Here is a 104,049-nt window from a genome sequence, read left to right as displayed (position 1 = left end):
GCATGTGGGATCTTCCCGGACCGGGGCACGAACCCGCGTCCCCTGCATCGGCAGGCAGACTCTCAACCACTGCGCCAGCAGGGAAGCCCCTATTTTTAAAATTTTGAATAGATAACTTCAGTGTGACACTTTTCATTTTTCACATGAGTTATGAAAGAGTATTTAATCATAAAGCCCTGACGGGAGGACAAATTGAGAACACCAGGAACAGACACGTGATGTAAACCACGGCTCGGAGTCCCAGTGCCTTTGCGAGCTTTGGACTGTGGTTACCCCCGAGGGCGGGCAGAGTGCGGCCACATCACCTCCTTACAGGGTTCATAGACCATGTGTTGTGATGCCTTGATACAGAAGAATAACATTCAATGGCATGAAATAATCTTCATTAACTACTTCAATTTGAAAATAATACAGCTTACAAAACACTACATATTTACTCTGCACAGCATGATCTTATTTTATTAAAAATGTTATAGACCCAGAAAAAAGGAGGGCGTATACAAAAATACGAACAGAGATTACCTGTGATGTCATGGAATTTCGGGTGAATTAAAATTTTTCTTTTGTATTTCTATTATATTTGAAAATTTCTAAAAGGCACAGTATCTTAAAATTAGGGGAAAAAGTTATTTTAAATCAAGTAAGTCAAACATAGTAACTCGTAGTGCCAGAGAACCATGGTATCAATTTTCTTTTAATTAACATGATTTTCCCACGATTGAAATGAACAAGGGCAGCCAAGAAGAAGAGAGTTATTTTCTTTCATAGAAATCTATGGTAAATATTTAAGAAAACAAATGTTTTAAAGTAAGGCTCAATTATAAAGACACTTTGATCAAAACAATGATTACATGGATTAAAAATGTTTAGAAAATGGAGTCTTACATCTTAACTTTAGAGTACCAGTGGACTAAGTGTTGCATTCCGGGTCCATCAACCCAGGCCTTTCTTTAACAATTTTGTTAGCTGCCACTGAATCCAAAATTTAGGTACCATTTTCTGATCTTCAGCAGACTGGCCCTGTGCACATCTAAGTCACCTTCAGCACGTCAACCTCTCCAAGCTGAGACCAACTCTATGACCTTAGAAGTCACAGGACACTTGCTCCAAATGGATCTAGTAGTCTACTTGTTTTCTTTCAAGTTTCCTTAAAACATGACTCAAAAAATAGCCTTTCATTTTCTTGGCCTCATGGTCAGTTCTCTGAAACTATCTAATACTGTCTCCATGATGTGAGATTAAAAAAAAAAACAACCCAAGTTAACATAAAATTACTGGTTGGTACAGAAATCAGTATTATGATTACCCTACATTTAAAATTACTACTGAAATCTAGGGAGTTAACACAGAGCCATAAAAAACACCACACTGAACTACACAGCACATCACATGGGACTTTATTAACGTTCTAATGAAACCGCCGTCTTCACCACATCCCTCCTAGAAAACAACCTGCGACATAAGACGCTTTTCAAATTTATCAAAATTAGTTTTGCTGTACAACCACGGAATTCCCTAGACACCTGCTCAGCAGGGAGACGATTCACAGGGTGAGCTGAAGGATGCAGGAAGGCCCAGCCTGCCCTATCGCTTCCCCCGGGGCCGGGCCGTACAGAGTCACTCTCTCCTCTTAGTTGATGTGAATCCGAAGGAAAGACAATGCTTAAGGTCGTATCCCCACGACACCACCATTGAAATAGAAACACCTTGCAAGTAAAGGGAGAGAGAGAAACTCTGCCTCTTTCATCTTTTCCCTTTGGCCTAAAATGATCTAAGTTCCAGAGACACAGAGAACTTAGCCTGAGAAGTCGAGGTGAATAGGAGGTGGCCTCCCCATTTGGGACAATGGGGCAGATGTTTAGGGCAATGCAGCAGGCTAGCTCTCACTCACCATCACTCCTGGGACACACACTGGGCGTGTCAGGACTGATTTTACTAAAACGTGTACGGATCTCGTGAATGGACCCTCCCATGAGGCCACAGGCTCCTGGCTATAACCAAGCACACAGCCACACAAGCCTACATCTGAACATCTTCACACATTAGCCGGCCCTAAAACGGTCCGTAGGAAACAGGACTTGGGTAGGGGAACTCATCCTGTCAGTAATGTTTAAGCACCTTCCATGGTGAAGGGCCTGAGCTGGGGGCCGGAAGAACAACAAATCTATCTAACACGGTACCCACTCCCAGGAGCCCCAGGAGATGCAGTGGACACATGAATCGTGGCAATAAGACGAGGTGATGGGCACTGTGAAAGCTAAATATCGCGGAGGTTCAGAGAAAGGACCTGATTGCAAACAGGAAAGTCACTCTTCCTTCACTCCCCAAATGACGTACTTCATGCTGACATTGTTCTGTGTCCTCGGTGGCATACAGAGGTGAGCAACTCAGGAACAGTCCCTGTCCTGTGAAGCTTCTGTTGAGAGGGGAGAGAGACCCACACATAAACAAAGGATGCACTCAGCACTACCCAGGGATATGCTTTAGTAAATCAGGTGGAAAGTACACAGAGAGAGTGGGGAGAAGCCACTTTAGATGGGTCAAGTCATCCAGAAATGTTCTGAAGGTGTGTGTGTCTGTGCACATGTGTGTGTGTTTGTGTGTGTGTGTGTACGTGCACAGTGGCAGGTGCTATGCGTATTCAGCCAAAACTAATGATGTCCAGTTCTTACATTCGATCTTTTAAGTAAGAACTGGATGTTATCAACTATGTACCATCAACCTACTTTATCAGTGGGCATATGGATAAACGTCAAAACTTTTATGACCACAGGGAAGAGATTTTTACATTTACTTTCAATTAATGTATCTAATCTTAGAGAGCAATTAAAATTATTAAATTATTAGCTGATGTTCTTTTTAAAAATTGTAACTACTGGGTGTACATTCGTTTTTAATTTTTAAACATATAACTAATGACTGCTTTGAGGAATAAAAAAAATACTGGAATGAGGTTATCATCCCTTTAGTATTAAATGAAAACATTTCTGATAGAAACCAAACATTTTATAGTGCAACATGAATGATCTAAAAGGTTACCTCACCACCACACTAAGCCTCATCATTCTGTCATCTTCACTGAACAGAGTAGATGAACTGAATGTATAGTTTTTATCTGCTCTTCATTTAAACAGGAGATCTGGTTTCTACCGACAACACACTAATTTATCCTGATAGTTGGAGTACAGCTGGATTTTTATCAGTACGAACAATAAGAAAATTTAATTTTTTAATATAAAAAGTCTCAGGCGTTCAGTCACCTTTAGGAGTTATGAAAGCATCACTTCATCCGAGGGCACAGCAGCACTCAGTCACCCCACTGGCAAACATCTAGAAGCAAACACCGAGAGACCTGGGCACACTTTAGGCTATAATTAATCTTGCGAAAAATATAGCTACGGAGGAAAAGAATCAAGGTCAGAATATAATTGCAATATGCTTTTATTCTACTGATGCGCTTCCACTCAAGGTTCTTTAATTTTCACCACTATGTCCAGCACAGAAAGAGGTGAGGGAAAAATAAAGCATGATTGAACCATGATTTCTCATGAAGTGCTGGACGAACGCCAAGGTCTTCCTGCTAAGAACAGAAATAAAGAGGGTAAGTTCCTCAGCAAGCGACTTATCTTCTAAGACCAGATCCATTCATGCAGACCACAAAGGACCCCAACTTCAACGGGTCAACAGGCAGGCCGCCACCAAGAGACCCGCCTCTGGCCACGCAGAGAGAAGCCGGAGGCTCTGGACCAGGGGAAGGCCCTGGAGCCGACCAGGCAGCCTGGCAGACGACAGCTTTCAGGGGCGGGCGTCAAAGTGCCGAAGCGTAAGACAGGTACACGGTCAACCTTTAAATCCAGTAATTCCCAGCAAAAGTGTAAGCGGAACAAAGTAAGGAGAGGGCTGAAGGCGTCCACAGAGATAGTCGAAAAAGCAGCCCCTGCATTCTCTCTAGTTAGTGCCCCGACCTTCCGATCCGAGGATGCAGGTTTGGGAGTCTCAGCAGAGCGTTTCAGCTCACATTGGAAGCAAGTGAGAATTTTCTAATTGGAAAGCAGGCATGCTTATCCTAACTGTGCCCTTCTCTTTGCCCCTGTGTGAAGCTCAGATCCTTTATAGCTCTTGCTAGTTGATCCAAAAACCTCTCCACCCTCCCATCCACTTAACACTGAGCACACCTGTTCTCACCCACAGGATGCAGACTTGTTTACCTCCGTCAGTTTGTGGGGCTAAAAGCCCTGTTAGCCACAAAGAAGCATTAGGATATGGTTTCTCTGGGTATTTAATAACAAATGATAGAAAATACAGCTTTGTTATATAATATTGCTTTTCCTACCAAAACTATCTGGAAACCTCTTCCCAAACATTGCAAGCACTTTCTACACTAATGGTTCAGGACATCTGTGAGTTCTTACAGGGGTCTCTTCTTGCCTGCCTTTGCATTTCAACCTAATACGAGATAAAATAAAAGCTGCATGCCAGTCCCTGCACCACTGGACTAAAGGATCATATCTTTTTAACAATTAAAAGTAAAATCCCAACTGGTGGACGCAGAGGCAGTTTTAATGACGCCACAGAAAGAGCAAAGCTCAGAGGCCACCTGGAAGTTTTCTTTCAGATAAAAGGACTGAAAACTCATCCTTGGGCTGCAAGTCAGTCAAACCCAGAGGCAGCCACGGTGGGACACTGAGAGTCGCTCTGCAGCAGGAGGGGAAGAGAAAAGCCTCCGGGGAACCAGGTAAACATGGGCGTTTCAAAGAGCTTCCTGGAAGGACCACAGGATGAAGCCACGTTACACAGGAAGTGAGCTCTGCAGAGCCGTCAACAAAGACCGACAGGGGCTGCACGCAGGGAAGTTACTGAGGAGGAGTGGACGGCGGGCCAGAGAAAGCAGGTCCAGGAGCCCCGCCAGGCAGATGGGGGCAGACATGGCCCCGGCCCCACTCTGGTCACATCCGCCAGTGAAGCCATCTGGCCCTGGACTCTTCTTTTCTGGAAAGGTTTTTAGAGCACTGATTTATTCTCTTTACTTGTTATAGGTCTATTTAGATTTTCTATTTCCCATGAGTCAGTTTGATAGTTTGTGTTTCTAGGAGCTCTCTCAGGTTCAGGGCTTGGGGCCGGCAACCAAAACTGACAAAAGACAGGTTAACCAGAGAAAAGACATACAAATTCTACTAATATTTTTAAGTTAACATGCACGAGGGCTTTGCAAAAAGGAAGTTAAAAAAAATCACAGAAGTGGTTAGAATTGGGAGCTTCTATATCTTTTGAACAAAGAGTGATAAATTGTGAAAAAGTGACCAGGAGGTATATGGGGAACTAACGGAAGACAGGGCTTACTTCAGCAAGACCTGTTTGTGCAGACTCGTCTCACGGTGGCTCTGTCTCTGGTGACAGGGCTGCTTCCCTCTGTCCTGGTCCATGATGGGGCGGGGAGTTATGCCACCTTCACCAAGGGAGACTTATGCCCTGCTTTTAGGCAGAAAACGGGAGGGCAGAGAAATTTTCCTGTGTATGACGATTCTCAATTGCCTTTAATCGAAATAATTGTTGTGCCAAAGTGGCATATTTGGGGGCAGCAAAATCTGGACCCTTTCAGCATCTTTCTTCTCCTGCCTAAAACTTCAGTCTCTTTATACTTAAACGATGGCATTGACCAACGCTCTGCTAAGCTTTCGGCATGAATTTGATCTCAGAATAAAACTATCCCTCGACTCCTCATCCAGGTGGAAATTGTATGACCGTCCCTCTCCACTTTCTTAATGGTTCCTTCACTACAAAACTTCAGCTGAATGACTCGGCCATCAATAAGATTTGGAATTAGATGTACCGAGGGTAAATCAATAGAAAGGAAATCAAAACTAAAAGGCCAGAATTATTTTTGCAGCTCACTTTGTGCAAAGCAGCTTTGCATCGACCCTCTGGACCACTTGGAGACTCCAGAACAACTCTGCGCTCCCGCTTCAGGCCACGAACGTAATGAAGCTACTTTTATGAGCAGACATTAATGACAAGGTCTATTAAAATGGAATTATTTGGCCTATTGACCTCCAAGAACTACTAGATAAAAAAATTAGAAAATCCGGGCTTCCCTGGTGGCACAGTGGTTGGGAGTCCGCCTGCCCATGCAGGGGACGCGGGTTCGTGCCCCGGTCCAGGAGGATCCCACATGCCGCAGAGCGGCTGGGCCCGTGAGCCGTGGCCGCTGAGCCTGCGCGTCCGGAGCCTGTGCTCCGCCACGGGAGAGGTCACAACGGTGAGAGGCCCGCGCACCGCAAAAAAAAAAAAAAATTAGAAAATTCAAAATTGGTTTTAAGTGTTTGATTTCAACTTGAAAAAGATTCATTTGTGACCATGTCTCAGCTTCCTCTCTCTGCTCCAGGTCATCACATTACTGTGATGTGATTTTTAAATGCATGATTTTCTCATTTAGCCACAAAGATGTACAAGAAAGAATTGGGTTAACACAGGAAATGTTTCTGGCCAGATATTAGAAGGTTTATACCTGACCCTGGTGATTGTGCCCCTAGTACTAATTAGTACCTAATTCTTCCAACGGTTTTCTTTCTTTTTTCCTTTATTTTGAAGCTGCCTCAAAATGTGTTTTATGTATTATATTCAATTTTGCAGAAAAAAACAATTTGTTCAGTTTTTATTGCCTTTTTTTTCGTTAACGGGAAGAGACCGATTCAAAACAGAATCTGAAAACCTCACATTGAATTTGGCCAACACACTGGCACTAACTTGGGCAAGTCTTGGCTTTCTTAAACTGCTTGGCAATTTTATGCCACTCGTTTCAAAGCTGAGCTTCTTAGCTGATTAGCTGCTGAGAACAAAAGGGAGGGGTCAGAGGCTCTGATGTCTTGTGATTAGAAATATGTAACCAATCTGATTTCCTTAACAGCAACACTGAAACACGATCCTCTCAGATAATGCAGCCCATGTGGAGACAAAGAAGATGAATGAATGAATAGATGAACGAATGGATGGATGGATGGATGGATGGATACAGCGGTGTTCTCAGGGGTCCCCTTACTCAGGCAAATCCTCCCTGCTGCTTCCTCAGCAGAGGTGGCATTTCCCCTGGGCATTTCACCTTTCTCACCCACACTTAGAATTCCCGGTAGAGGGGTCCTGGGAATGCAGAGCTATTTTGGCCCATTGAGGTCAAGGTTGGGGTCCCAAATGCAGTGCCTGGCACCACCAGCAGCCTCGGGCTGGGCAGTCGCAAGGCTGGTCTGCTCGGACTCGCCTCCCGTGGACCCTCCCCAGGTAGTAAAGGCCACTGGCCACGGCCCACGTGGCCTCCGTGCAAGACCCAGGTCCCTTCCTGCCTTTACAGCATCCACATAACCAGTCCCTACAGTTAATCCGTGAAGCATCAGAACTTGGCGACCAGCAACTCTGTTTAAAGCTTTCTGAGGACAAAAGTAAGAAGACAATTATACAGATTGCGGAGACCAGAGAAAGAGCAGGAGAAAGAGAAGCTCGGAGAGACAAAACCACAGTGGAAAGTGCACAGCTCAGCAGTTAACAGGGCCGCGTCCCAGCTGATAGGACGACGGCCCAGCACCTGAGCGCACGCACGCGCCTGATTAAACACCGCAACACACACCCGGAAGAAGGCTGTAAGCTGGGACACGTCTTTGCCAGAAGCAGCATGTTAACCGCTGCTCGTGCACTTCTCCAACTGCAGTCCTTTAATTCTTTCATTTAGAGAACAGTTTACATTATAATAGCCAGCATCACTTCTGTTTTAAAACAACTGATTATATGGCTATTGCCCAATTATGGACCCACTGGACATTTTCATAAGTGAAAACAACTGCAAATGTGCTTTGAGAGCTATCTTTAATTGATGAATCTGGTGACCTACAGACATACTGTCTAATGGTTGAAGGGTAGCAGAACATGCCACTTACGGAGAAGGATTATTTTGAGTTGAAGACGATCAAGAATCCGCAGATGCAGGAAGAGCTCTCCGGCCTCTCCTTAAGTCCCTAAAGTCAGGGCATAAATCTTCCTCTGTGAAGGTAACTCTCTCCCTCATACCAGGAAGAGGACAGCACTCTTATCGTGGGAGGTAGAGAATCATACTGGAGACTTCACCATAAAAACCCTTATCTAGGGACCTCCCCGGTGGTCCAGTGGTTACGACTTTGCCTTCCAATGCAGGGGGTGTGGGTTTGATCTCTTGTCGGGGAGCTAAGATCCTACATGCCTCACAGCCAAAAAAACAAAACATAAAAAAGCAGCAATATTGTAACACATTCAATAAAGATTTTAAAAATGGTCCACATCCAAAAAAATCTTAAAACGAACAAGCCGTCATCTTCCATTCATTCCGCCCTGTACCAATATTTCCCAGTTGCTTCTCCATGATTTATCATCCCCTGATGTCCAAACGCCCTTTCCTTTTTTAAAATGGTATCTAAGCCCCCAAGGCTAACTGCTTCCCTGAGTATTGCTCCTTTTCTCTGGACTCCCGTGCACATAAATATTGATAAAAATTGCATACCTTTCCTCCTGTTAGTCTGTCTTTTGATAGTTTAATTTGCAGGCCTTAGTGGCATTTCCTAAGAGGGTTGAGGAAACGTTTTTCCTCCCCAACAGTTTTGGCATGGGCTGGGACTTCTCCGTCACTCTGTAGGCGGTCCCTGAGGTCGTGGGACATCTGAAAAACCTGGCAAAGTAAGAATCCCGGATTCCTGCTCAGAGTCTGGTCGAGTGTGGGTGACAAGAGCCACCCTTTGTCTTTTCCTTTCCAAATCTGGATCAGAAGGAGAACACGTCTGTGGTAATTAGTCCTTGGAGCGTAATGTCTTATGAACTCGGGTTTCAGCACTCTTGTTATTGCTATTTTCCCTCCCAAGGAGAGCCATCGTTTTCCTTAGTCTCTGCCTTTTGTGTCGTTTGTCGTGAGAAGGAGAATCATAGGGAAGGACACAGACATAGGTCCTGGAAGCAGCCTCACAGGCCAGCGAGTTTACGGTTTTCGCCACACCAGCACCTGTTTGGATAGACTTTGCTGCGATTCACAAGCAGAAGCAGCTTCTCCTTCCATCCCGTTTAGTGTATTGAGAGCTCGGCTGGAATCTCGCGAGAGGACGCTCTCTCTGGTTTTCCACCTGCGGGGGGGCACAGGCTGTCAGGGCTGCCCCTGCAGCAGAGGAGCCATCAGCTGGGCCTCGGGACGCCGGGCGCACAGCAGCACTTTCTGTCCGACGGTGCCCGCTCTCAGGGGTGTTCGTCTAAACTCAGTTCTCAGCCCTGGTCGCCTTGTTGCCTCTTCCCTCCTTCCCTTGTCAGCCCTGCAAGTACCATCTCAGTGCTGCTGGCCCAGCATCACAGACTAGCTGTCCCTTCTCACTTCTGTGGCCGACCAGAGACAGGCGATTTCACAAACACCATTCTCACTGCCTGTCGTGAAATAAAGAAGGTCGCTCTTTGGGAGGGACCCGGATCATGGGGCCCGCATCCTCCTGCAGCCTCTGTGAGGACACCTCTTGCGTCCAGGATTAAGCCATCAGAAGGCTCGCTGGTTTTGAGTCCCATTTTGGAACAGGTATCTCTGGAGGTCTTAAATTATCAATGGCTAGAGGACATACTTGGAATTGGAAAAGCTTTTATATTTAAAAAGATTTTTTAGTGACAGCTCGCCCTAAAACAAATGTTCTATTGGTCCCTATGGATCAGATTGAAAGAAGAACACACACAAAAAAAAGCCTTAGCGCTGGGCTTCCCCGCTGGTGCAGTGGTTAAGAATCCTCCTGTCAATGCAGGGGACACGGGTTCGAGTCCTGGTCCGGGAAGATCCCACATGCCGCGGAGCGGCTGGGCCCGTGAGCCATGGCCGCTGAGCCTGCAAGTCCGGAGCCTGTGCTCCGCAACGGGAGAGGCCACAACAGTGAGAGGCCCGCGTACCGCAAAAAAGCAGAAAAAAAAAAAAAGTGATGCTTAGTCTTCCTTCGGTTATATTTATACGGATGAAAGTTTGTTTCAGAAATTGTGTGAAGTTCCTAGAAATTTGTCAATATCCTTGCTTTCCATGGTATGTCCTAATATAATGTTATCAGTCATTCCAGTTATCTTAACATGTTGTACGCCCCAGGAACAACCAAATTGCCTTGTCAATTGCAAACTCTCATCACATCTCTAACTATGGTCATTTTAAGCCTTTTGTCATTCACAGGCCGCTAGTTTTTACTCTGATATTTTCCCAAATGCTCTTGCAATCAACTACAGGCCAAAGTTCTTCATCTTGAACAAAAAAGCACCATCCTTTAGACTTGTGGAAAGGACAGGTACTCTGGGAGTACAGGCTCCTAGTGACCTTTGCTTAAATAACTTTAAGATCATACCATTGGACCGGGTAAAAATTTTCAGAACTAATGGAGAATCTGACAGATTCATAAAACTGCTAACCCAAGATCAAGCAGAACAAGAATCAATTACATGGGACTAAATGAATCGATGAACAGTGGTTATGATTTTTATGGCTTTTTTTGTTTGAAACTGCAGGTTCTTTAATGTTTTGTTTTTCCAGATTTAAGGAAACCTTTTCCTCTTTTCTCTTAAGCTATCTATACCTTACAGCAATTTGATGAAGTATACCCTTGTAAAGAGAGTTGAATCATTTATCTTTTCTTTCTACCTGATCTCTCCAGAATTTGAAACTCTTCGTGGGTATTCTTATTTTCATGGCAATCTGGTTATTTGCATAAGGTCAGTAAGAATGTGTTCTCCTGGGACTTCCCTGGTGGTCCAGTGGTTAAGACTCTGAGCTTCCAATGCAGGGGGCGTGGGTTCCATCCCTGGTTGGGGAACTAAGATCCCACCTGCTGCCTGGCATGACCAAAAGATATTTTTTAAATTAAGAAAGAAAGACTCTGTTCTCCTTGTAACAGGACACAGTAGGAATTACTGGTTATATTACAAAGCATCGACTGGATGTAGTATTTGAGAATGTACACTGTCGTGTAAGTGACTGACATTAAGGTTTTTGATTGTCATGTAAGTGCATGACACTGAGATTTTCATTGCCAAGGCATCCACTTCAAAGACATTCATCTCAAATAAACATATTACCAGCCATATGACACAGTCACTAGCTAAACAGCTAGATAAGGGGCCAGGCCATCCCGCCCATCAAGTGTCCCTACTAAAAAGTCCTGCGTAACCTGGATAGCTGACCATTTGAGTGACCTGCTTCTCCCGTCCTGTGTCCTGATTCCTATGTTTCAATTCACCAAAAAAGAGTGAACTCATGAAACCCCAAGCACTCCACCCTTGGACCCTAACAAAGGCAGAGCCCCAGGTTCACATGTGCTCAATCTCTCTCCCTTTCTACCCACAACCTCACTGCGCGGTCCTAGGGGGACCACGTGTGGCCATGTACCCGCCAGGACCTGCGAGCAAAAAACTTTGTCTTTTTAAAGTTCCTTGATGTATTTTGCTGAAGTGCATCTTGCGATCATAATAAGAACCACAAGGACCGGTCCAGCTGCAACATCGGTTCCAGTCGGGAGACCATCTGTGGGGTCCTTGCCACAGGTAATATGGGCTCAGGTGAGCGCCCCAGGCACTTCTAGCCAAGAGCATCACTTTCAGTACGCTGAGACTGATGCAAACGATACACGTGATCAGATGTAGCCGGACGGCTCTAAGGAACTAAGGCTCATTTTGTGGAGCCAATACAGATCCTTGGAAAACAAGCCTTGTGAGTTTCTTACAGGGTTTCCAGCAACTTTATCAGGTGAGTCACTTCCTCGCAGGCCCAGGAAACTTAGAAGGTTCGGAGGACATCTAGAAGAAAGGATTCACCCAAACGATAGGTATTGCAGGCAAAACTGGATGGTGACCTTTGGCTTCGCTTCCTAGCCTCAAGAGACTTTTAACAGTCCAATCGGAGATCCCTTGTGAAAAGTTCCAGGGAGGTAAACTCAAAATCCCTCTTCTTGCTGTATTTCTGCAAGTAATCGGGCCAATTTTAATGAGACTAGTCTTACCTTGCAAACAAATTAGGCTTCCTTTGATTTTCTTTGATAGACACGGGGGTGATTATAGAAAGAAAAATTATGTTTCAGTGGAAAACTATAGCACACCCCTGTGGGTATTAACTTCTATTACTTTACTGTCTTTAAGGTTTTGTTACCTACCTGTAAACTGGACTAAACACATATATAAAATCACTATGCTGTACACCTTAAACTTATACAACGTTCTATGTCAGTTATATCTCGACAGAGCTGGAAAAAATAAAAACTGGACTGGATCCCAAATTCCTCTCATTTCCTCCAATATCTGGCTACAACTTTCCAAACTAATGCTTCCAATTTTTTCCCATCCCTCAAACTTGAATCACTAAAATAAAAACGGCCCTTTTCCTAAAGCTCCGCCAGCTGAAGCTGGACCATTTGATAAAAACTTCAGAGAATTCACCACAGCAGCTCACGTGTGGACAACCTCCATGCCTGTTTCTCTGGGGGCCACTCAGTTCAAGTTCACCAGAGTATCTGATGACATCATCAGAGACATTCACACTGCAAACCAGGAAAATCTGTCAGGGCTGCCTGCCTTCCCTCCATCTAAAGATGTTTTGAGCCCAACATCTAGAATCTTCTCCAGTGACTGTCCTCTGGACGCGAATTTAAAGCTTATTCTAACCGTTAGCCTTTCTCGGTTTGTTTTGTTTCCACAGACATGCGCAGGGCTGAGGGACTGTGTCATCGTGCAGGGGACAATCTATTCTGGACTATGAGTCTTCTTGGGAAAGTTCCAGATGGGAGAATGATGGGGCTTGGGAAACGCTAACGGCACCATGGCGTTTTGCATAGCTTAAGCTGAGGAATTTGAGGAAAAGGCAGAAGCTTTTTTTTTCTGAGCTTCTCTCTACCCTCCCTCCCTGAAACAGAGCCCACCCCATACCCAGAAGAAAGGAGTATCCTCATCTCTGAAGACAAATGGACCCCAAGAAGAATCCCAACGAACAGGCCTTGCTGAGTCTCCCTGTTCATGACACTTAACCTCCCACCCCTTGACCTTCCACATTCCTCCACGACTCTCCATTCTTCATCAAACACAGCATGAAAACACTCAGGTCCAACTGTTTCTTCGGACCTTCATTTCCTTGCGAAGGTTTCCATTTCATGTAAAATATATTGAATAAATGTGTATGCTGTCTTTGTCAGTTTAACTTTCAGACCCAGTTTAACTTTCAGACCTAAGGGGGTGGAAGAAACCTTTTTCCTCACCCCCAAGAGCCATAGTAGCATCTTAAAAAGATGGCCTGTCGTCAGAATTTCACTGTGCACATGCATCTTCCAGGGCTCTGGTGAAGATGCAGATTCTGATTCAGGAGATCTGAGCTGGGTCCCAGGCTCTGCATTTCTAACAAGCTTCTAGGTGAGCTGTGGAAATAGCCAAATGATCTCCAGGATTGAAGAAGGAACCAGAACAGGAAACAGGTGTGAGTAGAGGCGATCTCCACTAGATCAAGGCCCCAGCCAGCCTCCCATCTCCTTCCCAGTTACAGACCCTGAGCACAACTCTCTGTCACCCCATACAGCCAGGGCAGGACCAGGCTCGCTTCCTGCCGTGATGTCACACACCCTGGACATTCCACAGTGTCCTGGAGACCACGCAGGAGAATCTGAGGGGACCTCAGGAGAGCGTCCTCCTTCCGCAGCTGGAGGAACATGGCGGCTAATACAGGAGTGGCCGTCTTCGTCCTGCTGCTTTGCTGCGGGCAGGGAGCTGAGTTCCAGCCAATAAACATGACCACGGGTACAGTCACGGGCATTGCTGTGGGTGGGAGAACACGGGTGCCTCCCTGGGCTGAGTCAGGCGGGCCATGGCCTTCTCCTAGGGGTCCCTCCCCTTCATGCCTCCCCAGATTTACCGTTTGTTGCTGGGGGAAATGGAGCAAGTTGAAGTGTTGTTCTATATTTGAAGCTTTTTTCAGATCCAATACTCCATGGGAGAGTAGCATACATTATATATTTTAACTTTTAATTATGGAAAATTTCTAGCTCACCCAAAAGTGGGGGAATCGTGGAAACTCCATCACCCGGTTTCAATCGTATACGTTTTGCCATCTTGTTTTACACACACACACACACACACACACACACAAACACACACACACTTTAGTTGTTACTGGAGCATTTTAGCATCGTCCAAGATGTCTTATGATTTTATGCAAACGCCTTCTTGCTAAGATGAAGGCATTTTTCTCTTACATACCTACAGTGTCATTGAAACACTAACGAAATTAACAAAACCCCCGTGCAGGGCTAGTACTGGCCCACACTCAGGCCTCCCCCCAGGTCTCAGAATGTCCTTTACAGGCGGCTGGTTCGAACCCCACCCAAGCAGGCCCCACCTGGCTCCGGCTGCTGTGTCCTGACCTCTGAGTTGAGGAAGGGGACAGTGGACGCGTCCCCTTGCTGGGATGTGACTCGCTGGCCGAGGAGGCCGAAGGTGCAGACAGGGGCGGGGCCCCCCGACCCCCTCTTCCTGGCAGGAGGCTGCAGCCCGGGCCCCCTGCTCTCCCCTCCCCTTCCTGCCCCCCTCAGAGGTCACCAAGGGTGAGCTCGAGGAAAGGGGTCCCGACAGACCCCCGGCCCAGCTCCCAGGCCGGACGAGCAGGCCCTGGAGAGTCAGCACAGGGCCCATGCGGCTCCCCTGAGAGCAGGACGTGGCCCAGGCCGGGCCCAGAGTTACCAGGGGGGCGGGCCAGCCCAGCCTGGGTCTGGAGGTCCCCCTGCCTGACCTCGTCACGAAGAAGCTACTGCTTCCAGCTGCTTTCCTGCAAGAAACTTTGAGTTTTGAGGCGCCGACCAAGGACGGCATCCTCTGGGTGCTGGGGTGTCGAAGGTTCTGTGACAGGTGGGGACGTGCGGTCACCCTACACCGCTGGGTTCCCCCGGCTGCCCGTTCCTTTCACGACTGTCGGGCCCCCGGTGCCCGCGGGAGCTGCTCCCACACAGGCTTGACCCAAGCGCTCCTGACGCAGCCCCAAGTCGGTCCGTCTCCTCGTGCAGACAGAGACGTCCGCAGGTGACCGTCAAGGGCTTCCCAGCTCTGTTCTCCTAACGCGGGCACAGGGCGGGTGGGAAACTGAGAATGTCAGGGGAGGAGGCGTCAACAGGCACCACACGGCGAGGCGGCTACGCTTGACAGTGCGCTCCGCAAACCGGCCGAGACCGCAGAACGTAAATATTCTTCTGCTTGCGCTCGCTGGCTGGCCGGCACAATGGCTCCGCTATAATTGGGGACAGACACAAAATGAGAAGAATATTTTTAACAAAGTGCTTGCACGAGCAGCTGTACCCGTTCGTAATGACTCGTTAGTGTCGCAGCCAAAGAGGACTGTACTTTTGTTTGCTGCGTTTACGGAGGTCAGCACACTGGGAAGCCATTGTCATCACAGCACGGCCCTCTTTATGCCGGTTTCCTGTGTTGTTCGAAGCCGCGGGCGCGCAGATGAGCCGATCGGTATGCAGATTGCCCATCATTAAAACTTGGAAAATCAGCGTCGTCACTGCTTTAGTGCTGGAACTTGAGCGCCTGCAGGCGCCACCTGAACGCTCTGTGCGCCCCGAGGGGACGGGGGCCCTGCCCGGCCGTTCCCTGGGGGCGGCTGCCTGCTCTCTGCTCTCCGCAGGGGCTGGAGGAAGGGGCTGACCCTGACCTTGAATGGACCTGGAGCCGGACACCCAGCCCTAAGAAGAGGGGGAGGAGCCCTGGGCGGTGCTGCCGGGGGCCGGCACTCAGAGTCCCCGCCCACTGCCCGGTCCGCGAGGCTGCTTCGGGTCGGCCAGGCCGGGGAAGCCGGCGGCCAGGAGCCCGGGGGCCCCACGGAGGACTGGCTTCCGGTGGTCAGCTCCCCCAGGGGACTCGGACCGCCCAGAATCGCTCGCTTACGGAAGAGGAGCCGGCGGGGCCAGTGCCTCTGCCCCCCCGTCCAGAGAGGCACAGGGCAGGTGGCCGTGACGGAGTCCCTTCCGCACGTCACATCCTCAGCCCGCCGGTCATACGGGAGCCGCGTGGGCTTTTTACGGAAGGACGTGCTGGTCCCTCTTCACCCGCCCGGCGCTCCTTCCCCCCGCGAGGGGCGGCGCCAGTGAGCGCGGCCCGGGAGCGCGGGTGTCACCTCCAGCGCCCGGCGCGCCACCCGTCCTCACCCTTCCCTCCCGGCGGGCCCCGAGTCCCAGGAGCCCCGTGCAGGGCCCCTCCCCCTCGAGCAGGTGGTCGGCCCCGCAAAAGCCAGTCGGCCGACGGACAAGTCGGTGCAAATTCAGGGAACGTTGTTAAACTATTGGGTTTTTTCCCCCCAGTTTCAGGCACTGAACAGCCAGCAAATTTAAGAAATCTGGATGATGATGTGGATACAGGATTTGGTAAGGAGGCTCCTCTTATCACACATCTGGTCCATGCCTGGAGGGGGTGGGTGACCGTCGGTGGGTGTGTCCCAGATAAGCTGGGGCAGCCGCGCAAGGTGGAGCCAGGTGACTTGGTTTGAGGCTAGGATCACGTTCCCACGGCCCGCGCAGGCCTGAGCTGCGGCGGAGTGAGACCCCCTTCAGGATGCTGCTGGTTAGGACGCGCAGCTCTGGGGCCGGACGGTGGTCAGCTGAGCTCTCGGGGAGAATCCGGCTCCACCAGGTCAGGGAGTGGCTGGGAAGAGGACTCACACTTGCCCGGCGGGTCTGACAGTTACTGTAGCGGAGAATTAGAGTCCGACACCAGCACCCGCTCCGTCCGGGCGACCCACCACCCAGAGCCCCAGACAACCTTTGGGAAAAGGTCAGAAACAATGGAGTCACCGAGATTTCTGATGACTTTCTGGGCTCAGCAAGCTAACCCTGCAGGGGAACTGCAGCCCCTGCCCTGCCCTCACATCCCAGGCAGAAAGTGGAGAGCCTTGGAAGTGAGAAATCCTTGTGTCTGGAAATAAGCCAAGGGACCCACATGAGAACAGCAGAGGTGCTGGTTCAGAGCTCGCTGCGCAGCGCCAGCCACCGTCACTGGCGTGTGGCAGAGACTCAGGCAGATGGGGCGGGGAGAGCTCATGGTGGGAAAGGGGGTTCAGGGGTGTCCTGAGGGATGTGCTGGGGGGACAGCTCAGGGGTGTCCTGGGGGAGGTGCTGGGGGGACAGCTCAGGGGTGTCCTGGGGGAGGTGCTGACCAGAAGCGGGTCCGTGTGATGGGTTAGGGGAGCACGTCTGACTCTCTCGCATCCTGAGTTGGAAGCAGGGAGGAGCACGGGAAGCCATCAGTCACTGATGAGGCCCGGCCGGCCCTCAGGGGGGCGCCGATCCCTGCGGGCGGGTGTTTGGCCTCCAGCGTCAGCTTCCTGTGATGTCTGGGTGGCCAGCTGGCTGCCCTGCAGGGCGCTCACGCAGCGGCCAGAGTGTTTTCTGTGTTATGTAGGTCATCGTCCGATTGCACGTTCAGTATCTCATTTCTCAAAAAGGAAAATTTTAAGTAGAAAAGGACAAGGTTTAAAACCACAGAGCTTCTCACCTTGTGCACCTGGTCGGCTCATGTCTACCTGAGGGTTCTTCCAGCTACGACTATACGCACAACTTACAGAGGTGTGGAAGTTTCCGGCAGCTTTTGGTCTTGGTTTGCCCACCTTTGGGGCGTCCCCAGCCCCCAGCCCTGAGGGCGACTTCGGCCCCTCTCACCCGAGGTTGTCCCTGCCCGCCGGCAGGGAATGTGTCCTGCTGCAGCTGGGCTGTCACCACCCGCTCCGGGGACCTCTCAGGATGTCTGTGGGTCATGGCGCGGGGGGTCCCCGGAGGCCACCCCAGCGTCTTGCGCGTCACACTGACCGCAGGAGGCCTCGCTTCTCTGCGCTGGTCGGCCGAGCCCTGTCCCCTGCCTGGCCGCCGCGCCAGCCCCGGGTAGGGGCCCTGTGACAGCCGGAGGTCTGTGCACACCTCGTCCTGCCCTCACACACGGCTGGATGCCTCGCGACAGAGACCAGGGACCAGGGCTGGGCCGTCCCTGACCCTCCAGCACCTGGACCGTGTCTGGTACACATTAGGTGCTCAGTAAATGCTTCTGGTTCCCTTGAGTGTCCACTCTTCCCCGTGACCCCCGGTCTAGCCTGACGCCATGACGTCTTCGGGACTTAGCGGTGGTCCTTCTGCACAGTAGCTCCCAGCAAAGGGGCCGAGGCCGGCTCGAGGTGGGGGAGGTACTGCGGAGCAGCTGCAGCGGCCGCTCGAGCAGAGCCCGGGGGAGGAGGGATGGGGGGGTGGGGAACCCCGCCCCACGGGATCCTTTCCTGTGTCCCCAGCAGCCCCACCAGGAGGCCGCGCCCCTGAGGTCGCCCTGGCCGGCCCTCCAGCTTGTGCCCCGGGGTCCCGGGGGGCGTCCACAGCTCCAGACATCAGGGCCACCACCAGGTCGTCGGAAAGAAGCAGGGCTGCAGGTCCAGACGCTCCGCACATCCTGTACCCCCCACCCCGGCTGCAGGGGTCTCAGAGCGCCCCTGGGTGCACACAGCCAGGCCCTGACCAGGCTCAGGCTCTCTGGGGAGGGAGCCACAGAACTGGGAGAGCCTGGCCCCGTGTGTGGGGCGAAGTCTCTGCTTCCTGTGGTGCTTGCGGGCTTCTCCCCTTTCCGTGTGTCTCCACGTGAGCTGGAACCGGGGCACCAGCCGACAGCTTCAACTTGGCTGGGACTGAGGGGATCCTGGGACTTGGGACTTTCATGCTGAACCAGGAAAATCAGGGCTCGAGTCAATACAAACCCAGTGCGTGGATGGCCAGTCACACGACCACCGGGCTCACAGCTGGGGCTCAGCGCTGCCGTGTATTCATTTAGCCTCAACCCCATCCCAGTCCATGTTAAGTGCTCCCTACATGCCCTGCTTCATTTGAACCTCGTAAAAGTCCCGATGAGATAAGCACAGACCCCATTTTACAGACGTGAAAACCCAAGGTTCAAGAGAAACATGTGTAAGAGCACAGCCAGTGAGAGCAGAACCAGAGTGTGGTCCGGGGCTGCCCGACACACAGTCCAGGACGCCTATGTTAGAAGCTCCCTGGCAGAGGTCAGAGGATGTACAGGAAGGAAACCCTGCCGCATCAGGTAGAAATCAGGAAAGATGCTCGTGCCTGCCTGCCGGGGGACGGCTAGAGGGAGGAGTCTCAGAGAGGGGACAGACGGCAGCAGGGGCAGGAAGAATTACGACGCCCGGGCCGGGTTTCCAGCATCGTATCTCCGGGGGCATGTTTCTTGTCCAGGGTACCTGGATGATCTCAGGTTTTCAGAACTTATTTAGGGAGGCGGTGGTCTCCCCACCGAGACAAGGTTCTTTAGAAACCAGGTCCATCTCCACGGAGCTCCTTGAGTCCCTGGTCCAGTCCAGCATTCGCCGCCTGCCTTAGGTCTGCGTAGAGCAGAAGCATGTAGGTAGGGTCTTGCATTGCTGGTTTAACTGTCCTTGTGTGCTTTTTCCAAGATGAAATTCTGGTCCAAGAGATGTTGGAGCCAAATAAATCATCATTTCTTCAAACACAAAGACTCCCACCAACATCGACAAAGACTCTGACAAAGAAAAAAAGCAAGTACACATTTCTTAAAGCCTAATTACATGTGTTCCTAGAGGTCTGTGGTACATATGCACAGTCCCATCATGGTCGCATTCTTTGAGGCCAGCTACTTCTGGGGCAAAAGCAGATGGAGATGTGGATGAAACAGTCGTCCCAAACATCTGCTGTAATCTCCCCTAGACTGGGGAGGTCACACCTAGACAGGCAGAGACAAGTCCCTTTATCCCGGCTGGTCTCTGGGTGCACGTGCAAGAAGGGCCTCGTGCTTGGGATGCAGGTGGGGTTTAGCCACTGCGGGAACCCGGGGCGTACGGAAATAGGAGCTTTCGACCACCCACCACGTTTGATGCTCACCTAAACCTCTGAGAGCAGGGCAGTGACTACGACCCCATCCGACAGGGGATAAAAGTAAGGTCTGGAAGAGGACTGACCCGAGGCCCCAGACCTAGTAGTGAACAAAACAATGTGCTTTCCCAAAGTGCAGCTTCCTGTGGTCCAAATGCACACAGATAAGTCAAATAGCACCCTGAGACCCAAGACGGGGCATTTGACCCTCGCTCAGGAGAGAGCAGCGTGGCAGAAATCTACACGCAGCGCGTGAAAACGCATTCAGCGGCAGGGACGTTCAGCATTTTCTTGAAATTTTACATCCAGATGGAAGTTCCAATAGCTCATGGAACATCTGCTGAACAGCTGGTTCAAGGAGGTCAGATGAAGCCTGACTGTTTACATACTAGGTGGCCAGAGCGCGTTTTCAGGAGAAGTTGAAAACTGTGTTAGCATCCCGAGCTCGTGCTTTAAAGTACAGTGTGGATGCAAACGTTCGCGGGAGTGTACATTTATGCTTTCCCTCATTTTTTTCCCATGCTGTTCATCAAAGAAGCCCGTATTAGAATTAATTATCAGACTGACACTAAGACGATGCAACATGAAGATCAATTCTCTGCCAGGAAAGAAAATGAACTCTTCTTTAATGGTAAATGCAGCCGGGCAGGTCCCCCCGGCCCCGAGCTCAGACGAGGTGGGAAGACAGGAGGATGCAGGCAGAGACGCCTCCCTCACTGGGGATGAACACATGATTAGAGAGCGAGCTTGCTTCCCCCGGGTCGGGCAGATTTCCCGCCTCTGTCGGGGCTCAGGGACCCAAGCCTGCACCTCCTGCCTGTGGGTCTGACCCAGGACCACTGGACAGACATACTGTCCCGCAAGCAGGTGGACGCCCCAGCCGAGGAGGGTGCTGTGGTTCTGCCCATTCCTCCCCAGACTTTTACTCCGGTCATTGCTCCTCCCTGGAGTGGGCGGGACAGGGAGAGCCCAGAGTGTCCCCCAGGGGTGCCCCCAAGGAATGGGAAAAGCGTCTCCCCAACCAATGAACTTGCTGGAATAAAGACCAGGGAGCCAAGGCTCTGAGGCTGCAGGGCCAGCATCCTGCGGGATAACAGAGCTTCCCTTTGCCATAAAGACCAAGCACAGGAAAGGGGGCACGGCACAGCTCCTGGGGCTCCCGGCTGGGTCCCGAGCTGGGCCATGGAGGCGAGACCAGGTCACGGGGGAGGGGAGCTGGCTCAGCTTCTCATTCCCGGGCCCCCCCGAGCTTCTCCGTCGGCAGGGCCCGGGAGCCTGCGTTTCAGTCTGTTCCCCAGTCTCTCCAGTGAGCCAGCCTCTGGTGTTTGGAAGATTGGGCAGGAATAGGGTTCCAGTTCCAGCTAATACTCCTAACACCTCTGAGTGCGTCCCGCTCCGTTACTTCTGCGAAGAGCCCGATGGGTATAAATTAAATACAGCTGGATGTCTTTGGTGGTGGGCCCACACTGGGAGAGGTTACAGGGTGAGTCAGGTCCGGCTGCGAGCTGGACTGGCCTGGGGACACAGCGTCTCTGCATCACACGCATCGAATTCATTGAAGAAGTGGGAGGAAGTGAGGACGGACCTAACATCCCGGGACAGGCTGAGATCAAGTCGAGGGAGGGGTTGAGTCAGGGTCAGGAGTGAGGGAGAGAGGACGGGGTGAGGGAGCCTGCATCAGAGGAAGCGCAGGCCCACCAGGGTCCTCAGAGCGACCATGAACTTCCCAAACCCGTCGCACGGCGCGGACGGCTGCAGAGGGGACCACACCCCCGCTGTGTTCGTCCCTGGTTGCCCCTCAATCCTGAGACCGACTTGAGGGCCTGGGGGGCCCTCCCCCCTGTGCAGCTCCTTGAGCTGCTGGGACCACAGTAGATTCATCCAGACCCTGAGGCGGGTGCCAGGCTTTACCGCCAGCGGATCTGTTAATGGAATTGTTTTGCTCCTAACTGCCAAGCGTGACCGAGAGAAGACGGAGATAAGTTATGAGTTTGGAGCAGGGCAGGCAAAGGCTGGCCTAGGAGGGAACGTGGGGACAGAGGGCAGGGCCCTGGGCCGACACTGTGAAGAAGCCGCTCCACTCTGTCCTGGCATGTGACCCCCGATGGAACCAGGGCCCAGGGCACCATGGGGGGCGGCCATCCATCCCCACAGCAGCTCTGAGCGGCGACTTCAGGGCTGCTCACTGTGCTTGCTGCGCAAAGACCCTGAAGCTGCCCTTCAGGTGTTTCCCCGTGAGCAGCGGCAGCTGGTGGCCCACTGATCTGTTGGGTCCACAAGCTTCCTGACAAATGGCCACTGTCCTGTGAGAGTCAGGGACTGCTCACTGGCACAAGCCCGGGCCAGCCGTGACGTGTACGTGAGACAGACAGCCACGTACGACAAATGGAAGGGGGCCAGACCCAGCGTCCCCCTCCTGCCACGCCGTGTCCCTCTGCCAGGTTCCAGTGAGTGATGCTGTCACCGGCAGAGCTGCCATGGCGCGTCTGGTTCTGAGACACTGGCTTTGAACAGCCTCCTCGTGTTACAAGGCTGGATACCTAGACCTTTGTTGTTCTGGCTCCTAAAAGAATGCTCGGGCCAGGGGACCGCAAGTCAGGCACCTCGGGGTCAACAGCCTGCCCCTCCTTGCACATTGGAAATGCTTTTGCTAGGGCTGGATGGCGAAGGGGCCCATCCCTTGGTCTTTGGAAAGGCTCGTAGCTTGTGCTCCTCGAAGGACCCGTGTCCACGGCATGAGGGCTTTCTTGGAGCGAGCAAACAGCGCGTGCATGTAGTGGCCACTTGCCAGGTGCAGCTGATGGATTTAGGAGCACACAGGCAGCGCTGGTGATTCCCCGTCACGCAGGCAGAGCCGTCCCTTAGCCACTGCCCCTCCTCTTTGTAAGCCGGTCCTGCCCCCCTGCCCAAAGCTGCAGGACGTGAGGAAAGGTGTCACGAGAGCAAAGTCCTGCATTGGTGGAGGGCAGATCAGATGAAGCACCAAGGTTGCCCGGACACTGTGTTCATGGCGGCATTTTCATCTTCATCGTTTGGACTATTTTAAGCGCGATTCAGCTAGTGAAGGTCTCCTACATTAGCAAGAGCTTGGGTGTGGTGAAGTAGACTGCGCCTCTCCCAGCTAGAGAATAAAATTATTCAGTTGTATCCTGAATTTTTCAGGTGGAGAAGAGGAGGCACTGCTCAGTGAGGGATTACCCTGTATCCGTAGCGGGTATAGGTAGACGGGGAACTGACCCCCAGGCAGGACAGGCGATGGTGCAAAGAGCTAGTTGGAGGTTTGCAAGGGGAGATAAAAGCCTTATTAGCATTTTAGTTTGGTCACAGTAGAAGCCTGGTTGGAGAGCTCCAAGAAGGGCGCGGTGACACTGGGCAGGAGGTGTGGGTGACCCTTGGGTGCAGGTGAGGTCTCCGAGGCTCATGGAAGAGCCCCTGGCTGGAGCGGAAGCAGAAGGAAATTGCTGAGCAGGATGGAGGGCTGTCACCCTCAGCAGAGATTATGATGGTGCATCTGAGCAAAGGTATTTATTTGCAGAGTGCTCTCGGCGACAGGCAGATTGTCTCCAGCTATTTATAAATGGAAGTGGGCTGCTGCTGTGTGCGCCCGTAATCCCGAGTGTACAGACACGCACGGCAGCGTGTCTGGGGAACAATAGCGTGGGTAAAACAAGGACAATGTGAGCATTTAAAACAGTGTCCACTGTGAAATCATTTTAGACATAAAAAACCTGCAAATGTGCACGAAGAGCTTCCTGTGCTCCCTTTACATGGCATCCCCTGCTGTGAACATCTTAAGCAACTCAGATACAATCACGAAAACCAGGACATTACCATCAATGTGATGCTATCGAATAACCTACAGACCTGATTCAAATGTTGCCAATTATCTTACTAAATTTTTTTTTTTTTTTTTTTACTGCTCCAGGATCCATCCAGGATTCCACACTGCATTTACCTCTCACGTCCCTTTAGCCTCCTCCAATCTGGGAAGTTCCCTAGTCTATCTTTGCCCTTCACGACCTTGAAGGGAACTGGCTAGTTCTTTCGTAGAATCTCTTTCAATTTGAGTCTCTCTGAAATTTCCCCAAGACTAGATCCAGGTTACACATTTTGGTCAAGAATGTTAAAGATGTGATGCAGACATATCTCATTACCAGGGATGTTCACTTCATCACTTGTTTAAGGTGGCGAATACCAGTTTTCTCCATAATGAAATTAATATTTTTTGCGTTTGTAAATAATTTGTATCTTGTGGCGAGATACTTTCAGACTGTGAAAATATCTTATTTCTCATCCTATTTTCACCTATTTAGCATCCTTTGCTTCTTACCTGCAAAAATTATCCCTGTAGTATTTGCCAAAAGGTGATTTTCTGTTGTCGTCTCTCCTTCTACATTTATTGGTTAGAATTCTATGGTAAGGAAGAACTGTTTTTTCTCCTCCCTTTATTTACTTGTTTATTCCATTATGTGTTTACATCAGTGTGAACTTACTGATAGTTGATACTGATAGTGGGTAACAAACCACTAATATTTAGTCTCTCGGACTCTCAGATTTGGTTCTTGGGGGCTTGGCATGCTGCCATCGCTTCTGAGTACTTTCTAGCTTTCTGGCAACACAAGAAACTCCAGGCTCCTCCCTCACTTTCCCTGGCCCAGCCCTGGGACCAGCCATGTCTCCAAAGAGCGCTGGTCTCTTGTATTGGAGAATGGTAGTTAGAAGTCAAGATCTGGGGCTGGGAGTGTTCACTGCTCCTGGCGTGTCATTGTTTCCAGGCCCTTCCAATGGACAAAGCCAGGAAGATTTCTGTGCGTACAGATCCATCTATCCTACATCCATCTGTTCAGATGAGCCCGCTGACCCCAGGCGTGTACCACCAGGCAATTCTGAGCTTCATCCTCTCCTTTGAACTGAGCCAGAAACCTGGCTCTCAGACGTCACAAGAGCTGACCCCCTTGCTCAGTCCTAGAATCACAGGAAATAGTTGCTGACTTCCTAGCATATGCCCACCCCTGTGAAAAACAAATTTCCTATCAGACAAGAGCTGTGTACAGACTTTTGTTCTCAGCCTTACAGTATACCATCATGTACTGCTTTCCAAAGTTCCTTACTGGTTCCTTTCTTCCCATCCCCTTCCATGGGGTTCTCTTATTTACCTGTAATGTTCCATCTGGGGTTTGTATTCCATTTTGGGTCCCTCTCCATCATGGTTGATCTCACTTATTTATTCTGGAGTGTGTGAAACGTGACCCTGGTTCTAACAGAAGACGTAGGACACTGGGAAGTCTCACTCCACCCACCCCCTGCTTTCCACCCGTCCCCTCCTGCCTCCTGTAGTTACGCAGCCTCACTCCTTCCTGGCTTGTCCTTCCTGTGTTGTCTTGGACACAAATGAGCAGGTGCATGAAAATGCTCCTTTTTGGGTACAAGGTTATTCTGTTGACTGTTTTATATTGTATGTTTTCTTTTTTAATTGAAATACAGTTGACACGCAATATTATGTTAGTTTCAAGTGTACTACATAGTGATTTGACATTTGAGTACATTATGAAACAATCATCAGGACAAGTCTATTAACCATCTGTCCCTAAACAGTTATTACAGTATTATTGACCATATCCCTTATGCTGCATATTACAGCCCTGTGGCTTATTTATTTTATAACGAGGGGTTTGTGCCCCTTAATCCCCTATTTTGCCATCCTCCACACCCCTCTTCTATGGCAACCCCCCATTTGTCCTCTGTATCTATGAGTCTATTTTCATTCTGTTACGTTTGTTTGTTTTGTTTTTTAGATTCGACATATAAATGACATCATAAAGTACTTGTTTTTCTCAGTCTGACTTACTTCACTTAGCATAATACCATCATAGTGTATATCTTCTTATCCAGTGTTTTTTAAGCCGCTTTATTGAGCTACGATCATGTATGTTTTCTCATAACCTCTCCTTTCTTACATGAAAGGTAGCACACTGTAGATATTTTGTACTTTCCTTCTTTTAACCTAACAATATATACTGTAAAGCGCTCCATGTTAGTTTGTAGAAAGCGTCCTCATGATTTTTTTTGCAGTTGCATAGCTCCCCACCGTGTGGACGTTAATACAGTTTATTCAACCACCCCGCTGTGCACGGGCTTTCAGCTTATTTCCAATATTTTGCAAACAGTGTCGAGATGGATAACTGAAGCGTGTGTGTTTTCATTTTGTTGGAATGGTATCTTCAGGATAGACAGCTACAGTGGATTGCTGAGTCAAAAGATGAGTGTAGTGCGTGTGTGGTTGTGTCTGAACCACCAAACAGCCCACAGGAGGCTGCGCCGGTTTCTGTCCCCACCAGCAACATATGCGAGAACCTATTTCCCCACAGCCTGGGCTGCAGAGTAAATCATCAGACATTTCCATCTCTGCCAACCTGACAGGTGAGAAATGGTACTTCGGAGTTGTTTAAATTCACATTTCTCTAAGTATAAATGAGTTGGAACATCTCATGTTCATGGGTCATTTTTATATATTTTTGTGAATTATCCGTTGACATCTTTTTCTCATTCTTCTATACCTTCATTTTTAAGAATTCTTTATACATGAGGGATATTGGTCTCTGTCTGTGATGTACGTTGCAAACATTTTCTCCCAGTTGGTCAATTGTCTTTTGATGTTGCCTGAAAGTTTATAAACACAGGCTTGTGGGGGGGGTGGGTATGGTTTGAATGGGTCCTTTCAGCATGTTCTGGTCAAGCTGGGAAACATAGCTTTAGAGCCCTGGCATTGACACTGCTGAGACACTTGGTAGAAACAAGTGCAAAACTACTTTGAAGAAACAACCTCAACCAAGCTACACATGATTTCCTCAGCCAAAAACACCGCCAGAGATGAGCTTATAATTCACATACGAAACATGTAAGGAGGCAGTGCACCACGGGGGAGAGTAAAAATAGCAGGTTCAGACAGGAAACTCAAGTAATGGAACAACTTCACAGTGGAGAATGAGCATGCTTCGGAACTTTTTCTTACTTTGAGGTTACAGAAAGCTACCAAGAACACTGTTCCCATCCTAACAATGTGCTGTTTGTGATAACAAGGTGATATTTTCCTGGTCCCTATATGTCGGGTATCAAACCTAGACATTGTAAATATTATGTTGTTTTGATTTAATCCTCTGGAGAACCATTGATGTTTTTATTTTAGCCATCATTCCACCCGATTAGGTTCACATGGTATATTTTGTCTTGCCGTGCGTGGGTGGTGGTTCAATCTGTCACTTTATTTTTTTGGCCCCGTAGCATGCGGGGTCTTAGTTCCCCAACCAGGGATTGAACCCGTGCTCCCTGCAGTGGAAGCTCGGAGTCTTAACCATTGGATCACCAGGGAAGTCCCACAAATCTTTCACTTCTCAAAGTGTTTGCTCTGGTGGTTTGAGTGTCTTGTGTATATACAAGTTCGAGGATGAGGCTGGGACTTGCGGGGTTCCGTACACAGAATTAGGAAATCCACTTTTCCTGCGTTCTCCCCTCCTGAATTCCCTCAGGCACTCTCTGCTCCCAGGGACTCCTAGCCTGTTTCCTACGGCCAGGAAGATGGATTTCTATCTGAGTTTTGGTTCTCATGACACAGCATCTCACCACCACTGAGGCTGAGCCTTGGGGCAAAGCCAGGAGAGAAATAAACACAGACACATGAAATTCATCCCCTCGTGGGTAATGTTTCCACACCTGCTCTCTTCTCCAAAGCCTCAGGTCGTTCCTATGTGAACTCTGCGGAGGTTTCGGTTGTGATCGTCGGGAGAGATGACACAGACCTTACACAGGACTTAGAGCACCAAGAGGATACCTAATTCCCACTTGGGCTTTTTTAAAGTTTCATGAAATGCAGACCTTCCAGCCATGAGAAAGTGCCAACAGAATGGAGCCTGAGCTACATAGTGTCACCTCCCCTGGGGACCTTTTACCTGCAGTTACTGCTTGACCACCTCCTACTTCCTCCCACAGCCCGAGTCAGCTTTTTGGTTTTTTTGCGGTACGCGGGCCTCGCACTGCTGTGGCCTCTCCCGTTGCGGAGCACAGGCTCCGGACGCGCAGGTTCAGCGGCCATGGCTCACGGGCCCAGCCGCTCCGCGGCACGTGGGATCTTCCCGGACCAGGGCACGAACCCGCGTTCCCCTGCATCGGCAGGCGGACTCTCAACCACTGCGCCACCAGGGAAGCCCTGTGTGTAATTCTTGATCTTGATCATTGTGCTTAATTTTTCCTACAGAAGAGGACCAAGAAATACTTTATCAGATTAAAAGCCTAGCAGCTCTGGAAAAAATCACTGAAAGTCTTCAGAAGGCTTTAGGTAAAGGGAACTGGGGGCCACCCGGCGATGGGTAAGTGTGGAGGACGAGTCCCTGTGCTGGGATTCTCTTCCCTGGTGAGAAGGGACGTGAGGCGTCCACTCGAGGGCCCCGCGTGCCCTGAGAGCAGCTCTGAGGAGCAGGCGGCGCCGTCCCGGGGGCACCAGCGTGGGCGTGCAGGGGTCTCCTGGCCCACCACGTGCGCGTTGCAGGAGTCCTGGGCCACCTGCGGGCATCGCCTCCCTTCCCGCTGAGCCGAGCGAGGCCGTGCCTCTTTCCCAGGAAGAACTGGGACGCGGGGCCCCACGACACAGCCACGTGCGGTGGTCTCCTGCCCCCGTGACCGGGCCCAGGGAGGCCCCGCACGGCCTGTCGGATGCGCCCTCCTCTGCAGGCGCCCCCCACCCCGCCTGGGACCCCGCTTCCCCCCCACCCCAGGCCTCTCCAGCTACGACCCCCTCACCGCTGAAGTCGGTCCCCGCATTCCCCCGTGCCTCCTGCCCTGGGCCCACACTTGTCACCGGAGCCTTCCTATGAGCTTCTCCCCTAGGCTGGCCTCCTGTCCCCCCGGCCTCTCCGAGGTAGACTTGGCAGCCGCGTGAAGGCTCCAGGCCACTCCTCCAGCGCGCCTGTCACCCGCAATCGGCCTCACCTGACGAGCCCCGAGCACCTGCCTCACGCCAGGCACTGTCTCAGTTCCCGGCATTTACCACCCATTTACCCGCCCTCGCCGAGCCCTCGTCCCAGGGCCTTGGGGAGGCTCAGGGGGCCTCAGCGGCCCAGCCTGTGGGAGCCTCTGGGTCCTGACGCTTCCCATCGGCTGCTCCCCCAGGCCCCCATCATCCTCAGACAGCAGGGCCTCCATCCTGTCCTCGGTTCAATGCCCCTGGGAACGGGGTTCCAGGCTCGGCGCTGGGACCTCCCAGGGGTTCAAGGTGTCGCCAGGCACAGGCCCAGCTGCTCTGAAGTGGGGCCTCCCCGCCTTGGACTTTGGGGCCAGAGCTCGTCTGGGGCGCCCCCCACTTCCCTGCCGGCTCTCTCCCTTCCTGGCTCACTGGACGTCTCCCCTCAGCCCACGCGCCCCACTTCCCTCCATGCAAACACGCCCGGGTCACCTGGGGCTCTGTCCTGCGTCTTTTTTTTTATTTTTGGGCAGGGGTAGGAGTTTATTAATTTATTTATTTATTTTTGCTGTGTTGGGTCTTCGTTTCTGTGCGAGGGCTTTCTCTAGTTGTGGCAAGCGGGGGCCACTCTTCATCGCGGTGTGCGGGCCTCTCACTATCGCGGCCTCTCTTGTTGTGGAGCACAGGCTCCAGACGTGCAGGCTCAGTAGTTGTGGCTCGCAGGCCTAGTTGCTCCACGGCATGTGGGATCCTCCCAGACCAGGGCTCGAACCCATGTCCCCTGCATTGGCAGGCAGATTCTCAACGACTGCGCCACCAGGGAAGCCCTGTCTTGCGTCTTTAACATCCTCTGAGCCCGACCAGGGTGACGCCCAGCACCTTAAACTCAGAACTCCCCAGCCGGCCTCCTTCCCCCACTGGATGCCCACCTCTCCCGTGTCCTTCCAGTCCCCTGGCTCCTCTGGGGAAACTGAAAAGGACTCACTAAGGTGCTGTTCTGACTCCCAGCTGGTGGGGCTGGGTAACAGTTGAGAGTGCAGGATTTAGAGCGCCCCAAGCTGGGTTCAAATCTCCATCGGGCCCCCAGTGAGTTCTGTGACCTTGGGGTAACCTTGGGCACATCCTAAGGCACAGCGTCTTCATCCTCCAAGTGAGGTATTCAGAGCACCCGTCTCATTGGGGTGCAGGGGATTGAACGAGGTGATGTTAGCTGAGTGCTGAGCCCACGGTCTGCACACATACCCGCCCACCCGGACCTGTGGGAGGGCCGCACTTCAAGCGGCCCTAGGAAGGCATTTGTTCTGCGTCAAGGACCACAAAAGAGGGAATCAGCGCTGCCCCTGGTCCCGCACTCCCCAGCCTCACTGGGGCTCACAGGGGTGAGTGAACCGTGGGAGCCTATGCAGGGAGGCAATGCAGGCTCATAGGGACACCTAGAATTTCTCAAGAAAATCTCCTCTTTCCAAACAGGAAATTCTCTCCAGCAAAGAAGAAAGAAGTGTAAAAGTTTGTTCGAGGGAGGCAAAAACCACAAGGGGATGCAGAACCTAGCCTGAGAAACCAGGACTGCTCACTCACCCGCCGCCTCCAGGGAGAAAAACAAAATAGAATTACTAACCATTCTGTGTGAAGGAGAATCGTTTTATTCAAGGAGTGCCAAATAAAATGAACCTATTTAACTATTAAGTTAGAGGCAGTGTGTTTTTTTTCCTTAAACAAAAAAAGGAATTAAAATCTAATTGAGCCTGAAAAATGTGTCCAAAGTTTCTATTGTCTACCAGGATGAGCTCTGAGAAAAACATAACCTCAGAGGTTGTGCAGTCGCCAGTGTCCTCCAGAGAAACAGAACCAACAGGATGTGCATATAAATATAGAAAGCGTGATTGTACAATAATTGTGAAGAATTGCGTCACGTGATTACGGAGGCTGACCAGTCCTGAGAGCTGCAGTTGGCCATCTGGACCCAAGAGAACAGATGGTGCGGTTCCAGTCTGAGTCTGAAGCCTGACAGTCTGGAGACCCAGGAAGAGCTGATGTTTCAGTTCAAGTCCAAAGGCAGGAAAAGGCTGAGGTCCCAGTTGGAAGGCCATCTGGCAAGAGGAGTTCCCTCTTACTTGGGGAAGGGTCAGACTTTTGTTCTGTTCAGGCCTTCAACTGCTCAGATCAGGCCCACCTACATCGGGGAGGGCAATCTGCTTTACTCAGCCCACTGATTTAAATGTGAATCTCATCCAGAAACAACCTCATAGAAACACCCAGAATAACGTTTGACCAAGTATCTGGGCACCCCGTGGTCCAGTCAAGTGGACACATAAAATTAACTATCACATCTGTCCGATCTGCCTGTGAAGAACCAGAGCCTATGAAGTCCTGCCAGCCACCCCTTCCATGCCCCGCTCCTGCCGCAGCATCATGCAAGGGGCACAAGCATGTGTACAAAGTACGCAGACACACAGAGTACGTTCCACTGCTTTGTGAAGGCTCAGAAAGCGCACACTGGGTTTCTGTCGTGAGGAGCTGAACCAGCTGTCCAGGGAGCCGCGTGGTTTGACCCTCACAGAGGCGGGGCTGACATCCTACCTCCCCGTGGCCGCGTGGCCACGGTCTGACCCTGAGGGTGCTTAAGTATTTTGCACCTGATCCCTGAGTGAAACCAAGATCTCTACAGAGAAGAAAGCCTTCCAATCCCCAGGAATGACCCACTTTCAAGTAATTTTCACTGCACTGGAATTCTGGTTTATCAGAATGACGTTGGCTGCGGCACAGAGAGATGGACATGCTCTAGGGGCTGGCCCCGACTTTGCACCATCAGTGTTTTAGCTGCAGAGGATTTGGCCCACCAGCATTTTCTGGGAGAAGATGAAAAATTTCATTCAGCAACTGTCAGCGTGTCTTCCATGGCTTCTTATCCAAACTGGTTCTGGTTGTGGTTGAGCTCAGCACATTGAGGTGAGCAGGCTGGAAAGTGATATTTGGGTTAAAATGTGAGATTGCCCCCATTTCTCCGGAGAGGTGGGTCTGGAGAAGGTCGTGAATCCTGCCTTAGAAACAACCAAGGAGAGAGAACTTCTGTTCTGAGGTGCAGACCTGGCAATGGATTGGTGTTTGTTCTAAAACCCCACTTATAAAGGCAGCTGGAGATTGGATCAAACTAAACCATCTTATTTGTAATTGCCGGCTGTGCACTCTTCTCAGGACAGACAAAATCCTTCTCCCCTTGTTCCCTGATGTCACCAATATGACTGTAAAATAGAGGACTGGGGGATTGGAATCAGAGAATGAGGACTTTAATCCAACCCGGAGACCCCAGACGAGGAAGCTGAGGCGCAGAGAGGTCCTAAGACTCGCGAGTCACCAAGTAACTCGGTGGCCGAGCAGGAAACAAATAGCTCTGATTTCCAGCCTCTCCTATTTCTATGGCATCATTCTGCAGCTCCCTATCAATAAATGGATGTTTCAGAGTCGTTACTTCTGGTTTTTTTTCTACTTGACTCTAGTATTCGTTTGCTTGGGCTGCCATAACAATGTACCACTGATGGGGTGCCTTAAACCACAGAAATTTATTGTCTCCCAGCCTGCAGTCTGGAAGTCCAAGATCAAGGGCAGCATTGGTTCCTCCTGAGACCTCTCTCCTTGGCGTGCAGACAGCCGTCTTCTCCCTGTGTCCTCACAAGGTGTTTCCTCTGTGTGTGTCCAAATCTCTTCTTAGAGGACACCAGTCAGAATGCATTAGGGCCCACCCTAATGGCCTCATTTTTAACTTACTCATCCTTTTAAGAGCCCATCTTCGGATATAGCCATATTCTGAGTTCCTGGGTGTTAGGGCTTCAACATGTGAATTTCGAGGGGACACAGTTCTGCCCAGAATGCCTCGCCAACATTTTTAGAGTATTTTGTGAATTGTTTCCATGCACACAATGCCATTGAACCCTCACCACAGTGCTTGAGAGGGAGGTGTCACCTCCACTTGAGACGTTAAGTGACATCATCACATGGCCTGTGGTGGACACAATACCTTAGCAGGCCTTCTAATCCAGAGGCCAGGGTCTTCTCACTAAATGTTCTAAAATCATGACCATCGCTCTTTGCCAATCAGGATGTATAGATGTAATCAATTTACACAGCCCTGCTGTCCCCAGGTAAGACGAGACATTACAAGTCCTTTTCATGACCTTCTGTAGGTTAACGAGATGCTTGACTTTGACCTTCCCCTGGTCCACCTCTGAACCTTATAACTCCTCTAAGTACAACAGTTTCCAAATCCTGAAAGTGTAATGATTTAATATTTTGACCACACAAAAGTGTCCCCAGTCTAAGCGACAGCATCCAAAACAGCTGAGTCAGCGCATTGGGTCCCCGGCAGAGAGCTGAGCTCCTGTTCTCTGGAGACCTGCTGTCCAACAATGTAAACATGCTTAACGCTACAGAGATGTACACTTAAAAATGGTCAAGATGGTAAATTCAATGTTATGGTTTTTCTAACCACAATAAAAAAAAAGAATACCTTAAAATGTATATCTACAGCTACATCATGAAGAAAATAAGAGAGCCCGCAGAATAGGAGAAATTTGTTGTAATCATCTATCTGATAAAGGACTTGTATCTAGAATATAAAAAGATCTATTGGGGGGGAGGGATAAATTGGAAGATTGGGCTTAACATATACACACTACTATATTTAAAATAGATAACCAACAAGGACCTACTGTATAGCACAAGGAACTCTGCTCAGTATTCTGTACTAACCTAAATGGGAAAGGAATTTGAAAAAGTATAGACACTTGTATATGTATAACTGAATCACTTTGCTGTACACCTGAAACTAACACAATATTGTTAATCAACTATACTCCTATATAAAATAAAAAATTTAAAAATAAATAAATAAAAAGATCTATTACAGCTCAATAATAGAAAGACAAATAACCCAGTAAAAATGGGCAAAGGCTCTGAACAGACAGTTTTCCAAAGAAGAAAATGGGCCTTCGGTCAAGACTGGTGCTTAACCAAAGGAACCGGTAGTCTTCCCTCAGTAGAAAAGTATCCTCAGCTAGTTCCGTTGATTTATTGCTAGATTAGCTTCCAACCTGCCAGAGCTGACCGACAGGCACGAAATGCAGGGTACATATATGTAGTTTAAAATTTTCCACTAGCCACACTAAAATAAACAGGTGAAACCAGCTTGAATAATCTATTTTATTTAACCCGATGTGTCCAAAATAGTATAACTTTAATGTGTACCCAATATTAAAAGTTATTAGTGAGATATTTTATATCTTTTACTAAGTTTTTACAGTTCAGGGTGCACTTTGCACTTGCAGCACATCTCAGTTGTAGAATTCGATTTTCACTGGGAATATCTGACCTGCCTTTAGATTTCAGGATAGTTGTAGTCGAAAGAGAAGCTACCCGTAACCAAGTTGTTTTCAGGTTGTTTAAAAATACTCAGCATTTTCCCAATAACTGAATCAAGTTTGAGATTTCAAATTTAAATAAATTAAATACAATTTAACATTCCAAGTCTGTGCCATTTGGATTTTAAATTCAAGGAAAAGGTACTGGCCGGTTTTAAGGCAGTGCTGTTGTTAGATTTACATCTTGAAAAGATCATCTGGCTGCTGGGCAGGAAAAGCGGACAGGCTGTCACACTGGTTTAAGTGAGAGAGTATGGCTTGGGTGGTAGGAGGGGAAGAGGAAGGGAGGGGGGCCCCTGGAGGCAGGGCCACCAGGACCCACGTGAGGGCGTGTGTGGGAGTGGAGAGTGTTGACCCTGGTGCTGGACGTGAGCCACTGCAGAGAACCCAGTGGGGGTGAGCGGGGGTAGCAGGTCTGGGGCGACCCGAGCATCTCATCTGGGGCATCTGTGGAGACGCCTAGCAGAGATCCAAATGCAGATGGGAACTGAATTTATAAGACAGGGCTGAGGGAGAGGTCAGGGCTGAAGATGTGAACTTAAGGATCATAAGACATAAACAGTATAGGGAGGTGTGGGATGGGACGACGTTGCCTAGGAAGGAAGTATGGAGAGGAACAAAAGGTCTAGGACCCAGGTCTGGGGTTGTTGAATATCTGGAGGTGGAACAGAAGAGCTGGAGAGTCACGGAAGCCAGGAGATCAGGGTGATTGGAAAAGGCGCTGAGGGCCAACCTGCTGAGCGCCCAAGTAGGTAAGATTAGGATGGAGGATTGATCACAGGCTTGGCCAACAGGAAGGTTGGTGTGCTGAGCTTGACCAGGGCTATTCCAGGGGGTCCTGGGGGCTGACACCCAGCTGGAATGGGCTGAGGAGGGAACCTGAAGCAATAACTATGCAAATGCTTTGAAGTTAGGTTATGAAAGGAAACAGAGGGACGAGCAGTGGCTGAAAAGGTACGCATGGGGAAGAGAGCTGTTGTCCCAAGGCAGAGCATCACGCTAGCGTTACTGAGCCAGCTCACCTGTTGACGGTGGTGATCCATGCAGCAGGGCAGGAGAAACCCCTGATCACTGGCTTACTGGATACGCATACTTCCTTTCAGTGAACTGCCTTTTCACATCCTCTGCCTGCTTTCTTTTGTTGTTCACCTTTTCTCCTTCCTTTGTAGACTCTTTATGCTGAATACGAATGCTTTATTTGTTGAAAGACTTGCAAACTATTTCCTCCGGTCTGCCACTTATCTTTCACTTTGTTTCCGGTGCCTTTTGTCAAAATGAAGTTAGCAATTATAATATAGTCAGAGCTGTCCTTTTCTTGTTATGGGTTGCTTCATGAGTCTTGTTAAGAGATCCTTCACTACTCTAACGCCGTAAAGATGGTCTGCTGTTTCCTTCTGAGCCATTTTCACTTTTGCTTTCACATTTCTGTCTGATCCACAGGAACTAGATTTTTGAGCGTGGTGTGAGCTCTTGGATTCACCTCTCTTCTCGTCCCTCATCCACGGAGGCGACAGCCTGCTCTCTGCTGTGCTTTGAGGAGCTAAGAGCAAGGGCCCACCCTACATTTGGGATGAAGGGGCCAGGGAAGGGCAGTGTCTCTCAGCCACTGGTCAGTGTGCTGTCACACCAGCAGCCCTAGGACAGCAGTGCCCGGGAGACAGGCAAGCTCCGAGGGGACACTCAGGGCAGCGGGCGCACATTCTGAGTGGCTCCTGTTTCTGACAACAAGACCCCCGGGGGCCTGGACACTGTAATTTAGTCTTCAAGAGAAACAAAACATCTAGCAGTAGGTAATACCTCATACCAGGAAGACTTGGTAACTGAAATGTTTATAAATTGCTGGCGGTGGGGAAAATAATAAAGGTACTTTGGAGAACAGTTAGTAACCTAGATCTTCTCAATCTGAAAACGCTTTCACATCCACAACCTCCACTGACAAAGACCCTTTTGCCAAGCTCGGGTAACGTTTATCTTCTTTAATGAATGAGGAGATGAAGCCAACTGGCTGAGAAATGCTCCCCCAGCAAGGAGACCCGTTAATATACTTTCTTCACGCGTCCTCGCCCACAGACACAGAGAAAGGGCGAAGGGCTGGAGTACTAGCCACAGTGCCCGGGGCCACCGCTGCTCGGGCCTCCCTCCCCCTCCCCCCCATGCTCCCAGGAACGGGGTGCAGGGCTCCAGGGAAGCAGGATGAAAGAGGCACCCACGTGTTGGTCTTCCAGGTAGAGACCACCTTGGGACCAAGTGACTAGAGCTTTTTGCTCCCACCTGGCCTCCTGGGCAAGAGTACTTTTAATTTGACAACCTAACTCCCGTTATTTCCTCAGGGGGCTAGGATTATACTCTCCTCGGTAACAGAGATTCCTGTCTGGCTACATGCTCTTGTTTCTGGAACATTCTTAAAGAATAAATTCAACAGTGGGAGTGTCAGGATGGGCGAGGAAGACGTGACAAACATCCATTGCACCAGGTGCCTGGGTCTGGTCCAGCGAGCAGCTGTCAGCAGCTTCCGCCCAAAGGCTGTGGTTCTGCCTGGAAGGCCGGCCTCAGGGTGGCCACGCAGGGACTTCCCAACCTGCTCCACGGGGGGGCCACCAACCCCGTCCACAGGGACAGCCGGGCACGTTTAATATTAGCCATGACTCACTGGGGCTTTTCTCTCCAGTGATAACACTGGGAAATGAAGGAATCAGCTAAGACATTTTAACAGCCTGTGTGGTTGCCAAGTTAAAGGTCATGGGGTCAGGAGGCGCGAGCGGTCATCCTCAGCGGCCAGCAGGACCCTGCTCAGCAGCAACGCAACCCGGCTGCCCCCATCTCTGGGCGCTGGCCGGCCAGCCCGCTGTTTCCTTTCCCTTCTGCAAACCTTCACCCTCCGTCCCCATGGTTCCGCTTTCACAGTCTGCTTCTGAAGGGAGCGCAGACCTTCTGTTTCTATTTCATTTTAAGAACGTTTGTGCTAATCACTTTTCTAACAAGATATAAGTAAGACAGGACAAGCAGTAGGATTCCAGAAACTTAAAGTTGGTTATGGCCAAGATCCCTGGTCCAGGGCGTGTCTCTTTCTGAAAAGCAGTGGCCAACGGATCTGAGTCTAGCCTGCATTTCACATCACCACTCAGCAAATTTGCACTGAGGGTTTAACGGGCCCCCCTGTCCACAGCGTGAGGACAAGAGAAGGCAACTGTGAACCAGGAGGACAGGCCTCCCCAGAACCCACAGAGCTGGCCCCCTGATCACGGACCTCCAGAGCTGTGAGAAACACGTTTCTGTTGTTTGAGCCATCTGGTCTGCAGTACTTTTGACGGTAGCCCAAGTGGACCCAGACTCTTACGTCCAATTTTAAGCAGATTTGCCTTCTTCGCAGATGGATTCGGCGGCGTGGTGGGAGATGTAGGGGCGGGGAGAAGGGGCAGCAGAGAGAACAGAACAGTTGGGCTCTGGTCCCGCTTTTAGGCCAGGCTGAGGGCACCATCAGAGTGGACCCTCCTCCCCACGCTCAGAAGAGTCCCGCCGCCATCTACCAAGTGTGTGGACCCCTCTGTGCATTTCTCACGGGAGCTTCCTTCCACTGAGTGCTGCCCACGTGAGCAATTCCTCACCACACAATCCTTTTTTGGAAAACACAATGCCAATCATAAAGGCAGGCTTGAGTTGGGTTTTGTTTCTAATACATATATTGAGTTTTGAATCTTTCTCTTTTCCATCATGTATTTGAATCATATCTTCAAATACCCAAGTTTGCTTACGTTAAAGAAAAAAATTATTTCACGCTGTTAAAGACGACATTATTCAGAGACACTTGTTAAAGCATGGAAAGGCGGACTTGATCCAAGAGGGGGCCTCATATGGGTGTTGGGACCCCTGCAGTGGGACTGGTGAGACCTTGTTTTTTTCTTGCAGTAGAGGAAAGAGCTCAGACTGAACTCTGAATGCCACACGGGCAAGTGGGAACTCACAGCCAAGGAGCAGGGTGGGTGTCAGTGGATGGAGAGTTATTAAGAGGAGCCATTAGGGTCAACTAAACATCCGGGGTTCTGGCTAAACCGACCTAAGAGGACTCTGGCTGAAGGCAAGCCAGGGTGAGCGGTCATCTGGGGGTGGTGGGAGGGCGAAGAACCCAACTAGATTTGGAGGGTTAGCAGAGATGGGGGCCAGGGGATTCTAGCCAAACCAACTTGGCAGGATTCTTGCTAGAATTGGACAATGCTGAGATGAAGACTCAAGTCCAAAAGTTGAGGCCTCATTGAAACTCAGGGGATCCTGAGTAGAGCTCGGTCAAGGAGAGAATCTTTGTCATTTATTTATGGTTGCTTTATCTAATAAGAAACAAAGGATGTGAGTCATGAAGGCACTCTTTTTCCCTAGAGCTCTTTAAAAACAACAGTCCTAAAGAAAATCTGTAATTAGTGATAATTATAAGAGTTGGGCAAAACCTGGGACCAAGCAATTGGACTGTTGACTGTAGCAGTACTCCCTAGACTGCCCTTTATCATTCTCATACCCACAATTACCATGCAGCATATTTTAGAGGTCCATCATCATATTAATCTATTTCTAGATAGCTACTTCAATATGTATATGGTCCGAGTAGCCCTGAGCAACTGGAAAGTCATCTTAGCTGAGGAAGGATGAACTCTAAGCACCCTATCACTGTAACCTGCTTTGTTTTCTGAGACCTTAGGACTCTTTATGCAAAATAAATCTCAAGGTTAAAAAAAGTCTAACTGTGGGTTGGAAACTGGTCTGGATATTATTCTAAGCTCTGCCACAGGCAGGCAGCTTGTCCCTGAGCAAGTTCCTTGGCCTATCTCTGCCTCGGCTTCATCATTCACAGAAGGTAGGGTAAGGAATATTACTCCCCTCTCATTATTATGGATGACAAGGTGTGCTTATGTCCTTCTGCAAAATGGGCTGCCTCTTTCCTAGGAAGGGTGGAAGTCATCGCCCAGGTATATATCTTTTTTTTTTTTAATTTTATTTATTATTTTATTATTTGAAAAAAATTTTTTTTGGCTGCTTTGGGTCTTCGTTGCCGTGTGCGGGCTTTCTCTATAGTTTTGGCGAGCAGGGGCTACCCTTCGTTGCAGTGTGCGGGCTTCTCATTGCGGTGCCTTCTCCTTGCCAAGCGTGGGCTGTAGGTGCGCGGGCTTCAGTAGTTGCAGCACGCGGGCTCAGTAGTTGCGGCACACGGGCTCTAGGGTGCGCAGGCTTCAGTAATTGTGGTGCAGGGGCTTAGTTGCTCTGCGGCATGTGGGATCTTCCCCGACCAGGGCTCGGGCCCGTGTCCCCCGCATTGGCAGGCAGATTCTTAACCACTGCGCCACCAGGGAAGTCCCAGGTATACCTCTTAAAGAGATAATTAGATTAAAAGCATCATGGTGTTTACAAAGAAAAATAATTGAATTCTGGAGTGGACCAAGCTCGAAATGGGTTTATAGCATACTTCTACCTTTTTGGTCCAAACAAAAAAGTATAGCTCGAATTACTGAAATTTTCTTTCTTGCCTCATCTAACTGATGGGAGACAGATTCTAAGTCTCGTTCACACTTCCCATCCATGAGTACTTGCTCACTAAGGTGAGATACCCGCTACGTTTTCTCCTTTGCTGTGTCTGGAACATTTCCCAGTGTTTCATCCACTATTGTACTCAACCCACATTTGTTGTGTGATGAGTAGATGACCGTGTTGCATATTTATACCATAAATTAACAATTTCCCTTTGCTAGGCGTTAGGTTTCTAATTTCTTGTTTTATTAACCAATGCTGCAATGTGCTACCGTATGCATCGATATCTTCCCAGACATCTGGTTACCTACTTAAAGCTGAATTACAGTGATTTAGAATTTTGCAGAAGAAAAAAGGAAAGCAATATACACAAGGAAAACGAATAAATACAAGTGAAACAGACCATAAGGTTACAAAAGTACTGTAAGGAAATAGCCATAAACGTTAATAGTGGTTATCCCTTGACAGTGAAATTACTGATAATCAGAAAAGAATACCTTAAAAAAAAATCTGTGATCCTCGATCATTGAAAGAGAATTTAGTATTTCCTTGCATGCTGCCATGTTTCTCAGTGTTTTTGCCATGGGTTCTCGAAAACGTGCAGCCCACCTCGCCAGACAAGCAGGACAGAAAGCGCGGGAACTGCCCTCAGGTCCCCGCAGACGCCCCGCCTGATTAATTGAGCGAATTGGAGCTGCGCCGCCACAACCTCAGAGGGCCGGGCCCAAACCCCAAACCTGCGCCTCCCGGAGCTTTTTATCAAGGGGGATCGGGACACTGTCGGGCCTGGGGTCTGGACAGGAGGCGCGGCGCAGGGCCCACGCCGCCTGCAGGGCACCGGGAACGGCCTGGCACAGTCCCCTGCCCTACACCCCGCCTTACCCCGCCCCTCCCCGTCGCTCCAGGAGTAGGCCCCGCCCCACGGCCCCCGGTCTCCGCCCCCGACGGCCCAGGCCCCGCCTCCTGGCCCGGCGTCTCCCGGCGCCAGCCCCAGTCCTGGCGCCGCAGGCCCCGCCCCGCCCCGCCCCTGTGCGCGCTCTGCTCGGCAGCCGGCGGGACGCGGCGGCGGTGCTGCCCTCGCTCCTTTGTGCTCGGACGGCGGCGGCGGCCTCTCGGGTCCTGACTGGCGTGTCTTCTCTACTCGCCAGCCCGCGCTCTCCGGTGACGGACCATGTCGGCGGCGGGAGCGGGCGCGGGCGTGGAGGCGGGCTTCTCCAGCGAGGAGCTGCTGTCGCTCCGCTTCCCGCTGCACCGCGCCTGCCGCGACGGGGACCTGGCCGCGCTCTGCTCGCTGCTGCAGCACACGCCACGCGCCCACCTGGCCGCCGAGGACTCCTTCTACGGCTGGACGCCCGTGCACTGGGCCGCGCACTTCGGCAAGGTGGGCGCGGGCGCTTTAAGGCGCCATCTTCCGCGGTTTTGCCGTGGGGTGTCGGAGAAGGCGGGGGCCGAGGCGTGGGGGGCGCGGGGCGTGTCGGGAACGCGGGGCGCCAGCTGGGTCGGCCGCCAAGGCGCCCCGAGGGGCCGGGGCGCATGTGCGGCGGCGCGGACGGTCTGGGCCCAGAGGGGCGCGCGGGGAGTGCCGGGAGCGCGGGCGGAAGAGGGCCCGGCGGCGGCGGCGGCGGCGGCGGCGGCGGCGCCCGGAGGGGCCCGGGGCGCATGTGCGGCGGCGTGAGCTTCGAACGCCGGCGGCTTCCCGGAGGCGCCGCCCGGGCGGGTGAGGGCTCCTCGCCGCCGGCGGTGCCGAGGGCCGGGCCTCCCGCGGCGGCCGGCTCGGGTCGAGGTGCGGAGACGCGGTCCGCGGGGCGGCGCGCGAGAGTCCGGAGCCTCTCTGAGGAAAACCTCTGTGAGGAAGGCCGCGGGGCCTCCTGACGCCCCTCCGACGGGGACGCCCGGGCGTGAGGCCGCCGCGGCCCGAAGGTCGCGTTAGAGGGTTTCCGTGGTCAGCCCGTCGGCGTCCCCCGACGGCTGGGTCGGGGCAAGGTGACGCTCGGACCGAGCTGCTGGGGGCTTCCGTGTGGAATGTCGTCCGTGCGCTGGGGACTCGGCTCGCCCGGCTTAGGCGAACCTGTGGTGTTTGAAGTGTCACGAGGTTGGAAGGGCAGCGTGCTGCTCTGAATTCTGAGGAGCTGCGGCGGCGTTTTCCTCATCCGTGCGGTAAAGGGGGTTGTTCGCTGGGAGCGGTGGCCGCAGAGGGAGGTGCACGGTGCTGTTGTCCAGGGTGGCTTTCGTGACGAAGACGTGGAGACCCCCGTTCGGGGCCTTCGCCCTGACAGGATGGGGTTGGGTTGAAGTCAGGACACGCTTTTGCGGAGACACAGGCAGGATGGTGGTGAGACGTGTTCCCGTCTTGGGGTGAAATGGTTGTGTTGTGGTTAGTTACCTTTTTGCGCCTGACGCGGCCGCTTCGCTTTGCTCGAGGTGCGGCGACGCAGGGGCTGAGCGCGCTCGCGAAGTGAAGCCGGGTTTACGTCAGCGAAGGGAGTGCGAGGGAGTCGCGACGGCCGCGGTGAGGGGCTGGGCGACAGCCCGCGGCGCGCCCCGCAGCGCTGCTCCCCTCGGTACCCGGCGCCGGGAGCGAGCGCCCTCGGGGAAGCAGCCTCGACGCGCAAGGCGGAAGGCGCCCTCCTTGCCGCCCTTCGCCCCTGCCCTTGAACGCAGGCCTCCCCGGGCCGAGGGGTGGTCTCCCCGCCGAGGGCGCCGTGTGCACTGTTACAGTGAGCTGCAGGTAACGCTCAGAGCGTTGCTTCCCAGCATCGCCTGTGCCTGTGTGTCCTGGGGACAGGCGCCCCCGTAAGAGGCAGAGGCACGGGTCCCCCCGGGATTCCGATCCTCCCAACCCTGGGTGAGAAGGACGCCCAGTAGGACCATCCGGTACGTCCTGTGAAATGCGTCGGCCTCGTGACAAGTGGTTACTTAGACTGTGTCCCAGTCCGAGGCTGCTTCGGGCATCTCCGGGATTCACAGTAGCCGAGAGCGCTTAGAGCGGTCGGTTTCACGCCTGTGTATCTTACGGTGAGAATTCACGGAGTCTCTGCTTCCGTAGAAGGCAAGCGGTAGGTGAACCCCGGAGACCAGAAGCTGCACCCAGAGGCCTTTGCTTCAGGGTGTTCAGTTGTCGTTAATCGCAGTGAGCGGAGAGTCTTGGATACAGAAGGGGCCGCAGAAAGTATCGTTCGGTCTGTGCGAAAAGGCTGAGCGCAGGCTCCCGGTCCTGTGCCCCTGCACCCTGCCCACAGCTTCCCTCCGTTTGTGGGCCTGGACGCGTTCGCTGTGCTCAGCCTGGGCGACAGCCAGCCGAGCGAGCGTTCCGCGCTGTGAACCCCTCCCAGCCCTCAGGCCGCGTTCCCAGCGACGTGCCAGCTCTGCACAAGGGTCCTCACCTCTTTATGAGGCTTGCCCGCTCCCGGAGGACTGAACGTTATTCAGGAGCTCTGATCACGCCTTGCCTTTACCAGCTGTCGCACTGAACGGTATCTGTACAGAATTCCAAACCGGGTTTTCCACATCCAACCCACAGGTAACAAATTTTAAGTCCAGGGAGCTCTCGGTTGATGTTAAGACTAACCGCTTCTGGCATACCAAGCGATTTTCATCCTTGTTTCATTTTTGTTGGGCTTGAGACCTGCTCGCCTTATCACTAGGATTGGCCGTCATTTTTCGCTCAGTACATTGATAAAGGCGATAGATAAAAATATACCAAAGTGGTACCTCTTTATCAGCCATTACCCTCAGATTCAGACTCCTGGAGGACAGGTCATGTTTTAAAAATCAGTGTACCACCAACTGTGAGCGTTCATCTCACAAACGTTGATGGCAGTGATCTGTCCTTTACAGAGAAAGGCTTAAATTGCTGAAAGAGGATAAGAGACACGGGGTGAGACCCGAGTGTAGCTGTTCTTCGCTTGAGGTCTGTTCTCAGGAGGAGAATTGTTGGCAGTAAGAGCTTTTTCTCCAGCTGCATTGTGCTTTGGGAGGGAAACGGGACCCTGAGGACATGCTGGGCAGAGCAGTGTAAACCTTTGAGGACAGCAGGCCTTCTCCCGCCGTGCTTGGCACACGGGAGGCACTTGCTAAATATTTGTTGAGTGTGCTGGTTCTTCCAGAAGCTAGTATGGTACCGATGCCTGGCTGCACAGTCCTGTCCTGACTCCTGTGCCTTTTTGTTTTAGTCACCTGCTAGGGGCACAGCTCACCTGTGCTCTGGGCCTTTTTATCTTCGATGGGAGGGAGCGGTCTGTACAAACAGTATGAAAAGCCAAAGCGCTGCCCTCTCCCTGGCTCCACACATCTTTTCCCTAAGGAGCTGATCTGGAGCTGGGCCTCAATCGTATTCAGCCAGTGCGGCCAGTGCAGGCTGCAGAAAATTGTCTTTGCCCGGGAAGGGTTTACCGACCAATCACTTTAACGGTTTTCTTCTTTAGACTAGAGCGTGCAAGTGGCAAAGCTTAGTTCTGACAAAAGTCTGCGAATATGCAATCTAGTCTTTTCTGACTTTGGCTTTTTTAAACACGGAGGTATAGTTGATTTACAGTATTATATTGATTTGGGCTTTTTCAGTTGTAGGAAAAACAAAATATTTAAACTTGTAGAGTGTCAGTTGTTTCGACTTTCTATTCCTGTGTACCAACTTTGTTTTACAAGGACGAGGGAAAATGTTCTTTTAAATAAGGCTTTTAAAATTTGTATGATACTGGGAAGGAATGACTTAACTTTGTTTTCTTAAACAGAAAAAAAGTTTAACAAGAAATGCCACTCATCTCCATTACAGAATTTAGATTATCTGTGTAACGTTTAATAGTATACTGACGTGTATGCCTGTTTCATCCCCCTCCTGCTGTTCTCCAAGTTGGAGTGCTTAATACAGTTAGTGAGAGCTGGAGCCACACTGGATGTCTCCACCACCCGTTACGCACAGACCCCAGCCCACATCGCCGCTTTTGGGGGACATCCTCAGTGCCTCGTCTGGTTGATCCAAGCAGGAGCCAGCATTAACAAACCGGTAAGGGAGCGCCCATGATTGACGCGGTCGGTAAGGGAGCGCCCATGATTGACGCGGTTGGTAAGGGAGTGCCCATGATTGACGTGTTTGGCTTTTGTTTCCTTCTGCCAGTTCTAATTACATGGTGTTGAGTTTTAAATTGAGGCGTTAATTAGAGTTTGATATCTTTACCTGTGGGCTAACTGGAACTTATGTTTATGAAGTTATTTGTGGATAATTGACCCGTCACATAGCAATGTCTTGTGTTCAGAGTGCTTTCGCCTGTATGTGACTTATTGTGCCCCACGGTGAGTTGCCCAAGGTCACGGCTGGTGAGTGAAGGAGCCTGGCCTTGAGCCTCGGTTTCCTGGCTCCTCTGCTCACAGCTGCCTTAGCTCCGTTTCCACAGATAATTGTGAGAACACATCTGTTCCAGCAAGAGAATGGCAGTTAAGTCATCTGCAGTCATCTGTGTGGTTCAGGTAGCATTAGTAGGTTGAGCAGCACGAGTTGTCTTCAGGTACGGGGTGGGGATGATGGTCAGGCGCAGAGAAGTAGCCAGGTGTCCTGTAGGCAGTGACTCCTGGACACCGAATTGAGGAAGGGTGTTCTAGCAGTGGTTTAAAACAAGGGTCAGTGAGAAGGGGGGGGGGTGAGGGATAAGGGGGCAGTTTGTTCTCTTTAAGAGACTGGGTGGGAAGGGCGCGTGAGGAGAACCCTGGATTTTAGGCCTGTTTCTGTTACTAAGCTGCAAGCTGGATGTGGGACAGCTCTTTGGGTCACCTGCTACCCTCCACTCTTCCTTCTTTCACGCGTGCTCCTCTACTGCTTTGTTGCTTTGGTCCGTGAATTCAGGAGTTACAAGTGGGCGACTCTGTACCATTGTGGTGCTAGGCGTCGCCTGTCCCCACTAGTCTCCTTCCTGCTCGTGGATTCTCCCCCCACCCCCTTTTCTCCTGGTAGAAGGGGCACGCCCTGCTTCCTCATCTCTCTGGCTTTGGACAAGTGGTTTACTGGTTGTAACTCAATCTCCCTGTCAATAGAATACGGATAGCCCATGAGTAGCAGTAATTAATATTTAGTATTCGTGTGGAGTTTTAAGTATAAATTTTCTATATGATGATTTTCATTAAATTGTTACATAACATTTAGAGAGATCTAAAGAAATTGTGTAACGCTGCTTTTCAAATCTTTTTAAACCCAGAAGCCCCCTTTTCATGTAATGATTTATAGCAGCTCAGTATTTTCCACAGGTAAAAAGTTTGAGACTCTCCTCCTTCCCCCAGCTGCTCGAGACAGCACCACGTGGAAATCCCTCCTCAACTCTGCTCCCAGGGCAAGAGTCCCCAGATCCCACTCTCCTTACAGCTCTCCTCTTGTGTTTAAACAGCCCACCTGGCTCAGCATCCCCACGTCCTCTCATGTACGAGGGTATCGCTTGGGTTTCTTAAGTGTCTTGGCACTGCTCCCGGAAGGGCCTTGGTTAGCTGTGGTCTCACGTGCGGAGCTTCGGCCCATCCGAGTCTCGGCTGTCAGTTTGGACTGCTGCGACAGGACTTGCTGACCCTGAGGCCCCAGTAGGCTTTCTGTTGGCTCATCTCAAGGTGGACAGTTTTTCTCATTTCCCACATAAACTTATGCAACTAGACGCAGGTTTTTCTTATTGTTTGCATGCCTATAATTTTTTGAACCTTAGCATACCTTTTTTTCTTTTGGCATGTTAGTTTCTTACCATTCTAAGTTCCTTTTCCTCAAGTTTAATAGAGACTTTCTCTGCCATATCTAAGGTTGGCATGAGGGGTTACTGAAGCTCAGATGTGCTGTCTGGAGGCTCGGTGTTCTAAGTTTACCCAGAGAGGAAGTGAAGTTAGATTTTAAGTGGTGGCTGCCCGTGGCTGTCACTTCTTGTACGTCATCTCTTTAGTGACCCTTCTAGAATGGGGCTGGCATTTGGTATTGCCTTTAGTTCCTTGTAACTAGATTAGAAGTAAGATTGTTTTAATTAAAATTCAAGGTGACTTGTCCGTTTTCAGATTTCTGGCACCTCTCCCCCTGTCCTTTATGACTCAGAGTTTGCCAGCAATAGTTCTAGAATCACATTACAGACTATTGGTATTTTTGAAATATGACTGGTCTGAACTTGAGATGTGAGTAACCTTAAAATGGCTCTTTACTCTCATTCTCTTGGTTGCAGTTTTCTTTAAATAGTGTTTATTCTGCCCTTCCCAGCTTAAATAGTCTCCTCGTATAACACAAAACAGGAGCAGGGTAGTTTTGCTTTTTTCTCTGGCATCTATTGCTATCCCACCCTGTTCTTGAAATAGTATAGAAAACATTTTTCTTCTTGTACCAAAGATAGCTTTTAAAATCCTTTTTGGTTTTCTTGAGTTTTTGTGGTGTTTGTCAAAATCTCACCTAAATCTTAGTTCTACTTTTCCTGGCAATACGTGTACGTAATTTTTATTTGTCCTTATTATGTACCTCCTCTCTCCCTTCCCTCCTCTTTTCAGACAATAGGGTAGGTTTTTCTTTTGGTTTTTAAGTCTGATTTCACTAGATAGTTCTTTGTATAGCCTCATGATTTTGTTTCTTTCTTCAAAATTGGGACTATTCTGTTGGGAACTTTACATCACTTTTGAGCTTATACATAACTTTTCCCTCCAGTAAGTGGTTGAGTCTTTCATATTATATTTTTCTGTGAAATGCTCTACCACTCCTTTCTAGTTTAGTCCTCACCTCAGTTCCCCCCCATGAGTTAATATTTCCAAGTGCCATGCACTGTGCACCATTGCCCCACTCCTGCTTTATGTCTTTATCCCTTAATTATGTGTAGTTTTCTACTGCCGAGTTCGCATTCAGTGATGATGGGATGTGAGTGATTCAGGAACTGCTGCTGCTTAGTCAGTTGGCATTTCTGAGGCAGAAAGTCCTAAATCAGTTTTTCTAATGGAAACAACTTCCTTCTCTTAATCGCTGTATCTTTCTTTACCTGTTTTTTTACCTGAGAGCCTATGAATGAAATTGTGTTTCACATTTTTTTTTGGTCCATTCATACAGTGTAAAGTAATTCTTTTTTTTGTATGAGTCTTCAGAGTCATTTCCCCGAGTCTGCTCATTTCCTATGCCTCCTTCAACATTGTTTCCTGAAGGGTCAGTCAGGTTCTGATGCATCCTTTCTAAAAGTCCTTGAACAAAGTCCCCTATCACAGAACAGGCTGAGTTGTATACAGAGCTGCCTGTGTTTGACCCTATGTTCTCCCTTCCCATTTTTTTCTTGATCCTTTAACCTTAGCTGTCTTGTCTAAAGTATAGTCCTAATTCAGGCTCGAGATAAAAAATCCAGGGGGAGGCACTGGTGTGTATCGACTCAGGCTCTCCTGTGGTGGACATAGGTGAACGTGGGTGGACTAGACCAGACGTTAGCTATTAGGCCTTGATTACTATTTTTTGGTCTGAGGATAATAATTTTGGGTGTTATATGCATCTGTGCTGTGATCCATCATAAAAATTATTTCTAAATTGCCACCTAGAGTGTACGTGCTGTCATGGTTGGAGAGACCCCATGATTTTTTTGTTCTTGACCTAAGAATTCAGGAGAACGTGCTCCTTCCTTGGTCTGCTTTTATTTTCTCTTCATGTCTACATTTCTTTGTGTTTTGCTTCAGATCTGGCTCACCTTAATTCTATTTCAGAGGAATGAGATGGTACGTGGCCTTTGTTAATTAACTTTAGAATGTGGAAGTCTTGTATGGATCTTAATGCTTTCCTTTTTGTTGTTTCAGGACTGTGAGGGCGAGACTCCTATTCACAAGGCGGCTCGCTCTGGGAGCCTGGACTGCATTAGTGCCCTGGTGGCTAACGGGGCTCATGCCGAGTAAGCATCTTCATTTATTCTTGCCAACCAAAGATGTGGTCAAGGGTGTCGTGTTTAGAGACAGGATTTAGAGCAAGCAAAAGTTCTGAGCTTTGTTTTCAATATTGGTAGTAGAGTTTTGCTTTTTAGATCAGTTGGCGTTAGTGAGCAAGTTGTTGTGTGAGTTGAGCTGACCACTAGCAGAAGGGGCTGAATCCCAGCAGCCTCAGCGTTCTTGCCGTGAGAGAGAGAGTATATTAGGGTGGAAGGAACAGTTAACTCATTAAATTTGGAGCCTGGCATTGTTGACTTTTACCATTGACTAATTGTGTCACTGTGGGCAAGTCTTCAAACTTTGCCAAGTTTTAATTTCAGAATGAGTGCCTCGAATTGGATTAGAATATCTTTTCAGGCCTCTCTGGCTCAAAAAAATTCTTGCAGACAGTTAGCTTTTCTTAATTTTGCTAAAAAGATGGTTTCCTCATCTTTTAGCAGATATGAGAACATCTTATGTTTTAAAACCTGTTATGATTGTTCAGTGATTTTATAATTCCTTGTAAAATGGAACTGTACACATTAAAGACTTAAAAACTCACTCTGAGTTTTTGATACTGATGGCATTATTTTAGAATATCCTTGTTTTAGCCCAGTTTACATCAACTGGCTAATTTCTAGCTTGAGAGAACAATATTAACATTTAAGTGTATTAATTTTAAAATGTGATCTTGTATGCAAATCATTAGCTAGCCATGGCATTATACGTTTATTTCAGTATTTAATTCATTTGTATTAACTTTCTCTTGAAGATTCATTGTAAAAATTTTTCTTCTGCAGTTCACAGCATTAACAAAATGGATGCGGTTTTCACCCTTAAATATTGAGTGTAAGCTATAGAGCTGTAATAACCAAAATAACTATGATAATATCAGCTTTTTTGTTTTACCTTGAGTGTCTTGAATATTTCATAAAAATTAATTACAAACCACTTTATTCTAATTGGAAATATGAAAATTTAGACTTTGGGAGAAATAAAACCCACAAAACTGACTTAGTTTAACCCTTTGGTTTCCACTTCATTGTTTTGACTCTGTATTATAATAAATATGGAAAACAGATCCTGGACAGCAGAACCATATAGGTTAATGAAAGGCCTGTCTGATACCAAGGGCTATCATTAGGCTCTTAGTATCTTAGCTTCTGTTTCATTAAGTATTATTGTTAAGATTAGACATTAGTTTGGGCTTGGATCATTTACTTATGTAGCCATTTAGTGTTATAAATATGACCTGTGTTAACTGTTACATTGCAGGGAACCTTGTGACTTCATATGTAGTTATAATTTAAGGTAACGTAAAAACAATTGATAATATGAATATATATTACACAGTTTAGAAAACATCAAGATGATTCTCATTGCATTGCTTTAAAGCAACGTTGTAGATGCAGTTTTCTTAGCTGTTTTTTAGATTTAAAACTTAAATCTTTAATTTTAACAACAGAAGCTTTGATTATAAAATACAGAGTCGTAAAATAATTGATTAAATTCCTTAATTGTCATTTATTGAAATAATGAATAATTAGAAGTTGATCTTTTCAGTGACTTATCTTTCTAAACAGTACTCTAATTGGTCCTGAGCATTTTATTACTAAGATGTTAGTTTTATTCACTTTAATGGATAGTTTAATCCTTTGAACCAATAAATATCTTTCTTGCGCTATGTCCTTTTTTTAATAGGTGTCTTTTTAAAATGAGATCATTTTATTTACAATTCTGTCCTTGTTACAGGACCCTCGAGTGTCTCTTTCCCACCAAGTGTGACTGAGCATGGCCTCGAGTGCCAGTTTGTTTTTCCTTCTCAGTATAAGAGCCACTCCCTCAAGACCCTGCATATGGTGATTTCCCTTGACTGAACTTTCAGATATTTTTTAGAAGAAATATTTAGCCTGAGCCACCTAGCCAAAAGCAATTTTTAAAATTATATGTCTTTGGCCTGGAGATAGAGCACAAGTAATCATTATTTATTGCTATTGTATATGTGGTTATTTAGTTTTAACATCTAGATAAAATGTCAGTTTCGCCAGTAAGCTAAATTGTACATTGCTTTTTAATATCTATTCTGCACATTTTTATAGTTTAACACGTTTAGTCTACCAACAAATGATAGTTTGATTCCCCCAAATTATGGTACTTAGATCTCTTTTATTTGTTTCCTGTTATGTTGCTCATATGGTAAAGTGTAGTCCTAGCAAATAAAAATGCCTTTTTCTTTTAAGGTCATCAAGGGGCCCAGAATTAATTTACTTACTTGAAGTTAACTTATTTTGTTCCCAGTTCAAAGTGAGCCAGATTATTAATTTTAATATTACATGCTATAGTGTTTAGGAGTTGGTGGAAATTTTTCCTTTTTCCGTGACCAGATTAAAAGCTGTCTTGTATCAGTATTTTATCACACTTGGTGGTAATTAATAATTTTGTTGTTAATTCCTACTTTGCTTTTTATATATTTGCTACGTAAAGTGGCCAAAATCTGAAGTTGCTGCTTTTTTGGTCATGGGGTAGATGATGGTGAGGGCAAGCGTACCAGGCATCTGTGGCTAGAATGGTTTGTTACATAACCTACTTGTCAATGTAGGCTGCGTCTGTAAGATAACCATGTCAGCTGCTGTGCATCGTAGCACATTTTCTAGCACCACACGTGAGTATGTTGATGGAGTTTCTTTTTCTTCTCTTATTTTACATCTTGAGTTTTGGTGCCAAGTTTTCTTTTTCATGTGAGGTTTTGTTTCTCCTTATATGATTGTCATTGTTACTTGCCACCGTTTACATCTAAAAATAAAAAACACACAGGATTAAGTGTCAGTTCTGTGACCAGACTGAATGCTTGTATACTTTAAATGATCTAAACCTCTACAGACGCTTCTCACTCTCATTTTTTTCTCAAGTAGGGAGTTTTTATTAAGTAAGTTAAACTGTCATCATCCTTAACTTCGCTTATATGGCAGTTCAGTTCTTCATTGCAGCCAGGATTTGAGTGCTACTTGCTACACACAAAGGGTTTTTGATTGGAGGAAGGACATATAGTAACATGGAAAAGTTGTTGCCTTATTTTTCTTTTGGATGATCAAATAAGTAACAATATAAAATTAAGTTTTAATGTGATTTCAGAGAAGGACTCTTGAAAATTTGCTGTCTGCTGATAATTAAGACCACCTTTTATGTGACCAATGAGGAGAAGCAAGAGAGCCTATTTGTGTTCCCACAGGCCAGCTGGGCACTGTTCTGTTCAGGTGACTTGGGGGCTCTAGTCATGCCAGTGGAAGATGAATGTAACCTGCATGGTGATTCAATCAAACGTTTCCTCCCTGACTCCAAAAGATTGGGATCAATCCTGAATGTTTATGTGTTGCATTTACTTTTACAAAAGAAAAATTTATATATATATAAATAAATTTTTTTAAAAAGACCTTTTACAAACAACTCTGTAATGTACACATTTCTAGCCTTGAATTATCTTTCCTTTTAGTATTTTGGCACTGACTGATTTTGGTTATTTTTGTCTGTATTTTCTTGAGAGATGTAGTGGAGAATGTTTCCATATCAACCAGATATAAAAGTAGATTTTTTTTTTAATGCCTCAGAGTAGAAATAAAGGGATTTAGTGGGATTTAGAGATTCAGAATTGCTTGCATCTAAGGCCAATTTGCTAGTCCATTTTAATACCACATTATACCAGGTGCCAGTGTTTATGTTGTGGCAAAGTCCCATAGCTTTTTGTAGGAGAGCATTTCTGTAGAAGCCATTGATTCTGTGGTAACCAGATCTTCCAGTGGGTTACATATATTTTAACTTAATTATTTTCATCCCAAGAGGAGCTTAACTATGATCATCAGATAGCTGGAGAAGCATCTATAACCTTATATATAAGCAAGTTCAGTGATTCACTCTGAAAAAATCTTTCTTGCCTAATTTAGAAAATAGACACAGTTGGCTTTAGTAACAGAAGTCTTAAAATGTGGTCATAATAGGCTTTTGAATGTTGCAGGAAAAAGTATTTTGCTGAACTTTTAAAAATTCTTAATTGATATGGAGTTGGTTTAGTTTGGTCCATGTTTATGACCCACCTTTATTTGCTTACCCGTAGAGCTCTGTCTAGAAGCAAAATTTTCATTAGGGCAAATCATGTGATGAGCATATGTAATATTAGTGTCGGAAGTTGTTTTGCAGCTTTTGCCCTTGGCAAACTTCATTAGACATTTATTCATGTTTGAAGTTTGTGGTTTCTTTTCATTTGTTCACCTATTTGCCCTTCAGAATAATAGTCCAACCATGAAATTTATTAGCAGTGTAACTCTGAATTAGTGGTTTCTGATCTTGGATCCTGTGCATTCCAGTCCTGACCTAGTGTTCCCTCCCTGACCTACTTGTCACTACAGCAGTCTTGTCTGATCTTGCAATTTCCTGGCTCATTTTTCCTTTTATTAAACTGTTGCAGGCAAGGTGGAGGAATTACTTCCCGAGATAGCTGATGAAGTTCTGCCTGCTGGAAAGGAGCAGATAGATAGCAGGCTGACAGTATTCTAGAGTTGTTGACAAATTCAGTTTAGAATTTTGATTGTTTTTCATAACAGCCTGAATAATATATAGGTTTTAATATTTGTTTAAGCACTGCTTTTATATAGTGCTTTCAAGTAAAACCAATGATTTCTAAATTCAAATGTCTTTTCCTTTGCTAAATTATAGTGGGAGCAGGTTAAATATTTCATCAGACTCTTTGAATGATGCTGTTATATTTTAATGTATGCAAACATAGCTGGGGTTCAGTTGCAACATAAAACTGTCCTCAGTAATGTTGAACTTGAATTGAAAACTTGGCACCAAATTTATTCAAGTAGAAACTTTAAAAAATAGTTTCTTCCTATTGTTACCTGAAGAATATATTTAAGAAAGTCTTCATAATTACGTATTTAAGAGTTTGGATACCAAAGGGTTAAAAATACACGTTTTCCTTTTACTGAAGAAATTTTAGATGTTTGTAATGTTTTGTCTGTACAAATGGACATTTAGTAATGTTTTTTTATCTTTTTTTTTTTTTAATGATTCCATGTATTTGCTTATTTCCATCTAGGAATAGTTACTAATGTATTTGAGATACAGCATACCAAATTTTAAAGTAACCAGAATCGTGAGTTAATGGTTTTTAGTCCATACTGTTAAACTTTTGTTGAAATAACTGACATAATTAAATTGGCTTCATGCTAAAAATTACTAGAAGTAATTGAAAAGGCAGTGTTTTAGAGCAATAGCTCTTGGTCAAGGTGGTCACATGACAATGGCTTACGCTCAGTAAATGTGCTTCTGCACCTCATGTATGTATATGTATTTTTAATCAAAATGTTGCCTGCAAATATGTGATCCCTTATTATTTAAGTTTCCTGTTTTATGAACCATTGCCCGTTTTAAATCACACAGAAGATTCTGAATCTGTAAAAACTACACATGTCAATGTTTTACAGCTACGTAATTCGAATTGACTTGATTTTTTCAAGTAATCCTAGAAAGGGGGAGCATTCCATATAGAAACTGCTGAAACTGCCACAGGTGCTTCTCCGAAAACCTTACAGTTGTGGCATTGAATGTTCAGTATGGCTTCCTTTCTCCACTCGAGGCATACTGTTGAGGTATTTGTTGCGGTGATTGGTTTTAATGCTAATCTAGGAGTTCAGATATAGATTCTTTAGATTTGCATGCTTTGCTTACCCTAATTTATGATATCTACCTATTTACTTGTAAACTAACAATAGTTAAGTTGAGATCAGAATTTTAACAGAAATATTCTTTATATGAAAATTGTGGTCATCTTTTATTGTCACATGGCATTAACAAAAAAGAAAACATCCTGAAGGTGATGTGACAACTCAGATTCTGAAAAGTATATTTCAGATACTTCCTGATCCGTGGTTTTGCAAATTAAAAAAAAAAAAAAAGAAAAACTTATTAGAACGGCTTCTCATATTCTGACGTTGTGACACTATAAGTGGAAAATAGATGGGGGATTAGCTGGCGGCCGAGTGGAGTTTTGTTTTAAAGTTCTTTGGGGAGACACTCTTAGGTATAATAAGTCTTAACATTCTATTCAGAATTTTATTACAGAAAATACAGTATATGAGCCTTTATGTTTTAACTTTAGTAAAGTTTTAAAAAAGTTTATTTTGCCAGTTATTCAGCAGGATAAATAATTCACAGTAAATATTAATCTATGCTTTCCCATGTTTTCATATTGCAATTTTGAAAGAACACTAGGAACTACTGGGAGAAAATGGGTAGCCTGCCCAAAGTGACTTTTCATAGTCTCGGTGAAGGTTGTCATAGCTTCCGTGACAAACTGGAGCAAGTTGATTTTTACTAGTCTAAGAATCTGATCATGTCAACTCTTAAAGAAAGTCAGCTTTAAAACTTCAACAGACTAGACCCAGTTTGGACATCAAGTTGACTGGTGTCTGATTTTTTTAAATCTCTGCCCATTTACAAAGATTTTTCAAACGGATGCCAGAGGGGACCAGAAAGGTGAACTGGAGCTTTAGAACAACCTCATAGCACGTCCCCCATGGGGCTTCTTGCTGTCAGAAATGGACAGAGGTACATTTTAGATGAGGCGTCATCTGCCCGAGTGCAGTAAACCAAAGGCACAAAATTCATGTGTGTTTTTTAAAGACTTAGTCTAAAAATATCGTGTACACTTTCATTAGTGCCCCAATTCTCATACAAAATACAGTTTTTGAGAGTAATTTTGAACAGTATCTTCCAGATACTGAAAATTTCCATTTGGACTAGTGTGTGAAGACCACAGTTCAGATTAACTTTGTCTTTAGCAGCCCCTCACTTCGGGTTGGTAGGAGTAGCCAGCAGAGAGTGCAGTGTGGCCATATCACACCCGCAGTGAATACCTCGGGATTGAAGAGTGAAGGCTTGACTGTTTTAAAAGTACTGTAACAGAAGAAAAGACCAAATTCAAATGTGAAATTATCATAGAACCTGTAAAATCCTAAATCACATTCATGTGCCCAGCTCCCATTGGATTTTAGGAAAATCATGGAAGGTTGCTTAGGTTGAATATCTGCTTAAACTTGTAACACTAAATAGAGCTGAAGGCTTAATAAATTGATGATACATTTTAACCAGGATAACTGTTTCAACTCTTAAAACGTTAAAATTGAAACATGCTTAACAAATAGGAGAGCATATATTTAAAAATGCATTTAAAGGCCTGAGCCTGTTTTGTTAAAGTGTTTTAAGAACTATACCGCATAACTATTCTTTATGCTGCTCTTCACCTAGAAACCCACGTGATTTTCAGCCTCTGTGTAATACGTTTGAAAACCCTTTCTGCTTATTAAGAAGTGACTTGAGGAATTCAGACCTGTAAAGACAGTTTCCGCCTCATTCATGTTAAGCACGTCGCCTAATTCAGTCGTAAGACACTTAGAACTTTTAACAGAAAACACTCAGATGGAGTAGGAATGATTATTTCTTCTGCATGCTCTCTCAAGGTCTTTTAATTTACATTCTTCTAAAGTTTACCTTTAGATATTCTCTTGATATTTAACATTTTGTGATTTAACAGATTTGGCAACTTCTAAAAAGTTATTTTTTTGTTTGAATTGAATAGTGCAGAAAATTACCAGAGAGACAGTTTTCAGGAACCATAGGTATCTGTTATTTAGAGTAGAGGACTAGTCAGAAAGAGAAAGACAAATACCATGTGATATCACTTACACGTGGAATCTAAAATATGACACAAATGAACTTTTATGAAACAGGAACAGACTCACAGACATAGAGATCAGACTTGTGGTTGCCAAGGGCGAGGGGGAACAGGGGAGAGAAGGATTGGGAGCTTGGGGTTAGCAGTTGAAACTGTTGTGTATAGAATGGATAAACGACAGGGTCCTACTGTATAGCACAGGGAACTATCTTCAACATTCTGTGATGAAACATAAAGGAAAAGAATATAAAAAAGAATGTGTGTGTGTGTGTGTATATATATGTATAACTGAATCACTTTGCTGTACAGCAGAAATTAACATTATAAATCAACATACTTCTATAAAATAAAATTTTTTAAAAAAGAGTAGAGGACTAGTTACCAGTATCATCTATTGGTTAAATGTTACTCAGTTGGTCCAGCCCATTGTTTGTTTTTGTATGGCCCATAAACTAAGAATGATTTTTATGTTTTTAAAGGGTTGAACAAAGATCAAAAGGATAATATTTCATGACACGTTAAAATATATGAAATTCAAATTTCAGTGCCAGTAACTAAAGGTTTATTAGAACATAGCCAATGCTGTGTTCACACATCATCTAAGGCTGCTTTCAGGCTAAAACGAGAGAACGGAGACTGTGGCCCGTAGAGCTTAATGTTTTTGCTGTCCAGCCCTTTACAGAAAAAGTGCCTGCCCCGGATTGGTGATCCCAGTCATTCCTTTCCACCCAGTTTTTGTGCACCATACGATTGCAGAGCCACTTGCAAGGTTTTAAATATGAGCAGAGCAGAATTAGCGTGTTAAAACTACAGGTAAAGAAAGGAGGAATGAGTGTGGGTATGTAGGAAAGGAGATGGGAAGGAAAACGTTCGGAGGTAGGAGAGGGAAGTGGGCGGTTCTGCTGGCCTGTTCCAGGGTCAGGTATTAACGGATCTTTCTGCTTTAGAGGAACGTAACACTGTTAAACTGAATGTTACATTCAGTCCTTAGTAACTGAGAAATAATATAGTTGAAAACTTCTGTAGTTTCACCAGAAGTGGAGAAGGGATACTGTATGTTCCTGTTTCTAATAATACTACTGTAGGGATAGTGCCAAAATTATAATCTCCCAGGTAATTTTTCCAGTTACCTTACGTCCCAGATTCTGATATCTGTCCATACATTTTCTGGAATGTTTTGAACTCCCCTTTGGATCTCTCTTTGGATCCCTCAGAGTTATATGAGGAACCAGTTGAAGTTCAGTTCGGCTTGTGGTTGTTCTTACTTGCTTGGTCCACACATGAGTACATAGCATGAGTTGACTCTAGTGACTGTTCTTTCGAGTTTTGAAGATAATACTTCACACCACCTGGAAATCTGATTGGCTTCGTCCAAGCCGAGTGATGTGCACGTGTTGGGACCACTTGTGGTAGTTGGAGACGGGCAGGAGACGCTGCCTGTGTTCTCAGGTGCAGGCAGGCAGGCGCTTCCACTCAGACATTTACAGTCTCTGTGGCCTCCGGATATTGGCGCGCACTTGCTCTTTCTCTTTAAGGCTGTATTTCCTTGGAAGAACAGTAAACTTGCTATTCTAACTCAGATTCAGTCTACTGTTCAGTTTCTGAATTAAGAGTAAGGGAATTGAGTGTAGTTTGGATGTTCTTGTTTTCAGTGACTTAGAAAAGTTGGCATGCTCCCTGAGCATCTCAGCTTTCTTCAGTGAACTGGCATTTAGGGTGGTAAATGCCATTTAAAAAATCTGTGTGCTGTTCTTTATTTTATCATCCACTGAGGAGTAATCTTTACTGTCAGCGTTATTTGTCCTGATTTTAAGCAGCAGCTTCTCATTTCTGTATTCTTTAATTTTTGGAGAGCAAGTTCATATTTATCTGTAGAAATGATCATTTTTTAAACTTTGCTTATGTTCTGGGTCTTTGTCTTTTCAAATTGTGTAGAGTTAAATTTTTTTTTAATTTTATTGCAGCTACTTATTCTGTTCACATTCTTGATAGAGTAGACCTTTTTGGACCATTCACTCATGATATCTTCTGAAAATGTAATACACCATTTAAAAAAATTATCCAGTTTTACACTTGCTTGAATGTTAAATTTCTATAACATGTTGATATTAAAAATCAAGTATCTGATCATTTTCTATACACATAACTAATGTAACTCACTCTACCCAAACTTTGATGTTTCCTCTCTATTTAATTCATATATCAAAATATTGTGAAATTTTAGAATAATGTTTATCAGAAGTCATAGCCATGAAATCAAATAAAAATGTCAGTTTTAGTTCTCAGTAGCCCTGCACACAGCTGCCTTATATTTTTAAGAAAATATTGTTGGTTTTGGGGATTTTCAAGTTTTGTCTCTTTTATATTTGATCAGATTGAGTTTGGGCTTTTGCCTTTCTTCAGAATGTATGATACATTTCTTTATCTCATGCTTTTAAAAGTGGGACCATATTTAGTGATTGTCCAAAAGTATATAGATTTTTCATTTCTGAGTTTGGAACCTTCTGCGTATGATGGCTGGAAATAGGAATACAGGGCTTATTGTTATGTTTAAAATGGAAAATCCTTATTTGTCCCTGATTCTGTAGTTTTCTCCCTGAAATGGCTTTTTTTTTTTCATTCACGTTAATCTAGGGAAAAAGCATCCAGGGTTGTGCCCTGTTCTTTCGGGAACAAGACGAGGCCTGTGTTTGGTCACAGCTGCACTGTCTGTGGCAGAGCTCGCTGGGAGGTGTGGTACTGCCTCGGCCCTTCAGTGCTTCTCCAGTTTCAGTGGATCAGTGTGCAGCTAACAACCTGTCTTGCTTTTTACAGATTTATTTCACAGAGCAGTGTATTTTCTTGTCTTCCAGGGGAACTTAAACGTGGAGTTGCTTTTGTTCCCTCAGTTTTTATTGTTTCCTAATTAAGATTTACAATTTCAACTGGTTCTTTCGTATTCATCTTATTTAGAGCTTTCATTTATATTCTGCCACCACTTCTGATTTAGTCTGACTCTTAGCTAATGCAGAGGACATCGGACCGTTACTTGTTAATGTTATTAGCCACGCAGGATGATGTTGATTCTTTCTGATGGTAGGACTCAGCCTAGGGGGATGAGTTCCTAGGACAGTATTAGAAGGAAACACCCACTCAAATGCTCTGAACTTCTGCAAGTTTTCCTAAGGCCAAAAAATTCAGCTTTTCAGATCTCCAGTCTGATGATAAATTAGTCTCAGGACATCCTTCTAAACTTCCACTTATAGTGTCACATGTTAGCACAAATTCTGGCTTGTCGTTAAGCCAGTTGCCTTTGTTGTTAGGAAGCCAATTGTTATAAATGCCATGGACAATTCAGTACATGTTTGTTTGTTATGATTTTACTCGAGCTAAAGGAATGGATTATTAAAATTAAGTGCAGATAATATAGAATTCAGTTTCAGGTTAAGTCTGAAGTTAGCATAAATTTATATTCTTCAGACTAACATAAAAAATGATTTTGAGAAGTTAAATAGGAAGATGCCTTTTTTTTAAAGTTTAGTATATTGATTTTTAAATTACTATCTCCCAAATCTTGCTTAGTAATCAAATGTGCATAAGAGAGAAGTTAGTTACAGAGCTAGGATGAGTAACTCCTTCTTTAATTCAGACTTGCTGTAAATCTGTATGCTCTTTCATATCACCTGCAGATAGTTAGTCAGTTCAGCAGGAACAGAGACCAGATGCAAATGGTAATGGGATGTAATTCAGTGTTTTTGTGTCGTACAGCCTGAGAAATGCCAGTGGCCTGACGGCAGCAGACATTGCTCAAACCCAGGGTTTCCAAGAGTGTACCCAGTTTCTCTTGAACCTCCAGAATTGTCATCTGAATCCTTTCTATAACGGTGGCCCCTTCAATGGGGGCCATCCGAATGTATTTCCTAATCACATTAGTGTGGGAACAAATCGCAAGAGATGCTTGGAAGATTCGGAACCCTTTGGAGTAAAGAAAGCTAGAACCACAGGTGAGACCACTTTGTGGGTGGGAAAGAGCAAACTTGTTTCCTTTCTTTAACATGTTTTCTTTTTTATGGCTGAAAGCACCTTCGAGACGACTCCTTCACGTAAGGGGTACTGTGCCCGGAGGACTCTGGTGCAGTGATGGAGGAGTTTTTCCTGTGTTGCCACTTTGAAGATTGGCCATTTAACGAAAGGGGAGGATATGAGAGGGCAGTGTTGACAGCTGAAGTGTAAATGTGTGTATATAACTTTCTGCACACCCAGGTTTACCTGCCATGAATTAGATTTTTCTCGTTTGTTGTTCCTGTTTGAAATACAACTATTAAAAAAAAATCTGCCCCCGTGCCTCATTTTTTTTTTCCTGTGAATTTTCCTGGGCTTACAACAATTGTTGGTCTGATAGTAAAATATAATTTCACATCTGGGAAGGTAGATGTTTGCATTGGACACAGTGTGGTGTGTGTTTGTGACAGCAAGGCCTGGTGTGCCACTTTGACATTGAGGACTTAAGTCTCTAAGGTAAGTTACTTTAGCTTTAAGTGTTCTTCCACCTTTTTATCTTTAGATGGTTTCGGGGTTTGTAAATAAGCAGAGTCAGCTAGTCACTCTTTATGGTTGAGGAAAAAACTCTCCCTTTCATTTAGGGGGAAAAAATTAAGAATTACTAGCTTGGCAGTAAAAAATTAAGAATTACTAGCAAACTTACATGGAAAGGGAAATTTAGAGATGACGGTGAAAAGTAATCATGGTGAAATTATGCACTCAGATAACTTTGCCGGAGATAACTACAAAGTTGTGCCCTTTGGCTTTAAAAAAACAACAGCTATACATGTATAGTCTGAGCAAAACCCGAGTGGCTAGATTCAGTTGACTTTAATGTGTCAGCTTTATCCTCTTCCCAGTGCTGTGCCTCTTTTGCGTAACTGGAGTCTATCCAAACAAAAACATTTCTCCTACAGAGTCAGTAAAATTGTATCATCTCCTTCACAACTTTTAAAATGTTGGTCAGTATAAAAACTTGTGATTATGTGACTTTTCTATAGAAATGAATGTATGAACTTAAAAGTAATAGTTTCTCAGATTCATAGCTTTTGTAAGTTATGGGCCTAATAGATTTTAGAAAGGTATAAAAATCACATGCACAACCTGAAGGTATGTCTAAACTTCAAAAAATATTCCTTGTTTTGTTTAATGCCTGGTTAATAATTTCGGTATGGTATTGTTAGCTTCACTCTACGACCTCATGCAAGAATTGGACGGGTGTCCATATCATGTTAGTGTATAGGATAAATCTTAAATTCTGTTTAGTTTTTTAAAAAGGATGTCACTTAACATTCTAAGAAGACTCTAATGTACCTAAAGAGTTTTAAACTAGTCTCATCAGGTTCTAAGTTGGGTTGAATTGGCCAGCATCTTCTTATTGAAGTATCTCTTTCATGCCTTTCCAAGGATTCCTAAAACTTAAGAACTTGTTTCCTAGACCCTGGGGGTGCACAAATAGGGCTTGAATAATCATGCAGGTATTTGGGAGATTTTATTCTCCTCCTCTAGACAGGGATTCATCTTGGCTGACTGAGTTAGAGATTGGTGTTTTGCACATGAAACTCACAGTGCGGCTTTCCCAAAGTGCCCATCCCTTAGTGCTCAGGTCGAGGATGCCAGTTGAGAAGAAAATGGGGTTGCAGCCTGGCGTTTGAGTTTGCAGGGGATGATTACGCACACCTAAGCCTCAGTGCTGCTCCAGTGCACGTGGAGAGAGCGGGGGTCTTCTCACCCTCAGCACGTGCGCCTGACTTCTCAGCTCCTGTTTCCGGGCCCTCGCGTGGCTACTGGCCCCTGAGGTTCAGCCCACATGTCACTCAGGATTGTGCATATGTGTGGATGCGCCTGCAGAACAGATGGGCCTTCGTCCCACCCTTGCCGCTGCACTCCTTTTTCTTTTCTCTGGGAGAAGGTTTCTCTTTTTTCTTTTTGCCATAACATACTGTGAATGGGGTATTGGGGCAGTAATCCTCAATTACTAAAACAAGGTTTTTCTTTCCAACTGCCTGAATTTTCTAAGTGAAATAATAGTTGGCTTCAAAGCTGTATAGTTATTTACATTCTGTGACTGGGGTTTTTTGGTATGTGTGTGGGTTTTTTTTTTTTTTTTTTGTATGTTGCTTTAGTTCATTTTCATTTAATTTCTGACATCTTGTTTTGATTTGCTGTATAAATGTGTGAGCTTGAGGTTTTGCTCATTCTGAATTACTCATTTTGTAGATAAGTTTTTAGTTCTAATGCCAGAGTAAAAAAATATGTGTTTACTCCCTTGTGTAACATATGCATATAAAATACATCTTCGAATAACTTCACATGTAAAAGTATTTAGAGAAATTTTAAATCTTTTGCGGGGAGCGCAATTTAAGTTTGCTGTTTTAAAAACAGATGCCTGGCATAATATCTTGGCAACATAAATGCATAGCGTGGACCTTATCAATAAGCTTAGTCTGTTCTGTCTTACTAGAATTTAATAACTACACGTATTGATGTTTTTAGTGTGGAAAATATATTCGCAAAAGCAATCACTTTCAGAAATTTTTCTGGCTAAGCCAACTCTTAAAGATGTATGTGTCCTGTAAAATTGACTCTTAACTTTAAGTTTGGAATCACGAATGTGAAAGTTAACCTCCTCCTCTCCATAGAGAGTAGGATCTCTCTCAATAAACTGTTTTCAGATACTTTAAGGTAATCGGAGTAATTTTTCCCATGGAAACCTTACTGATGTAAAAGAATGTAATGCAGTGATAATTTGTTCTGCTCAAATACAGACTGTCCTTGGAAGCAAGTTTTACTACAGATATACTTTAAATGCCTTTCATGTGGTCATTCACACCAGTATCAGAATGCACTCTGGTCAGAACACAGATGTGATAGTTGTGGCTACGACCTCTCGAAGGTGAAATAAAATCGAAAGCTATGTGGGTGGTTGATATAAATGGAAAGTACTTTGGGGTAGTATTTTCCCCGGTATGGATTTTGTTCACTTAAGATGGTGCAAGGAAGTATCAGTGTATAACTAGGTTTTGGGTTGGTTGGGTTTTCTTTTCCTCCCTGTTTACCAACCATTTGCTCAGGATGGAATGACAGGTGGACCTCGGGACTTCAGCTGCTCAGTAAAATTTGTGTTAGGTCTGTTAGCATTCTAGTTAATCTTCAGGAGTAACTGCAATTATTCACAAATGTATTCCTGGAAAACTTGTCCCAATTATCAGTGATCCAGGATAGAGAAGAATGCCACTCCCATCCATGAGAGAAACTTTTCATCTTGTTTTTAATCCATAATTGTTGGGGTGCAGCTCCAGGGTGTTCACTGGGGAGAGGCAGTGTGAGTTACAAACTGACCCAGGAACCTACAGTTTTATTTGGGGTTAACAGTTGCCATCAGTAGGAGGCTGTGGTGGTACCAGACCTCACGTGTTGACTTCACGGTTTTGTTTTAGTCAAATAGATGTATTACTGAGCTTAGCATCTCATATGTCACGTGTTAGGTATTTAATATAAAACACCATTTAGGAAAAGTACAGCATGCCTTAGCTTCAAGTCAGCAGTAGGAAGTTGCTCAGCAGATGATCCCCAGGATGGATTTAACATAGAGAATCTCCCTCCACTTTCTGCTCCGAATTGTTCCTTTTGACCAGGCTTAAAAAGACGAGAAAGGAGGATGGGTGTGGCTTAACGAGCTTGTTAAGTGATACAGGTTAGCTAATGACTTAAAACTTTAGATGATAGAAATCAAATTGGTAATGTAGTTCCATGTATGTGACATACACAAAAGACTTCAGTAACGTCTCTTGTATCTTCAGTGTTCTCAAACTTGCAGTAAATGGCTGTATTTACTTTTAAAAATTTGACCAGAGAACATTCCTAATTGCATTGCAGTAACAAATGATTGTTTTATCTCAGTCCCCAAAGACACAGCATTTTATAAATACAGTCTGAATGAATGACATTTAAGAACCAGGTGATTTTCTGTGTTAGTCTTGAGCTCAGCAAACCTCATGCACCTCGTCCTCTGCGCACTGTGGCGGCTGCAGCGGGAATCAGCCAGGGCCAGGTCCTGGCACGCTTTGTTCCGGGTGGTCTGTGTCACATGCACCTTCCCTTCCGTGTTCTTTTAGCAGAACCCCAGATCCCTCGTTAGTGTTTCCACAACTGTCACTGCTTCTCCGTGTCCTTGGCACCTTCACTAACCTGCCCTCTTGAATCTCCCCACCCCCAGTCTGCTGCAGTTGGGGCCATGGCAGGAGTCCCACGGAAGGTCACCGTGTGGTAGAACCACCTTCCTACTGGCTTTATGTGGTGGTGTGATTTTAACAGGACCTTTCTTTGCGAAGGTAGTTATCTGGGTAAAATGTACTGTATAGTAGAAGAGAACAGTTGTAATTAGTAATGCAGGGAAACCACTAAGGAAACGTTTCCTTCCTGGTTCGTTTCATGGAGAACAGGGTTCCCCAATGGTCAGAGCTCCCAGTTCAGTGGGAAGGCCAGAGGGGTGTGATGTAACCTTGGTTGTGGGTCAGCACGTAGGATTTCCCGCACTGGCCCCCTCAAGAGGCACAGAGGACCGTGAGCCACTAGTCGGTCCCGTGGCCCCAGGCTGCACTTGACACGCGGAGTGAAAGTGCTTGACAGCGTTCGCACATCGCATGGTGTCAGCTGTGTGGGTTGTGTCTAGGTAGTGGCGCCCTGTTACCTAACTAAGTGTTCACATCTTAAAGCACAGGACTGTGTAGACTGGTTTTTGCCTCGTAAGAGATTTCCTTGCCTTAAAAGTTAAGTCTGCTGAGGCGTTTCTCACGAGCCCTAGATGTGCCTTGTAAGTGCGCCTGGCAGTCGAAATCCTGTTGTGTGCATGTTCTGCATCTTGGCGTGAGCGGCGTGCCGCTTGTACAGTGAGGGCACGTCTTCCTAAGCTGACCCACAGCCAGCACGGAAATAAGCTTCCTTGATGGTACCGTTTCTGGAATGCTGCAGACCCTCCCTGTCTTTAAAAGTTAAGGCTTTTCCTATGTTTTAAAACTCCTTGATCAGAAATTGTTTAGTTTTAGAATCTCACTGGTATCTGGCTTTAGGAGTTTTTTTCAAGTCTTAGATGAAAATTCAGATGCGGGTTTCTGTGTTGCCCTGGGCACCTTCCCGAATGGAGCATCTTTACTGGCCCCAAGGTCAAGGATGAGTGGCTTCTTAGGCAGTGGTTAACACCTGGTCATGACTCCACCTCTGGGGGAAGAAAACTGGGAGGGTTTATTTTGAGCCAATCCTAGGTGATTTTCTGTCTTAAATACGCATCGTCTAACGTGTATTGAAGTCATGTCTAGTCAACAAATACCTGCTTTGGCAGTCAAAGTAAAAGATAAGGACGCTTTTAACCAATGTTCGGTAATTTTTCCTTTTAACTGGAATAGGAAAATGGGAAGGGAAAGTGCTGCTTTTCTAAAGCAAATAGAATCAAAATGGATACTTTTGGAAGAAAATTTTTTTTCTGAAATGTCTACAAGCCACTTTTCTCAGACGCGGCCTGGAATATTTCGGTAGTTCCTTTGGCAATGACGATACGTGTATTGGGAGAAAAGGCCGCAGGTGGCGTGCTCCGTGGCCGTGGAGAAAGGAGTCGAGTCCAGATGCAGTGTCCTTCAAAATTCTGAAAGGCCAATTTTAATTTCATGGCTTATAGTGCAGTTTTAAAAGGTAAATGATTACCACCTCAGTGCTCCCGTTGAGCTGTTTCAGCCCTTCCCGTTTCCAGGTGCTAGAGACAAAGACATGAAGATGTCGGTATAAAATCCATCGCCCAGGGCTCTAGGCATCTAGGTTAGCAGCCAGGGGGCTGCACAGCCCGGCAGATGGAGACTGCATGGGAAAAACGCCTTGCAAAGACTGCATATCTACGGAGAGGGCAATTAAATTCTAGGCTGTCTGTATTAGCATATGCCTCCCACGTTCAAGAGTTTTCTTTACTAGAATCTGAAAGCTTTGGTGTGTTTCGTTGTTATCCCGCTCTATTGGTGAGCAGCTACCTGCATGAACAAAAGACACGTGTAGAAGGATAGCGTCCCTCGTGCACTGCGTAGGCCTCTGGTTAAGGGATCAGTCTCTGCTTTAAGGTGGTATTGTGCCCGCTCCTCTATACCCGCTTTTATTTTGAAAATCCCTCCCTTTGCCACCAGCTCGTCTGGCCCCCTAGTGGCAGGTCTGCCCTCCTGTCCTTTTTCATTTTATAGCTAGTCTGACCTGAGATGACTACTCTCGTTACTCTTAATAGTTTTGCTTGCTTTCTGTGTGTGTGCCTTTTCTGGCTAGAGCCTGGGCATCATTCATCGATGGAACACTGCCAGGCACTGGGCTTGGGGAGTGAAGAGACACATTGCCTGCCTTCATGAAGCTGTTTTCTTGTTGCACTTTTGGGGGAGGAGGGGGGGGTCCTCGTGTCTCACCTGTCAGCTTTCTTTTTAAAACCTGCTTTTCGGAGATCTGAAACTGCCGCTGTAACCTAGATGTCACTTTCCCCAAGGAACACGGGCCCTGAATTCCTGAACAAAACCAGGCGTTATGAGTATGGCTACATAAAGCTATCTGCACCGTATCCCCAGTGAAGTCTGACCTTTTGTATGAGGACGTCTGTGGCTTTGCCCCGATAACCTGCACTGGTTCTCAGTAAACTGCCTGGTCTGGCTCATCAAACGTGGGCCTTGCTACTGCAGGCCCCTCATCTCCGCGGTGACTGACCGAGCACTGAAGGTTGTGAGGCTTCTGTCAACCAGTACCTGGAACATCCCTCTCCCAGCCCTCCACCCCACCCCCATTTTCTAAGACGTCCTGTTTACCACTGACTTTTTGAAAGTACCTTGTTTCATAGCGAAGATGGAGCCTAGCCTATCGCTGACTTGGGGCCTGTGGAGGATTAAGCAAAGCTGCACAAGGCTGAAGTCCTCAGTTGTTGCCTCTGGCTTTAAATCACCTCCGTCTGTGGGGTGCTTCTGGCTTCACACCTGTGCAGATTTTTTCTCAACCGCACAAATTACATGGCTGTTTCTGTTTCTTCCATATACTGATCATTGAGAATTTGTGTTTCTCTTTTATTAAGACTTTTTTTCATTTAAAACTGTTTCAACCGTTTGGAGAATACTCTGGAACTGATATGCTCATTCCTATATTGAAAATGACTCGTGTGTGTCCAAAATTAGAAGTAATTGAAGCTGCACAGTTCAGGTCTCTCTGTTTTTAAATGTTTATTTGAAAGAAATTACACTGAAAGTTGTTACTTATTTGTTGTATATACCCTCTGACCCAGAAATCATTCTAGTTTATCTTGGAAAAGAACCAGAAGTGTATGCAAAGGTGCGTTTATAGGGATGTTAGTTATGGTATATTCATGATGGGAAAGAAAACGAGCCACCCACACCGCAGTGGGGAGCTGGGTGGTGGGTGAACTGTAATCCAGGCATGCAGTGGGTTATTATTCAACTTGAAAGATCCTTTTGAATTTACTTGACGGGATGCATTCATGCCATGGTAAGTGAATAAAGGCGAGGCATGCAAGTGATTTTCTTTGGATCCAATTTTGTAAAAATGCGTGCTTCTTAAGACTGGAGAGCCATACGCTGCATGAGAGTGGCTGCTCCCGAGAAGTAGGCTGCCCCGGGGGCGCAGGAGGCATTGCTGCCCAGGGTATGTGACCCCTGGAGGAGTGGCCAAGTGTGCACATGAGCTGTTCTCCAAGATGCGGGAGTGGGAGTCTCATAAGAAAGGTGCGTGCGTAGCGTCCTTTCCAGATGTCTTGGAACCCAGACGTTTAGTGGGTGTTTCCAGTTGCGTTGCATCTTGGTGCAGAGGGCCAGAGCTGCTCTCGGGTGGTACTGGACAAACCTGTCTTGATCTCGGCTTTTACTTTATTTTCTGTTAATGAAATAAGTTAACTTTTTTTAAAATTTGAGGACCGTTTTAATGGTTTTTATGTTGTTCAAGAATTGTCATTTCTTTATGAAAAACAACTGAAGGAACGTGTGGGGGCATAACGTAGAGTGTCCTGAATCTTTAAAACGAGCTAGAAATGTCTCTGAGTTGTATAACTGCTTTACATTGTCTAAATAACAGCCCTAAATGAAAATTTATGCCGACAAGTAAATCTCAAGTAGGTATCTGAAATGCCATGACTTTTCATCGAAACTGCACATTTGAGGAATTGTTTTCTGTTGGGGAAAAGTACGTTTCTTGGTAGTGTGCCAAGTCCATTAACAATCCGTAGATTGTAAAGTTACCTGACAGTTTTGGAGCCTCCAGTGCTCAGACAACAAGGAATGAGAAGCATCTGTGTTAAAGTCCTCTGCTTCGGTGTAGGGAACCTAAAATTGCCTTTGTTTTCTGTGCAGCTCAAAGCTCGGATGACCCCATGCCGCTCCTGAATGGCGAGGCGGAAGACGATGCTGACAGCATGCACATCGATAGAGAGTTTGTAACAGGTGGGAGTGGACAGTTTCCTGTTAGCCACAGCAGCGGTCCAATGGTCGAAGACACCAAACAGCAGGAGGGTGGTTCTGTTGGACCGAAAGAAATAGAAATCTATACTGTTTCAGCAATGCAGACCCCCTGCCGTTGCAAGAACCAGTATGCGTGTTATTTCTAACATGCGTTCGCTCAAGCAGTTTTTGCACTTTGCCCAGTGTTTTAAAGAATGTTATGCTATAATCTGCATATCTTGGACAAGTTTGTAGCTATAAGGAGAAGTGTTTTGGTGCATTTTATGGATATGAGAAATATAAGTGCAATCTTCCTATTTTGATTTGAGACTTGCTCAATGTGCCTTGTTTAATTTTAATGAGGTTTCACGTTTTTCATTTTCTGACAGAGGACCTTGGGGTGACTCTACCAAACGAACATCTATTGCTAGTAATTTCGAAGCGATAAACAGCAAAAGGAATGTCTGGCTGTAAACACTGAGAACTAGTAGATGTTGTGGTTTTGACTTCTAACCAGTCAGGCCACTGTGAAACCTCTAACTCAGCATTCCTGGTTGCTTTGGTCTGTGTGGCGCTCACTCTGAATCTGCTAAGATGCTGAGCACTGTGTCTCACAGAACACACTTCTTCACTAAAATTGGTGATATAGTAAAACACTTGAGTCATTTTTGGTTTTTAAAAAGTAAGGGCTTTGTTTCTTTTACTATTTAAAGATTTAGCCATTTAGCTAATGCTTTTTTCTACCATTCTTTTTTTTTTCTGCGGTACGCGGGCCTCTCACTGTTGTAGCCTCTCCCGTTGCGGAGCACAGGCTCCGGACGCGCAGGCTCAGCGGCCATGGCTCACGGGCCCAGCCGCTCCGCGGCATGTGGGATCTTCCCGGACCGGGGCACGAACCCGTGTCCCCTGGCATCGGCAGGTGGACTCTCAACCACTGCGCCACCAGGGAAGCCCTCTACCATTCTTTTATCTAGGTGACCATGAAAACATTTTAGCCATTCTCTTAATATGTTAATATATTTGGAAATAGATACTGGTTTTTTTAAAGTTTTATTATATCTGTATGCTAAATTCTTTACTGGGGATAAAAGATTATATATATTGTTTCCCAGAGGTACATGAAAAAAATCATTTTTGTTCACTAAGATGAAAAGAAAATGTGTACATCTTTCTAGAAGCTACAGAATTGTCACGGATGGAGTCACCATTTTGCCAAATACTTAAATGGGTAGATTTTCCAAGGGAAACTGATTGGATAATACATTTAAAGATCTTGGCTAAAGATAAATAACTCAAAGCCAGCTTTTTAAAAAATGTCATTGCTACATGCTTTTAAAAAGGCAGAAGTAATCACTCTTTAATCTTCAAACATTAATTCCCTCGGTTTTCGGATTAAATTTAATGCCGCTCTTGAACCTAACGTTGAAAAGGCCAATGTTTAAACTCAACTCATCCCATACGATAGGTGCCAAGTAAGCATTCCCCATGTTTTTCATCACTTCGTTTGTAACACTCTCTGACTGAATAAACAAAAGGTATGGAATTGCTAGCGGTCACTTGCAGTAGGTGGGCGAGGGGTTGGGGTGCAAGAGGCGAGTCCTGGAAGGCACGTTGGAACAGAGTGTATGGGCGGCCCTGGGCGGTCCTGCAGACCGTCCGTCGGCAGGTGCAGGTCTGACCAAGCAGCCGTAGGTCTTAGCCAGTCTCTGGGAGGTTTGCTGCTCTCATGCTCAGTTTTACTAGATGTTTCATAATGACATGGGGTTACAACTAGCCTTGATTTTGAGAATGCATAATGGAGCTAATTTACTTTAGCTGGGCACCAGAGAAGAAAGATACACATGCAGTGACCATTAAACAAAAAAACATCCGTCTAGTTAACTCGGATTTCTGAGGCCCAGTCACCTAAAAATATAGTTTCTATCTTTGTTAGTAGTAGTATAGTTGTCTTATTAACTATCAAAGTCAACATCCTACTCATGAGTTTTATTACCCAGGAAAAGCTGTTTATTTTGGGGAAAAAGTAAATAAATATTTCCCTGGGAATAACTTGTTTTATTTTTAATTTTACCTCATGTTTAGTTCTTGAAACACTTGTTCTCCAGCCTTAAGTTTAACTAAATAGAAAATCTGTCGTTCAATTTGAAAAGAAATAATCCATAATCCGCTGAAGAATTTATAGCGGCTGTTAAACTGTGTCACTTAAACTGCCAGAAAATTGATGATTAATAGAATGTTTAGAAGATGTTTTTGTTCATTGAACAAGATGTGATTTTTTTTTGTCATCAGAAAGATTTTCAGGACACACAGAAACCTATGTCTGGGTGCCAGCCGGGGGTCATAGTGTGCGGGGTGTTAGGGTCATGGGACACACACCTGTGTGTCCTCATTCTAGAGGTTACAGAGTCAGTGCTTCTGTATTTAATGTCGCACTTTACTTGAATAGTGCAGAACATTGGGGTAAATTTTAACATCATTAAGCAAGTCATAATTTTAGATCATTCTCTGTACTGTTCTGTGAATTCCTGTGAACATGAATATTAATTCTTGAGTTTCACTATACAGAAAATACCTTGTAATTGCCTATTCCCATGTGTCCAAACGTTTTGTGATTGACATTTTTTTCCCATAAGACATCTCCCTCTTAACAGATGTCTATATGTGCAGATTATGGTTTTTGAAAGTGGAACCTTGGAGATCATAGTCACTGTAATTGCTGAACTCAGAAGAAACTCTTCAGAACTGTGCTCTTGGCCCAAGACTGTATGCATGGAATCATTAGGGTTCATGGTTCTTCCTGCAGTCTCACAGTGCTGTGTGGCATTTTGCAGAAGTGCTGTGGGATTCGAGTGTTGCTGAGGAAAGCGCTCCCTGTTCCTATTCCTGTGTGCGCGTCCCTGGCTTGGAGGAAGCGCTCTGAGGAGCCTCCTGTGACGCTGTCAGACTGTCCCGGGAGCCTCCTTAATTCACATACTTCATCAACTGCTTTTCTTTCTTTTTTTTTTTTTTTTTTAATTTCTTAAAAGCTGGAGAAGTTTTTGGTTTATTTTAACCCTTTGTGGGAACACGTTCAGTTCTGATGGACTTTTTCACACGTGACGATTTTTAAAACTGCTCTCCAAAGTAGTCTTAAACTGAGAACAGTTCAGTGCTGTTGGTGTTTTTCATGCGGTATGTTTGTCAGCTGAAGTTCTTTCATTTGGTTCCCCAGCACTAATGAAATCTATAAATGTTTCCTATCTTACCAGGCAAACGCTTCTGTTGTGTTTTACTTTTAAATCACTTATGCACCGTTTTTTGCCTTGCAAGAGGAACTGGTTTGTTTAAAGAAAGGAAACTAAATAAATCCTTTAAAACAGTAGCAGGAATGAAGCATTTTATACTGTCTCCTCCCCTCTGGTTCTGAATTTTGGTGACAGGTGTATTTCTTAATGCAGATACGAAAAACAGTAGCTCCGTATCGAATACACTGACAAATGGATGTCTCATCAATGGACATTTGGACTTCCCTTCCACGACACAGCTCAGTGGGATGGAGAGCAGGAGTGACCAGTGCTTGACAGGACCTAATGGAATTGGCGGTGGACTAGTTCCAGGACCGCCGTTTCCGAGTAGCCAGGGTTCTCCCTGTGTTAATGGGACTGAAGAGCCAGAAAAGGGCACGAGCGTTAACCCCGAGATGTGCGGCTCTCTGCACCTGAACGGGAGTCCAAGTAGCTGCATAGCCAGCAGGCCTTCCTGGGTGGAAGATATCGGGGAGAACCTGCACTACGGACACTACCACGGGTTTGGAGACACTGCCGAAAGCATCCCTGAGCTGAGCAGTGTGATAGAGCACTCCAACTCCGTGAAGCTGGAGGAGGGGCACGACAGCGCCGTCCTGGGCACCATGCACCTGTTCCACGGCTCTTAGGGCCGAGGCCGCCGCTTGGACACACGAGGCCTCCTGCTAACCAACTCCGAATGCTAGTGTAGCGTCAACCTGAAGGAATGCCACAACTTGTGCTATTTTCTTACACTTCAGCTTTCTGAGAAGGTGCGCTCTGCTCGGCAGGTTCTCGCCGAGTCCCAGCATGAGCGCAGGTAGGCTTATTTACCACACACGTGTCTCTCCGTGGGACAGTGGGGGCCTCTCTCAGGGTGCACTTTTGAAATTTAATTTTTCTGCTGCCAATCTCAATATTTTCTCTTGAATACCATCACCGTAAATCGCCATTTTTCCTTCCGTCAAATTAAATCGTATCTGATCAGGATAGATTGCAGACAGTGAATGAGGTGCCTAGTAATTTACCCCTTTGCACGCGGGCATCATTTTGAAGAGCTTGCTTTTACTCTTTCCAGTAGAATTTTTGACAGAAGACAACTCTTTCCCTATGCAAGGTACAGCCTTACAAAGATTTCTTGCAGTGATTTGTATGAAGAAAAGAACGTTTGTCTTTTTCAAAGTCTTTTCATTGATAACTTTGCTACGTGCCGTGTGGTGAAGGTCTTACTTGTAGACACACGTATTGGTTTGGGGACATGAGTGGTCCCTTCTTTAATGGTGTAGCTCACTGCCCTGGATTTCACTGAAAGCACCTGCAGCCTGGGACTGACTTCTGATTTGATGTGTTTTTATTCCACATTTCCTACTTGGACTCTAGGATTTTTACCACAGATAATGGTTTCCCCTATATGTAGTGGAAGTTACTCTTTGTAGGGGACTGTCAGGTCAAAATATTTAACTGATTCTTTTGACATATATTTTCTTTTTTCCTTGTTTTTGTTTTTTGGGGTTTTCTGCTTTAAAATATATACCACTATGTATATCCAGTTAACTGAGGGAATTTTGAATCTCTCTTAATAAAGCTGCATTAAGTTTATGGTTTTATAGAAATTAGCTTCTGTTTAGGCAACTAGTGGTTACACTGTGCAAATACTGTCATGAATCTTTACTTTTCTGATTTTTGTAATAAAAATTGGTGACGATAGAGGATGTGTCAGATGAACAAAACCAATGTTCTCAGAGTGTTACTAACATTTTGTTTTTAAATTGTCCTTTACACATGGAATAAACAAACGCTCACGCCCGATGTGTCTCTGGGTATGCTTCCCTGCGTGAGGGTGGTCCGTGGGAGGAACTGGAGAGGTCGACTTCTACTGCTGCCTTTCATTTTGCTTGTAAGATTCCATCTACTCTTCTGATCCTCCCATGTAGTCCTTTTCACCGCTTTTGGTTCGTTCACATGCTCTAATTTTATGAACACTCTCACTGGATCTCTCTTGGGGGTAGGGGGAGGTATAAATTGCTGTCAGCTAACAGTATTGTCCCTGCATGCTTATTTTCATAAAAGACCACAACCATAGTTTCCTAAACTTCTTTGGGCCGGCACGTATTAATAAATGTAAGCCTTTTAAGTATATAAATTAGAGTTAATAACGGCAACAGAATAGCCATTCTGGCATGCCTAGTATGTTATTTAAAACGTTTATTTTTGTACGTGATGGAAAAACCTGCTAGACCAAGTGAAGGAGCACGAGCCTTTGGAATTGTCACAAAAATTACTCTGTGCTGAGAGCAGAAGTCAGAACATCTGCCGTGTCACCCCCGCCTTCTCCCGTGCAGGGTCAGTCATCACGCCCGGACGCAGGTGACCTCGGAAACCTTTTTAAGGGACTGATCATGAAGCCACCCAAGTGGCTGAGTTTCAAGACAGAGGAAACCTAATGCCGTTCTCTCATTCCCTGCGTGGACTGTATTTGAAGGTATCTCAGAGGCTTCCTGGTGAACTAATATTTGCTGGAAAACATTAAATGAATCTCTTAAAATACACTAAAGGTCAGAACATTTGGTTAGCCATGGAATTGGGGAGAATATGACTGCTTCTTGGGGATAAGAATATTGCATAGAATCTATATTTCGGCAACCTCTGTAATTCAGTGGGTGCATGATACATTGTGGTTCAAAGTCACTGACATAAAGTGCTTACAAATACATAAGATTGTTAGGCTGGAATTCTGTCTTGCCTGGAATTTGCTTCAGAACAATGTAGGACTGGAGAGTGAATGGGACGAAACTCAAACAAGATCTGGGCTGAGCTGATATCAACATTGGGTACGTGAAGGTTCGTTATTCTGTCTACTTCATATATAATTGGGGAAGAATTTTTTAAATTAGGACTTTAAGAAGAAAACAAATGTTCTAATACTTCTAAAAACTGCAGACATCATTTTGACGTTGACCAAGAATAAGCTCAAATTTTGCTCTGCTCAACTTACCAAAATTCATTTCATGCTGAACTCTCACGGTAGTTCACTGGTTCTTAACATTTGGTCTGAAGAGCCTTTTAGGTGCTTGTATTAAATACTAGTGGCAAGCAGCTGGAAAGTGAAATAAATAAGTCCACTTACAGTAACATCAAAACCATAAAATACCTAGGAGTATGTCTTAAAAGGTGTTCTAGACCTCTACACTGGAAACTATAAAACACTTGTGAGAGAAAGGTCTCTGTAAATGTGTGGAAGTATGTAGTAATTGAGAAAGGAGAGGTATTTTAATAGCCTTTGCAGTTGATCATGGGTACCAGATACAAAATCAAAACTCTGCAGAGGTGGTTTCTACAGCAATGGTTTCATAAAGGTTCAATGTTGAATCAGAAACCATATGGATGAATTTCTTGTACTCAGTTACATTAAATCTGTTTATCTTGTACTTTGAATGGACGGCTAATCATGCATGATTTTATAACATCATGCCTTAATGCCTTAGCTATCTGGAAAATATTCTTTTTTTTTAATCTTCCTTTTTTTTTTTTTTTTTTGGCTACACTGCACAGCTAGTGGGATCTTAGTTCCCCGACCAGGGATCGAACCCCTGCCCCTTGCAGTGGAAGCACAGAGTCCTAACCACTGGACCGCCAGGGAATTCCAGAAAATATTCTTTAACTGAGGTCCGCAGACCTTCCAGATGTTGAAACATTTCATTTAATATTTAGAAAAACTCATTAATATCACTAACTATAAAAGTCCGAAGCTGACTTCATTCGCCACATATACTGTCATTTGTTTTCCTTGAAGTGACAGGCTCACTTGGTTAATCTTCTTTTAAATCACATCTGCCAAACATAAAAAGTCATATAAAGTCTTAATAACCATTGTCAATTATTTTTAAATAAAAATGATGTTTCTAGAAAGAAAGCAACTGGTTACGTTGTAACACAACCACCCAGGCAAGTGCTTTCCCTGGAGGCAATATTGTACTTTGTTCCACGTGCTTTCCATTTCATCACAGGACATGTACTCAGTGGTTGAGATGTAATATGTATTTTTTGCTTCATCAAGGACATTTTTAAGTGAAATTGGCCTTTTTTAACTGCACAGCAGTGAAGAACATAGTGGTAGTCAGGACAGTCGTTGCTGAGGCTTCACCGTTGCTTCTGAGCCACACTGCAAATGTCAACACAGGAGAAAGCAACTCACATCTTGATAACATAGCTGTGACCTCTTGGGTCCCTGAAATGGTCCCCGGGTCCCAGGGAGTCTGCTCATCCCAGTTTGAGAACTGCTGGATCAACTATGCCGTTAGCGTTTGGGCCGATGAGACCTCAGCAACTGAGGGATAAATGCTGGGATCTAGACAGGGTTCTTTGAATTGCTCTTTAGGCCTTTCTGTAGATTGAATTTTTTAAACAGAGCAACAGAGAATGGAGGAAGACTAATTGGAGACAGAAACGTAGAAACCTTTCTGAAGAGTTTTCCTGAAAAGAGGAGCCAGGAAGTAGGCTGTAGGGAGAAGCAGACGTGACATCAAGAGAGAGTTTGAAGAAGGAAGATACAGGAGGGAAGGCTGGAGGCCCAGGTGAGCACGTGAGAAGGGGTGGGTCCCCTGATGGTGCTCGTTTCTGGTGAACTGTGAGCCCCCAGCTTGGGCAGGTGGTTGCCAAGAGACACTGGCATCCCAACCTGTGGCTGCAGCCATAGGTGATCCTGGGCAGAAGGGCCGAGTTGACTTTGAGCTGAACCGCGTTACAGTTCAGCTGAGCCAGCTGGACAAAGCAGCGGTTGGAGTGGCTGGGATTTAAGCTGAGGAGGGGGGTGGTGGGGGCGGGGGGCAGTTCTGATGGAGGTGATGGCGTTGGCTAGTCAGGCACCGCGGGGACAAGACGGTATAGTCACCGTGAACAGTGAAACAGCCCGAGCAGAGTGAAGGGCCAGGGTGATCCAGGCAGCAAACCCTCGGGGGAGGAGGGACAGGCTCCGGATGGGGGCATAAGTGCAGCCAGTGGTGGGGCGATTGCCGGTGCTGGCTGATGAGGGGGTGAAACTGGGCCAGGCCACCCCCCCAGGCCGGGTGGGGCCTTTCATTTCCTAACAATACTGTAAATATGAAAGAATTTTTTGCATAAATTTGTCTCATACCCAGTTATCTTGCTGAAGGTTCCTAGTCGAATACTTCTTTGGTTAAGGCTTTTTTTTTTTTTTTTTTTTGCGGTACGCGGGCCTCCCACTGCCGCGGTCTCTCCCATTGCAGAGCACAGGCTCCAGACGCACAGGCCCAGTGGCCATGGCCCACGGGCCCAGCCGCTCCGCGGCACGTGGGATCCTCCCGGACCAGGGCACGAACCTGTGTCCCCTGCATCGGCAGGCGGACTCTCAACCACCGCGCCACCAGGCAAGTCCTGGTTAAGGCTTTTAAATTTTGTAGTCATATTTTATACCATACATAAAAATTAACTCAAAATGGATTAGAGACTTAAATGTAAGATCTGAAACCATAAAACTAGAAGGAAACATGGAGAAAAACTTCTTGACATTGGTCTCAGCACTGATTTCTCGGATATGACACGAAAGGCGCAGGCACAAAAGCAAAAACAGACAAGGGTCACTGCATGTCACTAAAAATCTACACATCTACTGAAACAACCAACCAAGTGAAAAGACAACCTATGGAATGGGAGAATATATTGGCAAACCACGTATCCGATATGGGGATAATTCCCAAAATATGTCAGGAACTCCTTCAACTCAATAGCAAAAAAACAAATAACCTGATTTTAAAATGGGCAAAGGAAGGGGATTCAAGATGGCAGAAGAGTAAGACGCGGAGATCACCTTCCCCCCCCCAAGTACATCAGAAATACATCTACACGTGGAACAACCCCTACAGAACACCTACTGAACTCTGGCAGAAGACCTCAGACCTCCCAAAAGGCAAGAAACCCCCACGTACCTGGGTAGGGCAAAAGAAAAAAGAATAAACAAGAGACAAGAATAGGGCCGGGACCTGCACCAGCGGGAGGGAGCCGTGAAGGAGGAAAGGTTTCTACACACTAGGAAGCCCCTTCGCGGGCGAGACTGCAGGTGGCAGAGGGGGGGAGTTTCGGAGACCCGGAGGAGAGCACAGCAACAGGGGTGCGGGGGGCAAAGCAGAGAGATTCCCACCCAGGGGATCGGTGCCGACCAGCACTCACCAGGCCGAGAGGCTTGTCTGCTCACCTGCGGGGGCGGGCGGGACTGGGAGCTGAGGCTCGGGCTTCGGTTGGAGCGCAGGGAGAGGACCGGGGTTGGCGGCGTGAACACAACCTGCAGGGGGTTAGTGCGCCACAGCTGGCCGGGAGGGAGTCCAGGGAGAATTCTGGACCTGCCGAAGAGGCAAGAGATCATTGTTTTGGGGTGCGCGAGGAGAGGGGATTCAGAGCGCCGCCTAAATGAGCTCCAGAGACGGGCGCGAGCCGCGGCTAACAGCGCGGACCCCAGAGACGGGCATGAGACGCTAAGGCTGCTGCTGCCGCCACCAGGAAGCCTGTGTGCGAGCACAGGTCACTATCCACCACCCCCTTCCAGGGAGCCTGTGCGGCCCGCCACTGCCAGGGTCCCGGGATGCAGGGTCACCTCCCCCGGGAGAACGCACGGCGCGCCTCAGGCTGGTGCAACGTCACGGCGGCCTCTGCCGCCGCAGGCCCGCCCCGCCTCCGTGCCCCTCCCTCCCCGCGGCTTGAGTGAGCCAAGAGCCCCCGAATCAGCGGCTCCTTTAACCCCGTCCTGTCTGAGCAAAGAACAGATGCCCTCAGCGACCTACACACAGAGGCGGGGCCAAATCCAAAGCTGAGCCCCGGGAGCTGTGAGAACAAAGAAGAGAAAGGGAAATCTCTCCCAGCAGCCTCAGGAGCAGCGGATTAAAGCTCCACAATCAACTTGATGTACCTGCATCTGGGGAATACATGAATAGACAACGAATCATCCCAAATTGAGGAGGTGGACTTTGGGAGCAAAGACATATTTTTTTTTTCCCTTTTTCTGAGTGTGTATGTGTATGCTTCTGTGTGTGATTTTGTCTACATAGCTTTCCTTTTACCATTTGTCCTAGTGTTCTGTCTTTTTTCTTTTTTTAGTATAGTTTTTAGTGCTTGTTATCATTGGTGGATTTGTTTTGTGGTTTGGTTGCTCTCTTCTTTTTTTTATTTTTAATATTTTTAAATAATTGTTTATTTTAATAACTATTTTATTTTATTTTATCGCTTTCTTTCTTTCTCTTCCTTCCTTCCTTCCTTCCCTCCCTTCCTTCCTCCCTTCCTCCCTCCCTCCCTCCTGCTCGCTCTCTCTCTCTCTCTCTCTGTCTCTCTCTCTCTGTCTCTCTCTCTCTCTTTCTTTCTTTTTCTTTCTCCCTTTTATTCTGAGCCATGTGGATAACAGGCTCTTGGTGCTCCGGCCAGGCATCAGGGCTGTGCCTCTGAGGTGGGAGAGCCAAGTTCAGGACATTGGTCCACCAGAGACCTCCCAGCTCCACGTAATATCAAACGGCGAAAATCTCACAGAGATCTCCGTCTCAATGCCAAGACCCAGCTCCACTCAACGACCAGCAAGCGACAGTGCTGGACACCCTATGCCAAACAACTAGCAAGACAGGAACACAACCCCACCCATTAGCAGAGAGGCTGCCTAAAATCATAATAAGTCCACAGACACCCCAAAACACACCACCAGACGTGGACCTGCCCACCAGAAAGACAAGATCCAGCCTCATCCACCAGAACACAGGCACTAGTCCCCTCTACCAGGAAGCCTACACAACCCACTGAACCAACCTTAGGGACAGACACCCAAAACAACGGGAACTACGAACCTGCAGCCTGCAAAAAGGAGACCCCAAACACAGTAAGATAAGCAAAATGAGAAGACAGAAAAACACACGGCAGATGAAGGAGCAAGATAAAAACCCACCAGACCGAACAAATGAATAGGAAATAGGCAGTCTACCTGAAAAAGAATTCAGAATAATGATAGTAAAGATGATCCAAAATCTTGGAAATAGAATGGAGAAAATACAAGAAAAATTTAAAAAGGACCTAGAAGAACTAAAAAGCAAACAAATAATAATGAACAATACAACAAATGAAATTAAAAATTCTCTAGAAGGGATCAATAGCAAAATAACTGAGGCAAAAGAACAGATAAGTGACCTGGAAGATAAAATAGTGGAAATAACAACTGCAGAGCAGAGTAAAGAAAAAAGAATGAAAAGAATTGAGGACAGTCTCAGAGACCCCTGGGACAACATTAAACGCACCAACATTTGAATTATAGGGGTCCCCGAGAAAAAAGAGAAAAAGAAAGGGACTGAGAAAATATTTGAAGAGATTATAGTTGAAAACTTCCCTAATATGGGAAAGGAAATAGTTAGTCAAGTCCAGGAAGTGCAGAGAGTCCCATACAAGATAAATCCAAGGAGAAGCACACCAAGACACTATCAAAAATTAAATACAAAGAAAAAATATTAAAAGCAGCAAGGGAAAAACAACAAATAACATACAAGGGAATCCCTATAAGGTTAACAGCTGATCTTTCAGCAGAAACTCTGCAAGCCAGAAGGGACTGGCAGGACATATTTAAAGTGGTAAAAGGGAAGAACCTACAACCAAGATTACCCTACACAGCAAGGATCTCATTCACATTCAACGGAGAAATTAAAACCTTTACAGACAAGCAAAAGCTAAGAGAATTCAGCACAACCAAACCAGCTTTATAACAAATGCTAAAGAAACTTCTCTAAGCAGGAAACACAAAAAAAGGAAAAGACCTACAATAACAAACCCAAAACAATTAAGAAAATGGGAATAGGAACATACATATTGATAATTACCTTAAATGTAAATATATTAAAAGCTCCAAACAAAAGACATAGACTGGCTGAATGGATACAAAAACAAGACCCATATATATATGCTGTCTACAAGAGACCCACTTCAGATCTAGGGACACATACAGACTGAAAGTGAGGGGATGGAAAAAGATACTCCATGCAAATGGAAATCAAAAGAAAGCTGGAGTAGCAATTCTCATATCAGATAAAATAGACTTTAAAACAAAGACTATTACAAGAGACAAAGGACACTACATAATTATCAATCCAAGAAGAAGATATAACAATTGTAAATATTTATGCACCCAACATAGGAGCACCTCAATACATAAGGCAAATACTAACAGCCATAAAAGGAGAAATCAACAGTAACACATTCATAGTAGGGGACTTTAACATCCCACTTTCACCAATGGACAGATCATCCAAAATGAAAATAAATAAGGAAACAAAAGCTTTAAATGACACATTAAACAAAATGGACTTAATTGATATTGATAGGACATTCTATCCAAAAACAACAGAATACACTTTCTTCTCAAGCGCTCATGGAACATTCTCCAGGATAGATCATATCTTGGGTCACAAATCAAGCCTTGGTAAATTTAAGAAAATTGAAATCGTATCAAGTATTTTTTCTGACCACAACGTTATGAGACTAGATATCAATTACAGGAAAAAATCTGTAAAAAGTACAAACACATGGATGCTAAACAATACACTACTTAATAACCAAGAGATCACTGAATAAATCAGAGAGAAAATCAAAAAATACCTAGAAACAAATGACAATGAAAACATGATGACCCAAAACCTATGGGATGCAGCAAAAGAAGTTCTAAGAGGGAAATTTATAGCAATACAATCCTATCTTAAGAAACAAGAAGCATCTCAAATAAACAACCTAAGCTTACACCTAAAACAATTAGAGAAAGAAGAACAAAAAACCCCCAAAAGTTAGCAGACGGAAAGAAATCATAAAGATCAGATCAGAAATAAATGAAAAAGAAATGAAGGAAACTGTAGCAAAGATCATTAAAACTAAAAGCTGGTTCTTTGAGAAGATAAACAAAGTTGATTAACTATTAGCCAGACTCATCAAGAAAAAAATGGAGAAGACTCAAATCATAGAATTAGAAATGAAAACGGAGAAGTTAACAAGTGACACTGCAGAAATACAAAGGATCATGAGAGATTACTACAAGCAACTCTATGCCAATAAAATGGACAACCTGGAAGAAATGGACAAATTCTTAGAAATGCACAACATTCCAAGACTGAACCAGGAAGAAATAGAAAACATGAACAGACCAATCACAAGCACTGAAATTGAAACTGTGATTAAAAATCTTCCAACAAACAAAAGCCCAGGACCAGATGGCTACACAGGCAAATTCTATCAAACATTTAGAGAAGAGTTAACACCTATTCTTCTCAAACTCTTCCAAAATATAGCAGAAGGAGGAACACTCCCAAACTCATTCTACAAGGCCACCATCACCCTGATACCAAAACCAGACAAAGATGTCACAAAGAAAGAAAACTATAGACCAATATCACTGATGAACATAGATGCAAAAATCTTCAACAAAATACTAGCAAACAGAATCCAACAGCACATTAAAAGGATCATACACCATGATCAAGCGGGGTTTATCCCAGGAAAGCAAGGATTCTTCAATATACGCAAATCAATCAATGTGATACACCAAATTAACCAATTGAAGGAGAAAGACCATATGATCATTTCAATAGATGCAGAGAAAGCTTCTGACAAAATTCAACACCCATTTATGATAAAAAAAAAAACCTTCCAGAAAGTAGGCATAGAGGGAACTTACCTCAACATAATAAAGGCCATATATGACAAACCCACAGCCAACATCATTCTCAATGGTGAAAAACTGAAACTATTTCCACTAAGATCAGGAACAAGACAAGGTTGCCCACTATCACCACTGTTATTCAACATAGTTTCAGAAGATTTAGCCACAGCAATCAGATAAGAAAAAGAAATAAAAGGGGGCTTCCCTGGTGGTGCAGTGGTTGAGAGTCCGCCTGCTGAAGCAGGGGACATGGGTTCATGCCCCGGTCCGGGAGGATCCACATGCCGCGGAGCAGCTGGGCCCGTGAGCCACGGTTGCTGAACCTGTGCGTCCGGAGCCTGTGCTCCGCAATGGGAGAGGCCACGACAGTGAGAGGCCCGTGTACCACAAAAAAAAAAAAAAAAAAAAGAGTGAAATGAAAGTAGCAACACATAAAAATAACCTATCAGAACTGCTTTCTGCTTGTCTCACATTATACAAAAGAGAATTGGTTTTTCTAATTTTGTATTACATATATAGATGCATTCTAAAAATGGGACTTTGTGAGTGAGCCCATAATTTTGTTGTTGATAATATACATTATACTCTGTGTACATGTAGAAGGTAGAGGTAGGGAATCTAATCACAGGAAAAAATGTACAAATATTTTAGGTAAATTTTATTTGCATCTCTCCATTTTACTTGGGTTGCTCTTGTAGATACAACAGCACTGTCACACTGTTTACTTACTTGTATCCACTGTGAGTCTAAAAACTCCTTGACTTTGCATCCCCAGAACTTACCATGCTTGAAAAGTTGTTTTCAAATTAAGTTGTAAATAAATTTTAAGTGAATAAAAAATAAAATGGGCAAAGGATCTGAATAGACTTTTCTCCAAGGGAAATATACTAATGGCCAACAGGTATGTGAAAAGGTGCTCTTTTTTTTTTTTTTTTTTTTTTTTTGCTAATCATCAGGGAAATGCAATTCAAAACTTTAATAAGACCCCACCTCACATTGTTAAGGTGAGTATTTTTGTTAGTATTTTTTTTAAGTGTTGGCAAGGTTGTGGAGAAATTGGAACCCTTGTACTCTGTTGGTGGGAATGTAAAATGGTGCAGCCACTATGGAAAACAGTGTAGGGATTCCTCAGAAACTTAAAAATAGAGCTACAGTACGATCCAGCAATCTCACTTCTGGGTATATATTCAAAAAAATTGAAATGAGTATCTCGAAGAGCTGTCTGCATTCCAATGTGCATTGCAGCACTATTTACAAGAGCCAAGGTATGGAGACAACCACGTGTCCATTGACAAGTGAATGGAAAAAGAAAATCTGGCATATATATGCAATGGAATATTATTCAGCCTTGCAAAAGAAGGAACTCCTACCATTGGCAGAAATGTGGACGGACCTGGAGGATGTTATGCTGAGTGAGATAAACCCGCCACCAGATAAGAGCCGCATGTTCCTCTGCTGAGATGCACCTGAAATAGACACAGACAACAGAACAGCGGTTACGGGGGAGGGGGCAGGGCCGCCATGGGTGTAAAGTTACAGTTACACCAGATGAGTAGTTCCAGAGATCTGTTGTACAGTTTGTGCCAAAAGGTAACAAGAAGGTATTGTGGGGCTTCCCTGGTGGCTCAGTGGTTAAGAATCCACCTGCCAATGCAGGGGACACGGGTTTGAGCCCTGGTCCGAGAAGATCCCTCGTGCCACGGAGCAACTAAGCCCATGTGCCACAACTACTGAGCCCACGTGCCACAACTACTGAAGCCCACATGCCTAGAGCCCATGCTCTGCAACAAGAGAAGACACCACAATGAGAAGCCCGCGCACCGCAACAAGGAGTAGCCCCCGCTCACCGCAACTAGAGAAAGCCCACGCGCAGCAACGAAGACTCAACGCAGCCAAAAATAAATAAATTAATTTATTAAAACAATAATAAAATAAAATAAAATTCAGCACTTCCATCTTAAAAAAAAAAGGTATCGTGCACTTAAAAATCTGCGAGGAGGGTAGCTCCCCTGTTAAATGTCATCACCACAAAAGACACAAAACTGAAACACGGAAACTTTCCAAGGCGATGGATGTGTTCATTTCCTTGGCCGTGGTGATGGTGACAGGAGTCTAGACATATGTCCAAGCTCACCAAATTATATACATTAATATGTCCAGTTTTTTATATACCAATTATACCTCAATAAATCTGGTAAAAATAAAGTTAATTTTTAGCCATTATTTAAAAATGAGAGTAACGATAGTTTGTCTTTTCTTTGGCAATATTTGTATACTCAGTTTTATTGCTTTGTTGCTTTGATTGACATGTCTGAAGCGATATTACATGAATGGGCATTTCTAAATGGTTTCTGCCTTTAACACCTTCAGTATTTCCTCATTTAAGGTCGTTTTTGTTGTTGGTTTCTGGAAGACACTTTTTGTTACAGTCTTGAAATTCTATTCTATTTCTATTTACACCAAGCTTGTGATTAGGAAATCTGATGTTCTCAGCTGCGTTTTGGTCGTGCAGTGATAAAATCCCCTGAGTTCTCCTCTCTGGAACGTGGGATGTGATACGCTGTGTTGATAGACCTCTCAGGGGGGAAGCAGTCCCCACGCTCTGGAATAAACCCCTCTTGACCGCAGTCTGAGTTCTTAACGTGTCACTGCTGGGTTCAGTCTGCTCATGACTTACTTGGGGTGTTTGCTTGTCATGAGGAAGGAATGTCTCTACTGTGTATGGGGGGATCTTTATTAAGTGGTTTGTGAAGCTTTTATGAAATGACTGGTACTCGAGTCTTCTCTGTTCTAGAACAGTTTGTGTAAACAGGGATTACATGTTCCCTGTATATCTGGTAAAATCACTTGAAAAATCGTCTGACTTGGGCAGCTTTTCACCTTCTTTTGGTGGTGAGTCTTTGCTATGCTTTTCGCGGGATTATGTGGTTATCAGGCTATCTACCTGGGCTCACTCCCACTCCGCGGGTGAATTTTTCCACAAAGTCATTAATTTCATCCATATTTTCAAATTTATTGACAAAAAAAATTGGACAGGTAGCTTTTACAGTTCTTTTCGTCTCTTGCATCTCTCGCCGTTGCACCCCTGTTCTGACTCCTAAATTCGATTGTGTATATTCCCTCTCGGTTTTCCTAAAAGTCAGGCTTGCCAGGAACTTGTCTTTCCCAAATATATATATTTTTAAATAACCAGCTTTTGGTATTTTTTATTAGTCCAGGGTTTTTTTTGTACTCTATTAATTTAGTCACTCTCAATTTTATCCTTCTTATTCTCTTTTATTCATTCTTTTTCTGGTTTCTAATAGTGAATGCTTAACTTGTTCATTTCAAACGTTTCCTGCTCAACAATAAAAGTAATTATGGGTAAAGCTACAAAATTTCTTCTAATTATGACTTTAGGTCCATCTTAAAGGTTTTAAGATGAAATATACTCCCTTTACAGGTTTCTACATAACTAGTCACTTAGAAGTTATTTGCCTTTTGATCTGGGAATCATTTCCTAAAGTGTGTTTCAAATTTCCAAGTGGATAAATAGTTTGGCCTCTTATTATTCATTTCCAGATTAGTGTGGTCTGTAAGAACTCTACTTTTCACAATTTATGAAAAACTCCTTTGATATCAAAGAAATTGGGAAATTTCTATTTTCACAAGAAGAGAATATCTCACACACACACACACACATGTGCGCTCACACAGACCCTGGCTCGTTGATTCTTATTTGAATCCTGAATGTCTGTTTATTTCCTTCTTGACTGGTCAGGTTCTGAGAGAGGGGTAACAGCTTCCCACTGGGATTGGGATTTTACAGATTCTCCCTGGATTTGTGGGGGGTTTGCCTGATGTGTCTGGCTTGGCGCACTGACTGTTTCCTTTCTTAAGTGGACCATTCTTTTTAACTTCGCGACATACCCCTTAGCCCAGCGGATGGGTGGATGCAGCATCCGTCCAGCCCCCCAGCCCCGCTCCCTTCCCTGGAAGTGACCCACCATGGACGGCCTCCAGGCTCTGCGCCCAGCCTGGGTGGGCCTCGGGGGGTGACCCCGCCTTGATCCCGCAGCCCCTGCCTGTGGGTCTGCCTCGGGTTGCCCCCTCTCGGTGACCCCTCCCACTGACTCTGTCCCCCTGGGCCCCATAACCCGCCCTCCCCCACCCTTTCAAAACTTGGAGAAAGCACAGTCCTGCGGTCGGCAGCCACCGAGAGTCCCCCGTGGTGCCCAAGACACTGTCCCATCTTGGTGCACAGTCCTGTCCCTAAGCCCTCCTCCAGCGATCCACACCCGAGGCTGCCATCCGTGCGTGTCCTGTCACCCTAACAGGACCTTGAATTCCACTTGGCCTCTCCTCTTTGTTTAGCGTTTGTCTGTTCCTTTCTTTCTTGACTACTCTTTTGACTGTCTCATAAAAATAATATAGTTCAGGTTCATTTTGTTTTCTTTTTAATCTAATCTGAGTGACGGGGAGGATGCACAGGGGGCTCCTGGGGACACCTTCTACATCTATACCAGGATGATGGCTTCACAGGCGAGTCCCCTGGCTGCTGTTCTCAAGCCATACAACGGTGGTCTGCGCCTTTCACACATGCTGCGATTCGATGAAAATGTGAAAACAGAACCAAGGTGGTGCAGTTCTTGTGCGATGTTGACGGATCCCCAGACAGAGCAGCAAAAAGCGCCGTCCTCCTCAGGGTCCCAATAGGTCCCGTTGTTGCCTCAGCGCGAGGTCAGGAAGCTGCTCATAGAAGGAATATTCTTTCCTCAGTAAAGTCACAAGCAGCATCTGAGAAATGTTTGACTTAGTCACACAGTCAAGGAGCGAGCAGGACCTTACACTCGGCTGGAGTGAAGACTGGAGCGGAGCCGGGGGACCCAGGACCGGGCGCAGCCTCTACCTGCCCCATCTGGGAGGCTGGGCAGAGCAGAGTGCCCAGGTGCACCCAGGGAGCCTCTTCCGACCATCAGAGTCTGTCCAGCGGAAGCCTGGAGGCTCCAGGAAGCGGCCCAAGGCAGGGAGGGTCCGGAGAAGGGGCAGTGCCTCCGTGGAAGTGTCCTGAAAGCGGGATGGACTTGCTGGCCTCAGAGACTCATAACAGGGGCCCCTGCGGGGCATTCGCATGAATCCAAGGGCAGAAGGGCGGCCAGGGGTAGAGGGAGCATCCCCAGTCCCATCTGGAGGGGCATCACCCGCCCAGCACGGAGGAGAAATCTTTTTTCTTCTTAAGTAGCTGGGCAACAGCCAACTTCACCACCCCTGGCCTGTAAGCCCCCGCCCCTTCTCTAGATGGAAAAGTGGGGCGCCCACGCCACCGTGTGCCAGGAGCCCCTCCACAGGCTCTCGGTGCTGGTGGGGCTGCTCGACGGAGGCAGTGGCCAGCATCGCCGTCCCTACGAGCTGCCTGCCCCTCTGCATGCTGGCGGAGAAGCTAAGAGGAGGGGTAACAAGTCAGGCAGCGTCTTCCCTGGACACTTCACCCTGCGTCTGCGAACACTGCTTAGGATTCTGAATTCTGGTTACCAGCCCAAACCCCTTCCTGAGCTTCAGCTCCAAATATTCATCAGCCTTCTAGAAGGTTCTCAAACCCAGTCATCCTCCTGTCCCCTGTCCTGGCAATGGGGACCCCACGGATCAGCTCCTGAAGCTGGGGGACGTGCGTGCCCTTGACCCCCTCCCTCAAGCCACTCGCCGTGTCACAGCGATGATAATCCTGCATGATTCCGGAACCCCCCTCCCCTCCATCCCACGAGGCCGCCTTCGTTCAGGATTTTATGGCCTCTTCTCGGACTGCGTCTCTCTTTCACCTGAGCCATCGACCTAACTTCCACACCACTGAGAGTTCTAACATCCAAGTCCAGCTGTGATAGTGGTGGATTCGGGCCTTTTAGTGAAGAGCTGAGTGCAGATGCCCTTCCTGTGAAACTGAGGGCTATGTCACCCGACTCATCTCCCAGGCAATGGTGGGGAGGGGGCATGAGAAGGCGGGAGCTCAGAGCCACCCGGACAGGGTGGTCTGGAGCCTCAGAGGGAGAGCGGAAGGGCTACGGCACAGGCTCTGGGGACCCACACAGCCGGGGCTCGCGCCTCAATCTTCCCAGCTGTGAAATGGGGGAATCAGTATCTGCTTCACGGACTGGTGTAGAATTAAACTAGTTAATGCTTGGAACATCCTTACAAGGTGCTTGGCTCCTGGAAAGCACCATGTGAGCATCAGTTATTACTGCCTGTTTCCTGGGGCCAACAGAACAAAATACCACAAACCTGGAGGCTTAGAAAACAGAAAGATCGTCTCCCATTTCTGGAGGCCGGAAGTCTGAAACAAAGGTGCCAGAGGGCTGGTACTCTGTGCAGACTGTGAGGGAAGGGTCTGTTCCAGGCCCCTCTCCTCGGCTCAGAAATCTGTCTCATCTTCACGTGGTGTTCTCCCTGGGTGTGTGTACCTGTCTCTGGGTCCAAATTTCCCCTTTTTATAGGAACACAGAAATGTGGGACCATGGCCCACCTTAATGATCTCATCCTAACTGGGTCATCTTCAAAGACTCTATTTCCAAATAAGGTCACATGCACAAGTAGCAGGGGTTAGGGCTGCAGCCTCTTTCAGGGGGAACACAATTGAACCCATAACACAGCCGTGTGGAAATACCTAGTTGAACGCTGCTATATGTAAAAGAGGTAACTAATAAGGACCTCCCTGTAGAGCACGGGGAACTCTACTCAGTACCCTGTAATGATCTATATGGGAAGAGAATCTAAAAAAAGAGTGGCTACATGTATATGTGTAACAGATTCACTTTGCTGTACACCTGAAACTAACACAGCATTGTAAATCAACTCCACTCCAATAAAATAGAAAAATATGTATCTCGTTGACGGGGAGTAAATGGGCGTTTCAGTCTGAGGCTCAAGAAGACCTAAGAAGGTATATGGATTGAGACGTGGTCAGATTCTAGGTGACAATGGGAATGGGTGAGTTCACCTAGCGAGGCTAGGAAAGGAAGGAGAATGTAAAGGAGGCCAGAGGAAGAGGCGCCTGGGCAGAAGGCGCTAAGACTGGGCAGGCACGTCAGAGGAGCACCATGCGCTGGCTGTGGACACGGGGAGTGAGCTTTCAGGAGGCAAGGCGCGCCTGGCAGGGCCCAGAGCTGCCGAAAGGTCCAGGAGGGCCAGACGGGAGGAGTGCCCCATCAAACCGGGGGGCAGAGGGGTCATGCGCGTGCAAGGCTGCGTTTGTGGAAGGAAGGGACCAAAGTCAGGCAGCACGGTTGCAGAGCACGTGGAGGGGAGGGCAGCTAACTCCCCAGGGACGTGGGGGACCTTAGACAGAAAGGGCCACGTGGTGCGAGTGCAGACGGGCAGGGGGCCGGGAGGAGTTGGCCTTCAGGACTGGAGGGCTTGGCCGGCTTCTGCCTGGGGGGAACCAGGCGGTAGGGAGGGGGGACTCCAAGCCACAGGAGACAGACTGGACAGCTGATGGATCCAGGTCTTATAAGTTAGGAAAACGCAACCTAAGTCCAATAATCACCGTGTTTTAATGAGGGACCCAATGCCCTGATGTAAATAAACAGAGCTAAGGGACTTCCCTGGCAGTCCAGTGGTTAAGAAGCCGCGTTCCAATGCAGGGGCACGGGTTTGATCCCTGGTCCGGGAACTACGATCCCACACACCGCACGGCCATAAAGAAAAAGAAAAAGAAGGGCTTCCCTGGTGGCGCAGTGGTTGAGAGTCCGCCTGCCGATGCAGGGGACACGGGTTCGTGCCCCGGTCCGGGAAGATCCCACATGCCGCGGAGCGGCTGGGCCCGTGAGCCATGGCCGCTGAGCCTGCGCGTCCAGAGCCTGTGCTCCGCAACGGGAGAGGCCACAACAGTGAGAGCCCCGCGTACCGCAAAAACAAAAACAAAAACAAAAGAAAAAGAAATAGAGCCAAGAGAGATTTGGGACCAGGCAGTTATGGAGATGCCGTGAGAAAGAAGCCCTCAAATTCCTGCACCTCTGACAGCAGCCCATCCATTACCGTTTACATTTGAGACACTTAGACCTTTGGTCACAGTCAATCCAATTCAGGTCACGAGTTTACAAAATCTGTGTGCTGAGGCTGTCCGTGTCGCCGTCCCTCGGGAGAGTCCCAGATGTGATGTGAGGAGGAGGTCAGGTCACCAGCCCCTCCCCGTTCCCCTGCTGTGAGCATCTGGGCCAGGACCAGGACCCTCCGAGCGAATGCTGTTGTGTGAACTCGGTTTCCTCCAGTCGGGCCTGCTGGCTGCTCCGGCCCGGCGTCCTGGCCCCTGTGCTGGTCTGAGTTTCTGCCCTTGACGCCCGCCCTCCCCTCCGGCCCCAGATGCCCCTGGGTTGGGGGACAGAGGGACGCACCGCAGCCCGTTGCCCTGGGTCTTCCTCCCGGGACGACGCCCACGGCTCCGGTTCGGCTGTCCTCAGGCCAGGCTGTTGGGGGCCCCAGGAGGAAGGACGGCTTCTCCCCAGGGGGCCCAGGAGGCAGGCACGTGAGGACTTGAGGACGTGCGGGGCCGGGGGAGCGGGGCCTGGGTGCCCTTTTCCGGCATGTGGGTGTGCAGCGGGGTGCCGGGCGGAAGGGCGGCCACCCCCCACCGCAAGTTCTGGTGGGTTACACCGTTCCAGCGACGCTAGCCTCCGTCCCCACTAGTCATAATCAGCCTGTCGCAGGTGGTGGTCCTAACCTAGTCTCAGGATTTGGGGGTCATCCCCCTTTAAATGGATTAACCAATAAACACCACATTGTGGAATTCACCACCAACAAATCAAACCCCCAGACCGAACATGCAAATCAACGGTTGGTCGTGACCATGAGGGCTGCGGAGGATCTGCCCTGGTGCCCTGCCTCCCTCTCCAACTCCTGGTAACAAGTCTCTGTATGTGTGTAAATCCTGCTGGTTCTGCTTCCCAGAGAACCCTGATTTGTACAGTTCAGACTCCTGGGCACCATCCTGGCCTCAGCCTGGGGCTGGACGGGGTCTTGAATAAATCATTCAGGCTGTTCTGAGGTTTCTCCTCTCAGAACAGAGCAGAATGTATGGTAGCGTGATAATTATTCATCACATTTCTAAAAGCATTGTCAGAAACCCGAGCTGCTCGTAAAGAAACCCTGGAAGCTGGTGGAAGTTCAAATGAAAAGCTCCTAGGGAGGTCTGGACGTGACAAAGAGGCCTGTGGCCTGGGCGCCTCGGGCCGCCCCAGATGTGTGAACTGGGGCCAGGCGCCTGCTGCAGGGTCTGGCCCCGAGCCACGCACGGCCCGACTACCCAGTGGGTGTGTGAGTGACCCACACGGTTGTGTTGAGGATGTGGATATATTTAACAGAGAACGGAGACGGCCAGGACGGAGGGCTGCACAAAGCCAGGCTTCCTTCTGCTCTCAGACCCCACGGGTGTGGGCTGGCAGGGCGAAGGGCGCACAGAGTCCCAGCAGCTCACCCTGCTTCTGGGACACACGAGTAAACAGGGAATTATGATTCTGTGCCACGAGGGGGGGAGTACAGGGTCCACGGGGGATGAGCTCCCCCAGGACGGGTGGTGGGGTTGTCAGGGGAGATTGTCCAGAGGAGATCACGCCCAGGGAACCTGGGCAGGACACACTGGCTGGACTCTGAACCTCCTTGTTTCTGCTCCCTTTGCTGGCCGGCCCATCTTCCGAATAAGACCGTACTCCTTCAGCTGCTTTCTTGTGTTAAACAAAAAGCAAACAGCCCAAGGTTCCAGAATATTCCCCACCCAATGATGCTACTGCATTAATATCAGAGTCAATTCATTGGGGGTTTGATGTTTAGTTTTTCAAATTATAATAAATGATCACCCATTATGAAAATAACCTGTGATATCTAATAGTGGGAGCTGACGATGTTTAAACGACCTGATTTCTTGCACAAGGCACGTTTCTTTAGCGTCAGACAAGCCTCAGTCACTGTATCCATTCGTGTACTGGGGTTGTCAGAACTGGAGGCAAGCTCAGGCCCCCGGAGGCAAGACAAGGCAGCAATGACGTTTCGTACAGGGCTGGCTGGTGACACAAACGCTGGGGCGCACCGGAGCCTCGGGAAGCCCCTGCAACCAGACGCTGCTGAGAACACAGCGCTCAGGGTTCAGTCTCCGCCTCTCTCCCCATTTGCTGGATTCTCCATCTCTCCCCAAACTGGCTTTCGCTGGTCTCTGATTTACACGAACCGGTTCAACCATATGCAGAGACCAACTGGCAGAAGGGGAAGCCCTGTTCCAGTCCCCAGCAGGGTCCACCCGTGCCGTCCCCTGCGGGTGGGAAGTGGCTAGAACATTCAGTAGCGGGAACTCTGAGCCAGAAAGCCCTCCCACGGGTCTGCACACCTCACACTTCAGAGAAACCAGAGCAGGTCCCTGGGATGTGGAGGCCCTTTGCACGCCTGTGTTCCCAGTCCAGTATGTATTTATCTCTGAATTGAACAATCTCTTGGAGACAATAATTCCTTATTTCCGAGGATTTCCCTAGGGAAAGTGGCAGGAAGTGGCCATCTGCTGCAGAGAGGCAGCCCCCAAAGCCCTTGATCCGCAAAGGTCATTTACAGCGCCATACTCAGGCGACACATCACCTCCCCATCGTAACCCCACGGGGCAGCAGGCGGAGAGGCAGGCCCGTCCACCCATACCCAGAATATGGGCTCCTAACCCAACAAGGACATTTTTGAAAAACAAAATCTTAAGCATTTTTTTATCATTTATGTCTGGAACGCTATTTTCAAGGGTTATGACAGGAGCAAACCTACATAAAGCTATACTGGGCATTAGAGTCCAGTCGGGATGATACTGTTTAAATCCCAGTGATTTAAACCTGAAGAAGAAAAATGGAAAGCCATAGAGCCAAACATAAATATATTGTGTTTGAAGTCTTGTTAAATAGGGCACAAGTAAACACAACAAATTTACTAGTAAATTTACAAATGCTTCACGTACCATTAAAAGCCAACCTGGGAATTGTATTTCAGGAAATACCAATAAATAAAAAGCAAGCCACAACGTGAAACAAATTAGAATAAATGTATATAAAATTCCTATCGACAGAGCAAATGTACTACTAAAAATTGGTACAAAATATAAGGCAGACTAAAAAAAAACTTAAATGATTCTTTTAAAAGGTAGCCATAGTACATGTTTAAAAAATACTCTAATAAAAGTGAATACACAGTATATAACAAAATAATACATTTGAAATAGTTACACTGTCCAGTGTCCAGGAAAAGCAAAATTTCACCAAAAATATTTAATACCTGGTGAGCAGTAGGAAAAAAATAAATTCTGCTTGAGAATAGCTTAACTCTAGTAGCAATGCCACCATTGCTTTGGAGTTGTGTACCCAGGTGGTTTTTACTTCAATGTTACAGGAAAATCCCAGATTCTGCATCAAATTAGCTGTGTGGCTTGTGGGAAAAAGATAACCCTGGGACGGGAAACTCTGGTTGCCTTTGCTTTGATGGTTGGCAATGTCCATCTCCACCAGCAGGGGGCAGCAGCACCCTCTAGATCACCTTCCTGGCCACCTGGTGATGTCCACTGAACTCCCATCCCAAAGAAGGCAAGGGGAGTTCAGGGTGCATCTTTGATGACACACATGGTACTTAAAACACAACACCAAACCTCAATCTGGACGTGATAATTCGGGGGAGTCGCTGATAACTCATGTCAGAGTCAAAACAGAACCACAGCCGATTCCCAGTTATGGGAGGGAGGAAAGGGTTTCCATTTGTTCACCTGCTGTGAACCAGGCGACTAGGCGGATGGATCACGCCCCATAGGAACTGACCCTAGTGCTAATGCCGGTGGACTGCACCAGCCCATCCACGGTCCACATGGTACATCCCATCATTCTACGGCCAATTAAGAGGGAAAAAAGTGTTCACAACTCAGTGAAAAAGCATGCTGTATCAACATTTAGAATTTTCATTTTGTACTTGTCAAAGAGCTATTTTTGTCTTATTTAGACATGGGTTTTTATCAAATATCACTTCTTTGGATACCTAAGTAGGGAAATAAGGCAAAACCAAGTGGTTAAGATTCCTTTGCCATTTGTCAAGTTCAGAGTCTGTCTTCCAAACTGCATCCCACCCCGGGGTGCACACGTCAGGCTCCTCAGGACACTTCCACAAGGGCAGCAATGCAGGGAAGCAGCGTCTATGGAATGAAGGGCATTCCAGCCCTGCCTCTGCAGTGTTTCTGCCTGCAAGGTCCTACGCAGGAGAGGACACGGCAAGACGTCTGCTTGGCCCAGGGCGACTAGACAGAGCGTCCTGCGTCCAGAGAAGAGAAAAAAGTGGGCACTGGGGGTTGATAATATGTGGTCTGCAGCATATATAAATATTCTGTATATATAGGTAAGTGTTATATTTATATATGTTCTGTATATGTATACATGTATTCAATAGGTATTTTGTATATAATAGACTGTATGTAAAAAGATGATAAAATGGCATATTAAAATGGTAGCAGTGCTTATCTCTAGTGCTGAGATTTGCTTTAGTGATTTTCTTTGTTTTTGTTTTACTGGGTTTTCCAGTTTTCTACATGGAACTGGAATACTGTTTTTGAGGGGAAATGTTTAGAAAATAACAATAAAAAAGTAAAAACAGACTTGTAGATTCAATAGAATTTCACTTAAATCACAACGAGCTTTATTTCTTATGGAACTTGAAAAGCTGATTCTCAAATTTATATGGAAAAATGAAGGACCCAGTGTAGCTGAGACTGTGTGGAAGAAAAGCAAGGTTGGGGCAGGTACCCTCCCAGGAGGAGGTCAACTCAGGGAGCTGAGTGGCTAGTACAGCGTGGGGTGGGCAGGAGGACACACAGAGACAGCAGGACAGCAAAGGGAGCCAAGAACCAAGCCCCTTCATACCTGAGCCCAGAGTTGTGTTGGCGCAGGTGTGCCCTATTTGATAATAGTAAGTACCATTTAATGAGTAGAACCCTGGCAATACATTAAACACAAAGGAAAATGATGTCATATCCCTATTTCACACCATATTAAAAAATCAATTCCACGTGGATTAAAGACTGAAATACGAAAAAGAACTGTAAAACTTTTACAAGATAATAAAAAGACTCTACAACCATGGGGTGCATTTGCATCTGAAGACACACACAATCATGAACAAAACTGATAAGCTGAACTATGTTAAAATTAAAAACTTCTACTCATCAAAAGCTACCATCAAGATGAGTAAGCGCTAGACATCTGCTCTACAAAATGATGCCCATAGTTGCCAATACTGTATTGTACACTTCAAATTTGTTAAGAGGGTAGTTCTTACCACCATAAAAAAAAAAATTTTGTTTGAACCAAAAATAAGATAAAAAGACAAGCCCGGATTAAGAAAAGATGCTGGCAACACATGCACCTCACAAACAGTTACTATTCAGAATATGCAGAGAATTCACACACACAGACAAGAAAAGCACAAATAACCTCATAGAAAAATATTCAGAAAACACTATCGGACAGTGTGCAGAGAAGGAATCACAAATGGCCCATAAACGTACGTGGAGGTCTCCACCTCACTAGCAATGGAGAGAATTTAAAACCAGCTGAGCTACCACTTCACCATCAGAAGGCAGGCAACACCAGCCGCTGGTGGGAGGGAAGGGCTGGGCATCGATCCATCAGGAGTAAACGGATAAGTAAGTTGTGGTGCGTCACATAAAAAAATACTATGCAGTTGTCGTAAAGAATGAGACAAAGCTGTGCAAATTTAACATGATGTGTCCTGAGCAAGAGGCATCGTGGGAGAATACATAACGTGCAGTTCCATTTGTACAGGGGTCCAAAACGACAAAACCAAACGCTGTGTGTCTATGGTGATACATACGTAGCTGGTGAACCTCTAAGGAAAAGTCACGGAGATCACCCTGCCTGGAGGACAAGCACACAAACGTGTGGAAGCTCGCAGGAGTCAGCTGGACGCATCCTGCCCTGCGGGAGAGTCACAGGCCAGCAGTCAGGGGCCGCCCTGGGGGCACCACAACGTGCGAAGTGCGCGGTGGTACCTCCCTGCCAGGCCAGTGGGGGCCCCGTTCTTATAGCTGGACCACAACCACTACCGCCGTCCACCGCCCAGCCCCGCCCGGCTCCGTCCAATGCTCCAGGCAGCCCGCGGATTGTGCCTGGTCTCCACGCATAGACTTGCCTTTAAGGAGCTGCCGTAGACTGAACATGTGTCCCCTCAAATGCATATGTTGAAACCTAATCCCCAATGCGATGGTGTCAGGACGTGGGCCCTTGGGAGGTGATGAGGTCATGAGGGTGGAGCCCCCATGAATGGGACTTGTGCCCTTTTAAAAGAGACCCCAGACAGCCCCTCCCCTCTTCTGCCATGTGAGGTCACTGCCAGAGACAGCCGTCTATGGACCGGGAAGCCGGCCTTCACCAGACATGGAATCGGCCGGCACCTCGTCTTGGACTTCTAGCCTCCAGAACTGCGAGAAACAGACTCCTGTTGTCAAAGGCCACCCCGTCTGGCATGGAGACAGGAGGGAACATGGGATCCGCAAACACTTGCGTTTTGCCCACTGGATTTAGTTTTGCTGTAGACTAATACCGTGACCTCAGATTTGGCGGAGCTCATTTGACATCAGTTCCTTGTCTCCTGTAATAACTACTGATGTTCTGAGCCTACGACACTGGGGAGACCCTGAAACGTGGAGGTCCCATCAGAGCAAGGTCACACACAACACAGGCGTGTCCCAGGGGACAGCAGCCTGCCCTCCACCTTTCCGACGGGTCCTTGTTCCCAGTGTGCCGCCGGGATGAAGCTGCAGAGGGATTAGGTAAATCGGTGAAGGTCGTTCGGGAGCCAGGCTGATGTAAAGGCCACCTCGAGAGAACGGGAGCTTGGTGGGCCCTGCTATCTGTATGTCTGCTGTCTGTGTGTCCAAGCTTTGTCGCTTGGGGAGTGAGAATGCCACGCATCTTTGGTGTAGCTTGACTATGGAAATGCTCCAGGGTAGATGGGCTTTCTTGTTTTTGTTTCATTCCCTTCCCTGCCTTGAGAACCTCAAGTGTAGCTTAGATGGATGGAAGGACGTCGCTTTCCCGAAGGATCTGTGACCGGTTGTTTCTGGAATGCTATTGTGTCATTTCCTAGAGCAACACCGTTCCTTAAGTAAATCAAAACGGATAGATTTGCACCCTTGTGGCCACAGGAAAAGGACCTGGGATGCTCAGAAATGAAGCTCTTTCCTCTCTTTTTAACAAGGGCACAGAAGGGCCCCAAAGCAATACGTTCACTAGTCCTTCTGTCTTTTGTGATGTTTTTGAAAAGGCCACTTATCTGTAAGGCACCCTGAAGACTTCCCAACAGGAATCGATGGAAAGTCCCATGCAGGAGGTGGGCTATTGAGCAGCACTGTAAAAACACGTCTGCTTGTGAAAGAATCACGTTGTTACTACACAAAGGACCCAGCAGCACTACAGGAGCAACTCGAGGGGCATGAAAGAAGAAGGATCAGGGTGGTAGGAGGTTTGAGGCTGGGAAAGGAGACAGAAACTGCAGGCAGAGGCCAGCATGGTCAGGCCCCACAAAGCCGTGCCCAGCCTCCCGACCACAGAATCAGAGAAGCGTGTGTGTGCTGTTTCAGCCGCGGACACGGCGACGGGGGCCCGTATCCCAGTCTCTGATCAGCCGGCTGTGTGACCTTGGGCACATCACTCAATGTCTCTGAGCCTGTTTCCTCACCTGCCAGCCAGCTGATCCCTAAGGCGACCCGATGGACGCCAGGACCCCGAGGTGAGGACCCCATGGACGCAGAGCCAGCCAGCCAGCCCAGGGCTTCCCAACAGCCCACGGGAGCAGGGACCTGCACGGCCTCCCCCTGGAGCCGCGTCCCAGGGCCGATGCTGCACCGCACTGGGTTCCCGGCTGCACGGGGAAGCCCTTCCACCCAGGCCTCAACCTCGCCTCCTGGCCCGATGCTCGCTCTAAACCTGGTGTCTTACTCTCTGTCCCATCCCATCAGCTAACGCAGGGTAAGCTGTGGGGTAGTTAGTAAACATGGTCGAAAGGAAAAATGAGAAGTTTTCCATTGTTTTACTCTTTTATTTTTGTGACATTCTTTGCATATGTAGTAAGAGCACTGACGTCACCTCTGTTCCTCAGGCTCGTGTTTCTTTTATCCAGAGACAAGCTCTGTTACTGGTTTTTTGACATCTCAAGTATTACGTACTGCATCATCTGCGTAAAAGTATATTCAACTCCATACCCAATATACACGAGTGCAACCTATTTTACACAAGCGAGAGCATAGGAATCAAACTTCCTCGTGGTACTTTTGTTTCGTTACCTTATATATTGGAAGTGGTTTCATCTCAGTACATATAGAGCATCCTCATTCTATGAAATGGTTTTATATATTCTATTGTTCGGTTGCAGCAACGTTTCTTGAAGCAGTCCACTGACAGGTATTAGATTATTGCCGTCATTTTTGCTTTTATAAACAACACTGTGCTCCCTGCGCTTGGGCAGGGGGAGCCCGGGTTCCCTCCAAGCCATTGCTCAGCCATCCCTCTGGCCACGGTCATCGCCGAAGGGCCATTGCTGGGTCATATGACCTGCCACAACTCTGCAACATCGGAAAAGGGCAGAACAGGATTTGGTTTGATTACCCCCAGTTCCCCACTGGGACTAAAAGTCAGGAGTTTTCATCCCAGCCCTGCAGGTGACGTCTGTTCACCCGGGACCCTTCGCTGCCTCTCGGGGGTCACGCTGCATGAGGAAGCACACCCTTCTCTCTCCTGGCTGTTTTCTCAGGCTCACCTTGTGTGTGAGTGTGACCAGGGCAAGATAGCGCCGTCCATGCGCGGGTCCTGCCTGCAGATCCCATCAGCTCAGCGTCCCCCCGAGGGCCAGGCAGTCTGGGCTGTAAACCACCAGTGAAAACTTGCAGGGATCATAGCAAGACCCGGGACAAAAGAGAAGCAAGGACTCTGATGCCGCTTGAAGCAAAAGCTCACCTCCCTCCTCCATTTCTTTCCCTGGAAAGACCTTGAAAAACCAATACAGATTCGTAACCATGCTTTTTGGTGACCTCCAGGTGGAAAATCAGGTTCCCTATCCGGGCTTTATTTTTAGGACACATTTTCTTTTGTTTCTCTGTCCAAGCAATCCCAACCCACCAGGCACCACTGCTTTCAAGTGTTCACTTGGAAAACTCCTGCAGTTTGCACAGTATCGTGTAACAGTTCCGTGGAAAGAGCATCATGGCTTCTGCCTAAAAGTAACGTTTAAGAGGGAAAACTCAAGCTCTTGGCTTGTCATTGGCATGAATGTCTCTGGTCATGGTCTAATGCAGACCAAACTGGAAATCCCCAAAGTTAATAATTCCACTTGGCCACTCTCAAATGCTTGACTTAATGAGGTCTTTTAGTGGCGAAACTGACAATGAAGGTGCTAGCTTCTCGCACACCCTGACCACAGCAGCTTCCTCTTTGCCCCACAAGATGCTTCAGTGACGGGGAGGACAGGACGACGGGGGTCGGCCCTGGCAATCAAGGTGGCAGTGTGGGCACTTGCGGGTGCTTGCGTGTGCAGTTGAAAGCTTTGTCCGTCTGTGAGCGGCCTGTCTCTCCACGCCGCGGGCCCGCAGCCGGTCGGCCCAAAGGCCGTCCTGCCTGTGCCCTGGGGCCCGGTTCCACGCCAGGTCTCGGTGCAGCCCCAGCTCAGCACCACTCAGGGCAGCCTTCAGGCGTCCTCTGGAGCCACGCCCACCCTGCCTCTCTAGGTGGAGCCAGGCTTACCTGTAAAAGTGCATGGGCAGGTGTGTCTGTGCACCTGCGGGGAGATGTGTGTTAGAATCTCAAAGTAGGCCACAGTCCTTGCGATGCTCAGAATAGTAGCCATGTATTTACTTATTTTTGTTTGTTTTGAACAAGAACAACTGCAGAAAGAAAGACATTCTCGATGATGAAAACACTTCTTCTGTTTAAATGAGGGATACGTTACAGGAGGCAAACTGAACTCCTCGTGTAGCAGAAAAAGGAAGGAAGGGAGTGGACGGGGCACGAGTGGGGCACGGCTCTGCCTCGTTTGGTTTCCTGGACAACCAAGTGAGGCTGCGATTTTACTCAATTTTACAAAGAAACCGAGGCCCAGAGAGGTTTAGGAACCTGCCCCCAAGGGGGAAGACCAGCATTAGAACCAGAGACGTCTGATTACAAAACATCCCGAGACACCATGATGGCTTTTTAAAAGTGTTTTGCATGTGGGCGAAGAGGTAATGAACAAATACTTCCAAAGAACAAATTCTCCAAGGAGAATGTGGAAGAGGAAATATACACAGAGCTTTCCACCCACTTCCCCAGCAGTTTGGGCCCCGGCATCCCTTCCCTGGGAAGTCCTGGTACCTGACCATGAACCACGGGAGAAGGATGGGCACCCCTCCATGGCTGTGCAGCTCCGCACCTCAATGTGGTGCTACATTCTGCGTCCAGATAACGACAAACATGTCGTAAAACCAAAGTTGGGCAGCCATAAGACACTTCTTACTGTGTGGGACCCCCTGCACTTTACAGAACCTTCACCATCCCTGGCCCTTGCCCACTAAACACCAGCAATCACTGCGACAACCAAAAACGCCCCCACAGATCCCCTCGGAGGCAGAACCTCCCCTGGTAAGAACCACTGAACGAAGCGTTTAGTAACAGACAGAAAGATACAGTAGATTCAGAACGGATTTTGGGGCACACTTACAAGTTGTGTGACCCTGAGAAAGTCATTTAACTTCCCCTGCGGAGCCTCAGTCAATTCTCTGCAAACTGGGGACTCAGAATCACCTCTTTCCGCCCCCCCCCAACTTCATTGGTGTAAACGCCGGCGTTCTCATGCTCCTGGAGTGGCCACGGCGCCCCACGAGGCTGGTCCTCGCTCAGTCCCCAGCGCGCTGCCCGCTCCCACCTGCACACAAGGAAAAGTGGGGTAAATAATACCTGTCTAAAGCGCTCTTGTGATAATGCGATGAGCCAGCGTGTGTGCAGGGGCTCCCTAAATGAAAGCGGAAGGTAAGCATAATAGTGTCGTCGCACATGGGCACCGAACGACCTCATACACAGGTTAGCACAGCGCTGATTCTCTCGGGGCGCAGGCAGACAGTTAATTTCACCATTGTCCTTGGGGAACATTTACAAGTCCTGATATTCACATCCCCAGTTCCACATCTATTGGAGACAGCACACAGGGCATCAACAAAGGTGCCCGTGAGGATGAAAGATGATTTCACGGTTTCAGCCTCCACACTGAGGGGAAGCCCATTTTAGAAACTCCGTGGCGCCTGTGGACAGACTCATGCCGAGGGAGAGCGTGGGGGGGAAGACACACGAGGCTGGTTCTCAGTTCTGGCAAATCCCTTCCTGACTTTAAACCACACGTTTACTTCCTACATTCTCTCAGCCTCCCATTTCCTGAACTAAAACCTGGGGACAACTATCACTTCACAAAGAAGACTCACCTCTTCTTGTTGTGAGAACTGAATGAAGTAACACATATAAAACATTTGCTCTGAGGTTCAAGCCATCCTGGATTCAGAGCCGTGGTCTAAGAATACTTTTGATCTCACATCCCCAAAAGTGAAAATAGCTAAGCAAACTCTCCTTACATAATTATGTATTTTTAAACCATATATAAGCATGGCCGTGCTAACATATTACCTATATTTTAAAACCTACACAACAATAAACATGCTTAAAGGCTGAGTTAAAGATTAAACGAATAATGCTCTAAAATAATTGTGCGTTATTTTATTTATTTATGGTATGGCAAACCTTTTTATCCTCCCTAAAATAATACATTGGGCTTCCCTGGTGGCACAGTGGTTGAGAGTCCGCCTGCCGATGCAGGGGACACGGGTTCGTGCCCTGGTCCGGCAAGATCCCACATGCCGCGGAGCGGCTGGGCCCGTGAGCCATGGCCACTGAGCCTGCGTGTCCGGAGCCTGTGCTCCGCAGCGGGAGAGGCCACAACGGTGAGAGATCTGCGTATCGCAAAAAAAAAAGAAAAAGCCGGAAAGACGGTGGGAGAGTAAAACGCGGAGATCACCCTCCTCCCCACAGATACACCAGAAATACATCTACACGTGGAACAGTTCCTACTGAACACCTACTGAAGGCTGGCAGAAGACCGCAGACCTCCCAACAGGCAAGAAACCCCCCCCACGTACCTGGGTAGGACAAAAGAAAAAAGAAAAAACAGAGACAAAAGGATAGGGACGGTACCTACACCAGTGGGAGGGAGCTGTGAAGGAGGAGAGATTTCCACACACTAGGAGCCCCTTCGCGGGCGGAGACTGCGGGTGGCGGAGGGGGGAAGCTTCGGAGCCGCGGAGGAGAGCACAGCAACGGTGCAGAGGGCAAAGCGGAGAGATTCCCGCACAGAGGATCGGTGCCGACCGGCACTCACCGCCCGAGAGGCTTGTCTGCTCACCCACCGGGGCAGGCGGGGCTGGGAGCTGAGGCTCGGGCTTCGGTCGGAGCGCAGGGAGAGGACTGGGGTTGGCGGCGTGAACACAGCCTGCAGGGCGTTAGTGCGCCACGGCTAGCCGGAAGAGGCAAGAGACTTTTTCTTACCTCTGTGTTTCCTGGTGCACGAGGAGAGGGGATTGAGAGCGCTGCTTAAAGGAGCTCCAGAGACGGGCGCAGGCCGCGGCTAACAGCACGGACCCCAGAGATGGGCATGAGACGCTAAGGCTGCTGCTGCCGCCACCAGGAAGCCTGTGTGCGAGCACAGGTCACTCTCCACACCCCCTTCCGGGAGCCTGTGCAGCCCGCCACTGTCAGGGTCACGGGATCCAGAGACAAATTCCCCGGGAGAACACACGGCACGCCTCAGGCTGGTGCGACGTCACGGCGGCGCGACGTCACGGCGGCGCGACGTCACGGCGGCGCGACGTCACGGCGGCGCGACGTCACGGCGGCCTCTGCCGCCGCAGGCCCGCCCCGCCCGCCATGCCCCTCCCTCCCCACGGCCTGAGAGAGCCAGAGCCCCCGAGTCAGCGGCTCCTTTAACCCCGTCCCGTCTGAGCAAAGAACAGACGCCCTCCAGCAACCTACACGCAGAGGCAGGGCCAAATCCAAAGCTGAGCCCCGGGAGCTGTGAGAACAAAGAAGAGAAAGGGAAATCTCTCCCAGCAGCCTCAGAAGCAGCGGATTAAAGCTCCACAATCAACTTGATGTACCTGCATCTCTGGAATACATGAATAGACAACAAATCA

The 104,049-nt window shown here is 47.0% G+C and overlaps 1 protein-coding gene and 1 long non-coding RNA gene across 3 annotated transcripts; one reads left to right on the top strand and one right to left on the bottom strand.

Annotated features, from left to right (window-relative positions):
- Positions 1-40,824: 40,824 nt before the first annotated feature.
- ANKRD10 (ankyrin repeat domain 10) lies at positions 40,825-74,512 on the top strand. Of its 2 annotated transcripts, none has more exons than XM_079903502.1 (6): positions 40,825-41,175; positions 44,644-44,796; positions 48,558-48,649; positions 60,139-60,374; positions 68,781-69,021; positions 72,321-74,512. In XM_079903502.1, the coding sequence occupies exons 1-6, from the start codon at positions 40,966-40,968 to the stop codon at positions 72,778-72,780; spliced, it is 1,392 nt and encodes a 463-aa protein (XP_079759628.1). In that variant the 5' UTR covers positions 40,825-40,965; the 3' UTR covers positions 72,781-74,512. The 2 variants fall into 2 exon arrangements, with proteins under 2 accessions (XP_079759628.1, XP_079759627.1); XM_079903501.1 differs by having other exon boundaries at positions 68,781-68,870; positions 72,305-74,511.
- On the bottom strand, positions 68,815-103,616 carry LOC307176934. The gene is made up of 4 exons (XR_013824955.1): positions 103,406-103,616; positions 84,182-84,277; positions 75,126-75,227; positions 68,815-68,945 (listed from the first exon to the last, which is right to left on the bottom strand). It is a non-coding gene; the product is annotated as an uncharacterized lncRNA (long non-coding RNA).
- Between the last annotated feature and the right edge of the window lie 433 nt (positions 103,617-104,049).

Source organism: Stenella coeruleoalba (assembly GCF_951394435.1).
Source record: "Stenella coeruleoalba genome assembly, chromosome: 18".
Classification (NCBI taxonomy): domain Eukaryota; kingdom Metazoa; phylum Chordata; class Mammalia; order Artiodactyla; family Delphinidae; genus Stenella; species Stenella coeruleoalba.
Note: the sequence above shows the minus strand (reverse complement) of the source record. Positions and strands in the feature narration are given on the sequence as shown.

What these genes read in the sequence shown, in the direction of transcription:
- ANKRD10 (XM_079903502.1), top strand. Translation starts at nt 40,966, where the DNA reads ATGTCGGCGGCGGGAGCGGGCGCGGGCGTGGAGGCGGGCTTCTCCAGC. An exon ending in GAGCCAGCATTAACAAACCG is followed by an intron (nt 44,797 to 48,557) that starts GTAAGGGAGCGC and finishes TTGTTGTTTCAG; the next exon opens with GACTGTGAGGGCGAGACTCC. An exon ending in CGTTGCAAGAACCAGTATGC is followed by an intron (nt 69,022 to 72,320) that starts GTGTTATTTCTA and finishes GAAAAACAGTAG; the next exon opens with CTCCGTATCGAATACACTGA.